Genomic DNA, 144,179 nt, shown 5'->3' with positions numbered 1-144,179 from the left:
ATATATATGAAACGTCGTCGTCCCTTCAACTTCTAGTGTGTGGTCTGGTCAACATGAGACACGACTCGCTTTTGGTTCAACTAATGACCTTTTCCAGTACGCAGTCTACAACACTTGCTTAACTCCCGGGGCACATATTTACTGCCAGGTGACCAGAAGCATCAGGTGAACGGAAACGTACACAACAGCTCCACATAGAGCCAAATATACTCGCGAATCTCTACACGATATTTGATTGACTGTTGAGAGGTGGGACCAGGGAGCCGAAGCTCGGCCTCGGCGAGTACAATTAGGAGAGTACAGGCTGGAAACCCTGGAACACACACACACACACACACACACACACACACACACACACACACACACACACACACACACACACACACACACACACACACACACACACACATTATAAACAGGGACAAACTATTCAACACTGGTGGGACACGAACAAGGGGACACAGGTGGAAACTGAGTACCCACATGAGCCACAGAGACGTTAGAAGGAACTTTTTCAGTGTCAGAGTAGTTAACGGATGGAATGCATTAGGCAGTGATGTGGTGGAGGCTGACTCCATACACAGTTTCAAATGTAGATATGATAGAGCCCAGTAGGCTCAGGAACCTGTACACCTGTTGATTGACAGTTGAGAGGCGGGACCAAAGAGCCAAAGCTCAACCCCCGCAAGCACAAATAGGTGAATACAAACACACACACCCCACCCTATGTGATTCTCACTATTTTTACAGGAGTTATGCATGAAATTTATATAATGTATAACACAAGTCCAATACAAGTTGCAAGTATGCACATTTGATAATTATATTTATAGAGTTCTGACAATGATTTATATAGCCAAATGTATTCATCAGAATTCCTGCCAAATTTATCAGCTGTCGAGGCAAAATTGCAACCTATGCAAAGGGAGCTGCAATGTTGATTAACACACTATTGGTAACAGCTGGTTGCCTTGGCGTAAGTGCCTTAAATAGCAGGCAAGAAACAAACCCATTCCCAGGCTTTATCTTCAAGGTGATTTATGCACCACCTGGTGGGTTTTGCATACACTTGAAGGCGAGAAAGATTTAGAGGTGAAAACCCCCGGGAAGCCTTCTCAAGAAATGGACTACAAGATACTAGTTCATTCTCTAATGGTTTTTAATATTTTATATTCATTTTCTAAATGTTTTTCCAATATTTTATATTCCATTTCTAAATGTTTTTCCAAATATTTTATATTCCATTTCTAAATGTTTTTTTCAGTATTTTATATTTCATTTCTAAATGTTTTTTCAATATCTTATATTCCATTTCTAAATGTTTATCCAAATATTTTATATTACATTTCTAAATGTTTTTTCAATATCTTATATTCCATTTCTAAATGTTTTTCCAAATATTTTATATTACATTTCTAAATGTTTTTTCCAAATATTTTATATTCCACTTCTAAATGTTTTTTTCAACATTTGATATTCCTATTAAAGACTTTTTCAACATTTCATATTCTTTTTATACTTTTTCACCATAACATATCTTCTGTAAAAAGCAAGAAATTCTAATAATTCGGCCGTTATCTAACCTGACGAAAAGGAAATATCATCGTGATGGATTTCATTCTGAAAATAAATGATGGAATACTGTAATTTGAAAACAAACTTCTCTTACAAAGACAACGAAATCGAAGGAGTTAAAGATAACTGACTTTCAAATTAATCAAATCGAAGACCTTAGTCACAAATGGCTGTATATGTAACTGGGAAAGTTTAGTAGGCAGTAGGGGGGGAAGAGAGCGAGAGCGCGCGCGCGCACACAATTCCCGGAAGAACCCGCCACACCTTGGCCAACGGTCACAAACGGTCACAAAGGGTCACCAACGGCCGCCAACCGTCACCAATCAACTCAATACTTCAAATCCAATCAACTTTACGTGTTGATACTCGCCAGTGTAACAACGATGACGCAAATATCACACATGAACGGTCGCAGACTCCCACACACCAACGGTCGCAGACTCCCACACACCAACGGTCGCAGACTCCCACACACCAACGGTCGCAGACTCCCACACACCAACGGTCGCAGACTCCCACACACCAACGGTCGCAGACTCCCACACACCAACGGTCGCAGACTCCCACACACCAACGGTCGCAGACTCCCACGCACCAACGGTCGCAGACTCCCACGCACCAACGGTCGCAGACTCCCACGCACCAACGGTCGCAGACTCCCACGCACCAACGGTCGCAGACTCCCACGCACCAACGGTCGCAGACTCCCACGCACCAACGGTCGCAGACTCCCACGCACCAACGGTCGCAGACTCCCACGCACCAACGGTCGCAGACTCCCACGCACCAACGGTCGTAGACTCCCACGCCAAAAGTAACTAACCGAGCCATGTTCTTATATTCTTAGATATTTCCAACACGAAAAATATTTTGTCCGTTATCCCAATAAAAAGCTGCGTTCAATTTTTGTTTTGTTCCAAGAATAGTGTTATATCCTAACTGCTTAGGCCTCCAAAGTGAAGAGAATGGCCATTATTCTCCACAAACTTTATTTCTGTGACCAGAAGTGATATTTGGAAATTTACCCATTGTTTAGAACAGTCCTAAGAGCTTCAGTCCTGAGTAAACTTACTAGAACTTTCTAGAATTTTCTAGTATTATAAATAGTAGTAGAAACACAGGGCCTCAAGCACAACAGTTCAATACACATAGAAATCACAACAGCGTGATGCATCAAATGAACAAAATCGTCGTAATCACGTCGTGGCCTAGTCGACTAAGGCAGCGTCTGGGAAGGGCGTAAGTTCGAACCCTCATCACGGCCCTTGTGGATTGGTTCACACCAGTTCAGTTTAGTTCCAGCTGCCTGAGTGGATACCTATGTGAATGAAGAGCAAGTAATTCCTCAAACAGTTCACCAGGAAGGAAAACGTAAGTGACGGCTTTTGGAACAGCTTTATCACAGTAGTTCAGGTCGTATTGGGGTAATCAAAAGGCCAACAACTATGTGGCTCTGGTTGAGAGACTGGTGAGGAACTACGGAACAATGGGCTGTAATGTCTACCCTCAATGGTCAACTTGATCGATCCTGACCACACGGGAAGGTACTCGCAGGAGCACAAGGCCAACACTTCCAGAATTCAAATTCAAAATTCAAATTTTATTCAGGTAAAAGTACATACATACAGAGAAGATGAGTTACAAACATAATGTTGGATTTATAGATAGAGTTAGTACATACGTTACCTAAAGCCGCTAATACACATAGCTGATGTATTGAGACTGGTCTAGGACGGACCGAAACGTCGTCGTCCTTCTAGTGTGTGGTCTGGTCAACTTACTTTAGCCACGTTATTGTCACTCATCGCCTGCATGATACACGTAGCGTGTCGGGCAATAGAAGGATGTACTGGACTGGGAACACTGCTGCCAAGGTCAGTATAACCAGAACATGACCTACATTTGGGGGCCTGATTCGCTACAGTAATTTACAGTATTATGGTAAAACTCGCGTCTAAATCTTTGGTGGTTATTTTTGTAAAACTTTAGTATAACAACATTATTTCTGATTCGTTTATTGTTTGTTTTTTACTTTATGTGAACGTAAAGGATGCAAAATTTGCCCATTTTCCCATTGGAAATAGGTAAATTTCTTTTGGTCCCGCCTCTCAACTGTCAATCAAGTGGTGTACAGATTCCTGAGTCTATACACCAGTTGATTGACAGTTGAGAGGCGGGACCGAAGAGCCAGAGCTCAACCCCCACAAACACAACTAGGCGAGTACAGTATTTGTGTTACACTGTGTGATATACTGAACAGAGGCGCCATAGTTTGACCCTCAGATGAAACATTCGACAGCCTAGCCTCCCACTCTGACTGTACTTACGCCAACTATTTGGTCAAACGTTACGAAATTGACTGTTGGACCCCAAATTATTCTAAAAAAAATGAAACTGTAACTAAAGAACCTGACCTGTCCAAGCAATCCTAAGCCTAACCTACGTTATCTTAGGCCATAATATAGAGCATATATGTGCTATACTAAGCCCAAGATTTTTTCGTGCCCTCCACAAAAATAGTACAAAAACTTAACATTTTTGACTGCAAGTCTATTTTTGTAGATTCAACCACATAGTTCTTAAGTACTAACATCTTAGGAGGATAGGTTGTAATGGCGTGGCATTCCTTCCCCTTCCCTACCCCCTGTCTTCTCCCCACCCCCCCACCCCACAAACATACACATGACAAGGACGCGGCTCACACACCCCCATCAACACATCACCTCGTCTCTACAATTACCCTCCGTCAGTAGCTGGACAGAGGAAGCTCCGGCATGCAAATGAGGGCTTGGCGTGTGGTGTGGGGTGCACGGGGCGGCTACCGACGGAGGTGGACGGCTCCCAAGCCTCCCTCCCGAGGCCCTCTTGGCCCCTCGCACGCTAGCCGTCTGCCGACTTGTCTGGTCTTAACCATAGTAATCTACCTGGCCGCCGCTCGCTCACTCTGATCTGCTCCATGATGACGGGGCAGGTGGTGACGGGACAGGTGGTGACGGGACAGGTGGTGACGGGGCCGGGGGCAAGGTGGTGACGGGGCCGGGGACAGGTGGTGACGGGACAGGTGGTGAAGGGGCAGGTTGTGACGGGGCAGGTGGTGACGGGGCCGGGGACAGGTGGTGACGCCGCCGGGGGCAAGGTGGTGATGGGGCAGGTGGTGACGGGGCAGGTGTGACGCCGCCGGGGGCAAGGTGGTGACGGGGCCGGGGGCAGGTGGTGAAGGGGCAGGTGGTGACGGGGCAGGTGGTGACGGGACAGATGGTGACGCCGCCGGGGGCAGGTGGTAACGCAGCTCAGAATACGGACATGGTTGTAGATTAGGCTTGGGGATAGGTTGCTGAACCATCCCGTCGGCACTGACCGGAAGCCTAAGATTCAAGTCAATCCATCAAGCCTATCTAGGCCGAAGTAGCGTCAATTTACAGGCGTTGAAGGCTTCATTAAACCATCGCAATTTAAACGTTCGAGTTGATAGCGTACGTGTTGATAGCACGTACGCTATAGAGTTGATAGCGCAAGTATTAACCAACTCCCCGGGCCTATAGCCTCTCCACTTATCATTCCGTAAAAATAAAAAGAGAGTTTTTACTATTCAGAAACGTTAGAAACACATTTGATATCTTAGGTTAGTTGGGTCAGGGTAGGCTAGTGACGTTGAGGTCGAGTACATATTATAGCCAGGTCTTACACTAGGAGTTTGTAGTGACGATGAGGTCGAGTACATATTATAGCCAGGTCTTACACTAGGAGTTTGTAGTGACGATGAGGTCGAGTACATATCATAGCCAGGTCTTACACTAGGAGTTTGTAGTGACGATAAGGTCGAGTACATATTATAGCCAGATCTTACACTAGGAGTTTGTAGTGACGATGAGGTAGAGTACATATTATAGCCAGGTCTTACACTAGGAGTTTGTAGTGACGTTGAGGTCGAGTACATATTATAGCCAGATCTTACACTAGGAGTTTGTAGTGACGATGAGGTCGAGTACACATTATAGTCAGGTCTTCCACTACTCTAAATTACCGGGAGGGTCGTCATCTCACCCGGTTTGTTTGGACGCGCTGGCCGCCCCGGACCCCCAGTAATAACCGGGTTGGGAAATTAAAATCGTGAGAGGGGGAGGATTTAGGGCGGTCAGTGAATGGTTTAAAGTTGGTTGACTCCCAGGTATAGGCACTCTCCCACGGTAATCACAGCTGGTCACTCTCCCATCGTCACTACAGCTGGTCACTCCCACGGTCACCACAGCTGGTCATTCTCCCACGGTCACTACAGCTGGTCACTCCCACGGTCACTACAGCTGGTTACTCTCCCACGGTCACTACAGCTGGACACTCCCACGGTCACCACAGCTGGTCATTCTCCCACGGTCACTACAGCTGGTCACTCCCACGGTCACTACAGCTGGTCACTCCCACGGTCACTACAGCTGGTTACTCTCCCACGGTCACTACAGCTGGTCACTCCCACGGTCACTACAGCTGGTTACTCTCCCATGGTCACTACAGCTGGCCACTTCCACGGTCACCACAGCTGGCCACACTCCCACGGTCACCCCCAACAGTAGATGATGTAGCAACAGAGATACCAACAACAGCATAGGTAGAAGAAGAGAGGAGGTACCCCCCAGCAACAGATCAAAACAGAGGAAGATCAACAGAACAAACAGCGGGTCCCACCACCACCGGCACACGTACAAAACACGGTTAACAGAAACAGCAGAACTGGGTGGTTCCAACACTAGTAAAGAAAACAAGGGGGGGGGGGCTCAACCCCAATCAAAACACTTGTTTTAAAGCGGCCAACCATACAGAAATATAAGAACAGAGCTTCTGGAAACAAAAGAAACGGCTTAAGAAAGACTAACATTAGGCTTCCATGTTCCCACTACCAGCCCCTCTGGACGACCTACACGCCTACTCCCCACTGCCTATAGCGGCCACACGACCTGTGTATTACGGTCACATCAGCCATGCTGGGTTCTGCGGCCTGATTAGCTATGCTGCTTACTGCGGGGTGATTAGCTATGCTCTTAAGAACACCATTGGTACCACGGAAGCGTGGGCTCCTCACCAGCCAGCCAACCCTGACGTACATGCCAGTCAGCTGCAATGAGGCTGTTAGTGGGTACAGGTGGTTGGAGGGGGAGGGGAAGGGAGGGGTGGAGGGGAGGGGATAGAGATAGATAGGTAGAGAGAGAGAGAGAGAGAGAGAGAGAGAGAGAGAGAGAGAGAGAGAGAGAGAGAGAGAGAGAGAGAGAGAGAGAGAGAGAGAGAGAGAGAGAGAGAGAGAGAATCATCATGAAGTAATTATGAGTCTTCTTCCGTGTTTATTTTCCCTCCCGATTTTCGTATCGTCGGCGAATTTGCATATACTACTGCTCAAACCTGAATATAAATCAGTTATATATATTATGAATAACAGAGGTCCCAGGACAGAGCTCTGAAGCACTCCACTTACAACATTTTCCCACTCAGACTTAATTTCTACTAATGACACTCATTTCTACTAATTCTCTGTTTCCTTTGGTATAACCATGCCCTAATCCAACTTAATATATTGGTAACTTAGTAAATATATCAACACAAAAGAGAACACGAAACAGTTGATAAACTGGATGAGTTTAGATTTGGAAAACACCTAAACACTGGTTTGGAAACAGGGCCTATAGGGTTGTTGATTCCTGGAAGCAATTACAGGGAAGCATAATAGACGTAGGAACCCTTGGTTGTTTCAAGCGTAGGTTAAACGTATATACATAAGGGAGCTCGGGGTCGATATAAACAGGAGTTGTCAGGTATGGCCCAATAGGCCTTCTGCAGTTTCCTTGATTCTTATGTTATCTTCGTATTTGGTGAGAACTGAGGTAAGAAAAGGGAGGCGGAGTTTGTTGCTTATCTTGACCCGCGAGACCCCAATAAAGACCCCAGCCAGCCACCAACAAAGACCCCAGCCAGCCCCCAGCCAGCCACTAACAAAGACCCCAGCCAGCCACCAACAAAGACCCCAGCCAGCCACTACCAAAGACCCCAGCCAGCCAGCCACTACCAAAGACCCCAGCCAGCCAGCCACTACCAAAGACCCCAGCCAGCCAGCCACTACCAAAGACCCCAGCCAGCCACTACCAAAGACCCCAGCCAGCCCCCAGTCAGCCACCACCAAAGACCCCAGCCAGCCACGTAACAAAGACCCCAGCCAGCCACTACCAAAGACCCCAGCCAGCCCCCAGCCAGCCACTAACAAAGACCCCAGCCAGCCACGTAACAAAGACCCCAGCCAGCCCCCAGCCAGCCACTAACAAAGACCCCAGCCAGCCACGTAACAAAGACCCCAGCCAGCCCCCAGCCAGCCACCACCAAAGACCCCAGCCAGCCCCCAGCGCGGCCCCCAACATGCCCGCCAAGTTTCAACACGCCCACAACAAACGCCGCGCCTTCAGCCCCACTTTTTCCCGCCATCAGGTTTGGAAGGCTTTTGTGTCGGGCGGCCTTACGACTACGGAGCAACACACTCCTTGGTCAAATTATTGGCCATAACTAGCGGAGAGAGGCGCATAATGGCCGGGAGCTTGTAAAGTGTGGTGAGTGTTGGTGGAGTGCTTCGAGGATGGGTAGTCAGCCCTGCGCCTGCCTGCCCTCCTCCACACGCCTCGCCCTCACCACCTTCAAGATAGAATTTTATCTCTTTTTATCGCGCTTCACCTCTTGCCCTTCTCCACTTCCTCCTGTTACTTTGTTCTGATGGCAGCTTCCTTGCTATTATTATGCAAAATTATGCTTCCATGACTCGTTCTGATGGCTATCACAGTCCTCTCTTCCTTAACTTGTTCTGATGGGTACCATAATCCTCTCTTCCATGACTCGTTCTGATGGCTACCACAGTCCTCTCTTCCACGACTCGTTCTGATGGCTACCACAGTCCTCTCTTCCATGACTCGTTCTGATGGCTACCACAGTCCTCTCTTCCACGACTCGTTCTGATGGCTACCACAGTCCTCTCTTCCATGACTCGTTCTGATGGCTACCACAGTCCTCTCTTCCACGACTCGTTCTGATGGCTACCACAGTCCTCTCTTCCATGACTCGTTCTGATGGCTACCACAGTCCTCTCTTCCACGACTCGTTCTGATGGCTACCACAGTCCTCTCTTCCACGACTCGTTCTGATGGCTACCACAGTCCTCTCTTCCATGACTCGTTTTGATGGCTACTATAGTCCTCTCCAGTAAGAGTTTCCCAAACTCCCTCATGTTCACTACCTTCCTCACCCACAGGAGTCAAAGGATGAACATGTAATAATACTAATAATATTATTATTGATAACTGCAGCTAAGCAAATCTGAAGATAATAAGATGCACCCATCACAGGTGACCTCTTGACCTGACTTGCAGGTCACATGTTGTTGCTCACTTCAACACTTTCCCCCTCTCTCCCCCCTTCCCCCATTCCTCCTCCCATCACCATCTTATCTCACCTTTACCCATTACTCTCCTTCATCAACTCTCTTACCCTTCCCTGATTACACTATACTTTCGCTTGACTATTATACCTTACTTATTTCAAGCTTTACTTCTTCACACTACCTCTACCGTCTCTCTCTCTCTCTCTTCCTCTTCCGTCTTGTCTTTCTCCAATCTCCCTTCACTTCCTGCTCCTCCTCCCCATCTTCTACAACCCTACCCTCCCACTTGCCCTCCCCTCTCTCTCTCTCTCTCTCTCTCTCTCTCTCTCTCTCTCTCTCTCTCTCTCTCTCTCTCGCCCTTCACTTATTCTGTACAGGGAGCAGGTTATATCGATAGTAGGAACCTCATAGTTGCTGTTATGAGCTCCTTGATGTCGATCTTGCAAGAGAAGTTTTCAAGTGCTTGAAGAGCAGACAATTGTATCACAGATAATTATTGCTCCCTCGTGTTTTGTAGTGTTGTGGTGGGTAGTTGTAGTGCCGTTAGTCTGTTGGTGAAGAGGTCTGCCAGTTGTTTAACCTGATGTTGTTGTCTGTGTGTGTGCAGGTGTTGTGTCTGTAGAACCTTCATGCTGCTGCTGCTGTCCGTCCTCTTGACGACTGGTGTGAACCATCAGTGTAGACACATGTGGGATCTCAGGTGTTTGGTGGAGGAGGAGGCAGGTGTTTGGTGGAGGAGGAGGCAGGTGTCTGGTGGAGGAGGAGGCAGGTGTTTGGTGGAGGAGGAGGCAGGTGTCTGGTGGAGGGGGAGGCAGGTGTTTGGTGGAGGAGGAGGCAGGTGTTTGGTGGAGGAGGAAGCAGGTGTTTCAAGTGTGACAGCTCTAAGAACACCAAGACTATCATTACCTGTCTTAGCGACGTGTGTATAAGATACTTAGACGGTGGGACACCTGTCACCGTTAGATCAGTGACAGCGAGATTACATATAAAAGAAATGTTCAGTTTGACCAGACTGCAGGCATATTTACTCCTCCATGTGTCATACAAGGAGTTGATAGGTCGGTACCACTCAATAGAGTATTAACGCCACAACATAATTTCTCTCAGGTCACTGGTGGAGATGTAGGGTGTCTAATGGCTATGAAGGCAAAAGGTCGTGTTGACGTGCCTGATTCTCTCTAGTATGGTTGGAAGCTTTAGTTCTTCCGTAGTGTAGCATATTTAACATTTATACCAATATTCTTCCGTTCGTTTTTTTGTATTAACACATTTAGGTATATGTGCATTTGTGCAGCTGCCCTAGACTATATGAAGGGGAGTACAGTGTGTCATTTGTGCAGCTGCCCTAGACTATATGAAGGGGAGTACAGTGTGTCAAAAAGCTAGCTACGTGATGCTAAAGTCCCCATCACACAGGATGGTTAGTCAGAGGCATGTGATTACTAGTCTGCACTGGCAGACTCTGAGGTGCATTATGAGGATATCATCATCAACACAAGGGTGAATAAGATAGCAGTGATACCGAGTCTCCATCTCGCAGGACGGTTAGTCATGCAGGGATGAGTGGGAGTGCCAAGGAGTGCCGGACCAACCGGGCTGTGGTGGGTATGTGGCCCTGCGAGCCGCTCCAAGCAACAGTCTAGTGGACCAAACTCTCACAAGTCAAGCCTGACCTCGGGCCGGGCTTGGGGAGTAGAAGTACTCCCAGAACCCCATCAACCAGGTATCAACCAGGTATCAACAGAGCCATATATTTAGGGCCATAGCCTTGCACTTTGAATCTCTACGGAGATAACACGCCACATTTCATTGTCTGTACTCTGCAGACCAAAAACATCCATAAACCCGAGAGGACGTTGTACTCACCTAATTGTACTTGCGGGAGTTGAGCTCTGGCTCTTTGGTCCCGCCTCTCAACTGTCAACTTAACGTGTATAAACGTTGCTGAGTGGATCAGGTGTTCCAAAGGTTCTCTGGATGTGTCTGCGAGCATTCCCAGTTGTCTCGTCAAGTGCTTCGTTACCAGGCTTGCCTTACACAGTCACAACTTATCAAAAGGCGGCAGCAAGTTGGGAAGACAGTACAGCCCGATGACAACAAACACCGTCTCATCCCCAGCGATTTGGTCTGGGTTAGAGTCCTGCCCAGTCCAGACTGGTGCCTGGATTAGGCGCCAATCCTTAACAGTTTATCCCTGTTCACCCATCATTAACTGGATACATTGGTTGTAAACTGATTGGATGGTTGTGTTGCAGGGAATAGTAGCAGGGGCAAGGCTTACGCTGCAATCCGTCCTCTCAACTAGTACATCTCATCCTATACCTTATGCCCCCCCCCCCAACATACAAATTAAGACGTACTATAAACAGTATCGGGTCACAAATATCCACGTTTTCTATGCCTCGGTTGGTTAGGTTAGATGGGTGGCTTGGGTTCGTGCCTCTCTGATTAGTAATTACATTTTGTACGTTGTACGTTATCAAGAGAACGGGCTGTACCATGAGCTATGGGAAGGGAAAGCTCTCAACCTGTTAACAAGGGTCAGAAGTCATCTGCTCCTGTACCAACCTGTTTACACAAAAAATATTTACGCAAAACAGAAGTCAAACTCGTTAGGATCCATGCGTATTTTTTTTATCATTTACATAAATGCCAAGATTATACTGTGCTTTACACACAGAAATCACAATAGCGTGATGCATCAAATGAACAAATTCATGTGGGCCGTGACGAGGATTCGAACCTACGTCCGAGAGGATTCTTTCACCATGTCGTAGCTCAGTCGATTAAGGCAGCGTCTGGGATCCTCTCGGACGTAGGTTCGAACCCTCGTCACGGCCCTTGTGGGTTTGTTCATTTATACTGTGCTATTTATCTCATAGCTCCTTACTCGGTAAATTCTCCTCTTGGCTTATCTTGAGGTTATCTTGAGATGATTTCGGGGCTTTTAGTGTCCCCGCGGCCCGGTCCTCGACCAGGCCTCCACCCCCCAGGAAGCAGCCATTGACAGCTGACTAACACCCAGGTACCTATTTTACTGCTAGGTAACAAGGGCATAGGGTGAAAGAAACTCTGCCCATTGTTTCTCGCCGGCACCCGGGATCGAACCCGGGACCACAGGATCACAAGTCCAGCGTGCTGTCCGCTCGGCCGACCGGCTCCCTATAGTATGGGGATAGGCTATAAATCCTACACCAAACCATTTATATAAACTGTATATCCATATGCCGACGAGGAGTCACAATAACGTGGCTGAAATATGTTGACCAGACCACACACTAGAAAGTGAAGGGACGACGACGTTTCGGTCCGTCCTGGACCATTCTCAAGTCGATTGTGATGAGAGAAGGAGTTAAAGGCATCAAATAGGCAAGAGAGAGAAACTGTATATATGTATACCGAATTCTGGGTATATATAATACAGTTTAGCTTTGAACGAATATACCGAGAATTCGGGTACACGGGGGTGTATCCATCGACTGTTTGGATGGTCCATCTCAGAGTTTGTAAATTGTTAGCACTGACTAATGAGTGCGTGATGCAGCTCAATGTCCATGAAAACCTGACGATTTGTATACGGCTGCCAGATGGGGGGGGGGGGGATATTCCAAAGTATAGTTAATTCTGCTTCTGTCGCCAACCTATGTCTGTGTCTGTCTGTCTGCCAAAAGTAGGCCAAGCGCTTCGGGGGTTAGAATCACCCAAATTTGTAGGGGGATGGTGTGGGGGTTCGGGACGGACATAGGCTGGTGTTGGGTATCCGGCTGTGGCTCATACCCCCCTACCTTGTTTATTATGTAAACACCAAATTCGCGTATGTTAAATTTTGAAATGACAAATTTGTTAAATTTCTATTTAACAAATCTGCTACGAACCTAGAAGATAATTCTATTTCTAAGAGTATGAGCTCTCATATCTGAAGGTTGAACTACACAATGGTGTGGTGGCAGCGTTTGTGACCGATGACCATAAGTCACAGGTATCTATCAAGGTATTTGATGGCCCGTGATAAAACACAGCCTTCAACCCTTCCTTACATCGATCACTGAGCCCCAATATAATGCCTAAAATTACTGTGACTTTGCCAGCACGACTAAGTGTATTCCAGGTGACTGTAAACCTCCCAGGTGACTGTAAACCTCCCAGGTGACTGTATACCTCCCAAGTGACTGTAAACCTCCCAGGTGACTGTAAACCTCCCAAGTGACTGTATACCTCCCAAGTGACTGTAAACCTCCCAGGTGACTGTAAACCTCCCAGGTGACTGTATACCTCCCAGGTGACTGTATACCTCCCAGGTGACTGTATACCTCCCAGGTGACTGTATACCTCCCAGGTGACTGTAAACCTCCCAGGTGACTGTAAACCTCCCAGGTGACTGTAAACCTCCCAGGTGACTGTATACCTCCCAGGTGACTGTAAACCTCCCAGGTGACTGTATACCTCCCAAGTGACTGTAAACCTCCCAGGTGACTGTAAACCTCCCAGGTGACTGTAAACCTCCCAGGTGACTGTAAACCTCCCAGGTGGCTGTTGGATCGTTAAGACAACAGCTGCGTCTGATTGGCCCACGAGGTCTCATGACGTCACCCGCTTGTTTCTTGTAATTTATGAATGATTTAAACACTCCACAAAGGTAATCTCTTGTTATCCACCTGTCATTTTGCTTGCACTTATGACAGCAACTTTCTTAAGTCTTCTTTAAAAGTAAGGTCTTCCGATATGATTACTCCAGCGTACCTATTTACTGCTTATGAACAGGTGCATCAGGTGAAGGGAAACGTAGCCATAATATTTGTCCTGGTGCGGAAATCTCATCCGGGACCTTTCGGCTGTGACGCAACTACGTCATATATTGTACGTACATTATGGAAAATACAGGTGATGTATTTCCAGGAAGAATGGGGGGGGGGGGGGAACCTTTGACATGCCACCGGCTTCCTGTCCCCGTCGAGACCACTAGAGATGGTTTCCCTCAGGTAAATTTAGGTCAATTTCTCAAACTCCTCTCCCCCCCACACAAGAACACACCCACTACCCACCCCCCCCCCTCCTCCACAACCCTAGCCTAACACATTTCATGACAAGAATAAATTATAGCAGTGAACAATCTTTTTTCGGCTACTTTCTAAATCAAGTATTCACAACAACACACCAGCTATGAATCCGGGCAATTGTGCATGCGAAAATTGGACACGCTGTCTTCTATTGTGTAATATTTAAAGGCTCTTCCTCATGTTCCATGTTACATTAATTCCACTTTGTTATTTTGAACTCTTTGCCATATTCGTCCCCTTTTTACCGCGTAACATATGTTCTGCAGGAAGTATTAGCCTCGCCAAATAACCGTTCAAACGACTTTAAACATGTTACGTTATAATTAACGCGACCTGGACCAATCAGCTCGCAGCATTACAGAAGGCGGCAATTAACGACTTGGCGGGAATATGGCAACAGGTCCCCCCCCCCTTCCCGCCTCCCCTTCCCGCCAAACAGGAACCGTCCAAACGCTCTAGTGTTGCCAAGTCGTAGCCCCTGTCTCGAACACTTAACAATGTCGACGGCTGCCCGCGCCGTGAATATGTAATGAACACCGCCCGAGGAATCCTTGTTAAAAAGATCAAGTCAGTCAGAAAGGAGGATATTAATTATTTTAAGCCCAGGCCCGTATTCTTAATGCTGCACTTGAGGTATAGCGACACCAGCAGCCAGCCAATGGCTGAGCTCGCCGGGGAGTCCGGGGGCCACTCAGCGAGCCTACCTTTAAGGAATTTCTTTATCAGATTTCAAATTCATGTAAAGTTTATAGCTGGCTAAAAGTACATATACTATTTATCATTTTCTCCATATCATCTTCCTTGCTCATTTTATTTTCATGACTTTGAAAGCAAATTTGAACATTATAAATCGTTAGTTTTGCCTCAATGAAGAACACTATAAAAAAGTATTAACTGTCCAATAGTGATGTTAATCGAGCGATAAACTACACATAAGTACCCAAGATACATTACATTTTCTTATATATATTAAACTTCCAAAGATTATTAATTTTACTTTAGGATACTGATAATATATTAGCTTAAATTATAGGACAAAGAAACCAATAAACAATTATAGACATCTGGAATAATCACAGGCAACGGCACTCATCTTTCATGAAATTATGAATAGAATAAATTAGTTTGTATGTGTACTCACCTAACTGTGCTTGCAGCGGTTGAGCCTCAGCTCTTTGGTCCGCCTCCCAACCGCCAACCAACTGGTGTACAGATCCCTGAGCCTACTAGGCTCTATTATACCTTCATTTGAAACTGTATGGAGTCAGCCTCCACCACATCACTGCCTAATGCATTCCATTTAGTAACTATGACAAAAAATTATTTCTAATGTCTCTGTGGCTCATTTGGGTGCTCGGTTCCCGCCTGTATCTCCTCGAGCGCGTACCAACTGTGTTAAATAGTCTGTCTTTATCTACCCTGTTAATGCCCTTGTTATTTTTTGGTATTTGATAATCAGGACAAATGTATCATGTTAAGCCGAGTGCTGTACCACTGTACCATGTAAAGCCGAGTGCTGTACCACTGTACCACACCCCACAAAAGGACGGGAGAGTTTATATAAGCTCATTCAACCCCATGCCCGAGTGCATTTGTGTTATGTAGTCAGCTATTTCATCTATTCCAAGTTTAAGCCACAGAACATGAAATATAAAATGATAAACCTGAATAGTATTTAGGCCTCACTTTAAATAATATATATCTTCCCTTGGGGTGGGGGGGGGGCGATTTTCCATCCCTGAAGCCTGATTATCCTCAGTCAGATGGAGGCCTAGCTTCTTAATTACGATTTCATCGAATTCTGTAATGCTGTAATCGTTGTTCGCAACAATTTGGCGGATTGGTTCACGTTCGTGATGCAAGAGCTGGCAAGAAGAGCATGTACGTATTGCACGGTTGGGTTGGCAAAATAGCCTGCGCAAAATGCCACACTAGCCAACGTCTGGATGCCTTTAAGAACCGGAACAATGGAGCCTTCCAAACGTTACATAAGAACCCATGTGATATCCACTCTTGAGAATTCTGTCCCTGCATGGAACCTAAAGAAATACAACTAAACCAGTAAATGTCATAAGATAGCCTATGAAACGACTTGTTTGCGAGCTAAGAGCCCTCAAGAAACCTAACTTCACGACACACGCGCAAATAATCACCAGGGAAGACATAATAGCGTACAAGTTTCTAAAGGAACTGACTAAGTAGACAGAGAAGTAATGTTCAAAGGAGAAATCGCAGAACGTGGGGACAAGAGATGTCAGAAAGATCATCTTCACTGAAGGCTAAGAGTTGTAAACAAATGGATTATGAAGTTGTCGAAGGTAACTCAATGCAAAATCTAAAATGTAAATATGAGAAGACGAATGAACAGTCATTGCATTTGACTACCGATGTTTGAAAGGCGGGATTAACAAGCCGGCGTGCACACCTAGACAAGTACAGCTTATTATTCATATCTGACGCTGTAAATTTACTACCTACAGAGCGTCCTTTCACCAACAGACACTCGAGTGAAGTCACCTTAATACTATTGCCGGGTGAGCTTTGTCTAATAATGATTCTAATTTACAATATGGCGTAGGATGTAGCTAACATACGCGACGTTACGAATAAAATAAATCCCAGCCTTAATGTCACGACAGCTTGATAAACTCTAAATAAAAAAGCAATAAAAACGCCAAATTTCCAACTATAGATCTTAAGTATAAAAAAAAAGGCGTTACCTACACTTCAAACGGGTCCAGATTCACGAAGCAGTTACACAAGCACTTACGAACGTGTACATCTTTCCTCAATCTTTCACGGCTTTGGTTACATTTATTAAAGAATTTACAAGCATGAAAAAATCCCATTCAACTGTTCTTATTGTTATAAAAAGCCTCCTGGTGTTACGGAGCTCATTAACTGTTTAATAATTGGAAACAAAGCCGCCAAAGATTGAGAAAAGATGTACAGGTTCGTAAGTGCTTTCGTGAATCTGGCCCCAGGGTCCAGATTCACGAAGCGGTTACGCAAGTACTTACGAATGTGTACATCTTTCCTCAATCTTTGACGCCTTTGGTTACATTTATTAAACAGTTTACAACCATGAAAACTTCCCAATCAACTGTTGATATTGTTATAAACAGCCTCCTGGTGCTTCGGAGCTCATTAACTATTTAATAATTGTAAACAAAGCCGCCAAAGATTGAGAAAAGATGTACAGGTTCGTAAGTGCTTGCGTAACTGCTTCGTGAATCTGGACCTAGATTCAGGAAGCTCTGTGTATTTCTTCGTAAGTGGGTTTACTACGAAGGTTCCTAAGTGCGCCCTAAGAAGATGCTTAGGTGCGATTCAATAAGGTATACTTAGGAAGAAAATTGTTGGTTCACCTGCGTGCCGATAGAGGTCACTACTGTGTTTCGTTTGGCCAATCAGAGAGCAGCAACATTCTTCATATTGAAGATTTAGCGCTGGCTAATCGGAGCTCTACTGCCTCCTATTTACGTCGAATTTTCTTATAAAATTAGTATATTTCGAAGTAAAACAATGTTTTTTCAACTTCTACAGCCAGCACCGACATTGTAGTAAACAAATATGTTACATTTGTTGTTTACCTACGTAATTCTAAGAGATACTGTGTAGCTGTCCTTGTTGCTCGGAAGATGCGCTGACAATTATTGTATATATTTACTGAATTTACCCAAGGGCCACTAACTACAGTATCTAGTGACCTCGAAGAGGACAGAAAGCCGGCGGCTTGTTAAAGGGCCCGCCAATTGTCTTAATGATATTTTTTAGCTGGAATTTGGCATTTACGGCTTCAGCGGGTAGGCGGTTCCATGGGTTTATAGCCCTCTTGGTGGAAAAAATACATCTGTTTTCAGTCCTACTTGAGAGAACATACTCTCCAACACTATATCTGTGATTGTCCTGTTATCAGTGACTTCATACCAAATGGTATGAGGTATTTTGAGCTCTGTAATTACTTCATACACTCAGGAATATTAGAAGATATTCTTGTGCCGCACCCAGATTTTGCCAGTGGAGGCTAATAGATCAGCATTAAGTATTTTGTTCTCTCCTAATTCCATGTATGACTGGCCATCCTGTGAGGTGAGGATGTTGGGTGAGCTTGTAGCTGGTTTTTGATCTACACTGTGTGGTCCTTTATACAGAATAGGGAAGCAGCACATTGCTGTGCATACCTAAACATGTTTAAAAATACATTGTTTGAGAGGAGTTTTGTAGAAACTGGTAAGAGTAATTATAATATAATGTTTCCATGATTCAGTGCTTACCTCTTGTGAAAATTGCTTAGAGTTGTTTAGTCAGAGTTGATTTGTTTTTCGTATTGAGGCTGGTATTTTCTAAATTGATTCCATGCACATTATGTCTAACCATCCTGTGAGATGGGAGTATTAGATAAACTTATAGCTAGATTTTATCTACACTGTGTAATATTCCATATAGAATAGGGTAGCAGCACATTGCTGTGTATACCTAATCTTCTTAATAAAAAAATCAGTAATAAAGATTTTAAATTATAGTTTGTATTATTACAAATACAGTACTGTATTATCCTTATTAAATCATGTTGACCATGGATCATTAAGATCTCATGTTGATGTGTAATACAAGTCATATTTCTTTTGAACTGCTAATCCATGCTAATCATTCATTAAATTGTGCGGGCAAGGTGTGGGGGGGGGGGAAACACAGACTAAAACTTAATAGTAATCGGGATTAGGTATAAATTGTGTTGAAAGAAGGAATAAAAAGTACAAAAAGGGGGTTAACATAGCATAAATCAGCAATTGCACATGTTGGTGAACAGCGTTGTTTAAAAAATAGCAAGACATGGGTTGACATTTAGGAGGTAAGTTAGGTTACATGGAGTTAATTAGGCAGTACTTGGTTTAACTCTTAAACTGGTTGAGAGAGGTACAGCCTTTGACATGATTCGGGAGGTCATTCCACATTCTGGGTCCCTTGATTTGTATAGCACTTCTAGTTTGGTTACACACAGCCAAATTGAGTAACAGGAAGAGGTCTTGGACACAAATTTGTTCCATGCTAAATGTAGAGGAATCAGCTGAGTATTTCTCAAATAAAATAAGTTGCCTCAGCTTATAAGGTAAATAAAATAAGCATTTCTCAAATAAGTAGCTGCCTCACCTCACTGCCTTACTGCTACATAGCCTTCCCGGCATGGTGCCTTCTTTTGATAATTACTTGTTCCACACCCAAATTGTATAACAGGAAGAGGTCTTGGACCCCTAATTCCCTCTCTCTTTTTTAATAATCTATATAGTCATAATTATAGCTTTAAGTATTCAATGAATAAAGTTTTTGACATTTTTACCCTTTTCCTTACCTAACATCATTTGTGCAGCATATTTTTATTTTATGTCTCACCCAGATTTAATTTCAAAATAAAACCAAACTAAATAAATTAGAAATCGGTATGTATAGCTAAGGTACACCCTTACTATTAGGTGAACAGGGGCATTTGATGATAGTAAATGATCCCATCAGGCAGGGCTCATCACCTTCTCTCATATTTCATGTTCACCAGTGTTTATTTACTTAATAACTACTGGTATAATATCTTGCTATTATAAAACTAATTCTACTATCATCAAACACATTTACTTCAAGTTTCAAGCAGAGAATGCATATATAACTAACACGAAGGACTACTCTTCACTAGATTCACCAGCTATAATATTTTGGTCATGTTCCAATATCATAAATCGATCCCAGTGTTATGTAGTAGAGAAAAAATGACTTATATCCAGTTTACGTAAAGCTACGAGTGGTCGAAACCACACTTAATCCCGGAATGAACTTACGAAGGTTTTTCCACTTAGGGTAGTTAATTGAATACGGACGTAGCCGCCACGAAGGCGCTAAGACGGAAAACGCTCTTAGCTAAGAGGAAAAACCTTCGTAAGTACCTTCCTGAATCCGGCCCCTGGCCCCCACAGGCCCTAATAACGAGTCCTAACTCTGGCCCTTACCAACACCTCAACACCCTCCATAAAACCACTAACTAAACCCTCCCGCATCGTCTAGTAAGCAGGTACGTCATTCTCAGAGATTTGTAGGTTAATTCTGTCTCCCTAATTGGGTGCATGAGAACATATCTGCCTACTGACGTGTTTAAATAGCAACGAGAAGATGGCGCTAAAAATTACGATGAAACGGCTCTCGCACTCTCCACTTCTTCTGGTAAACATAATTACACAATACAATACTGAAATTTTGAGAATAATGTCAAGCCTAATCACGTTCGTTACGGGCTTTCTTTACTATAATAAATGATGTAATAATGACAATATAGTACGAAAGCAGATAATAATAAATAAATATCATTCTTTCAGACTCATATCGTCAACAGGGATCAGGCTACCTCACCGCTAGCCTAAGGACAAGATGCGAGTGATTCTCTTACACCGTCAGATAATGTCGACGTTTTCCCACCAATTACTGGATGCCGGGGCACGGGAGGTCCTGCTCGATGGTTATCTCTCCTGGGATCTCCACTCCCCTCACCTTTCTACCATCGACCTTAATTGGCTACCTCACCCGTGTCCTTATTTCGTGAAAAAAATGCGTTTCCAGTGGACAAAAACGGACCTGACCAGTAATTAACATTTTATATCATTCTAACAAGAGGCAAAAATAGTTTTTTTTATATATAATACAAAAATAATTGCGCCCACAAACCAATATATAAATGTATATTAATAATAACGACAATATATTAAAGGGCTTGACATAAATAACCTGACATTAAATAAATCGATTATTACATTATGCATAGAAATTTATGAAAATCTATCCTTTTTTTAATCTTTTTATCTTTTACCTATCTTTAGGTGGTGTGAAATACTTAAAATAAAAAGTATAATAGTCTTCATTTCGTTTTAATAAACATGGGCAGGGCTTGAGAAAGCCTTTCAAACTCATGGAGGCTAGTCTGTTTTATGCAACTACGGCCAAATTGTAATACTGTAAATAGAAAATTCGGAAATTGTTGTGAAATTTCCACATAATTTTTCCAACCCATCCTCCTTTTTAGATTGTACCTATTGTGACGGTCGTTAATAGTCACGAATTCGAACGTTCTTAACTTTTAGATAGTAGTACACTGACTAGTAGGATTTTTGTTTCAATAAATGAAGCTAAAAACCAAACTTAAATATTCCTAGGCCTAATATAGCACACATGTGTACTATATTAGGCCTCAGATATCGTGCATTAGGCCTAGGAAGGATAGGTTAGTTTAGTTTGTCAAAGCAACACAGGTAAAAAAAATAGTTTTCCGGTTTGTCAAACTCAATAGCTCAGATTTGTACTTTCTAATTTCGTTGTATGCCGGTATATATATATATATATTGTGACGATAATCTCTTTCAAGAGAGATTGAGCCTGCTCTTCCCTACAAAATACGTAAAAACAAAAGATAATATAGAAGATACGTACAGCAAGTATCTCCAAAACGTTTTGCCCAGAGAGCAAAACGTATCCAGCACACCGGCACACCTGCTAGCTACCGCCACCGTAAACCGGCAAACTGCTTGTCCATTGCCTGCCTGTCGCTGATTGGCTGGTGTCCCGTCGCACCTGCCCTCCGCCACAAGTTGATATCTGGGCTGCAGTGGCCCAGTATTGTCAGAATATCTCAGTGCTCCTTGCAGTTGACATCTCTCGCTGGTAGACTAAGCCTTGGCTTTCGTGTACTAAGGGAGGTGGCAGCTCGAAGCCAATATTCCAGCTCCATTCATATTTATTTTGCTATCACTGTAACTCACTTGTCTTAACGTAACTTTTCATTTGCCAGTGATTATTAATATTATTTTGTTTGTTGACTTGTCTTTTATATTTTATGCTTAACTTTATTCATGTCTTGTTTTTCTAGCGTAATTAAAATTTCATTGTTAAATTTACTTGTGTTTTGTGTGTCTTCCCATTACCTTACCACAGACGAAAGTTCCAGCTTTTCTCTTTTTTTTTCTCTAATGTGACGAGGCCCTGCCCCTAGCTTTTGAAACAGCCGAACACCAACGCTTTACCGTCACAATATACTATGGTCCTCATCGTTACTTCAAACACTACTAAAACTAGAGGATGAGCCGAATTTTTCATACACAAGTTTTTTACATATTGTAATTTTTAAAGTACAGTACTTAATCCAGCACAGGTGGTGGACAGTGTAAAAATGAGTAGTAAGGGTCAGTATGTGAAGGGGAGAGAGAGAGAGAGAGAGAGAGAGAGAGAGAGAGAGAGAGAGAGAGAGAGAGAGAGAGAGAGAGAGAGAGAGAGAGAGAGAGAGAGAGAGAAGAGAAATATCAGGAGAAAGCGCCAAGCCATTACGGATATTTACAGCACTTGAGAGGAGTCAGGATAAGTATTTGGGATGGGGCGGGGGAAATGAATAGAAGAGAAGAGATTAGAAGAGAGAGGAGAAGAGGAAAGAGAGAAGTTGAGAGAAGAGGGAGGAGAGGAGTTGAGAGAAGAGAAGAGTTAAGAGAAAAGAAGAGAGAGGAGACGAGGGAGGAGCGGAGAAAGGAAGGAAGAGAGGAGAGGAGAGAGGGAGGAGACAAGATGGAGGAGTTGAGAGAAGAAAAGAAAGAGGAGACATGAGAAGAGAGAAAGGAGACAAGAAAATAAGAGGGAGAGGAGTGTAAAGAGAAGAGAAGTGTGAAAAGAGAAAAGATGGAGAGGAGTAAAAAGACAGGGATGAGAAAAAGGAAGGAGAAGAGATAGAAGAGAGCCTCGCCAGTAGCATGCAAGAATTAACCTAACATTAGCATAAGAAAAGGTGTAGTTTTGCCTGTTGCATGAGGCACATGGTATGTATGGAAAGGAAAGGAACTTGGCTTTAAATGCTCAAGAGGAAAGTATCCTAACGTTGTTATTGTTTTAGATTTAGCTGCTCAGAATGATATGACTATGTAGCACGGGCTATAGTGAGCCCGTAATGTGTCCTAACCTAGACATTTGTTTACAGTACTTTATAAAGGTCAGGAGTAAAACTATTGTGAATACCCTTACCCAAAGGGGAGAGGCTAACGATAATAAAATTAGTGTCCTTGTCCACATCAATAAACAGTGGTACTAAACAGCTGTAAAGATGCACTTGTCATTCCAATATAAAAGAAATGTTTCTTTTATATTGTTTCTTTTTTAAATGTTTCTTTTTATAAAAGAAATAGACCATTATTACACGGCGTGATAAATGGTCCAGGACGGACCGAAACGGCGTCAGTTTTTCACTTTCTGATGTGTGGTTTGGTCATCAAAAGTAATAGACGTTAACCTGTAGGAGTTAAATTTAATGACACTGAAAAACACGAGAAACAGAAGAGACATGGTTGAGGCATAATAAATACTCGAGGATACTGATGTAATATATAAGACAATGCTTAGGTTCAGCCGAGAGAATTGGCATGGACGATAAACCCGTGATAGGAGGAAAGTTATTCAATGTAAACAATCAACATTAGGAATTGAAAGGTGAAACAGTTGGCGACTACTTACGTCAATATAAGATATAACTGAGAAACAAAGACCTCAGGACCCCCAATGACGGCCAACCTCCTGAAAGGTTAACATCAGCTGCTAAGGCGGGGGCCCAAGAGCTGAAGATCGGTCCTGCAAACTGTGATAGGCTATGCACAACACGTCGTCTGTCTCAGAAGATATGACATTATGTTACACTTAAGTTTAGTAGGCAATTAAGAGCCTGAGCCGCGGCACCTGCCCTCAACCACCCGGTAAACAACACCTGATTCTTGGTCACTTGTCAACAAACGACAGCCCAAGTGTAACAGAAAACGTGACGAGACTTATTTAGCATAAATTCTCATTACATAACCCTTTTATATATTTATTATATGTAGATTGCTTTTGTAATTATTTAAATTTGGTATAAACATTCAAAGAAAATATGCTGGAAGAGCGAAGTTGTGATCTTATGAACGTCCCTATATACGGATATATTTATTTTGCACACATAAAATCGCCCTTCGAAACGCATTTAAAATTCAATTCTGACACGAGGAATAGGAAATCATTGTAAAATAAACATTAAATTGGAAGGCATGGCTAACAAACGATCATTAGAAAGGATAGCATGAGTAATACAGTGTGGGCCAGCCAGAGTAACAAGACGAGTTGTTGTCATTTAGGATAAGCTAGGATTTCTTAAATCAGGTTTAAATTTAATAGGACATTTGGGATAAATAACTATTACGTCAGGTTATGATAGGTAAACAGACCGGGTTAGATATGTTAAAATTGATTCTTCTTCTTCTTGATAGTAGGTGCAGTTTGCAAAAATTGATTCAATGTTATGTGCTTAATTCTCGCGGTAGGAGGGAAGGGTTTAGGCACGTTTCCTTTCTCCTGATGCCCAACATGTGCACTAAGTTTCTCATCTATAACAGATATAACACAGTCGAATCCTGTTGGGACCCCAAAATATATTTGGTGCGTCTAATAATATCTCGCGGACTCGGCTGTTGAAGAAGCCGTTCATGCTTGCCCCAGCTCCTAGAAAGGAATTCCTTATTCGGATTTCTATCCTGTCACTCACACCGAAATCAGCAACCGCTGGAGAGATATTGTTAGGTACTACGAGTAACAAATTGCATACTATTAAATGTGAACTATCACTGGCCTTCCTCCTGCCACTGTGACAGGAGGTGGGAGACGTCTTTGGCTTGTTATATATTGGCCACATACATTATTAACGTGTGGGCACTTAATTGAACAGACATATATGCACCTTGTGACAACTGCTTTGTCCCGCTAACAATCGCGAACTGCCTTGGGGAGTGACTTTCGGGAAGTCAATGAGTCTTCCTTACCTGATGCCTCTGTTCACCAAAGGGCAATTAAGTACCAGTGTTGGACGACTGTTGAGTAGTATCCTGGGGTAAAGTGGCCTATAGAAGAATCCAATAAGCCTAACAGGCTTCTTGTCCCCGCCGTGCAACTTGAAACGACTTGAAACAGTTTAAGAGTTTCAGTTGCCTGAAACACTGTCCTATATATAGTCGTTCCCAAAATATACGGTTCGTGTTCACTGATCAAGTACAATTAACCCGTCCTCACACATAGTACATCGCGTTAGGTTAGGTTCGGGTAATTTAGTACATATCACTAAGCGTCCAAATACCGTTGGAATGGGTGAAAGGACGGGCCAAATCACTTCTCAAATTTATCTATATTTTGTATATATTCCCAAACTAAATAATAATAAAATTTACGTATTGTGTAGTATCTCTTTAATTGCCATTATTATTCAGGCCTTAACGATCGGTCTTCCATTGTAACTTTTTCAGGACCATTCCTTGAATTCTTCCCATCATCTTAGAAAAACATGACACAGGAAACCGTTTAATTGGCATTCGTCTGACATGACCGCTTTACGAATAGGTGTATAATGCAAACTCTTTATTCCATTTAATAGAAAGATATCTTACATTAAAATGCAAACGTAAGAGCAAGGGTATAAGTGGAAGCCAAATGCTTGACAATACCTCAGTAGTGATGACATCGGCCAGGTCCCAATTTACGGTGCAAGATAAACATCTTTCCCGAAAATAATGATCTCGACGCTGGATTCCTGGAACACCATTTTTTGTGGGTCATGATTTATCGTACGGGAGTTAATAGTTTTGTACACTTTTGTTCTTCTATTCCGTTCGTGAGATATAAAGTGCTGTCATTATTTTTTGAAACCCTACAATATAAAGAGCATTTCAAGGGCTCTTTTTATTTTGATGATTATATAGTCTATGTGTGTCATTCGATAGTACCTTTAGTACTAATAATAATGACAATAATGCTAACAATAATTAATAAATATATATGAATCCTTGTGAATTCCTAATTACATTTAACAAGACAGAAAAACTGCTACTCTTCATTTGTACTTTTAAATATACAACAAAATATAACTCTATACATTCAACATATATGTTACATATATTCAAGAATAAATTTATTCCTTTCTCAGAAAAGTATTTGGGAATAAATGTGCTTATTGATAAAGCCAATCCAGATGTCACTAAGAAACGATACAATAAGATAATTATTTTCTAGTGAACAAACAGCTTTTTCATTTTCGAGCGTAATGTATAATAAGATGGTGAGGTGTTATCTTGGCCGCTGACCACTGAGATAACAGGGCAGGCAGGTGGGAGTCCTAATGAGCACTTACCTGCTACTGACACACACACACACACACTCACAGCCCCGCTCCTGTGCCAAGTAAGTCCACTACGGGCTCACCATAGCCCGTGCTACTTGGAACTTGTTTCGAGTAGCTATAACAATCTAAACCTATAAAGCTAAATCTATAAGAACAACATACTGACACACACACAGGTAGCACGCTCACTCCACTCTAATGGAGCTAGAGCACACCAAGACATAAATAACCTAAGCTATTCTATCGTTTCGGGATTTATTTTATTATCTCAATAAACTTACTTGAATATGAATTTGAAGGCAGGCCGAGGGTGTACTGGTTCTAGGGATACACACACCCAAGTGTATCCCATTTCTCAGTGTAAATAGTTTACTTTAGTCAAGCTATACTTGTATTTTAATGTTGCTATCATTTAGTAAAGACTGGCTTTAGTACTATTGTTTTTTTATTGTAGATCTTTGTGTCGAGACTTAGGCTTGGAAACGTACTGGAACCGGTTACGTTATACACCGCCACTTTCCTCAGAGATTTGTCACCCGTGATTAACACTTAGGTTCCCAATTACTGCGAACTCTAATTTTTAAATTAAACCTCTAATTAAATATAATCTTATATAAATGGATTTGTTAAGATTATATATGACTTAAATTGAGTCTGGTTCGGTGTGTACTTTAATTTTTTTTTTTAACATTACACAATGTACAACGAGTTTTGTTCCTGGGTAGTGTTTTTTCTGATTAATTATGCCTATGAGGTATATAAAATAGCTATCATTCTCGTCAACCTCTGTTTTGCCCTCTTTGCCTTAAGACACCTTTGGGAAGCTAAGATAAGGGTCAATGCGAAGTTTGAGGGGAATAGAAAAGGTAGAGGCGTTCCTGTTCTGGTGAAAGAATGAATAAAGGCACCTTCTCATGAATACATCACAAGAAGTTGATATAATGGCACTGGAGACCGGCACTCAAGGTAATTAACTGATAATAATCATTATTGCCTAGTTCACCAGCAAGCAACAAATGAACTAAAACGAAAATTGACGACAGAAGAGAGGGCCTTATAATGGTCTTGAGAGAGATTACAGTAAGAACAAATAAAGACATCACAATTGTTGGTACTTGGTGACTTCAATTTTAAAGCAATAGACCGAGAAGCCTATGAAGCATGAACGGAGGAATTTGGACCAGCAGACTTGTAAATTTCACCCTGGAAACTTTCATGAATCAACTTGGTGAACAGACTACAAGAATGAGAGGAGATGCACAGTTCTGGATTTAGTATTTATCAGGAGAGAAGAGGAGATATTTGATATTCAGCATCTTCTATTGGGCAATAGCATTCCATGTCCTCTTGGAAATCAAATATTCAACGCATTACGTATTATCTAGAAGAGCAGGAGAGGGGGGGAGGGGGGGTAACTAAGCACTTGAAAAATTTGATATCAAGAGAGGAGACTTTAGGAACTAAGCAAGTTTCTTTATTGAATTTGACTGGAAAGAGTTGTTGTTAGGCAAGGAAGGAAATGAGATGTATGGCAAATTTTGTTAGACATGATGCACAAAAAAAATCATACCAAGATTGAGATGCAGAACTAGAAAACAAGATTGGTTTAACAAAAATTGTGAGAGGACCAGAGATCAAAAGACAGAAAAATTGAATCAGTAAGAGGCCTAACTCTTAAACATATGACCAATACAAACAAGCGAGGAAACTTCATGGAAGTGAAAAAAAGAGGCAGAAAGAAACTTTAATGGGAGTAATGGACAAATGTAAAACAGAACCAGGCATTTTGTTTGTAAATTTATTAATAGCAAGCTGCATGTAAAGGATAAAATCCAGACTGAATATGAGGAAGATATCTAGTGTCTGTGATTTCTCTCTCATTATACCTGAATATTTGGAGCAACAGTTTTAGAAACAGATGGGACAACAAGGTCTACATAATTTCATCTTTGTTGCATGCTAATTTGACTGTCGTGTTACAAGTTACTGTATATCTGTGCGATATAAAATCCATGCAAAAATTATTCTAAACCTTTTACTGCTGAGGTTATTCATGATTGCTTTTACAAAGTTCTTATCTGGTAGAAGTTTTCAACTGCTTGAAGAGCAAACTTGGAATCATAGAAAATTAGTACTACTACTACTACTATTGTGTTCTTTTGTGTACTGGTTGCTAGTTGTAGTATAACTAGTTCTGTTTGTGTAGTGTTCAGCCAGTTAACTTGATACTAATAGTTTGTATGCAGATATAATAAAGAACCTAGAGGCTGCTGCAGTATGTACTGTTGACGGAACGATCCATCAGTGTAAACAGAGCTTACAAGATCAGTATTTTAAATAGGAAACAATTGTTTAAGTGTACTTGCTTTCATAAAAGAAAGATTTTCATCACCGTTCTTAGTGATGGGTATGTATAATGAATAATTTAGGGTGTCAGACACACACAGGTAGATTGTATTTAAAAGGCATGTTTAGTTTGATGAGACTGAAAGACATTGTTACTTAATCTTACAAAGAGTGAGTAGATGCATTGACACCAATCACTGGAGAAAATAATGCTTCTGGGGATGGGGATAGCCTTTCATGACTAATTCAAAAGTCATAATAACGTGTGTAGTTCTCTGTAGACTAGTGTGAATCTTCGGTGCTTTTGTCATGTTAATGATTCTAGTGTACCTTGGGGCCCCAAGAACCACCTTTATAACTTCATTATGTACTAGTTCTAGTTTGCTAATAGTAGAGGTAGGGAAGTTAATTTTCTTATGTATTATTGAATTAGCCCAACTAGCAGCATAAAAAAAATGGAAATGTAAGAACCTAACCTGTTCCACCAATTCTAGGCCTATTATACAATATCTAAGTCCTAATATAGTATACTATACTAGGCCTAGGAATGTTTAAGTTTGGTTTTTAGCATTTTTATGTTCCCTCTACAAAATTAACAGTTCAAAGTGTGAATTGTATGGGTACAGCAGTACATACTGGTATGTTAAACCAAATACTTGCTCTAAGTACACTACCTCTACTGACATTTTAGGAGGATGGGTTGAGATCAATGGGATATCAATCGACAATAGACTTGATAATGGTCCAGGATGGACCAAAATGTTGTCTCTTCACTTTCTAGTGTGTGGTTTGGTCAACACCTATATCAACACAATACAATATCTGTTTGTCTCTGTCACTTCATGGCTGGAGGCCAGATGCTTGGGGCTAGCATTATTAAACTTTGTAGAATTATAGATGAGTTTATGGGGAGTGACATGGGTGGGAGGGTCTACCCCTATACATCCCTTGAAGGGCAGGCAGTCCATATTCTCCCTTCATCAAGTTGGTGGATATGAAATGTGCCACCCAAAGTCCATAGTGTGTGTGGGGAGGGGTAGACATGGACACTGCCCGGCTGCCCCCCCTCCATCTAATATACTGTACTATAAAAGGTCAAATTAAATTAAGGACACTTGTCATGTTTATACTCCACTGCTGTTTAAATGCTGTTATGCTATGAGAACTAAACCACACACCAGAAGATGAGATGACAATATTTTGGTCCATCCTGGACCATTATCGACTTGATAATGGTCCAGAACGGACCAAAACGTCGTCTCATCTTCTGGCGTGTGGTTTAGTTCTCATATCTTCAAGCCATGTTATTGTGACTCATCGTGTGGTATGTTGTTTTAAGAACTGGCAAAGGTTAATGAGGAAAATGATAAACAATTCCCCACGTTCCTCTGGTGACTCAAACAGGACATTAACTGGTTGTGAGCCTACACAGATTATCCAAATGGACATTATAATTCAGTAATTAATTAAGGATGCCTTCAAACAACATTTTTTGATCCAGAGAATTTCCGACTTTTTATTAACCAATTTGACGCAACAAAGGGTGACGGGTTCTGACTCTTTGTATCAAGGTCACTTGTCATCATTACTTCTATCTTTTTTTTTTTTTGGCCAAGTGATGAGGGTCAAAGCATTTCCTGCAGCCACACCTTGGGTATTATTATCAGCATTTCCAATCAATTATAGTGAAGCCTCTATATTTGTCCTTAATCTGCTCCCGAGGGCATGACTAACATGGAAACAATTTTCCTATGAGAAATAACTAAAATTCAATTACTGTAAACCATCCCAGCCCCCCAAAATACAAAAATAAATAACAATTTAGCCATAACTTTACCTTTACCATACTAAGGAGAGATGATGGTAGAAGCTGAAGAGAAGGAAAGAAATTATTTCATTATTATTTTAAAGGAATTATTGTTTAGAAGGGGAGTCACTTCCCATTAAAACATCAGGCAACTCCAATTCTGGTGATCATTATTTGATTCCCTTTGCCGACAATTCACTAGTGCACTGTTTAGCAAAGAACTTGTCCAATGTTGTCTGTCTGTTTTTTAAACTTTCCTGAAGTAGAAAATCACATTATCACTGCCTGTATTTATGTTTTGATTACCTATGGCAATGTCTGGGTGTCATTTTCAACCATATTTTGCATTTTAGCCTAATTGGACAGCATTTCCTTAATGTCGGTAGTAGGGATGGTAAGAAATAGGGAAAGTTTTTTGTCACCAATTATGTGAAGAATATTGAATCTGATGAATATAGGGGCTGACAAATATAGAGGTTCCACTGTACAACCTAATTTACAACTTTGATATAATGCAGTACAAAGTACAGTACAGTATTGGATATTAGCACTTCGGGGAGTATGGCAAATAAAAATATATATATATTTTTTAATACAGTATTGTACTGTACTGCAAACAGCATCATTAAATTACTTATCAGAATAAGTACTGACCACTGCATAATGCACATTAGATTTGCACCCAAAATGATCAATAAAATTTGTAATTACAAAGCATATTAGGAAATTTCTAAACATTCTGCTGTAATTACAAGATTTTACTAATATGAACAACAAATTTTATTACTGTATCAACAACTAATTAAACTCTTTTTCTTTTAAGCAGCATTCATAACTTACATAAATGGCAAACCTAAGTTAACATTTATTTATACTGTACTTAAAACAATTTATCAATTGTGGTAAGATCAACACATACAACCCAGTCTAGGTAACACCTATATCTGGCCTGTTTAATTATTCAACCTAATTTACAAGAAAATTATGTAGCAAAATCACCCCCCAATCTTTATTGTGTGATAAAATAAAAACTGATACTGGAAAACAGTAATATCCAAGACAAATATTTCCAATTTGGAAACATTTTTTCAAGTACCTGTACTGTATTTGGAAATACACAGTACTGGAAAATACTGTACAGTACTAGTACAGTATTTCCAACTTGTGTACTGTATTACAAAAAAAAATTAAGAAATAAAATTCATTAGAACACGTTATCTGAATATAAAGATGTTATTACACCTTTAAATAGCATTGAAAATAATAACACACATAATTTACAAACTACTGCCGTTGCTGTTGAGCTTCTCTCCTTGCTGCATCTTGAAGCAGCTGTGTGTCTACTTCATCGACCGGCAACTGTACATACCGAACCACTGAGCCACGAATAAAGCAGTTTTTTACAGACAACTGGAAATAGAAGATGTCACATCACATACATTACAATTTTATTTTATTTGTATATACTGTACAACAGTTGTCACATTCATGTACAGCCACTAGTACTCGTAGCATTTCGGGCGAGTCCTTAATTCTAAGTTTCAGGAATACGACCCCGCGAAGAAACGTCTAACAACCAGGTACCCATTTTACTGTCGAGTTACACAGAGGCTACAGAGGCTACTAACTACAAATCCTAGTTAAGGATTTGTGCCCAGTAAATCCTCCCCAGCCAGGATATGAACCCAGGACAAAGCGCTCGCGGAACGCCAGGCGAGTGTCTTATCACTACGCCATGTAGACTGCTAATAATACAAATATTATTATTATACATGTTGTCACTACATGAATGTTTTTTCTGGAATAATCTATAACAGTTGGTTTAAAATATTTCTTTTCAAGTAATTTTGTAATTAGTTAAGTTACATTACTATTATGACATGTTCTTATTAGGTATTAATTGGTATCAGTGGTATCACCATAATTTTGGAGTACAGTACAGTGAAACCCTCATTATCTAGATCCACATTTTTAGGATTCTTGTATTATCCAGTTCTTTCCACCTAATAGTTGTCCATCACCATTACTCAGACAACAGTCCACTTAATGGGGGGCCTTCCCCATAGTGTAAACATGGAAGAAATACGTTTATTAATGCGAGCATCCATAAATGACGTGGAAAAAGCTGTGAATGACTACATTGCTAAACCTGTGCCAGTCTGCCCCAGGGGTATCCACCAGGCCTCGTGACACATGTACTGCTGCTTTTGGTCATGTATGCTCTATGCCATCTTAAATACAGTGATATGTAAGAAATAGAAAGCCCCCGGCAAATACTTTAGACATTTTTACAATTTTAAGTCATAGTATATATTTCCTCCTTATTAATACACTTATATAATAGTTAGAACCAAGTAGAATGACAATTATGTAACTGCGGGTAATTATGTCATTACCTGCAGAATGACCCCTGTTGACCCGATCATTCCCATTAGTTTGTATCAAGAAGTACACGCTCCCCATTGTTTCTTCAAGAGTTCAAATATTACTTTTGAATACAAACATTTAATATTTTCCCATTACAGTATAATTAAGTTGTTAACCACTATATCCCAGTACACAAATTCAATGAGAAATAAACCTAAATATCATATCATCCAACTACACTGGTTTTGTCATGAGTATATATATTGACAAATATAAAATATATTAAGAGAAAGACTTACCATGTGTGGGTATTTCTCTGTATCGGTGACATTAATATCAGTAAGCTTGATGTTCAGGTATTGGTCGACTGAATGAAGCGTGCCACAAATACTGCAAAGAATAGGATAATTCTAAGTTATGAGAGAAACCCCGAGAACTGTACATTACAAACCACCTGAAGAAATCAAATTGGAAATAGAGATGAATTTCTATTTCAATAGAAATAGAAATCAAATGAGATGAATTCATGATAAAAAATAACAAGAATTATTGTTTACCTGTACTTACTTATGCAGTACAGTGTTTAAATTTTGATACAAATAAAGAAAGCCATATTTGAACAGTGTTCATACCCAAGCACAGTACACAATAGAGCAGTTTTTATGATAACGGTATATCACATCACGACATCATCTTGAGAGCAATGAGAGTGGAACATGATGTATTTATCTCAGTCACATAATTAAAAGCCAGCTGACTACTTCATATTCAGAAAAACAATGCATATTATTACAAAGAGACTGAGTAAAATATAAATGCTTTACACATATGGCAATCAAGGAAGGTGATCATGGACTGACATACCAGAGTGGTATAATGAGAATACTGTAAGGTGAAATGATTTTCAGAGAACCAGACACACTGGCAATTTCAGGGAGTAACATACTGTACATAGGTGTGTTTTGATATGAAGTGGAAAAATTACTCGGGGAGCTAGGAAGAAACGAAGCAGTTTTTTTTTATTTATTTATTATATATACAATACAAGAGTTGCTACATTCTTGTACAGCCACTAGTATGCTTAGTGTTTTGGTTAAGTCCTTAGTCCTATGTTCCCTGAAATACGACCCCACAAAAAATCGTTCAACAACCAGGTACCCATTTTACTGTTGAGTTAAACAGGGGCTACAGTTAAGGATTTGTGCCTAGTAAATCCTCCCCAGTCAGGATATGAACCCAGGACAAAGCGCTTGCAAAACAGCAGGCAAGTGTTTTAACCACTACACAACGGAGACTGCCGTTGACCCAGCTGATCCAGATGGAGTTTCATCTTGAGTTCTGAGAGAATGTGCACCGGGAGAGATGTCTCTCCCAATTCAACATTGGCTACAGAGGAAGAGAGTGCATGTGAATATGTGACGTACCTGGAGAGTGAAGGGAAGGGAATTATCAGGGGAAAGTGCCAAGCCATTATGACTATATAGCACTTGGAAGGGATCAGGACAGGGATTTGGGATAGGATGGGGGGGGGGAGGGGAAAGAGTGGCACCTAACCACTTGGACGGTCAGGGATTGAACGCCGACCTGCATGAAGCAAGACTGTTGCTCTACTGTCCAGCCGAAGTGGTTGGGTGAGTAAATTGTAGTTATTTTGTGTACACAACTGACTTGCATTTCATGGCTCTTAAGTACGCATCAGTAAGGTGGAAAATGTGGAAAGACATGCTACCGAATGGTTTCTGGAACTGATAAACAAGAAGAAAATCTTCTGATAAAGACAGAAGAAAAAAGGAGGTGATATGATCACTACATACACAACAGTAACAGGAATTGTCAAAATTGTCAAGAGGAATTCTTGAAATGTGTACCTTCAAAAACATGAGGTCAAAGATTTAATTGAAGAAAGGAAAGGTCCAGAAAAATTACACACAGAAATCATAATAGCGTGATGCATCATATGAACAAATCAACTAGGGCCGTGATGAGGAACGACCATGTCGTAGCTCAGTCGATTAAGGCAGCGTCTGGGATGCTCCTGGACGTAGGTTCGAATCCTCATCACGGCCCTTGTTGATTTGTCCAGAAAAATATTAGAAAGTTTTCTTTTGCAAACAGTGTGGTTGAAGGTTGGAACAAGTTAAATGAACATCGACTTGAGAATGGTCCAGGACGGACCGAAACATCGTTGTCCATTCACTTTCTAGTGTGTGGTCTGGTCAACATACTTCAGCCACGTTATTGTGATTCATCGCCTGCAAGTTAAGTGAATGCAGTAGATGCCAAAATGTCATATCACAGAGTACTGGGAAGATGGAGCACCACGAGTGTAGCTCTCATCCTGCAACTACACTTAAGTTATTATGTAAACAGTATTCATTTAGATTCAATGTGAACATACTGTACAAGACAATGAATTTTTGTTCCACAGGAACAACAAACTGACTACTCACCTTAAATCATTCTTCAGTTCAACCACAACATCTTTCCCAATTAGGGACTTGAAAAACGAGTAGAATAACTGAAAGAAAAAGCATTTGTTAGTGTAGTCTCAGACTTAATGAATATATTTGGGTTATAACAGGTATGGGTGAATACATGAAAAGAAATGTGTGTTCTCAAAAATAAATGAACATGTAAGGAGATATATGCACCAGTAATTTATTGATTCAAGAGCATCATGTGTGGCAAGACTGCTGTGTTGTGGCTTATGTGGCTAAAGGATTGAGAAGCTACCCAAAAGATTGCTAAATAAAGGCCTATGTTTAGAAGTGTTTTCCTAAGCAATAACAGATAACAATCATTAGCTTGCAATAGATTTTTGCAAAGTCACTAACACATTGCATTTCTCTAAAGCCTCAAACCTAACAAAATTAAATTGGGATTTGTAGCAATTTGTAAATAACAAGAATTACAGTGTTAAGTCAGCTGACTTTCCTTCTAGAACCCTTGTAATTACTTAACAAGTATTGAAATGCTTAGGAAAGTTCCCAAGTCACTTCGTAAACAACATGATTCTCCAGTGGATATTAAAACCTATCTATCCTTACCTAACCAGCTTAACTTAATTCATCCTAATTTAACAATACTGTACTGTACAGTTTAGGGTTTTGACAATCGCTACCATCTTTGTCGTTTGTACAATTTTATCATTTTACCTTACCCCCCACCCTGGAAAGGATAAAAGTCGCATGCATCATATACAACACGGCTTGCCAACAGATTTTTATTCATTTTGTCAGGGACAGGTAGCCTGTGTATATACATATATACACATTAGTCTATATCGAGGTCCCTCCCCCTCTCCCTAAGGTTTCTCTAGTGACCCTACGCAAGATACAACCCCACAACGGTCGACTAACTCCTGGGGTACCTGCTAGGTGAACAGAGGCATTAGGCGCTAGGAAATGTGCCCTATCATTTGTCCCGCCCAAGATTCGAATCCGGGATTCCTGATTGTGAGACAAAAACCTATAATGCTGACACCCAAACTAACCTAACCTAATGCACCATAACCTAATAACATAAATGCCTTGGAAAACTATTTATATTATGAGAAAACGAGCTTTGTGGAGGTGTTGTTAGGAGACCATACACAAGGGGGCCCCAGAGACGCCAGGCTACACAACCTTGCTATAACCCACACACACACCTGCTCCACAACTATCATGTCACGTTATTATCAAGTTATAAGACACACTCTCCTGTGGAGTCACTAAATATTACCATTGTGGTGAGGAGTGTCTGAGTGTCGGGCCGAGTGGTGGCGGCGGCTCCAGTCTCTCCCTCAAAACGTCTCCTATATCATCACTAGAAAAACGCAAAGTACTTTGATTCTATATATATTGGCTGATCTTTTACAGAGAAAAAAGTTATTTTTTTAATTTTATTAACATGTGTGTACCGTATATGAGCAAGTTTGTACAGCAGCATGTTTGGTAGTTATTTCTTAACGTGTTTATGTTGTTACAGACGATTTAAATATTAAATATTTTTCCTATTAAACAAATGTTCACTATAAAATATAATACTTATGTAATATTGCTTAATATACACTTTTATCTTTCACGGTTTTCAACAATAATAGTTTTCGGTCACATTAATACTTTTTAGACTTTCACATATATTACGATGATTAGAAAAAAATCCAGCAAAATATTAAAGTTTTAAATATTATAGAAATAAATGTTATTTTTATTATTTATCGATATATAAAGTAGGACATGTAGATGTTTATCTCTCAGAATGTTTGGTAATATGTTTATTGTTTGTACTGTGTTTATATGTATGTATTAACACGTTGTACTGAACGGGGTGAGAATAGCTTGAGCTATCTTTGTGTGTATTTTACCTCAATAAACTTATTTCAATTTCAATTTCGATATATAAAGTTAGTCACTTGTTTTGGGTTTTGTTGTGACTGAGGCAGAGTAAACAAGCAGTGAGGCCAGCTGATGCTCTCCTCCTCCTGCCCTCCTCAGGAGAAGCTCTTCATGCAGACTACACGTGCCTTAAGGAAGCTCCTTAGGTCGTCGTTGCTCCTAAATCAACAAGAAGAGACAACATTTTGCAGACGTTGATCTTGACTCGTTCCCTGTGAGGGTCTGAGACGGTCATCTGGAGGGTAAACTCTTCATGCAACTCTAAGTACTGTATCATCAAGACGAATTATGCCAAAAGGCGAATTTTTCCGCCAACATGACGTATAGCCAACGAAACTAAGCCTTATGTGCCCTGCCAGTCTAAATTTGGAGTAGACGCTGAGAGTATATTTCCTTGTGGAATATAGCAGTCAGGGGAGAGGACGAGTCACAGTTCATAAGCATCGTCATAGTCTGTATTTAAGGGTTTATACAAATTAGTACAGTATAGATTACATTGAAACACATCAGCTGTGACTCGACCTTCCACTGATGTACATTCTTTCACAAAAGGAATTTACTTTCATTGTCTTAAAATTTGGATTGGCATGGCACATCCAGCTTACCTCTGTCGCTACCCTTAATAACAAAAACCACGTACTGCCATGTACTGTGGTGTTACGGCCCTCTCAGGTCGCAACCGGGTTCTTTCTCAGATGTTGTTAGAGATAGGGTATCCGGCCCCAAGCTAGTAGTGGCTTTCAAGGGATGTGATCCATAACGCAAGTAAATTAAAGGGGGAAGGGAAATAAAGTCAAAAACTTAATAATATAATTACCACCATCACCATAAATAATATAAAGAAGGTTACACAGGGGGGGGGTTAGAAACTATAATACACAACGTTGTCTTCTTCTGAAGACTCTAGACGTTCACGGTGCTCACGATGCTAAGCTCTTGGTGCTCTTGTGGCCTCAAGACGAATCCTTCGAGAATCTTGAGTCTACCCTGGCCACAGGCCAGCCAAGTCACAGTTCCACTGGGGGCACCGTCGTGGAGGCCTTCAACCACAAGTCCAGCCGGCAGCTGGCAGGTTCCAAACAGCAACGCTGGTTAGGCCACTCCACGATCGATACTAAGGTAGCGAACCCTAGTCAGGAGCCTCGTGTGATACCACAGATCACTCTCCTTGCCACAACTGCCCAGTGGTTAAGCGTCTCCACCAGTCGGTCCCGGATATCACAATCCCTCAACTGCCACTTCACAGGCAGGTTAACACCACAGTGTTCATCCGGGGGCGACTCACAGCTGCTGCAGCAAACACTTGGAGACGAGACGACTGCCTTGGGTAGACTGATCCATCTTCTATTACAGCAGTCCCAGGTCGACTCTGTAATCAGACACGTCATCAGTAACAGGGACACACTAGGACACCTTACTTACAGGCTTAGACACAAACGCCCGACGTATCTACTCCATAGATGGCGTTGCTGTCTAAGCTCCACCTCACCAGAGGTCAGCAGCGGCTGTGTTATGAGCTGATCAGGACGGGAAACTAGCCCTTGTGGCTTGTATATCTCGTCCTCACTAGGTGGCGGCGGCCATTTGGAGGGGGTTTCGGGAGCTGACCCACAGATGGCGCGGTCGTCACTGCTCCGTGCTCGGACGTCGGGCTCAGGTCCGTAACATGTGGCTACCCCTAATACAATACCAATAACACTTAGCCCAACAGTGTTCAACATAACCATCCCTTGCCTCTTAAGAACCATTACAAATTATATATATATATATATATATATATATATGTCGTACCTAATAGCCAGAACGCACTTCTCAGCCTACTATTCAAGGCCCGATTTGCCTAATAAGCCAAGTTTTCATGAATTAATGTTTTTTCGTCTACCTAACCTACCTAACCTAACCTAACCTAGCTTTTTTTGGCTACCTAACCTAACCTTACCTATAAATATAGGTTAGGTTAGGTTAGGTAGGGTTGGTTAGGTTCGGTCATATATCTACGTTAATTTTAACTCCAATAAAAAAAAATTGACCTCATACATAGAGAAAAGGGTTGCTTTATCATTTCATAAGAAAAAAATTATAGTAAATAAATTAATTCAGGAAAACTTGGCTTATTAGGCAAATCGGGCCTTGAATAGTAGGCTGAGAAGTGAGTTCTGGCTACTAGGTACGACATATATATATATATATATATATATATATATATATATATATATATATATATATATATATTTTTTTTTTTTTTTTTTTTGAGACAGGAAGCCTATGTATATACTGTATATTTATATTTCAAGATCCCTTCAAGGTCACTCTACTGATCTTCTGGATATATCTCCACAGCAGTTCCCTAATTTATTGATTTATTTACATACAAGACTTTACATTTGGTTATGAAAATAAATATGTTGGTGATTACATTCTTGCAATGCCCAAAATACACCACTAGCATTCTTAGGTAAAGAGAAGCATCAGGCAAAAGGAAAGGTTCTTAACCATTTCTGTTCTGCCCAGAGATTGAACCAGAGAACCTCAGTTGTTCTCATAGCAATAGAAGTGATTAACTGATACAGTACATCTACTGTTATTCTACATATATCCATCATGCTAAATTATCACATGAAGTCTTATGTATATTATGGATGAATTCGTACTTGTCTTTATTGCCAGTTGACAAAAATTATTTAAGTCTGCTGACTTGATAGCTAGTGAAAATTGCTAGAAGAATCTTTGTCTATTTATCAGGGAAACCCCCAAAAGTGTTACCTAATTGTCAAGTCTACAATACTGCTAGTGCAGTTGTCAGGAGAACCACCTTCAAGTAAATTGTAACCTTCATATAGGTTGTTATAAAGATTCATTTGGCAAATGTCAATTATGAAGTCAAACTCCAAGCTAAGTGTTTAGAGGAGTTTGTCATCATCATCATCAAGTCAAGCTTCGTACACTACAATTTAAAATAAGTCGCTCGTAAATGTTGAGGTTGATTAGCATTATTTGTTCGAGCCTAATGTGGCTAGCAAGGGATTTCTGTAGCCTGATCTGAGAACTATGGAATGTGGTGGTGCCAAATTCCTGTGCCTTTCATAAGAGGCTAGCAAAATATAGGGGTCTTTGATTTAAACTGTGGAACTGTAGACAGTTCTGCACCACAATAAACCTCCATTGCCTTGAGGCACTTTATTTATACATAATGAAACACAAGATATTGTTAAATATACATTATACAAATAGTATATAATTGTGTCTTTTAAATTATGTACAATATATCACTTGTGATATGAAATTTATATTGCAGTGCAGGCAATGAGTCACAATAACGTGGCTAAAGTATGTTGACCAGACCACACACTAGAAGGTGAAGGGACGACGACGTTTTGGTCTGTCCTGGACCATTCTCAAGTCGATTCATATTACAGTATTTTGGTAATTGCAGTTTAGGATATTGAACATTTTGTTATTGTATGTCTGAGATTAATATTGGATAACCTCTGTGTGCAGCTAGGCTAGGACAGGTGTGCAAGCTGCTCTCAGAGGTTATTAACAATGTAAAATTGCCTAGAGCAATGGCACAAGATCTTGACCACAAGACCACAATATGGAGCTCGAATCATGATGGCTGAACTCGCGGCCATATATCTCGTTGTGGAGAGGTTTCCACACAAAACACCAATCGGAATGCAATTTCTACTGTCACTAGCATGTGATTGGGTGAACTATTGGTTCCTTTGACATCACTGAGAGTAGTGGAGGAAGCGTTTATCAGTACCATTGGCAAAGTTAAGTCAGTCGTGACCTTTTCCTCTACCTGCTACACTTGACAGCTGAAGTTATGGTGGCGGAATCCACCCATTATACCGGCGAGAGGTATAAACTGCCATCTGCTAGTATAATCAGACATCATGTTACCACACACGATATCTGAACTGCCTGTGTGATCACCAATCCATAGACACCTGACACGAGATACTTGTGTCCTAGGATAAGGGCAATTTACCACTGCTCAGTGCACAGGATTTCACAGCACTACCACCATGGGGTACAAGTCTAGCTGAGAGATCACCATTCTTTCATTGTAAACAAAATTGGTATAATATGTCATTCGGTAAAAGAAATTATGAGTTGCTGTTTATTTTACTCTTGTTTCCAGGTGACTGTCTCTTCAGCAGTATGAGTTCCAGTGAATGGAATGAGGTACAGTACAGTATATAACGCTGTCATGAACAAAGATATATTGAAAATGAAATGACCATATAATTATGTAATGAATTGTCAATACTAAAGAATGTCACTGAATTGCATCTTATCTATACTGCATATAGTATTAGAAGCTGCTTCATTATACAATGCAATGTAATTGAGTAAATGTGAAGTTGAACTTGTTTTCATTTTAGAGCTTGGACAACATCGATTACTTTATCAGCTGCATGGGAAGCTTGGAGAGGGAAGACGTGATCTACTTGGAGGAGTATTTGGTTGGTGATGAGAGCCCCGGCTCTCAGTCTCCCAGTTGCTGGCCTTTAGTAAAAGAAAGAGATGAAATTAGTTTGTCAAAATCTAAAGTGGATGAGGCAACTGACAGAGACAGGGGAGAACTGGGTAGACAGATGGAGAAAGACATCTTGGAGAATCCTGATGATCCTGAGGCTATAGTAGATGCAGAAAGGTGAGAAAGAAACCAGGTTACTAAGGAATTATTGTACGAACGAGGTGGGAAAAATATTTACACAATTTGTTTTAAATTACCATTGACAACTGTTTGCTTCACTTCTTCCCTGTGAGCTCGTAAGAAAATTGTGGAATTAATATTTTAGTCACCCCTTCTGCCCCTGTTATAGTGTATGAGTACACTCTAATATAAATGTTTACCACTTAAAAAAGTTCTGCAACTTAAAAAAAAGTACTGTAACTTATCATGGTTCTGCAGGGTTGCTATATTCTCTACATCATTGCCAGGTGTATCTCATGCTCAACTGTCCATTGATCCTAAGGATAAGTAGTGGATCAACACTGTGTGCATCAGGGCTCTGCAAAATTTGATTTGATTTGTGTTGTTGACCCATGGGATTCAGTATGCCTTTGTGAGCAGTAGAAAGAAGCTTTACACATGCTCATGGTATTTTATTTTTTAATTATTGAATTGAGTGCCATACAACATACTTTATCAAGTTCAATGCTACAAAATGTATTTCTTTTTTTTTACCTATTTTATAGTTCTGCTGTATGTTATTCTTGAAACTTATCTTTCTATTTTCTTTTCTTTCGAGGAGCAGCTCGGGTTATTGTTTGCTGAGAACTTCGGCCCATACTCGATTAACTAGAGGAGTTACCAAACCCAAATTTGTTACTTACCAATCCTTCCCTGCAACTAAAGGTAACATTTAATTTATTATTATGCTATGAACAATACAATACTGTATATAGAAACTACTCTTTATGCAAAATACATTATCTTGAGGCCTCTTAGTATAAAATCTTGCATCAGATTAGAGTAAAACTATATTCCAGTCCATTAGATTTTCTTCCCGAGGAAGAGAGAAGTGTCATTTGGCAATTTTTATTGTACAATTAACGACACCGGTGAGTTTTAGGTAAACTATTGCAACATCCCTAGAATAACTGTAGCTTACATATTTGAGAAAAAACATGGCATTAGCATTAAGAAATTGTTGTAGCCTGCAGTTTAGTATGATTATAATACTCAACGATGGATCATTCAGTGTGAGATACTTTCAGTTAATACTTTTGTAGGTTGATAATACATTTTAGTGTCTCCATGATGCTAGAATGTGTTATATGATAAAGAATTTTCCAAAAATCACTTCATTAACCATTCTAGTTACCCTTTCTTGAAGAAATACATGATCATAGTGGGGGCAGAGCTTATCAGGAGGACCAATTAATATATGAGGGGACCAACTGGAGATCACCTTGGCCAAACATGCTGTTACTCAACGTGATGAAAGTAATCACTCTGTTGAAGCATAAATTCTCGTCAAGTTGCAAATTACTTGATGAAAATGTACGCATGTAAAGTTTTTCTTCTTTTTACAGCTACATAAGCTGATCATTTAGCTTTATTTTTATTTACAATAAATAATAAATGAAGAATGGTTAATTATTTATAAACCTAAGCATATCCAACAACTCAATGCAGAGAATACTGTATACAGTAATGCACATACCAATCATTACTATTCATCAATGTACTCTATAACAATTATTTCTGAAAATTTAGACTCAAAATTAATAATTATAATCCAAAAGATAACAGAAATCATATTAAAAGAAGTCTAAACATTTTGTGTTGTTGAATTGGACCCTGAAAGTGGACACGTTGGTGCCGAGCCCACCGAGGGGCCAAATCCTGAAAGTGTAGTCTACTACGGGCTCACCATAGCCCGTGCTACTTGGAACTTTGTTCCAGGTAGTGAATCTTAAACAACAACAACAACATGTGAAAGTGTTAAGATGTGCCTTATAAGAAGCATTTAGTTTTATAAGGATAATATTTGTTTTTATTTTTAATGATTTCTGCAATATATATACTTTAGGTACAGTCATTGTAATAGAAATTAGCTAACATGTCGACCTGACAGGAAAACCATTCATGTGCGAGCTATGTGGGTTGAGACTGGCTACCCGAGAGAGCAGAAGAAGACACATCCTTGCTAAACACATAAAGGAGCGCAACAACGTCTGCAATGTGTGCGGTAAAACCTTCATTTTTAAGTTGTGAGTGCAAAGTTTTCCTATCAAAACTATTTCTTTAGCAATAGTTAAGAGAATTTTTGTCTGCATGGGGATTGAATTTTTAATAAACAAAAGTAAGAATAAAGATGTAGCAGGGTTATCTAGTCAGGTGAAGAAGTCATTGAAGAATTAAGAACAATTAACTGGAAATTACAGTCATCAGAAATGGATGTTGGAGGGGCAAAATGTTGAAGATAAATGACAATCTCAAAGAGCACAAGGTTGGTGGATATAATGTATGACAGGGCCATCAAGGGCACAAGCTAGGGTGGGGGAGGGGGTACCTGACACCCCTATTTAGGGTTCATAATCACAGTGGTATGTGACTGCTTCATAAATGGTACAACGTCAAAGTACAATCTACAGAAAACTGGGCAGAAACATGTTTGCTGTTCAAAGACAGAAATTGTTAAAAGAATGATTATGAAACATGTGTTATGAAAGCATTTTGTAGGAAATTACTTCAGTAATAATAATAATAATAATAATAATAATGCACAAAGAAATCACGTTAACGTGATGTATCAATGAGTAAATCAGTAGGAGCCGTGAGGAGGGTTCAAACCTATGCACTGGGTGCTGTATATGTACGATGTAGTAGTAGTATATGTACGATGGTCCTCATCGTCACTATGATGACTTCCTAAACAGGAGGATGGGTTGGTACTGTATAGTCATACAGTATTGGCTTCAAGCGCTTTCTCTGATAAATACCTTACCTTGAGTCCACTTACTGTGTTCGGAATTGTGTGACAATGATACATTCCTGTATTTTACTGTGAAATATTGATTCAGAATATATATATATATATATATATATATACAGTACTGTACACATATGTATCATTTTACTTGTAATGAAATATGAATCCATAAATAAAAATATATTTTCTAATTTTTCTCTTCACTACAGTAAATTATTATGTTTCAGTGCTCTACGAACCCACAAAGCAGTCCACTCAGACACGCCAAACTTCATATGTGTGTGTGGTATGTCATTCACACTAAGAGCCTCTTATATGGACCACATCAAGAGGAGACACAGGGCTGCTTCAGAGATAAAATACCAGTGTGAACTCTGCTTGAAATCATTAGGAGGTACAATTAATTTGCCTATTTTTGTATGCATATTATTCACTATTTAAAAATGTGGTAAAATTGTTTGGTCTATTTTTTAAATTGTTTAGTTTGTAAAGATTAAAAACCAGAGTTGAATCTAATGAAATGCCTATTTCTGGGAGAGCCTTGGAGGCACTCTGAAGTTAGCTTACTGATTAAGTGCCATACTACTCGAGTGTCATCAGTCACGGAGTTCTTGTTTGCCTACTGTGGCCCACGAGCCAGAACTTAGCCACCTCACAGAGGTGCAGGGAGCAATGACCCATGAACACTTTACATGTAAAGTTTATCATATTGCCATTGACCAGGGAAGCACCTAGAAAGGTAGGCATCTCAAAACAAACCACTGCATGGTTTAATACAAGACACAAGACCACAATATCAAAAGGACTCTACTAAAAGAAAATAAACAACCAAAACTTTGTAAAACCAGCCCCCTGCTAGTTAGCTGCACCTCCCCCCTCATTGTGGGGGAAGGGTGGAGCCGGCCCGGGTCGGCCAGGCCATCATTCGTCAGTTTTTGACTGATGTAGTGTGCCAAGAGGTCGATGTCACTCTGGAACCAGATTCGTGGTGGGGCAACAGGTTTATTACTTTCAGGCTTTTCCTTTGGGCTGCATCTGATACCTTGCGCTTCTGACTCGGATCGTGGTGGCCCGTTTTCATCTGCTAGGTCTTCGGGTCTTGGCCTACCTCAACGACTGGTTGGTGAGGCTCTCAGTCCACACCAGTCTGGGGAAAGAACCAGATATCTGGGTTTTTTCCCAGATACCTGCTAGCCAGGTATCTTTCTTGTAGGTCGTACGTAAAACTTGAACTGGCTTCAGGAAGGGCCTCTAGACTTCCTGTGATTTCAGTAGAGATATGATTGTATGACTTTTACCAAGTCGGGGGGGGGGGGGTGCTAGTGGTTAGCGTCAGCGGCTGGGATTCTCTCGGTAGTGGGTCAGTCACCTCAGGGCTCTAGTTGATTTTCTGATTGATATATATATATCATGTTAATGTGGTTCCTCTGTGTATCATCATCATTATTATTATTACAGTATTATTATTATTATTATTACAGTATTATTGTTTCTCCCCAGACCGCCACACCCTTCGCCACCATTTACTATCTGTGCATAAACCCAAGACAATCCCTTGTACACATAATGGGTGTGGCAAAGTCTTCTCCACTATTGCACTCATGAGGTCACACTATAGGTGAGTATTTTGAAATTTCTTGTTTTACTTATTTCTAGGGGGAGCCCCTTGTGGCTCCCTGAAGTTACGATGCTGATATAGTGTCAGACTACAAGGTGCCATTAGTCGCGGGGTTCTTTAAGGATTCTCTGGGACCATGGGCCAGAATCTAGTCTGAACTAAAGGTGCAGAGAGCAGTGGCACTATGATAAAATTGTCAGTGAATTTTAATTCTGTCCAACATCACTAGGGAAGAACCTTCAAAGTCGGCAAAACAAAACAAACCACTGTTAGCTATTAGAAATATTGATGCCTCAAAATCACCCAAAGACCTCCCCCAATAATGTAAACAAAATGATCAACGATCACTGCAGTGATCGTTGGGGTCAGACGCTGTTGGCCCTACATTGGCTGCCTCTGGGTTTTTTGGGGTTCAGTCCCCTGGTGCCTTCCTCTACCTGCCCTTGAAGTCTTTATGGATGCTTCGGCTCTCAGCTGGGGGTTTGTTCCAGCGATCATCATGCTGGTCAGGGGCATTGATCTTTGTCTTGCAGGAGTTTGTGGTTGTGTGGCACGTGCTGTGCAGCTGTGGTGGATAGGGATACCTTGGGGCTCCGTAGTTCGACTCCATTCGAACTGGTTCCCCGTGGTTCTTTGTCTCGACCGTACATGGACCTTTTCGTATCGGCTTTTTCCTGGTGTCTTCCTCTTTATGTGGTGCCATTCCCCAACTGTGAGGCCCTTGCAGTTGACACCTCTTGGCTGAACTGGTCAAGGTGGAGGATTTCTGGACCTTGTTCCCTTGGTCCAACTGTTGCTCCAGGTTTTGGTGCTGTTGGAGTCCTACAATAGGAGGGTGACCCTTCTGTCTCCTTGGTGATTGGCCCAGCCTTGGTTTCCAGTACTACTTGCTCAGTAACTGAACCTGGCCATTTTTCCACGGCTCCGCTTCTTCTAGAGAGTCAACCCGGCAGTGTGCTTCACTACTTCCAACTTCTCCGCTCTTCACATCTGGAGTTTCTAATGAGGATGTATTGTCATCTTTATGGCTATGACACATTTGGGTAATGTTACCTTTCACTTTATGTTTCTGTTCACCTAGGAGTAAACAGGCACCCAGGATTTAAGCAATTGTTGTGGGTTGCATCTTGGGAAAGGTCAGTAATTAGCTTAGGGAGTCCTCGATAAGCCTAATGGCTTTAGTGCCTTTGTCAATGGGAAACCAAATTAAGCTAATATCTTTAGGTTTCATGATGCTGACAGTATAAGAGGCATATTCCCAGGGGTTTTGGAGTAAAACTACATTTGCCACATTATAACTGCCTTCCTCATTTTCATCATCAGTGTGGGGCACTGGCCCTTCTCTCTCCCTAGCCTTTCTACTGTAGACGTCTGGTGATCTAGGCCTACAGTTCCTCTTTTATTTTATTTTTTGACCCTAGGGAAATATATCTTCTGATCATCATTCAGGGCTAAATGGAGAATTATCTAGTCTCTCTTTCCCTGTCCATAGTCTGAAGAAATCCCTGGTGCATTGGGGGGATGAGAAGATCACACTGACCCTGCTTGAAGTCCACAAGGTACAGTACATGGTAAAGAGTGAGATTGCCTATGGGAGCAACTCAGTGGCTTACTGAAAAAGGAGCTATTAATTTTGCTTAAGTCTTATTTTTATGCCTCCTCAGATACCATCTGAAGCAGAGGTTTACTTGCGATGAGTGTGGCCAGGGCTTCTCTACAGAATCTTACATGTACAAACATCGTCTAACACACTCAGGTAAGGAAAACTCTCTCAAACAAGGATATTGAACATTGAAGATTTACACTTTGTACTGTGTTGTGTTTGAGACTACTCATATTGAGACTACCCCTCTTAACTCCTCACAGAACATTTACCCAAAGTCCTTATTAACAGTACAGTATACAAATACTGCATTTGCTAAAACTTTGGCTAAAATAAAAATGATTTAATAATTAAATTATATCCCCTCTCTCTCTCTCTTTCTCTTTTGTTCTCTCTCCCTCTCTCTCTCTTGCTCTCTCTCTCTCTCACATAAAATATAGCAGTCATAAAAAGTCAGCAGTCGTCTGTTCCTGTAACCATCTGTGTGTAAGAAAAACTATTCTCTCTCGTCCCTACTCTTGGCTATTGCATGGGTATAGTTTTGGGAGAGAAAGGATATTTCCTGATGGAGCAACTGAGTGACTTACTGAGGAAGTAAATTTCTATTTTCAAAGCCTTACTTTTTGTTTATAAAGCAAAATAATATTTCCATACAATAATACCTGTAATAACTGGGTCTGCCACAACAAGCCAAGTTATGACAGTTTTTAAACTGCCTCATAGTGAGAAATACCATTAATTTCTTCCCTCAGTCATGCAGACATATGTTCTATTTTTGTCTAAGCTTTGATCTGCTACACCACCATCAAGTTCAGATAAATATTTATTTTGTAATTCCATTCTGTTGTGGGGTTTTTCAGGTTTTCGTCCCTATGTGTGTGTAGACTGTGGCAAGACGTACTTGAGTATGTCTCACCTGAACAAGCATCGCCGTTCTGCTCATTCCTCAAACAGACCTTTCCAGTGCTCTTTTTGTGGCAAATGCTACAAAACTAAGGACCAGTTAACATTCCATGAAAGCAGTCACAAAGGTTGGTTCATTTTAGGTGGATATGTATCAATATTGTACATTCTGGGGAAGCCACATATTGGCTCCTGTAGCTATCTCGATGAGATTGCTTTAATCTACCAATCACCTCATTTACACAAATTGATTTAGCTGGAGGACCAATGCCAAAACCTGGCCCCTCAGACAAGGCTCAGAGCATAAGTGATATTCTGCCATTTCACTAGGAAAGCATCCAGAAAGTCAGCAAAGCTTTACAGACAACTATTGGATCCACAAGACTCAAACTGCCAAATAATTATCCAAACAAAACTAAAATAAGCAAAAGAAAACACAAAACTAAATAGAATCTGTTTGTACTGAATACCACCACCAGGCAGCCTGAAGCATCATCTTTCAGATTAGTTCATCCACTGATGCATAGCCGAGAACAATACAGTAGTGCTCCTTTGTCACATCATCTTGCAGCAAGTCCCAAAGCTTTTAAGCTAAGTGCCAGCCATCCTAGGACTCATCTTATAGGGGCTTATTTTGCTAGTGTATCGTTCCATTACATATAGTATTTACTTCACATGCGTGTTTTGTGTGTAGTTAGTTGTGTGGACTTGGTTTTTTGTGCTACGAACTGCATGTGCCCAGCGATTTCTTCCCTGGGAGTTCGTAAGCACTGCCCTTACAATGACAAGAGTTCATCTGGTGTGTTCGGGGGTTCACCCTTTTGAGGCCAGACCACCAAGGTGGAGCGCTTTACCTCGGGTATTTTAGGGGCCTTCTGATCTCTCTGCTTAGGCCCTTGGTTACGGGCATTCATTAGGTTGTGTGGGATTCAAATGGGACACACATGAGCTTACGAGCCTGCTTATTTGGCATGCCGCAGGTGCCAGTTTGCAGCATAGGTAGTGGGGCTGCTTGTGATTTCCATTTCTTTGGTGAGCATCCGCAGTGCCTAGGAGCACCTGTCTGGCTTATTACCAGCTGGACCTGGTATTATCCAGCAGTTCTCTGGCAAGGTAAATTATGCATAGAGGACAGCCTGTTGATCCCGCTCTCACTTTGATTTTGAAGGCTGTTCATCATTTTTGCTACATGTGACAATCATTGTTTCTGCCTCTGCTATACTGCCTGTTGGGTTGGACGCTTATGAACCCAAATCCTGTAGGGTTTGTTACCCATGGGTTCTGATCCTCTTTTATCCTGCCTCTGAAGTTGAGGCATTTCAGTGTTTAATAATTTCCAAGTGTAAATTACAGTATTATGTATCTATCCTGCCTGTGCTCTAGGGAATACAGATTTAAAATTTATAGGCAGTCCACATAGTTTAGATGTTTTATTGAGTGGATTCTAGCAGTAAAAAATCTTTGCATGCTCTCCAGGTCAGCAATTTCTCCAGTTTTGAATGGGGCTATTTGTGTGCAACAGTATTCGATTTGAGAGAGCACTAATGTCTTTAAAAGTATCATCACTGGTGTGGCATCTCTTGCTTGGAAGGTTCTTGTTATCCAACCACCTGGGATTTCCTTGATGTGGCAGCATGGGAGGGAGGAAGAGCGTTGGGCACCGTTGAGGGAGGGAGGGAGAGCGGAGGGCACCATTGAGGGAGGGAGGGAGAGGTTTCTTGGCACTCGTTTCATCATTTCCTGTCGCTTACATGTTGTTGTCGGTTTCTAAGTGGGTATTTCTTTCCTTTCTATCCTGGTTGTTTCTTGAATGGCATCTCATGCTGAATACTGTCACCTTGTATTGTGCAGCACTGTCGGAGCTGATGCAACTTGCATTTGGGGTCGATGCTTCCTCAGCTCCGTTTTTCTATTTCCGGCTTGTATTTCTCACATTGTCTGCAGTGTCATCAAGACTAGGCTATGGTCTGGCTAGCTCTGGGCCCATGATGTATGCAGATATGCTGAACTCGTGATTGGGGGATGGGGTTTTGGTGGCCTAACAAGGTCATGTAGCCAGGTATTCAATATCAATGTCCCTGGTCCTCTTCAGTCCTGTGTTGTTTCCCGGCCATTTGTCTCTAATTCGACTTGGTGTCTACTGCCTCTCCTCTGGTAAGTTCCTCTAATTTTATTGTGGTTATTTAGCTACAGGGAGACACCATAGGCTTCCCACAGAAACCCAGCACTGAATGTAAAAAGAGCCCTGGTGTAATGTAATAAGTCTCCCTTCCATGTTTGTCGATTCATTATTGTTTTATCTGTTGAACGGGCCCCCTGGTGGGGGCATTCGGTACTAACTGGTTCTAGTTAGTTTTGTGTTTTCTTTTATTTTGTTTTGTTTGGAAAGTTATTTGGCAGTTTAGTGGCTTTTGAGTCTTGTGAACCCAGCAGTTGTCTGTAAAGCTTTGCTGACTTTGTGGAGGCTTTCTTGGTAGAATGTCATTTGCTCCATGTGCCTTGTCTAAGGGGGCCAGGCTTTGACACTGGCCTGCCATAGACCAAATGAACCCATGCATCTGATGCGATTTGTAGATTGAAGATTTGTAGATTGATTTCCATCTCGTAGATTGGAGCAATCTTAATGAGATAGCTACAGGGAGCCACCAGTGCTCCCTGGTGAAAGAGCACTTCATTCTTTGATCTGTGTCCAGTGGCAGGATCGTTGGTCTCTTGTTACTCATCTCGTGTATGGGCTCCTAAATTGAACGCTACTTTCCTCCTTATTGTCCAAACTACCTTGTTTAATGTCCCAATTTTCAAGACGTTCTTGTGTCTTGCTTCCCAATTGTCCCTCGTGGTCATTTATCCCTCGATAGAATCCTTGGTGAATTGGTTACCTTTGATTTCATTTGCCTTATGCATTTTTCTCATATTTGCATCTTCAGTGATATTTATATTCTTGAATATCCAGTGACACGGATAGTACTACATGGTCCCTCCGACTTGATCCCGTCTTTTTAAAAGTAATTACAGGCATACCTCAGTTTACGAGTTTAATTGGTTCCTGGAGATGCCTCGTATTCCGAAAACTCGCATTCCGAAGCTAATTTCCCCATAAGAAATAAAGGGAAATGAATTAATCCGTTCCTGACTACCCCAAAAACCCCACATCAAACTAAATTTTTATACCTAATTTACCTAATTCATCTAAATAAACCTACAAAACTATGTTCCAGTTATTACTTACCTTGCTGTCGAGTGCTGTAGGCGTATGGAAGATGGTGAGGAGGGGGGAGGAGGAGAGGAGTTACTGTTTGGAAGGGGAGTCCCCTTCCATAATCACATCAGGCAGTGAGGACCTTTCTGGTGTGCTCTCCCTGGGACGTTTTATCTGAGTGCCACTAGGTCCTGGTTGAGGCTCACTGCTTGATTTCCTCACCACAAATCTGTCCATGGAAGCTTGCTTTTCCCTTCTTCGCAAGCTCTCTCTGTAGTAAGGCATCACATTGTCATTGAAAAGATTAAGACAACGGCCTACTACAGCTTTCTCTGGGTGAGTCTGTTCAACAGTTGTTTGAATCTCTTCCCACATCTGACACACCACCTTAATTACTGCAGAAGGGACATTCGCTGGTGCTGCTGCCACCTCCTCCTCCACTGCAGAATCATCCGCTGCTGCGTTGGCTTGCTGTTCCTGTTGAAGGCTAGGAGTTCTTTGGTGGTCAGTTCTTCGTTGTGTTCTTCCACCAACTCCTCCACATCATCACCATCCAATTCCAAGCCCATTTGCTGGCCTAGACTAACAATTTCCTCAACAATAGGCGCATCATTTATAGGCTCAAACCCCTCAAAGTCTAGTTCTCTCACACATTCAGGCCACAATTTTCTCCAGCCAGAGATCAGAGTTCTTTGAGTCACTTCTTGCCAGGCTTTGTCAACGAGTTTTAAAGCACTACAAATGTTAAAATGCTGTCTCCAGAACTCTTTGAGGGCGAGGTTTGTGGCTTCAGTCACTTCAAAACATTTCCGGAAAAGTACCCTTTCATAAAGTTTCTTAAAATTCGCTATGATTTTCTGGTCCATAGGCTGAATTAGAGGAGTGGTGTTAGGAGGAAGGAATTTAACTGTGAGGAATTTATTGTATCTAGGCAACAAATCATTTTCCAAGCCTGGAGGATGAGCAGGAGCATTGTCAAGGAGAAGCACGGCTTTAAGTGGCAAATGTTTCTCCTGCAGATATTTTTCTATGGCAGGGCACAGCACTTCATTCACCCACTCCAAAAAAATAAGCCTAGTCACCCATGCTTTTTTATTAGACTTCCACATCACACACAAATGGGTTTTCTGCACTTTATACTGTTTGAAAACCCTTGGATTTTCAGAATGATACACTAGCAAGGGTTTAATTTTCAAATCGCCACTTGCATTTGAACACAGCACAAGCGTAAACCTATCTTTCATAGGCTTGTGTCCAGGCAAGGATTTTTCCTCCTTGGTAATGTATGTCCTCTTAGTCATTCTTTTCCAAAACAGTCCTGTTTCATCACAATTAAACACTTGTTGCGGTAGGTATCCCTCAGCCTCTGCAAACTCTTTAAATTCGTCAATAAATCGTCCAGCGGCTGGTTTGTCTGAGCTGGCTGCCTCCCCATGCCTTGTAACACTATGGATACCACTTCTCTTTCTAAATTTTTCAAACCAGCCCCTGCTTGCCTTAAACTCTTTCGTATCTGCATCACTCGTTGCAGGGGTATTCTTTAGAAGGTCTTCGTGCAACACCCTGGCTTTCTCACAAATAATGGCCTCCGAAACACTATCACCCCTCAACTCCTTGTCGTGTATCCAAATTAATAACAACTTTTCCACTTCAAGTATTTGTGGTCTTTGTTTCGTTATTGTTCTTACTCCTTTTGCCACTTTAGCACCCATAATCTCATTTTTCTTCTTAAGTATAGTGCATATTGTTGATGTGGCTTTGTTGTACTGCCTACAAAGTTCAACAACACGTGTACCGTTCTCATGCTTCCGAATGATCTCTTGTTTCTCCTCTATTGTCATCCTCACATGAGCTTTCTGGCCTTTATCCTTACCACTGGCTTTCTTGGGACCCATGGTGAGATATATAATAACAAATTGTATAGACAAATCACCAAAAATCCAACAAAACACTGAAAATCCGCGAGAAGAATTGATGTGGGGGTAGTCACTGAGCGCGAGACAATGGTAAACTGAGGGGCGGCGGGGCAGAGGGGCGACGATCGCCGAACCACCACGCGCTAGGTCGGCCTGTACGCGTATCAACAAACTCGCGTCCCGAGGTAACCCTCGCCTTCCGAGACAAATTTTTGGAGTAAATACTGCTCGTCTTCCGAAAAACTCGCATACAGGGACACTCGCATTCCGAGGTACCATTGTACTTAGTACTGGTAATGTATATAAAACAACCAATTCAGCATATAATTGCCATTTTTAACATTTATGTTGGCTTTTTTTCTCTTTTTACAGGTGAGAAACCATTTGAGTGTAATATTTGTGGGTATGCAACTGCATATAGAAATACATTGTATACCCATAAGAAGAAGCATCAGTTAAGATCCTCAACAAATGAAGCAGAGTCCGCTTGTCACCAGCAGAGCTCGATTAGTAGTAGTCGGACATCAAACAATAAGTTATGTAGGAAAATGAAAGACAAAGAAAAGGGGGTTAAGGATAGTCCCTCTGGTTCCAAATCTAAACACAAAATTGACAATGATGAGAAAAAGTTGAATGAAAATGCTTCTTCCGAAGTGGCCCGTCATAATGTGAAGTCAATTTCAAATTTGCCATCATTAAATATTGTGTGTGTTATGCCTGCTAAATCTGATGGACTTGAACTGCAACATGAGTTACCAATGCTAGACAAAGCAAGCTTTAACAATGTTATAATACAATCTAATACTGCAAGTGGAGAAACTCAGTTGCCAACAGTCTGTGATGCTTCTGGTTTTAGCCATGAAACTATTGTTCAGTCTCAAGGCAAAATAAATAGTTCTCAGAATAATTTAATTCAAATTGGTAAATTTGACTCGGTTAAATTGCTATCAGATAAAAATATTACGAGTGAGAATGCGAGTATAACTGACAAGCAAGATCCCTGTATTATTGTATCTAGTAACGGCAGGTGTGCTATACCTACCTGTGAAAGTGGTGACGATTCTCTCTTGTTATTTAAAGTTGGTGATAATTCTTATGTTGGAATCTGTAGTCACCACACATTTTCAGATGGTTCTAGTGAGTTACACAAGGATGGAGAGTCTTCTAAACAGTTAGAAATGCTAGATTTTAATGTACAATGCCTTGAGAGCATGAGCTTCCAGACAGAATATGACTCTAAAAATATAAACAGCAACACCATTCCTTCTGAAACCACTGATGTGTCCTTGTCAGGAGACGATATCAGTATCCATTATATGGGGACTCTACAAGCACAGAAACGAGTGGAATTGGTGGTTTTACCAAGTACAAATGAAAATACAGCAATGGACAATGACCTAATTATTCAACAGATACCAAATTTGATCAGTACTACGGCATCTCTTCCTTCAGTTGAAAATGCTAACTCTAGCACAGGTAAAGTTTGTTCAGCAGAATTCTCAACAATCATGGAACTTGATTCTGAAGCACCCAGTCTGTCAGGTCATATTGTTGATGACTCCTTTAGTTTGGCCCAGTTGGAAGTACTATGTCCATTATGTGATGAACAGTTCCTTTGTATGGATGATTATGTCACTCACCTGGAGTGCTGTCACAATTGAATACTTGTCTTAAAAAAAAAAAAAAAAAATGCAATTGTGCTGCACCTGTTATATGCATAATACACAAACTAGTCAATACCTAGATTTTAAATGTCAAATAATTATTTTGCTCTTTATGGGACATTGATACCAACATTTTATTAATTTAGGAAAGTAATTGCTGAATCATAAGAATATTGCCAAGAGTTACCAACATTAAATTTAAAGTACTGTAACTAGTCTTCTTATGCCAACCCATTAACAATTTTCAGAATACTCTGCATAGCTTTAATAAAGTGATTACTGTAGTGACCATGATCATAAGAGAATTTCTTTAGTGTTGGCTTGTTAATTATGAGCAGGTCTAAATATACACAAGTTGTGATACACATTAACTAAATACTGTGTAATATTTCTTGGGGTTTTTAAATATTTTTCCATTCAACATTAAATATATGAGCATGCAACAGTGACCACACCCCGGTAAACAGCTTTGAATGGCAGGTAAAACTAGACGAGGGTAGTCGAAGGTTTGAGGCCCTCGGTGAATTACAGCTTGTCTACCTATGCACGAGAAGACTGAACCCGGCAGACTGCACGGAGGAAACCACCAGAATGGTTCAACGGACAGGAAGGCAGACCCAGCAAAGCATTGTGGAGCTCGGCTAGGTCACAGTGAGATACATAGGATGCAGCTGATGGCCAGCAGTGTCCTAACCTATCTCCTGCCATCTCGACTTGTCCGGCTGCTGGGACGAGTGTGTGAGGCTGACTATTTGTGCAACTCTCCCTTGCTTTAAGGCAAGCGCAAGCAACGACATTAGTTCATTTATTGGTCGTGGTCATTTTTTTTTACAACGGACGAACATCTTCAAATATTCTTTATGTTATTTGTACCATTAAATGTTGTGTTTAATGTAATATGTATTGACTGTTCAGGATTAAATCTTAATATATGTGGACATAATGAATTAATGTCCCTTCAGAAAGGCTTATCACATTTTTCCCAAAATTTTCTAATTTTTCTCATGCAGACTGAGCTACAACTAAAACACTTACTTTATAACAGGAATTATTACTTTATTTCAGCTATTGCTGTACAGTACAGTAGGCATTCGGTAATCTGCAGTCGGGTAACTCAAAAATCCAAGTGATCCACAAGATTTCATATTCGAGGTTTAGAAAAAAAATTTTTTTACCCAAAATGTATTTTGAGTTCATGCGACTTCTACTGGACAAGAAACCTGAATATACCTGTACTGTACTAGAGTTCAAGTATTTACTTGATATATACAGTATCTGAAATTTGTAAAAATATTTGAATATTAGACGATTCAGATATACAATACTACAGTACCTGCAGTATAACAACATTTGAGAGTTAAAACCATGCCTTGCAGCAGCTGTCAGGGTACATCAGGCAAGGGTAAGAGGAACTTTCTCATCCTAGATAAGTTATTAAATGAACCCGGTTGTGGCTGGGGAAGGAAACTGCTGACATGGAGTTCAAGTAAAATTGTGAATGTGGGTGTGGTGTCAAAAAACATTTAAACTTTCTAAGTATGGGGGATATGAATGAAGCTGTGGATTGTGCAACATTGTAGCCTGAAGAGCAATAAAATGGTAATGTACAGTTGGTCTGCAACTGAAAGACTGGCATGAATTATGAACATTTAGGACCCCAATGCCAGTTCAGGGTGGCTACAATACTTTACAGGATGCCAGTTCTAAAATGCACTATGAAAGTTAGCATTTAGCTTCAAAGGGCCTACGAACATTATATTCTTGGGAAGTGATTTGTTTTAAAATGAAACGTGTTTGCTTTTCTTTCAGCAAAAGGTACAATTTTCCTGTACAACATGATCTACATTGTTTCTCTGCCAATATAATGTTTAAAATAAATGACATGAACAATTTTTTTTAAATAATAATTAGGTTACAACAATTATGAGCAACTATGCATGACTGCCATCTGGGACACACCACACAAGCACAAAGCCCACTTCAGATTCGAGCTTTCACATCCCATATGAATTTTCAACTCTTGTGGTGGTTCACTTGGAACCATAAATAGCTGATATCTACTGGACTAACATTCACAGTCATCATATACTACAGGACCTATAAGCACCTGTTTTTAAATGAATCCAAGGCAAAAACAGTACTGTAATTTATCAATACATATGCAGAACATTACTTTTAACTTCAAATAATTTAGCTGGGTTCTTAAGGGGCAGAAGTAGTAATGACTACATTGAGAGCCGCATGTTTGACACCACCTGATCTAAAATGTCAAGGGAATATACTACAGAGTATGATAAACAAGTTTCCAGAAGTAAATGAAAATTATTAATTTTTCAAACTTTCCTGGACAATGCCTATACAATTCATTAACAAATAGTAAAAGTCGAAGGTTACAGACAATACATTTTGGCCATATGGTATCTTTATTACCACTGTGGCAATACATAAAAATCTTACAGACCTTCATAGTAAGATTGTAGGGAAATCTGCTCAATATAAATTTAATTTACTAAGATCTATTTGAGATCACTTATGAAATCTAGCACATTATTAACACTGAAGAGATTACACAAAATCATAAATAAAACTCTAAACTGCACGGAATGACTAAGACTGGTCCTTGTTAGGGAGAAAATTTAAAGACATCAATGAAAATGATGCCAAATTCTAGCTTCAATCCAAATAGATAAGATTTTTGGTGTCAGGTGACTGTTGCTGCTGAAGATGCTGCTGCTGCTGATGCAGTAATAGCGAGGCTCGTGTTGCAGCAGAGATGGTGCCTGCATGGGAGGTAGGTGGTTGCTGCTGCAAGCTTGAGTCCAAGAGTGGGTTGGAGGCAGCAAGCATGTGTAGACTGGCACTTAAGTTCGCAAGGCTGACCTGAGCAGATGGCACACCTGTAGAGGAATGACACTGTTACAGAGGCCACTTTACTTACCTTTGCCAGCCTTTCACAATGGAGCAGGAGCCAATTATGTATGAAAAGAAAGTCAAGGACCAATGTATTAGACAAAATTCAAAACTAGTTACTTTTTCAAGTTCTATGCATACATATAAAAATAGTATTTTTTAATGTAAGAATAATTGAAACATTACAGTACAGTATATCAAAATTTTCACATTAACAAACAATTCAAATCCCTCCCAGGTGGCAGACAGCAAATAAGCAGGTGGGGTGGCAAGCAGTGTTAATGCACAAGAGACAAAACAAACGTCAGTATATGCAAGTCACTGGGCACGATGCACACAAGATACCAAGCTGCGAAATGTCAAGCCTAGCCACTTCCCAGTTCCATACAGGAGGAAAGCAAATGATGCAAATACTGTAAACAACAATGATAGCAAATTTGACTAAAATACTGTATGTATAATTGTGAATTGTATGTATAATTAGTGAAAATATCCCCATAACACCTATTTAAATACTTTAATCCTTTCACTACAATAAACAAAAAGTTAATTTTTTCTTCTTTGAAACTAAAACTGGCACACTTCTATAAAAAGCATCGATACATTGTGGTACAGTAGTTATAACTTCCTGTAATTTTGCTTTAGATAACAGGCCTTCAGAAACAAAGTTTGGGCCTGTTAACTGCATCCATTTGGTGGTAACAGAGGAAAATGTCTAATGACGGGAATAATTAATTCCAGTTAAAGACTTGTCAACTTTATGAGGGCTATATTGATTAAGGATACAACAAAAATTAAGAAAATGAATCTATGTAGGGAAAATTAGGGCAGAATTACTTGTCAAACAAAAATACATAAAATTCCTTAACTCAATATTAGGAATAATTATAGCATCAGCAGATTGTCTTAGACCCCTTTATTTTCAAAACCATGACAAATCTTAAAAGCCCCTTCTTAACCATACATAATATTTATATGCTGCTGATAACAGCTTTGCTTTTTACTGAACCAGCCATACTGGCACTGGTTTCTAGTATATCACATTTCTAACTAGATCACTCTTACGCACACAGCTTCAACACTTAACTTGAGCATCACTGAGTACTTTTTCACATTACTATATCATGCTTACTTTTAGCATCACAAGCAAAGATCTTTCTTTAAGCCTTCAATTTATCAGAGTGGTTACCTCACATTGTATTTAGCACACAGGACACTTCTCAAAATGCTAAATGAAACATTTTAAAATCTCTAACTTTTTGCATCAAATTCATCATGTTTCTCTTAGTATGACTGCTGGTTGATGATCAAAAAACATTTCTGCATTTTTTAAAGAAATATGCCAGGATGTTTTATATTTTTCAAGAAAATAAAACAGTATGTGAGGGAAAATCATGGGTGAAAATATTAGGTACTGTACAAGTATTTATTAGTTTTGGGTTTGACACTTCTACCATTTTTGGGCTCAATTTGGCACCCAGGATTTTCTGTCGCTCTTGTGGTTCTCAGCCTTAGCCTGCTTGATGATTTTGACAGTGTACACAACCATCCCCCCCACCACCAGACTGCATACACAGCCGTTCCCTTCCCCTCCCTAGACCTGCATATAGCTATAACAAAGCATTCATACAACTTGTACTTTTACCTTAATTTCTCAGTACTGTGCAAGAGAAAAGTACCAATTTGCACTACTTTATTCTTATTATTTTTCAAGTCTAATATACTAAATTCTTCTGTAAATATTTTTAAAAGTCAATTAAAAAGTAATTTGATGTTCTACATAAGGTACAATACTTTGGATAAAAGAAAGAAACATAAGGAAAATTAATGCATAGCCGTAATGGCTACTTTCAAGGGACAACTCCTTCACTTGTTATGTTTACAAAACACTGAAAAGAAATTAAGCAAGTGAGCAAGCACGAGGAATTCTGGTATAAAAATATTTACACGTGTGAATTGTTTAAAACACTTACACTTTCCAACACAATTTAATTTCAAAGATATACAATACAGACGGTAGATGAATGATATAAAGTACATTACATGGTATTTTCATTAAATCAAATAAGGTTTCCTAATTTCCTCTACAATTATTGTTTAATTAAAACCTATACCATGAATTATTTTGCTATACAGCATTTTAGTCAACTGAAAATGAATCAATCTTACACCTGTCATACTACGAAAGCCATAAAGACTGTACATACATTTTCAAAATGCTTTAATGCATAAATATGCACAGGATTGAGATGGCTATAAACCCTGTTCCAAAATACCTGGCCAGTCAAGTGAACATGCTCAGTGATGAGTAAGGCATTATGGCAGGCTTAAGTTTGCAAGCAACCAACAGTACAGTCATGCAAGACACACAGCTATGTAATATCACATTCCCTTGGTCAGAGGTTATAGGCCGCATAGTTGCGTTGGCAGTCAGGAGCATTTTAGCTAACTTTAGTTCTTCGAAATCCTTTAAACCGAGGATTAATGACATGGCTCTGCATTTCCTAGCAATGATGTGTAAAAATTATTTCAATATTATTTATACTATTATTACTAGCTAGCAAATTGCTGGCATTGATCTATTCAGAACTGAAACATCTCCAATGCTAGGAAAGGTTAAGTGATGGCAAAGAAAATAGTCCAATCAGCGAGCCTCCACCATGGGTAGGTTTGGCATCCTACTGGAGTAGTGGCTACTCCTGACCACCAGTGACAGCCACACTCACCGAGCTGGGTTAGTGTCACACTGGGCCACGCAGAGCAGCAGTAGCAGCGGGAGTAGCATCAGCAGCATCAGCATGGTTCTACTTGGAGGCAGGGTTGGCAGCCATGGGAGGGATACCTGGGAAGGCAGCCTGCACAGCACCTGGGGCAGTTGCAGCGCCGGGAAGCGAGTACTGGGGTCGGAAGTTGGCGAAGTTGGTGTTACCCAGGGACTGGAGTTGACCTGCAGGTGAATAACCCACGGGAAATGGGGTTGTCTCTTGACCTGTTGGTATAAAGGCAAAATTAGTATAACTGTCAATGTTTTTATATCTTGCAATCATTATTATTCCATTTCCCATGTGTATGGGGTGAGGAGGCACTCCTTCAGTTCCACAGATAAAGCAGCCCCATCTACTGTTTTTAAGACGACAATTTATACAAGGTGAAAGTATGAATTCTTCCACGTCAGAATAGTTTAGCATTATCATACTTACAGCCATTTGTAAGCATTACTATGCTCAGCCACTATATTTTTTACATTAAAATCTTTGTGTACATTTGATTGTATCTTGTCAACCTAGAGCCATAATGGCAGTTTGTTTGAACAGTCCCATTGTTCAAATATAAATATAAAAACACTATATATTTAACCTTGATGGGCACTTTTTATTGGTCAGATAGATGAAAGGCATATACAGGTACTTGGTTTACAATGTCTCGTAGGCTATAAAAAATGTAAATATCATATACTGTATGCCACCATCAAGCTTAACATTAGCATTGCACACCTTCTAGTTTCATTTAATTACTGTAGTAAAAAAACATGGTGTAATAAATTGTCTAGTTATAAAGAATATATCCTTTGTGCCACTGTCAACACACATTTGATTTTGTAATAAAAGCTTAGGGATTTTTGAGAGCACCACCCACCATTCGGAAGAGAAAAAAGCCAGGGGCTGGTAATTCTCAACCCATCACTTTGCTGAAGATCAAAAGCCTCCTCACCTCATTGGAGTGGGAAACAAAGTAATGATTGCTGCATGGATTAAAATAACCACTCATTTTGCAAATTTACTACCTTCACGGTCAGAAGGACTGGAGATGATGGATGAGCACTGAAGGCGAAGAGGTTAGACATGCTAAAATAAATACTCATATTAGCAATACTGTACTCTACCTTTCTTATTAAACAGCATCACAGAACATTCACAACCACACCAACAAATCAACTTCTAGAAGCAAATAAGAAACAGGACTAGTGATGGGACGATTATCGGAATCGGTGTCAAGAATCTGAAGAATCGAGCCTTTTTCGGTAATCTGAATCTGCATTGCAATAGAAAAATTTATCATGATTCTAATAAAAAATTTATTCTTTCAATTTGATTTAATTTAAGAAAATTAAAGAATAAAGTATTATACTTTATTATATAAAAGTTTAATTTTTATGACCTGGCAACCAACCTTAAAAAAAGTCATTGATAAACATAAAATTTTGGATTTCAATGGCCAGAGTACAGAAAATTCGTAAATATATTAGAGAAAAGATAGCAGTTGACTTACAACCTTTCTCTGTTGTAGAAGATAGTTTTTAAAAGACTCGTGGACAATATCTGCCCAAAGATATCAAATTCCTTCCAAAAAATGTTTCAAAATATATTGCACAGGATGTGTGTGTGATCATTTGAGACTTAATACAGGAAGAAATTAACAGTGCTATGCATTCATCCTTTACCATTGCTGGACCACCAGAGCAGCAAATACATCATTGGACTTATCAATTTATATTAGATTTAACAAATGTTTTAAATTTTTAAATCAATTATTAATACATTTCCCTTCTCTTATTATAAATCATTAATTTTCCAAAATTTAAATACAAACATTTTCAGAAAAATAAGTATCCAACTATATTTTAAAAAGAATCCGTATTGGAATCTATGATTGTATCGGAATACACACATTTTAGAGGAATCTGTATCGAATCGTTAGGAATTTTAGTATTGTCCTATCACCAAAAGGCTTTAGAACATTAGGCTATATAAATATACTAACTACTGTTAGTAGGTAATAGCAAGGATGCGAGGCCCATGACCAGGCTTGAGCTCCCCCTAGGCACTGACTGGCAAATACCACTACACAGAATTAGTAAGGTAAAGAAATGCTCATATTATGAACTAAAATATCAACATTCAAACCCTAACAAGCTATCAGCCAGTTCCCTGATTGAGATATTTTGCGGCCAGATATACAGACACTGGTTGCAACCCATATCCTGTAAAGGCAGCAAATATACGTACCTGTAATTTCTATTAAAAACAAAATTCAATTACTGTTAAAGCATCCATACACTTTACCATTATTGTATACATCAAAGGTCTAATTCAGTATATGTATACATGAATAGAAGCATAAAATCTTCAGCATTAGAAAGTTTGACAATAACACTAATAAATAATATTAATATATGGACACAGATCTTTTAGTGACTATTTAATCTCTTCAGTTCTTTACAGCAGGGCTTATAGTTACTCTCAACCTTGCTCACTAATATACACCAACATTATCACAGCAACATCCACACTCTTTTACAACAGTATTTCTACTAAATCTTAAGTCATAGAACATCCAAACATAATACAATCTCAGCAATGTCTTTATTCAAATTCTAAATAAAGTGTTAGTTAATCTGAATACTGTACAGTACTGTATTAATTAAAAACCAAAATGAATTACAAAAAAATTACGAGTATTAACTACAAAAAAATAAAAAACAAGATCGCTCTTTCACCACTTTGGGGCAATTTTAAAGCCATGCATGGCAAATAGAAACAGAAAAAGTATAGTGGCAGATCATCAGGCACCAAGCAATAATTAGTCAAAAATGCATTCTCAATCTTAAATAAAGATGGACTATGAAACTTGTTGAATAGCTTTGGAAGGCTTAAAATCTACTAAATATACACCACAGCTACAAAAATGTACCCAAGCCCCAATAATACAGACATGCAAGTAACATGCAGAAGGTGGGAAGATCTGATAGCATAAGTAAATGGTGTACAATGGGTATAGTTAAACGGATGAACTTTCAATACTAAAACTAGTATTAATATATAGGCGATACAGCATATAAGGATTTTGAGAATATGATTTATAAGATTTTAGAAAATATAACAATCAACACTAAACAGCAGAGAAACAATCTGAATACAAAAAAATGAGGGAGGTGGAGAGAAGACAAAACAAAACACACGACTGCTTATAAGACACGAGATCCCCCTCCCCCCAAGATAGTCAAATTATCATTTCTGTGAGATAACCATTCTAACCGAAGTAGCTCACCTCCACTAGATGACAACCAATGTCTCCCATGGTCCCAGCAAGGTCCCCCTTCCCCCAGCATTTAACCCCAGAGAAAAACAGCAGTGATAGGGAGTCACTGGAAGCCCATCAGAAAAGGGAGCTTTATTACATTCAAGTCAGATTACTGGCTTCCCAAGCACTCACAAGAGCCTTTATAAAGAAGACCTGCATGATCTTGAAAGATTGGTAAAATAGAGCCTGAAAATTGGGCTTAACCAAGAGAAGAATAGCTAGATAGAAGGGCCCAGGGCAAGAGAGCCTCAGATGCATGTCACATGGCCAAGTGCAACACAGCCTTAGGTACATATGATAAATAATGCAGGTCCAATACCCTTTAAACTGCCAGAAGTCCTGAACCCAGATGCCAGCCATCAAGATGATACATGTCACGAGTGCAAGGATACACAGCTTGCTAGTTGAACTAAACCACCTTGTGGGTGATCTGTGTGAGGTGAGGCTTCTAACAAGGAACACTAGAAACAGGATTAACTAACAATGCATCTGCCATCATTGCATGTGTATACAATTGCACCTAAATACGCATTTCTTGCTATGCTACGAAAATGTCTGAAAATATGGCCAGGTGGAAGAGGATTTCATTTATAATCATGAAGATGGTATGTGCATGGCTAGGAAAATGTGCACTATGGGAAGACTCGCCAAGATGAGTTGCTACAACAGCTGTAGCTAGCCGTTGCGCTAATCTTTTAATGACTCATGTCTTGCTAAAGACAATTATTAAAACGTAGGCAAAAAGTGTCTTTAGACTGATTCTTAGTGAAACAAACCACCAGTGAGCCACAACCAGGTCCACTAGTTGTATGCCTACAAAATGTAGGAGAAAGTATCCCAGAAATGTCATCACTGCATGATGTTATAATGGAAGGGAACTTTCCTCCCAAACACTAGCACCACCTCCCCTCCTCGTCAGTCTTTCATATGCCAACAAGAGTCCTCAATAAAGGTAAAGTGCAGTTAAATGTTCATTTATTCCTTACCAATTGCTTCCCTAAGTATGATGAATACCTCCCAAATGAATAAGTAGCTTTAATTGTAATGAACATTTTACTAATGATCCTCCATCTTTGGCCCCTGCCTCCTATATCAAAAGGAAGTAATTTATTTCACCACACATGGTGGTATCCTTGTCTCAAGTTGTGTCACAAAGTAATCACAAGGAGTTGATGTGATATATTTGTGCATCAGTTTTATGACTGACTGGCAAGGACTGTGAGGGTGACGAGGGGAATGCATACTAGAAATTGCGGATTAAGACAATGAAGAGTATTTATCCTCAGACGTGACAAATTCAGTTAGATTTATGAAACAAATTACTGACTAACATAATAAATGTGGGATCGTTCAACTGTTTCACAAGAAGGTTAACACTTTCGCGCTCTCCGCAAAGGTCACTCAGCCAACCGAATGTGCGCGCTGCGTTTTTATCGCTTAAGCGTAAAAACAAAAATGTGTATACTCTTTTTACTCTTCTGACCTTAGTTCTCATGCTACGTATTTCATTTTGGTACCAATGTGTTCGCAATAAAATTCTCTAGAAGAACATTAGTAAAATAAGTCACGAAACATATAGGGATACCAGCACCAAATAAATAACTACGTAGATGACTCGCCGTGAGCGCCCATCAGCAACAAAATGTTTTTACTCTTGGGATTGTAATCACCTCCACACTTGTTCTACAGCGTTAATTTTGGTATCAATGGACTCGCAATGAAATTCCCAACACGGTGATATGAATATAAGCGTAGAATAATGATGCAGCCCGCCCGCAAGAGTGTGGGAAGTGGTGAAATTGTTACCCGGTATCGGTGACGGGACGACGCACGGCGCTTTGAAAGTTTATACTTATTTCACTCTCATGACATTAATTTTCTATGTACGTCATTCATTTTTATGTCAATGTGTTCGCAATAGAATGTTCTATGTGCCCATAGGTAAAAAATATCAACAAAGCGTAAGTTAGAATAGCGACAAATATAAAACAACGCTGGAACATATCAGTGAGCGTCAAACACACACGAAATATTTTTACTTTTGTTATGTTTGTCAAGATTATACTTGTTGCACACAGTTATTTTTGGTTGTATATTGATCGGAATAAAATTCCCTAAACAGACATATGCATATAATACATGATATGGGGGAAGAATTACCAGTATAAACGGCTAAAGTCACCCACCTGCAACCCGTTTGGGACAAAATACCATTTGATCGAAGTTATCCACACCTTTCATGAACTTATTGTACCATGCAGCCTAGTGGTGAGAAAGAGAGCCTCATAGCGCGCAGTTTGAAACAAACCCAAAGTAAATCGGATAAAAATTGAATTTTATACAAATATTTTAAAAGTTGACATAACTTTATGTCCACTATGCGTTTGCGTTAGACGAAACCGAACGCGCCGGCGCGTCCAGATAGCGCGAAAGTGTTAAGCACACAGATGAATGAGTTTGGATGGATATACACTGGAGCCATCTCATATGGGCCAACAGGTCTTTTGCAATTTCCTTGAATGTTTCTAAGATAGTAAAGGTAAAGCAATAACAGCCTCCCACTACAAACCAGCTGTCCAGGCTTTCCACCTCTATTACATATCCTGGTGCACCACAAGGCATATGAGTATATTAGTACCAAGTACTAAAATATATTTTTGCTGGGGAAATGGGGATGGATGAAGTGAGGGAGGGTTACAAGATGGAGAGTACTATTTCATGATTTTGTTCATGGAAAGTACTATGCTGGCAATTGTGACTATACCAGACACTGCAGTTGTAAAGTGATGGAGAGGAATTTGTAACTGGATATAGCACAGTATAATTTAAATGGGAGAACAAAGGAGTCAGACATGAAGTTTCATAATAATTACATTCTTTTACATACTTGAGCTATTTATCCTACATTTTTGTCTTAAGATTTAGTATATCAGTTTCACCCTGACATACATGTATACACATCCCTACCCACAAAATCAAAAGGACTGATTTCAAAATTTGCACCAATTATCCAGTAGTAAATAGCATGCTACGAAGCATTGTGAAACTATGTGGTGAAGAGGAACAGCCAACTAGAGAACCAACTATCAACATCAGCACTAAGTGAAGTTGAACAACAATAAACTCACAAGTGTGTTAGGAGTGAAGAGTGATTAAACAATTATGAGGTCTCCTCAAACCCGGGTTATTTAATGCCAAGGCTGCCCCTAGCGTTAAGCTTATTATGTACTACAAAACCAAAAAGGTTTTGCTTGTGTCACTTAAGTTGTATTCCAGTAATGAATGAAATTATTTGAAACTAAAAAGAATAACTTAAAAAAACTTGGGCATTTTCAATATCATAAGTGTATTTAGTGAGGAACTAATTATAAAGTAATTATTCCTAGGGGAAAGTGGTGGGGGTGGGGGGGAGGATCCAAACTTAACATGCTTGAATCCTTGTCACGGCCCTTGTGGATTTATTCATTTAACATGCTCGAGTTACTTGAGATAAGTTTGCATATCCAAGAGAGGGGAATACATCCTGTGCAAATGGTACCATATAATATAGTAATTATATGTTCCATTCATATTAAAGAAAACATAAGACCCACAAAAAAATAGGAAAACCACACCAAGAAAGATATTCAAGAGGAAAGTGTCTAGTCTAGCAGCATTTGACCCCTCACCTGCCCCTTGAGTGGTCTTGTCCAAATTACCGGCTCCAGAGGCTAGGCGAGATAGGATGGAACGCTCGGACATCTGCAGGCGCTGTGCCACTGGGGGAATCCGGGCTAGAGACGCTGGCAGTCGGGTCACGTCAGACTTCATATCGGACAACAGCTCCTCAAGTTGATTCAGCACCTAAGAATTAAATTATAAGCATTATAAGCATAATCTGGAACACCAATCCACATATCTGTAAATCTTTAAGTACCCTGTACTCCATAGATACTTTATACAAGAACATGACTGTAGACACTTACCTACACACGGCCCAACATTTTAGGTGCCAATTTATTAACACCATTCCTTCCCCTCGTCCCATTCCAAATCCTTATCTTGATCCCTTCTCGGTGTTACATAGTCGTAATAACTTGGCACTTTCCTCCGCCAGTTCCCTTCCCTTAAGAAAAAATGCTTTCCAAAAACTCACACATTGTGACAATCTTTTATCTAAAATATAAATTGCATATGAATGTACCCACAAGAATGAAGGAAAAAGATGAACCAGCCAGGCTTAACCCCCATATTAACTATGAACAAGTGAATGAGTCAGAAACAAGGAGTCGACTCTGAAGTCTCCTTGGGAATGAGTGATCAATGTGTATTGACAATGTATCTTGTGAAAGTAGTGATGCAGTGTTTATTTCAAATATCAGGAGGAAGAAAGATAACATATATTCATAACATAGATTATATATATATATATATATATATATATAAATATATATATATATATATATATATATATATATATATATATATATATATATTTATTTATTTATTTAAATATATATACTGTATTTATTTATTTAAATATATACCAATTGGCTCTGGAACCTGAACAAGTGTCTAATAAGGGTTGCATGACAGGAACTGAAAGCTATAGCTTATCCAACCCAAGCAAAACTAGATGTACACAGTAAAACACCTAAAATACTGGCTCTCAAAACCCTCAATGTACTTTCTGGTACTGAAACAATTAAGATTACATAATATATACATTTCATGAAACACTTCATGTTGAGAGAAAATATGGGAGGCAGTATACATTACACTGATTCTATTGGTTGTCAATGACATTGGTTGTCATGTAGGTGTACTTTAAGTACAATCAGACAATATGAGCATCAGACACCCATGGCAGTCCAACCTTCCTCCAGCAATATAACTAAGAAATATTGCTACAACAAAGTTTTATGTTTACAAGGAGGAATTAAGCTTCATAGTAGATGGGTTGTGAAGGATATGTGGACTAAATTTATGGCCTTATAGATTAAGTACAGCGCAGTTAAAAAAATAATCATCACAAACTTACGTATGACGGTAATGAAAATCATATGACCTGGTAAACAGTTGTCACTGTCCTGTGCCTCTACATTTACGAACTTGCCTTATTGAGCACTGCATTAGCAGGTTTGTTGCCAGCCAGTGACTCCTTGCTGAGGTGTTGGTGTGACTCTGCCAAACACTCCACCTCTGCAAAGCGAGCATTTAGAGTACACGCAGGGTGGTGGGGATCTTGCTGCAGGTTCAGGAATGCTGCTCGTCTTAGCTGTTCCTCAATCACAAGAGCTTGCTCAAGAAGCTGAAAAAATACAAGTGTCTAGTCCATGAAACATTCCTCACTTCTCAAGCCAAGTCCCAGGCCTATCCTGGACACCACATACATGGCAGTCAAAAATCCATGCAAGCTCATGCCTTTCCTAAGTATATTGCAATTAATTTTGCCACACATTTTCCTGTGACCAGCCAAACCTTTAGATAGTCCTTTCACTACTCTTGTATCTTACACACAATTCAGTTTAGTTTTTTCCACAAGCAGTTAATTAAACTCTTCATAAAATTTCATATACATCCTTGTTCTATATACTGGTACAACACTTGTACTGTATAAATCTTTCAATCCACAGCCATTATTGTTTATTCCTGGAACATAATTGGTGCAAAATGACGTAAGGGTCTAGTCTCGGTTTACCATTCAGATCAACCATCACAATTATTCTGTAACTCCTGGATTTCACCGTAATTTAATTCTTTAAGCTGCTCCATACAAACTCTCCTTCTCCCTTATCAAATGGAACACAATTTTGACTCAAACCAGTTTCATACATAGGCATTTTTAACTGCAATAAGTGAAGGTATTCCCTATGCTCATCAATACGTTAATACAAGCATAAATGATAAACTCCTATAGGTACAAAATAAATTCCTAAAGGAATAGACACCAACAACTTTCAATCAGTAGATGTATATACAGTACAAAATAAATATGCCAACACTTACATCACAAAATAGACAATCACAGAATCTATATAAATTAAAATGTTGAATGTTTACCTTGAATCTTCTTGCTAAAAATTTATTCTTTATTTCTAAGAAATTTCCCTTGCCCACATCCATCTTGAATGGTTCGTTGATGATAGCAAACCGAATATCATTTTGAATATCTTGCCAGCGCCCATACCCGTGAGTTACAATGCCAGCAAGTAGCCAATAATCATGTCTGTAGGGACAAATATACTTTCATTATTAAATGAAACATCTAAAACAGAAAATACATGCATAAATACTGCCTGAATCTCATAAATAAGGCAGTCACAAATGCAAGGGAAGCAAGAGCCAAGGTTCTCATACTACCTAATACTAAAGGACCAAAATAATAATATATATTATGTACATTCCTACACCATATTGCATATACCGTATGTACAATATTTGTAATGTACATTATATATATTGCATAATATTTGTAATGTATATTATATATTGTTTGTATATAATCTTAAAATTACAAATACTCAGAATTAAAATTTAAAATCTTAATAAAGAGGCATTTCAGACATCACAAAAACTATTAATATCTAGCAATACTTTTTGCAAGACTATTACAAGTAAATGGCCAAGCAGGAGTGACTTTTCTGTGCAATATAAAGAAAGGTACACCAAGATAACTTACATCTAAACCAGTCTTACACATATAGTAGGAGTAGTAGACATCCATCAGTCATAGGAGACTATGGAGTTGTTCTATACTATACACTATACTCTACATCATTTTATACATTACCTGCGGTGCCAAATTTCACATTCCCGGCCAGGCACTGCTGCTTTTTCCTCATTTTGCCACAGGGTGTGTAGCTCAGTGAAGCCCCCGTCGGCAATGTTAAACATGAACTTTCTCTTCGAAACTGGTTCAATTTCTTTCTTTTTCGTAGTTTCCTTTTTATCCTCATCTTTGTCACCGTCTTTTTCTTTGTCTTTATCATCGTCTTTCTCCTTATTATCCTCCTCCTTTACAACATCTTTGTTGCCTTCCTTATCCTCCTTTTCAGTCTTTGATGTGGCCTGAAAGAGAGAGATTATTATAAACATGTTCTACAGACCTGGTGTTTATCATTTATTCACCCACACAAAATATTTACTTGCTTTGGGGATGTCCTTTTTCCAAAAATATCTCGCAGCTCTAACCCTTCAGCTGTGTGTGTCAAACAGGGATAATTGCAGCATATCTGACCACACTGTACAAGTCAAAGAGGGATGATTTAAAGTATAAGGAGTCCCATTATATGAATGCCCACTAATATGAATACTCATCCATCCAAAAAGCTTCAAATTCTCTGCAATTTATGAACACACAGTAATAAGGGAGTTTCTATCCTTTGTAGAGGAAATATTTTTCAGAAAATTTGCTATCTTCAGATAGAAGCAATTATCTTTATAACATATCCAATATATTGAGTTATTTACCATTCTTTTTTATTTAAATAACTGGAAGTTTGAAACGGCTAGTGCGCACAACTGCTGAACACATTTGGCAATTTATGTATTTTGGGTACACTCCCTTTTTGTTGTATTTCATACAACACACGACTGTGGCCATATTTGTTTATATCAACTCAGTTACAGTATATAGATTATACTGGATATTACTGTTGGGGTTGGTATCACAGTGATGGTGATAGTCTTTGTAGTGGGCTTAATGTTGGTCTTAAGCTTTCGGAATGATTTTCACACTTGCAAGAATAAAAGTACAGAATTTTTTTAACATGGGTAGCTACAAGAACTGCCGACTTGTTAGCAGGCCGAGAGCTTTCCATCCCACAGCTCATGGTATACCTTACACACTAGTTTCCCTGGAATACGACCCGCCAATCGGTTAACAACCAGGTACCCAATTACTTCTGGACCAATTAAGGTGTACAATCATCCTCGCCAATAGTCTCTCAATTCCACCTAATTTCAACAGTGGGAATAAGTTTTGGTGGTCTTTCTTTGGATTGGTATGACACAGTACTGCATTCCATGTCAGCCTGAAATTACCAGGATCCTCTATATATAGCTCCACTTCACAACTATACGGCATTCACAGTTAATGAATTTCAGGTGGATTAGAGCCAATGCGAGTCCCTTTGCCTGTCACCCTCTTTCCAATCTAAACAAATCCTTGCCTTAACCAACATCTGGTAGGTTGAAGTAGCATTCATCAAATGTAATGAGCAGCTGCATACGGGAAAATTAGATAGAAATATATAATCTGAAATAAAAAAAAAAATAATAATATTTAAGATATATTTAATCGATGATAATACTGACTGTATCTTCCTCCGACTTCTCTTCGTTAGCCTTTCCATCTTTAGTTTCTTCCCCGTCAACTGTCGTTTCCTCTGCCTTTTTCTCATCTTTCTTATCTTCATCTTTCTCCTCTACTTCCATCTTCTCAGGTTCTTCTTTCTTTTCATCCTCTGACTTTTCAACTTTTTCCCCTTCTTCCGTTTCCTTCTTCACTTCAGCCTCCTCTTCCTTCTCGGCATCTCCATTTTCTTCCTCTTTTTCTTTCTGCAAAAGAGTTTCTTTGTGCATTATTCAATTTTTTTTAGCCTGTCATAATTTTTTTGTTTAAATGCACATGAAAGCAGCATGATGTCCAACCATATGAAAGAAACAAAATTACAAGTTCACCATGTAAGGAATTAATCCTTCCACTGCACATATAATATATACTGTATATTATATATATAATATTCTTTGTAAAAATACAAAGAAAAATTAACTCCATAAGCTTTAGAACACTATGATTAGCATAGTGATGTTCCATAGGTAAAATAACTACCATTTACACAAAAATCTAAACATCACGTAAAGGCCGCTGAACATAACATACCTTTTCAGTTTCAGAAGATTGTTCCTCTTTCTTTTCTTCTTTGTCTGTTCCCTCCTGCTTTTCACTCTCCTTCACTTCTGTTTTTTCTTTTTCCTCTGTCTTTTCATCTTTCTTTTCATCCTCCTTTTCCTCTACTTCTCCCTTGATTGAAGGAGCAGGAGAGGGTGTTACACTTGTAGCTGGAGTACCTGTATATACAAAAAATAATTGAATGCTCAACAGCAACTAGGTCTTGAAATAGAGAAAAATGGAACTTAATTTCATCACAACCTGGCACCTGTCCAATATATGAACATTAACATTTCTCAGGAATGACTTTTGAATTCTCAAGGACCAACAGACTGGATACAATTTCCTGTGAAACTGACTATATTAATTTAAATAAAACCATTTATGGTGTTACATCTGGAGCACTACAGCATTGTTCTAGGGCCATGCATCAGTGACAGAACCTAGGGACCAGCTGATGGAGTACCAAGCTCTGCACAGCCTCATGGCAGAATTCAGACCAGGTTCTAACTACAGTAGTTTTGAGGGATTTGTTTCGACTGAATCACTTGGTGTTTGTACACGAGAGTTGCAGTTCTGAGGTTTCAAGTCTTGTGAACCCAGCAGTTGTCTAAGGCTTTGCCGATTTTCCGAATGCTTTCCCGGCGAAACGGCAGAATATCATTTACTCCTTGCACCTCTGAGTGGAAGGGAGGGCCATATTCTGGCTCTGGTCCCCAGTAGGCCAAACAGAACTTCCACAACTGACGTGACTTTTGTAGTATGGAGCAATCTCAGTGAGATGGCTACAAGGAGCCACCAAGGGGATCCCCAAGAAACAAAAAACTAATAAATATCCATTCTAAGGATACCCAAATAAAATGAAGACAAGATTGTGAGAACAAGTAGGGTAGCAGGAGACAACGCCCAACAGAATAAAACTTACCAGATGCAGAAGTGCCATTACTCTTGCCCCCATCTCCAGGTAAAGGCTCTAGGGGCTTAGTGAGTGCTTCAGGCATGGAGTAGTGACCATTAATCGTTTCAAATTCAGATACCTGCAGGAAATGTCATAACTGAATATTTATCTGTCTAATGATGATATATAATATATGACATGTATATGGTTTAATGCTCTGCTTACAGGAATAACAGAAAACTAATACACAATGAAATCACAGTAATGTGATATATCTACGGCAAAATCCAAAGAATTTCTCACAAAAATAATACTTTATGTATGTACTTTACCAGCAATAACAATGAACCAATTTACCTTTTTCCGTATGAGAGACATGACACCAATTCTGGTAAGAACGTGTTGACGACTTAAGCCTTCACGGGGTACACCATCAGCAAATGTTTCTGCATTATCATTGCCTGGTTCACACAAGTGACGCATAAACAAAGATGTGTACGCTCGGAAACACTTTTCACTCTTCCCTCGTAGGTCACGAACCAGCCTGAAAGTACAGTAGTCAAATTTAGAAATCTAAGTCACATTGTTGTTGTTGTATATATAGGAGCAAAAGGTTACACTATTAGCTGTACTAAATCTACATGCTGTAAACAAATATTGTAGTTTTACAAAAAATTAAATTTTCAGCAGTAATGCTATTAAAAAAATAAACTGGTAACTAACCATCTCTGGGCAGAATGTCGATTATCTTCTCTTTTGTCTTGCATGCCATTCAAATAAAATTTCTTGCACAAACCACACCTTTATTTTTTCATCCATACATAAAGCAAGCATTAATACACCACAGGTATTGAAAATTATCAACTACTAAATTCATCCTAATTTCACATATAAAATTTTGCTTCTCTACTACCAACATTTTCATCTCTTTTCACATTCACTTTTAGCAAGTTTTCTCACAAACACTTACCTAGAGAGGGTCTCAAGAGCTCTACTCCCTGAGCACCGCCTGAGACCAGGCTAGACCTCCCTGCTACTTAACACACTCAATGTCCATCAATGAGTGGATGTTCAACTACCTTGCAATATGTCTACTCCATAAATCACTCAAATTCTGTGCTAGAAATAAGCATCAAATACATAGCACAAGCTTGCCATTCATTAGTTTAATCAGGTGGTCAACAAATGGAAGGCACCTCCATCATATCATTCTACTACGTTCAGTACTGTAGTTACATGGATTAACTAGCACCACCGCACTCCAGCAGTACCTCACCACAATTTCACGTTCGCTCCTTGAAAGCATTTTCCTTGTCTTTTTTTTTTTTCCTTGTCTTATATCTCGTACGTCATTCAACCTCCTGCTACTTCACACACTCAATGTCCATCCACAAGTGGAAAGAGAAAATAATGAAAATAATAGGTACAAGCAAAACAGACAAGTCATAAATGAAATCCCCGAAATCATCATACTCGAGGCACAATCTAGCCAGACATGTTTTCATCTTTGCCCAACCTTCAGTTAATTTCTTTCCTCCAAGAGGCAAGATAGCTACCCAGTAGAGAGAAATAGTATAAGAGCTATCTACCCAAATGCAGGCAAACTTTCAAAGTAGAGATATAGCTAAGACAGTGGACTAAGACACAGACTACACAATAGGAATGGCAACAGTGAAGAACAAAGTAATCATAAGTATCCAGCACCATTCTCCCTCCCCTATACATTTTAGCTAGAAATGTAGGAATTATTTGAATCTCTCACACCTCATAAGTGTCACAATATACCCACCATTGTGAATTGAAGGCTTCTTGGGGTGGCATTCCGTAGCGCATGACAGCATTCAGGAAAGACTTTCGCTGCCTAGCATTGAACCCAAGAACCTGAAATATGTAGAAATATTTTACAATTCTGTAAAACAATGTTAACAGCCGTGAAGTTGCATCCATCCTACTGATTGTCAGGTACAAAATAAAACACTCTTCAGATAGAAAAAAGCAGTAATACAATGCAAGTGTTTAAAATTTTGGCTACAATGGATCTCTCACAATAAGAAATTGCTTTAGTACATACTCTGGCCAAATTCTGAAGTATATGTATGGATTTACAAAACTACAAAAGGAGGTGGATGGTAGCCATTTTGGAAATACTGCGAAAACTGCCACCCTGCCGTCGCGTGCACAAACTACAACTTTTTTCATTATATGAAAAAATGCCTGCATTAATAAACACTGCATTTCCTTCTGTCTTTGTTGTATTTATGACAAGTTGGTTTGTATAGGTTTATTTGGTAAAATTAGATGCCCCAGTTAATAAGGATGCAGTCAGTGCCCAAGTCAACTGCATAATTAACCCAAGAATTTGGTACTAGTCCGCTTAGTAGGGGTAACAACTGAATTCAATAAATAAAAAATCCTGGGCATAACCAGTTCAATTAATGAATCAATGAAGGAATGAATCCAATTGGAAACAAGCTAAATCCATTATCAATTAAGATTAAACAAAAATTTGATGAAGCATTATCAAGACATTTATTTTACCAGTAGGGTAAGTGAGGTTTTGAGTAACTGCAAAATGAAAAATTAAAAGTTCTTAAGAAGGAAAATGTGTGTTATCTAACATTAATATATGCATAACTGCATATATACGTCATTCTGTAGTTACTGCCAAGCAATAGAAACTGAAATGTCAATAAATTTTGCATTTAATTTCACAAACAAGAAAAACTATTACAAATGCCTTCTCCTCACCTCAATGTTTCCACCAACTCTGGCAAGAAGAGGTGGCAATGGTCGATCCCTATCATTACGGTCAACACGACGACGTGATCGACGACCTCCTTCACCTGTTTGATGAAATCATTTCTTTATTAAAACATTTCTAAACATATGAAGGCCAAAATAAAATTGATAAAACTACTTATATTCTTATTCTGGAAAAGAAAACATTTTGAATAAAAGCTATTCAATTCACATCTCAACCTCCAGCAAATTTAATGGTTGCATCTAGTCACTCCAACTTCCATTCCTCAACAATAAAACTACCTATTTACTTCTAAAACTGTACAGCATTTTATATGTGCTAGAGTGCCTTTATGCCTGAGCCATCCTCTGCCCAGGCTCCTATTAGTCTCTAAATTTTTGTTGTCCATGTTTTACAACCGATTCTACAACTTGTTAGGTCGGTCAAGATTCACGGACAGGACAACAAGATTAAACATTCATCCCATATTGTCCTTAACCCTTAAACGGCATCAAACACTACCTACAATTACCTCCCTGTGTTTGAACTGCCAATGTGATTTCGTTTACATTTATTTTGTGACATACAATTTGTCCTGCACCCCACAATGCAGGATAATTAGCCAGGCCGTTTAAAGGTTAATTACATAGGGTCGTAAGTTATCAGAACGACAAAACATACCAGACAGGAATAAAAAAAAAATGAAAATCATGTTAGCACTACAATATAGGACCTTATGAAGACATAATACAACACAACCCCCAATAAGCTAAGGTACAGGATACAAGATCCAGAAATAACAAATGAAAGATGGAAAACATACAAAAAATAAAGGATTAAAAGGGAGTAAAATCCTAAGGAGATCTTAGGAGCTTACGGTACAAATGAAACACTTGTTACAGTCAATGTACCTGGTAAAGATTCAACACTTGGCCATCCACCAGCCAAGAAAATGGAGCTTCCAGAATTTAGTGCTTTAAAGGTATAAATGTAAAATTATTTTATTTCCATTCCACTTACTCTCATTCTTCTCGTCGAACTCATCATCGTTGTCATTATCTGATGGCATGGAGAAGTCAGAATTGTAGTCTGATCCTTGTTCTTGCCATGTCAGGTCCTCTCGGCCATCTGCGGCATCGTTGTAGTTTACCTGATAAACACCACAAAGACAATTATACGAGAAGGTATGTTTAAGAAACTTTGTATCTGGACACTTCCAATAACCTACACTATATAATCAGGCTGTAAAGCAAAAGAAAACTATCTTATTTAGCAACAAAAGTACATACAATCATTTCCATTTGATTTAAAAGAACTTGGCTCAAAATCTAAATATTCCAGAAAATAAAAATCTCAAAAAGGCATTTACATTTATTCTATTTACAGACAAACTTTCCAAACATTATCAGACACATTATCAAACAAAGAATAAATACCTGTTTTCTAACACGTTTGCCTTTTCCAAGAGTGCGCGCCAGGTCCTCCTGCTGTTGCTCAAAGTGGTGCCTCAGGAGACGCTCCCAATACTGAGAGTCTGTGTTATCCGCTTCTTGTTTCAGCACTTCAACATCTTCCATTTCCTCCTGTATCACAAAAACAAAAACTGTAATCACCATTCTTTATTACAGGAACACTTTTCTTTATCGTTATCATTGACATCTTATAATATTAAGTCTTAAAAAAAAAAAGAGGGGGGGCCAATTGCAAGTATGAAAGATGAGCTAGAGAAATGTTAAGAAGTACTTGTATTCAATAAGAGGTAAACCAAATGGGAAATAGTTTTTAACAGACGTGGTAGAAGAAACCATCATTCAGTGCATCAATAGTTAAAATGACTGGCTTTTGCAGCTGAATTTTCCCCAGATAAAAACCACGCAAATTTTTTTTTATCCAAGGCTTGGGCAGATGCAAGTCGCAGAATAGACTCGGCCATTGCTCTGCATAGGAGTGAACCTCACACAACATTGCTATAAACAACCACTTTGTGATTTCTACAGAATTTTATACTGTCCCCAAAAATCCATCTCTGAAAATAACCTTAACAATTTATTCAACAAACAGCTATTGCTCAAAGACTCACCTCTTCTCCTTCCTTGGTAACATAAGAAGCCACTTTGAATGAACTAAGGTACTCATTTGCCCAGTTTTCTTTCTGCTCAATGCCCTCTTTACTACGATCAAGCAGTTCCTCTATGGCTTGGTTATCATAGTGGATGGCTTCATCTTCTTTTCCCAACTCTTCCTTGAAGAGTTCTTCAGTACCAAACCTGTTAAATGATTGATTCAAGCATAATATACTTTATATAAACTTTATATATATATATATATATATATATATATAAATTCTATTACAGAGTAAAAAGGACAGTAATTCTCTAGAATTCATGAAACAAATTATGCTCAGATGTATGTGATTGTATACGATTATATGATGTGAAACGTACCTAAGGATGTCGTCCAGTTCCTGTTTTGAGAAATTTGTAGACTTTGATCCACCCATGCCTGGTCGTACAACCAAGTGAGTTAACATCATTTTCCTCTTGGCAACCTGAGTCACACGTTCTTCCACAGAATTACGTGTCACAAATCGGTAGATCATGACCTGAAATCACATAACCCTCAGTGAAACACATTCCTTTTAAACAAAACTACTGTAATGCCATTTTCTATTGGAATTAATTGTTGTTTGCTCTTAGATTAAAAGTTAATTAGTTTTGATATTTAACTTCACAACCTTACTTTCCCATTTTTTAAAATACAATAACTTGATAAAATACAATTTTATTCCATCTTCGACTAACCTTATTTGCCTGACCGATACGATGAGCGCGAGAGAAAGCCTGGATGTCATTGTGAGGGTTCCAATCAGAATCGTAGATGATAACAGTATCAGCCGTGGCCAAATTAATTCCCAAACCTCCAGCACGAGTAGAAAGCAAGAACATAAACTGTTGAGCACCTGGGGCATTGAATCTGTAAAACACAGAATTATATAGAAAAGGTAAACAGGAAGGTACTAAGAAGAGCCAAAAATAATTAGGCTATGGAAAGCATATAAGCATAAATGTATAAAAATGCTTTAAAGCCTCAAATAAAAGATCAGACACCACTGTTCAACTTTAGCTGCCCTTGAAAGGCTAGAGACTTGCAACCGCAATGAAAATTACAATCATTTGATAAATTTTGTTTCCATTTACCAAGGCTAGAGTGCTGTACTATTATTTTTTCTTCTTGATACTCTAATTACAAACTTTTGCTTTCTCACTGTTAATCTTAGCTCATGACTACTTTTACTTACTACTTAGATGAAAGGGAACAAACTAACTACCTGTCAATAGCTTCCTGGCGCAGTAAGCCCGTAATACCACCATCAATTCTCTCATACTTGTAGCCAAGACCTTCACAGAAATCTTCCAGCACATCTAGCATCTTGGTCATCTGGGAGAATATCAGCACTCTGGAGGCAATCAAGTTTTGAATTAAACACACATCATAATTTGAGGAAAAACACAATTTAATAGCAACACACTAGAAACTTACATTGGAATTAATACACAACCAAAAGAAAAATACAACACAATTCAGAGAAATAAAAGCCCCAATAACCTAGTGTTGAGTGTACTGAAATGCCTCTTTCTGGAAGCACTGCAGTAGCTCCCGGTCTCCTTCCCTCCCTTCCATGTTAGTCACTTCGTTGAAGTGTTTATCTGATCTTGAACCGTTTTGTTGGCTGATGGACTTGACTCCGGGCCACCTGGTGGCGGTATTCGGTACTAACAGGTTCTAGCTAGTTTTGTGTTTTTGTTATTTTGTATTGTTTGGGGAGTTATTTGGCAGTTTAGTGGTTTTTGAGTCATGTGAACCCTACAGTTGTCTGTAAAGTTTGCTAACTTTCTGGATGCTTTCCTGGTAAATTGAAAGAATGTCATTTGCTCCCTGTGCCTCATGTGAAGGCTATGGCTCCCTGAAAGGCCAAATGAACTCTTGCAACTGATAGCTTGGAGCAATCTTGCCAAGACAACTACAGGAAGCCACAGGGGCTCTACCAGAAAGAGGGGCTTTATTACATCAATTGTTTATTTATGAGTATTTGTGTTTTTGTTGTAGACACATCAGGTGTAGACAGAGCCTCAAAATTTCAACAGGAAACAGCTGTTGAAACGTTTGTGATGTGAGTAAAAAACATTATTAGGGGAAATACCAAAACCACTACACAGCACTTACCGATGACCATCTCTCTTGAGCTTCTCCAACATGCTCTCCAATAATATAAACTTCCCACTGGCTTTTACTAAATCTTTCGTAAGATACATTCCATTAGGCATTTTGGGTGCTTCTTCAGCAGCAGCTGGGAACAGGTAAGGATGGTTGCAACACTTCTTCAAATCCATCACAATGTTAAGGAGAGATACCTGAAATGCAAAACAAGTTAACAACTGTAACACAAGATAATACACAAATATTCTTGCTAACAAAATTAGAACAGGGCAACCCAACACAGTTAACTATTATTAACACTGAACTAAATTATCTATCATGTTAAGAGTTTTAATTTATCAATTACATTAAAGATATAATTTCTAGATGAAAGGGCTATGCAGAAATTTAAATACAAGAATATCTTTGCACACAGGTCAGATCATCAATAGATATCTTTGCAACTTTTGTCAAAGCTTTCTGAAGGCAAAATATATATACAGTACCCAGAACACACACACACGTCACCTGGCCATACCTGCTGTCCACCACCCCTTGAGTTTAGAGCCTCAAAGTTGCGAGTAAGGATGTATTTGTAGTATTTCTTTTGCAGAGGTGACAGTTCAACACGAATGATGAACTCTGACTTCGTTGGCATATTCTGTGACAAAGATGATTCATTAATACCAAAGATACATACAAGCAACTCTTTAAAACCAACCTTCACTAAATCCAAATACCAGAGCAGTTTTTGAAATTAAAATCAATGATATGTAAGCAAAAAATCATGAGCTGTACCTTTAACACATCCACTTTTAACCTCCTGAGCATGTGGGGTCCCAGTAAGTCATGGAGCTTCTTAATTTGGTCCTCTTTGGCAATGTCTTCAAATTCATTTTGGAAAGTTGCCAAATCACTAAACTTCTCTGGACAAAGGAAGTTAAGTAGATGGAAAAGTTCTTCCAAATTATTCTGCAGAGGTGTTCCAGTCAACAATAATCGGTAAACAATGTTGTACTGATTCAACACACGGAAAAACTGGAAAAATGAACTCATTGTTAACAAAAAATATGCTCAATGTTTCATTATAATCATAAATATAAAGGTTTTCCTTATATGCCATCCAAAATGAATATATTACAAACACTAGCAGTCTGAAAATAATTAATGTTATTTTTATAATCATCAATTAAGTATTGCTTACTACTAAATATTTTAATGTTCGACACTATAAATGATAAGGTTTTATAACAGAAGACAGTGGTTCAATTGTCAAATGGCCTCAACATTATAGATAATAATCCTAACTGCCATCCTACAAACAACATATGACTAACCTTTGATTGATTACTCTTCAGTCTGTGTGCTTCATCCACAACTAAACATGCCCACTCCAAGGAGCCCAAGCAGGCCTGGTCCATTGAGATCATCTCATACGATGTTAACAACACATTAAACTTTACGTTGTTTGTGCGGATTCGAGTTGCCTTCGAAGCACTTCGAACAGCCCCCTCCTCAAATGACAACTCGTGCTCACGGATCATCGTTCGAGAGTCGCGATCGCCCACGTAGGTTACAACGTAAAAATCGGGAGCCCACATCTCAAATTCACGCTCCCAATTTATAATAGTGGACAAGGGGACAGCCACAAGAAAGGGTCCCTTAGAATGACCTTCCTTGTAAAGTGAATACAGGAATGCAATTGTCTGAATGGTTTTTCCCAGACCCATCTCATCAGCCAAAATGGTGTCTGTTCCTTGACCCCACGAGTATCTGAAATAAATATTTAAAAACTTAGAAAATGTATAGATAACAGTAAGAATAATGATAATCTTTTTGTAAACAAATGAAAAGCTAAAGATGACCCATACATTTTGAATAAACAATAATCAGTTAAAAATACAGTACAGTATTTAACCTTAAAAATATAGACAGCTGCAATAAATTAGCAAATAAAAACATTGAAGGACACCACCAAAAAATAATTTTATAGTGCCATTAGTGCCAAGGAAATTGGAAATGCTCTTAAAGAAACTCAATTTGCTAAATTGTATATTAACTAATAAGGACTACAATATTTCATATAGTTTAACACAGTCCCGAGAAAAAATTAGAAATGATTAATTACTAATATTCTTGAAAAGATCTTGTGTAATCCTTCATGAAATTAAGTAAAACTAATAGTAATTTCTTACCTCAACCAATTGACACCCTCTAACTGATATTCATGGAGAGAGAGTCCAGTGCCATCAATATAATCTGGCTGCTTATCATACTTCTTGTTAAGGTTCGTAATAGGTTTCTCAGGAGGGGGAGTGTAGCGCCGTGGCGACGAAGGTTCCCTGTCTTCGTCACCAAGCTCCCTGGCTCGGGATTTTCCCTTCTTCTTGCCTTTCTTGCTTTTATCTAATAAAAATTAACAACTATCAAGCAAACTCAAAAGTTACAATTTTCCTTTAGAAACTAAACACAATTTTAAGGACAACAATTAAAAATATTTGCATAATACTGAATGAAATTTGATCCCAAAACTATACAAGTCAGCAATATGGTTATGTTGGATTGTATGAGGGAAGTCAAAAAATACATCTCCCTGGACCAATACATCTCATGCAGAGAAACAACATGATAGCTGACTGTATATGTAAATATTTCACCTGTAAGGGCTATATCATATCTTAGATACACAGTGGTCAGAGAAAATTTAGTAGGATAAATTATCGAAATAATTTATTATATTTAAGTATTAATTTAACAAAGGATGCTACACCTAACCCTTCTGCTGCAAGAGTCATACAGAGATGATCGCACCATACATGTACAAATCGGGTTAACGTTTGCTTCCTCGGCTTCCAGTAAACAAACACAATCTCTGAAAAAATTTGTGGGCACCCCACAACAGAGATATGAGCAAAATACTGAGACAACAATGCAATTCCATTTTCAGCGAGCCCTCAAACACACTGATGTGTGATAACCCAAACGAATTCTTCATGAATGGGATTCCAACATCAAATCATGTATCAGATGTCACCCTAACTCCATTTGATTTTGAATCCATAAACAGTATGGTGCACTCTGCACCAGACACCCTATTCCTGGAACTCCCTATATACATCAAGAACTGTAAAAACCACTGTTGCAGGCTCTAAAAGACTTTTTTTTTGAGACGGAGCTTCGATACTGGTGTTATCTCTGACACACACTTGGACACTTAATTCTTGCTCTATTTTGATAACAAATATATTGATGAATGTATCAATTCAAATATGCCTTGCCTTTTTTCAATCTAAAATTGCTCAAGCAACATTTCTATTAATCTAAAGCCTATAAACAATTTTAATGGGTAAAATAAATTTCTCTAAGTATTAATTAAAAAATTTCACATAACTTACTACAAGCATCAGCATTGCAGGCAGCACGCAGATCATGGTAGAACTCGACGGCGGTCTTTAGGCCAACAATTTCTTCATCTTCATCCTCCCACGTAGCCTGGTCGTAGGGCAAGTCTCGCCATTTAACTAGGTATTGAGTTGTACCATCTCGTAATGTACGGTGGTTCAGTACACGATGAATTTTCAACCAGGTAGATTTTATACCAAATTTGAAATATCTGTTGGTAAACAACAAACAATGAGATTATATATATTACAGCCCAAGTAAAAATTAAGTTAAATCTTTAGGAATCAATAATCTCACTTGTGTTAACTATTAATCATTACCACATTTAATACTCTTATGGGTATTACAGACACCATTACTTCGTATATCATTTAAATCGCTCATATACATCAACAATACAGACTCATTACTTTACACTATCTTTTAAAGCTTTCATATGCATTAATAATACTCTAAACTAACCTGCAGTTTTAGATTAGATTTTGCCATTCATTCTGCTAGAAGAAATACTTCATAAGAAAGCATCAACACAATAAACTCCAATTATTTATATCACACACTGTAGTAACAATACCAGACACCAGCAAAATTTACAATGCAACATTACAGTGCTCCTCCTATATGGTCAAAATAGTACAGATTTACTCCAACCCGTCCACACCAACCACTGCAACCCAAGTCTGTCTCCCACCACATTTTAAGCACTGTTAAGATGTCACAACCAGCCATTAATGTCTCGACTTTTCTCTCTTCCAAAACATCAATACAATATACAGTACTTTCTTCCCATATTCAAATCTGGTCTCAACACCAAATATCCTTCTCAGGACTAAGAAAATGTAAAGCAAAACTTAAAACAAAATAAGTAACAAAGATAATGACTATTATGGCTGACTATTAATTACCTCTCTTCCAAAGAGTTTGGATCAGGTTCTTTCTTGTGCCGCCTCTGGGAGCCAAGCTCGTCATCGTCATCTATACCAGGAATAGGAGGCTCGTCGGGGTCAAACTTTTTAAAGTATGATCTTAACATCTGAAAAAGCAATTCTTTCACCTTAACATGGGCAATACATCATAAAAAATATGAAACATTCATCAATGACAAGCAAAATAATTTTAATTTAAATTTTTTAAGTAAAAATCTTTACACAGTAAAAAGAAAATTATATTCAACTGGAACAGCATAGCACATAACCTATTAACTAGAATAAATTATTATTATTTAACTAAAGGAATGTGCAGTGGACCCTCAATTCAGTGAACTATATGGGAGGAAGGAAGGGCAGTGAGGGTGGGGGAGAGATTTCACAGAGGAAAATATTAATTTAAATCTGTCACATGAAGGTAATTTAAAATTTTATCCTGTGAAATGATGGGAAATATTTCCTCAAGTCTGTGAACTGTCTCAACATCCTAAGAAAATCCGCACATCCCCCATTTCAGCTAACCAGAGTTCATCGTAAAGCCGACCTGAAAATTGTGCTTGATACCTACTTGATGTGGTTCTGGGAGTTGTTCTACTCCCCAAGCCTGGCCCGAGGCCAGGCTTGACTTGTGAGAGCTTGGTCAAACAGGCTTGGAGCGGCCCACAGGCTCACATATCCACCACAGCCTGATTGGTTGTGTACCAACCTGAGATTTGCTAACTTGAGATTTCACTATTTTTATAACTTCAACCTGAGGACAAGTGTTTCTTAGAAAGCAAGTAACATTTCTTTAGAACTAACCTGAGGATGATAAACATCCAACATAAGCTCTGAAATCCATGAACAGTGCCAGTAGGACATATCCACCCATTTGACCAAGAATTCCCGTAGCTGCTTTGACTGGTATTTTTCAGCTTTGTCACCGACGATCTCCTTCCAATTTTCTGGAGGCTTGGGTGGATCCACAAATCTAAGACAGACAACAAAATCTATTAATTAAATAGATGGTCAATGCAATTTTAATAGCTGATAAAGGATATTTGAGTGTAATCTACAGAAATTTAATGTCTGCAATAACTTAAATAAGCTTTGCATTGTTAAAGTAATGGCTCAATTCTGAAATACAAACCTCCAGAAAAGAATCTTCTGCACCCGTCCTGGAAGTGGCTCACAAGCACAACGCTGACATGTCCACTCTCCTTCTGGGACTTGGTACAGTGGTGGTGACAAACAGTAAGTGTGATAAGCGTTAACGCATGAATCACAGCAGAGTAGTTCCCCGCCATCCTTTAAGAAACTCCACGCATTAGTAAAATTATATATTTTATTAGAACGACGCTTCTGCTTCACAATTAAAAATAAAATTAAATTAAAATATATATATAATGCCATTCTAAATAGTAAATTTTAATGTATAATTTATTTTCTCATATATTAAGCAACATATAGAATCAATTCAAGTAATTTCAAATGGAACAATGAATGCCGCCAGAAGAAACTGACCTGATGCTTACTGACCTTGCAAACCTTGCAATATTCCATATGTTCATCTTCCTCCTTGACCCCTTCTGCCTCGCACGTGGGGCACGACCACTTGCCCTCTGGAGCCTCCTCCAACTCTGGCTCCAGACACACAAGGTGGTATGCCTTGGGGCAGGTGTCACAAAGGATTATCTCCCCTCCCTGCTGGCATACCTCACAGTAGTCCTGGTTGGGGGGAGACTGGTTAAGTATAAAAAACTATTAGTATTTAAGATCAAGAAAAATCTCTATTTACTATTTTTAAAGCCATAATTCTCCATATAATAAAGAACCTCTTAATTTATTTTTTAACCCCCCAATATGCTACTATGAATATGCACATGTCCACGTATATATACCCCCTCCCAATTTCTTATAGAATGATCAATTTGGATGGAAAATTGGAAATAAACTGCCTATGTACACTGCCCAATTTGGTGCAGTACAAGTTGAACATGTGGTAGCCCAGTACCTAACTTTCAACACCTGACCTGACCTCAGCTATTCACAGAAACCGAGCCAGACAAATCTGTGTTGACCTTGGATGTCTAGACGATCGTTTTAGCACTAATGTATATATTTATTATGTATTTAATATAATAAGAATGAATGTATCTATAACAACACAAGAACTAAGGAAACTCTCAAGGCTTATTGGCCCATGAGGAAGCGCCTATTTATAACATATATAAATAGGAGCTTGAGGTTATTTTGAGATGATTTCGGGGCTTTTTAGTGTCCCCGTGGCCTGGTCCTTAACCAGGCCTCCACCCCCAGGAAGCAGCCCGTGACAGCTGACTAACACCCAGGTACCTATTTACTGCTAGGTAACAGGGGCATAGGGTGAAAGAAACTATGTCCATTGTTTCTCACCGGCGCCCGGGATCGAACCCGGGACCACAGGATCACAAGTCCAGCGTGCTGTCCGCTCGACTGACCGGCTCCAGCTGCTTAGTATAGGCCAATGGGCCCATATATGAAAGAGTTTGGGAGGAAATAAATAGCCGTTGTGTCACATGGGCCAATATGCCTTCTGCAGTTCCATTCAGTTCAGTGATGCTAAGTCAATGATAACATTTTAAAGATTCCATTTACCAGCTTTTCTTGTATGTTTAAATAAAATTATTATTTGTGCCAATATTTACTCCATCCCATTCTTTTCAGTTTCTTTAAAATTACATAACCAATATGTTTCTCTAGCCAAGATGTTTTCTCTAGCCAATCATCAACCCTTCTGCTGTGTAATTATCACAGCAATCCCCATCTACTACTGGACTACTGTACGTCTGGTAACATACTACACATGTAAAGGAAGAAACGTGTATGTTTATCTCTCAGGATGTTTGGTAATGTTTATTGTTTGTGACGTGTCTATATATGTATGAACACATACTGAACGGGGTGAGAATAGCATGAGCTATCTCATCCCTTTGTATTTTTACCTCAAACTTATTTCAATTCAATTTCAACTACTGAGGTTAAAGAAATAATACTGCAAAATTATTAAAAAAACAAAATTGTTGCCATGATTTGAGTGACAGTGCTAAAAGGGGGGTTTGCCCTTGAAAATGACAAACAAAAACACATTATGAAGAAGTTATGTTCAAACTTTTATCAAACTTTAGGTGTGATGCCCCATTGGTACTTCCCATTCAAGGCTTTAGATCATTATTCATAACATTACCAGAGGTCTCTATGCTTATTGTGGGCCAGGCACAACCTTACATCTGTTGAATTGCACCAGTTTTTCCACATTCTAAAATCCAGGCATGGTATTTGCACACATTGCATATATATATATAATCATCCAGCAATAGTATATGCATTGGAAAGGTTAATGATAGCCATAACAAAACAGGTGATGCCTGTCTGTCCTCTAATCCAATTTTGGTCTTAGTATAAAAAATTTTATTTATGCCAGACAACACAAGTTCACTAGTCAGTGTAAGAGGTTTGGATAAAAAAAGTTTTATGCAAAGACCAAGTATTACATTCAGACTGTGCTATCTCATTCTTAAGTGTGTTTTACACACATGCGCGCACACACACACACAGTTCCATTCTTGCATCATGGCACCTCTGAAGCATTATGTACATCATAATGTAACGTGTGAGTGGCTGAAAAATGCCAGGTAGAATTTAATAACATTCAGAGAGGTATTTTATTGTGCAAAAGATAATGGACTTTGGTCTCCAGAATGCATCCATATTTTTAATTATAGTTAACTTTTCTCTTCCTATTATTTTCCTGGAAAAAATCATATACTGTAGACTGCTAATCATATATGTAAACTAATTTATTCAAACAATTAATTATTACATTGATTGGTAAATAAAAAAACTCTTTACTAAGTTTAAGTTCATGCTATACACAAATAGTAACATATTACAATACATTAGTACTATATGCCACATTCTGAAACATTGTTAACAATCAAAATGAACACTAATTTACAATAATTTATGCCAAATTAAAATAAGATGGGACAAGATCACAACCCTCAAAAAGCATTTTCACAAGTACAGGTATAGTAGAGAAATGGAAAGTGCATCACCTAGCCTACATTGCTGAATCTTTTCATTAATTTGAAGAAAATTACTGCATAATACTACAGTACTCCTACTCTTAAATTCATAAAACAATTATTTTAATACAAAAAACTCTTATTTGAATGACAAAACACTCATCCTCAAAAGATTAAAACACCTAAGTGTCAGCAATGTCTCCATATAATTATCTAAGTAAAAATCCATACATCACTTGTCCCTTATTTGCTACTGAGCAATCTTTTGTTGCGCAACATGATTAAGAGTAATTTTATCAAAATAATTAAAAGCAATAAAATTTTAGCATTGACGAAGTATTTATAAACTTGGCAATTTGAGAGAATCCAAACAATGTGGTAAAAAATGGGTAACACTGTTGGTGACCAGGGATATAGAAGTCAAAATTACCAGCAGTGAATTCACCAATATTCCTAAACTACATACTGTACTGACAAAACACACATCCTGGAAACATCATAAACAGCCTCAGCTGCAGGACTTGTCAATACTTACTTGATGGTCTGTTTCATAGCCATCCTCATCCTTGGCCTTTATACGCTTTCTCCTTTTGCTCTTACTTCCAATCTTGGCCTTGGCTTTCTTTTTAGATCCTGTTGCCAATTCGGCTTCATCCTCAGCCTTGTTCATATCTTCAGCTTCGGCAAGCATTTGTTCAAACTCTGCATCGCTGTCCTGACTAGAGTCATCCTCCTGGGGAAAGGAAATACGTATTATGATTAAGTCCTCCTGAATACTCAAGTTGTATAGCCTGGCCATTATAATTATAACCAGGAGTACTCACTTTACATATTCACTAGAAGCAAAGTTATATGCATTTTTGAGTTTTGCAGTGAATTTACCATGTACAGTAATCCAAAATTACGAATTAAAAGTCTTCAAAGAAATTTTAGTGATAAGAGGCAGCAATCACAGACCACAACCCAATAAGATGGGTGCAATTAACCTGACTTTCCTTCAAGTGGGGACAGTTGCCACCTTAAGGGGGTACTTGTCTACAAAAGAATTTGTGCAGAAGAAAAGAAACCTTATCATAAAACCGGACATGCCAAATACTGGAGATCTGGGAAACATACGTTCGTGTGTTCCTGCTGGACCGGCTCATAGTTTTTGTTCAACCCCCTGTCTTGAACCTGCGTGAAATGGGCGCTAAAGGACAAGCAAGTTTTAAAGCAAAGAAGTGATTTTCAGTGCATGGTTTAAGGAGGACCTTGGCACTGAGGAAAAGCAGTATGGGCGCAGTGTATTTACGACTAATCATAGAAATGAAGGATGTCACAAAGGAGGTATTGCAACGTCAATGTTCTCTACAGTGAAATGTCGTTATGTTTATGTAATTATATAATACAGTAAAAAAAATTATAAATTATAAATATAAATGTGTACTGTGGATGATTTAATGAATGGACGAGTAATATTTTTTATGTTTTATTATTTAATATATGTAATCTTTCTTAATTACTCACCTTATCTTCTCTGGGCTGATATGCCTCTCCATCCCACAAATGTAGGAAGCGAGATAGTGACAATATACGTTTTTATGGAAAATTTTAATGGGTTTCGGTCAATCTTTCAGTTTGCCTTCCTTATTAATGGCATTAGCTAACATAATTTCCCTCAGCATGCCTAAATACATTTTTATTATGGTACTGTATTTATCTAAGCTTGATCCATTGCATTTGGTAGTACAGTAATGCCATACAAATTATCTTTCCCCTCATTACATTGTGAATTATCTACATTCAGGTGTGTTAAGGATTGTCCAACATCAATACCTAAACCTCACATTACCTGAGCCTTTCCTTTATTTGACGAGCCTTAATTCTGTACCAAAATTTATGATTAAACTACACGCAACTTATTGTTTGCACGCGCTAAGCATTTTGGAAGTGTGTTAGAAGGTTACTGGATGATAAAGCATTTAATTAAATGCCTGTCTGCAACTACAAACTGCAAATATTAAAGCCAATTTTCTTTCCTGATACAGAAATTTTGTTAGGCTAGAGGAAAATGTGCCTAATAGCTAATATAATGTCTGATAAAGTTCAATCAATTTATCAGTTCAGGAACTAAATAAACAAAATTTGCATATAACTGGAGTAATTAAAAATGTCTGGGAATTCTGGGGGTAAAACCTAATTTCTTCACCTATCATGTAAGCTATAACAAATAATTTGGCTTATAATTATCACTATCGGACTCCTTTCGTCTGAAAATTTGTAATTTCCAAAATACTTGACTATCATGAAGTTTGAATGGCCACACAAGTTCCATTAATTTAGAGGCACTTTAAATACACTAAATAAATCTAGCAAGATAACCTAATGCCAAGCCATCAATGTTCCCAATGTACTGAACAAGTAAATCAAACATAACACACAAAGGAATTGTATGTACAGTATTTTAGTTAAAACACAAACTAAATTACCATCTCAGCTTTTTCTATACAGTAGTTAATCTTTCAAAATAATTTAGAGATGCAAAATCTTGGATTTTGAGGAAGTGTTTACTTTCGTAGTGTCTTATGCTGAGCATTGTGAAAATTTCAACAAAATCAGATGAAACTAAAGATAATGGGATTGAAGCTAATTTCAGACATTTAAGACTTGAATTTTCCCAACCAAAAATCCTCAGCCATATTACTTCTGATATAAATAACTTTGAATATACTTTCTAATGACTATTCAATTAATATGATTGTTTTAAGTGTTCAACAGAGGGGAAAAAAACATTGAAAATCAGTTTGCCAATGTGTTCAAGTAAAACTTAATAGATAAAATCTAGGTTTTCTTGTGTTATAGAACATGCAATAGGTCTATGACAGCCTTTACATTTCATAACTACTTTTACATATTACACAATCTCAATGTTTTATTAATTTTCAATCCCCCTCTTTACTCCAATGCATAAGCATTAAAATTAATGTTTTTAACTTTGTATTATTCCATAAAACACTACAAAACACTTCACATTTAATCCTAGCACTCTCTCGTTCTCCTATACTCGGTACCTCAGTTTCTCGTCCCCTACTCTTGCATTCACGTCGCCAAGCCCTGAACTACCTTCCATAATTATATCTTCCCACAAATCCTAAGAGAAATCCAGAAATCCATTAATTTCATCATTAACATGCAATTTCTAGCTTTATTTCCAACCCTTTCTAAAGCTGACTATACATTATCCTATAATTGTTTTCATAGCTATGCATAACCTCTGGTGTTCATTTCATTAGTTTGTGTGCAAAGCTTAAGATACGGTTTAGATATGTAAATTTATCCTTTGCAATTTGTATTGTAGATAACTCTGAAAAGATTAGAACTCCCTCGAGTATCTCAAGAAGGTAAGTTGTGTTAATTGTGTGAAAGCAAATACCCAAAAGTGATGAAAAATTTGCATGATAGGAGAAACAAGGACTCAATTTAGACTGAGCTAAGTAGTCATTTTAGCATGCACTTATAGTCATTTATTTAATGTTCATTTATCAATAAATTTTGAGCTGCCGCTGTAAAATAATGATGACCTTGTATGAAGTGTACCAACAGTCGGCTATCTTATTTGCCCATGTACGTAGAGTCTGAGATTTAAATTTAAAGCAATATCCATAGTAAATGGGAGTACACTAAGTCAAGAAAAGTTAAACCCAGCAGGATTATATGAAACAAAGAAACTTAAGGAACAAAATATCCTGCTGCATTAATATCAACATTAATAAATTATTGTCATAATTTTGCACATACAAGATTTAATAAAAAGATTTAAATTCACTACAAAATTCAACCAAAATAGTCCATCTCACCAGACTCACCGAGGTGTCCTTCTTCCGCTTTCCTAATTTAATCTTCAAGGTAGGTACTTTGCCACCCTTTTTGGTCTTACTATCTCCAGTAGCAGTGCGTTTACGACCTCGTTTCTTCTTACCTGCACCTTCACTGTCATCATCAAACTCTTCTTCAGCATCGTCATCTACTTTAGACTTTCGGGGACGTCCCCTACCCTTTGGGGTTACCTGCCGGTGTTACATTCAGTCACTTTCAGCTAATCTCCTTCCCTCCATTACTATAGTTTTTTACAATCAAGATAATTCTTCTCAAACAGTAATTTATCACTTTCAAAATTTAAACTTGGAGCGTACCAGTCAATGACTAAAGGTACCATATTTAACAAAATTGATGGTGCAATTAAATTTATAAAATGAAATATTAACACAGTATAATTAAACCATGAAAAATGTAAGCAATTAAAGACAAATTAAGGACAATCTACAAAGCCTGACAAATGACAACATAAAAGGAGAAAGTAATAAATTGCTTAAAATTATATACAATATTTGTATCAAATATTTCATGACAATAAGAATATAAACTCTGGACAAACAAATGAAATAATGGAAAGAATTTACAGATATCTAATAATTTTAAGATATTCATTTCAGTGCTCTATTACAAATTACTTTAGAAAAACCTTAAACATAGCAATTTTAATGATTTTACCTTTTTGTGGCCCTTTTCCTGCATAAATCAAGGTGAAGCCCATGATAATTCTAAGGAAAATGTAACTTAAGAGTTTGTGTGCTATATATAATGTTCCATGTCTAATAATGTACTACTTTCAGTTGAATGGAAACATTATTCCTTTCCATTTTAATTCATTTCTCCCATATATTCCATACCTTAAAATATTTGAAAATAAGAACTTTTTCTTTAAATTGTGCGTACAACTGGCATCTGTCTGAAGACTGCACTCTTATGGGTTAAGGGTCAAAGACCTCAAAACTCCCCAAATACAAAGAGCATGCCTAGCATGCCACTTTTGGTTATCAGAGTCTTTTGTAAATATTTCAAAATGGTATCTGATCAACCTGGTTGCAAGTCATACTTCACACTATGTGCAGCCGCATCTATCGGCCTGTTGACCGGAACAATGACCCAGGAGGCATGATAAGAGACTGCGGGGACAATGAACCAACTTGGGGTAACCTTTGGGTATGATATTATATTAAATACACAACAAATATATAACAATATTTGAATCCCCCTACCTGAACAGGTTCTGGTTCCGGTTCTTCATCTTCAACAACCTCCTCTTCATCTTCATCTTCCTCCTCCTCCTCTTCCTCCTGACCTCGTGCAGTAAATTCTCTCCACTTTGCAGCTACTAACATCATAAGCTTAGACACAGGTACCTGAAGAAATAGTATAATGTTATATTTAGTCATACTTAAATGTTGTCAAATGCTAGGAAAATTTCACCATCACTATTGTCGTGTTACCCACTTTGATCGCGAAGGGAGATCATTACCTCAGGAAATAAAACTGAAAACTTAAAATGCTGTTTTGTAATTGTTGTGTTAAGTAAATCTTAAAGAAAAATACACTAGTCCACTTACATCCAAATTCAACACAAAAAACAATCTGAATTAGACAAACATCTATGATGTAACTCAATGACTTTTAAAGCAGTTGTTCTACATATACAAAAATGGACATCAAGACTTCTAAAGTCAAAAGCTTCTCACCCTGGGATTTTCCTTGGCCAATAAAGGTCGCACATGTTGCTGGAAAAGCTTGTACGTGGTTAAGGTCTGGTAGTCATTTTCAGTGTACTCCAGCTCAACGTCATTGAGGCCAAAGCTTTCACAAACTTCTGCCACTGTTGGCATCTGGTCACCACCACCTACAAGCAAAAATGTTCAAATTCTTAACCTCAACACTTGACCCACGAGAACTTAAACATCATCCCAGATCTCTCAACAATTATGACAGTAAACATCATTAAAGAAATAACCATGCAACTCACTAACCTGACTCTTGTGATGCTGCTGGCACTGGAGTGGCAGGGGGACGCCCCCGACCCTTTCCTCTTCCCCTACCTCTCTGGGTTTCCTCTTGGTAATCAGAGTCAACTCTGGCACCATCCTCATCAAATTCTCCTTCCTAAAAATAAAAATTAAACATTATCATGAATGATATTAATTATATTCATCACATATTTACTAAATACAAAATATTTTATTTAATTTACTCTAGGAATTTTAACCCTTAGGCTGCGATTATCATATATTGACGATCCCTAGGGCGGGCCTAGTCGAGGACCAGGATGTTAAGCCCCAAAACAATCTCGAAGGAACTGCGGTAATCATTAAAAGATGCTTTAAGCAATTATTGTCTGGATTTTATATGTATGATACACTCATACATGTAAAGTTAGTAGCATTCCTAGAACTCAAAGTGAAGAGCATCGACAATACAGCTGGAAATTTATATGTCCCGATTATCCGAGAACTTGGATAATGACGGTTCCATTGAGCACAATACAATACTGTACAGCACTTATTACAATGTGTATGGTAACACTCAAAACTATGTAATGTGTGGCAAAACATTTTGATAGCAAACTACTGGAAATGAATGAAAATTAAAAGCTGGCAAAATACTCACACTTTCACTCTCATCCTTCTTCTTTCGTTTCTTTCGTGCACGTTCACTTCGGGACGACTTTCTCTTCTTGCTTTTCTTTCGTTTACGCTTCCCTCCGCCCCATTCTTCATCCTGCTCCTCTTCATTTGAGTCTCCTGGTTCCTCCTCTCCCTCATCACCATCTCCCTGTTCCTCCTCTTCATCTGAAAACATGCAATTATTTACCCTTAATTAAAACTGCTAAGTGCAAAACATTTCACCACTTCTATGAGATTAAAAAAACATACATTAAAAAAAAACATACATCATATTATATATATATATATATATATATATATATATATATATATATATATATATATATATATATATATATATATATGTATATTTAAAAAATTTAAAATTTATTTTGAAATTTAAAATTTAAATTTTAAAATTTGTTTAAATTTTAAAATATATATTTATATATATTTTAAAAAAATTATATCAAAATCAATTCAAAATGTTTATTCCGGTAATAAACATTATATAAATAAATAAATATTATATATATTTAAAAAATTAAAATTTATTTTGAAATTTAAAATTTAAATTTTAAAATTTGTTTAAATTTTAAAATATATATTTATATATATTTTAAAAAAATTATATCAAAATCAATTCAAAATGTTTATTCCGGTAATAAACATATTATATAAATAAATAAATATATATATTTAAAAATTAAAATTTATTTTGAAATTTAAAATTTAAATTTTAAAATTTGTTTAAATTTTAAAATATATATTTATATATATTTTAAAAAAATTATATCAAAATCAATTCAAAATGTTTATTCCGGTAATAAACATATTATATAAATAAATAAATATATATATTTAAAAATTAAAATTTATTTTGAAATTTAAATTTTAAATTTTTTAAAATTTTAAAATATATATTTATATATATTTAAAAAAATTATATCAAAATTAATTCAAAATGTTTATTCTGGTAATAAACATTAATAAATAAATTATATATATTTATTATATATATATATATATATATATATATATATATATATATATATATATATATATATATATATATATATATATATATATATATATATATATATATATATATATATATATATATATATATGTCGTACCTAGTAGCCAGAACGCACTTGTCAGCCTACTATGCAAGGCCCGATTTGCCTAGCAAGCCAAGTTTTCATGAATTAATTGTTTTTCGACTACCTAACCTACCTAACCTACCCTAACTTTTTCGGCTACCTAACCTAACCTATAAAGATATGTTAGGTTAGGTAGGGTTGGTTAGGTTCGGTCATATATCTACGTTAATTTTAACTCCAATAAAAAAAAATTGACCTCATACATAATGAAATGGGTAGCTTTATCATTTCATAGAAAAAAATTTGAGAAAATATATTAATTCAGGAAAACTTGGCTTATTAGGCAAATCGGGCCTTGCATAGTAGGCTGAGAAGTGCGTTCTGGCTACTAGGTACGACGTATATATATATATATATATATATATATATATATATATATATATATATAATTTATTTATTAATGTTTATTACCAGAATAAACATTTTGAATTTATTTTGATATAATTTTTTTATATATATATAAATATATATTTTAAAACTTTTAAAAATTTAAAATTTAAATTTCAAAATAAATTTTAATTTTTTAAATATATATTTATTTATTTATATAATATGTTTATTACCGGAATAAACATTTTGAATTGATTTTGATATAATTTTTTTAAAATATATATATAAATATATATTTTAAAATTTAAACAAATTTTAAAATTTAAATTTCAAAATAAATTTTAAATTTTTAATATAATATATATATATATATATATATATATATATATATATAATTATATAATATAGGAAGGGAAGGGAGCCCCTGCGGGGGTGCAGGGGGTGAAGGGAGCCCCTCAGGGGGTGCTGGGGGTGAAGGGAGCCCCTCCGGGGGTGAAGGGAGCCCCTCCGGGGGTGAAGGGAGCCCCTCCGGGGGTGCTGGGGGTGAAGGGAGCCCCTCCGGGGGTGCTGGGGGTGAAGGGAGCCCCTCCGGGGGTGCTGGGGGTGAAGGGAGCCCCTCCGGGGGTGCTGGGGGTGAAGGGAGCCCCTCCGGGGGTGCTGGGGGTGAAGGGAGCCCCTCCGGGGGTGCTGGGGGTGAAGGGAGCCCCTCCGGGGGTGCTGGGGGTGAAGGGAGCCCCTCCGGGGGTGCTGGGGGTGAAGGGAGCCCCTCCGGGGGTGCTGGGGGTGAAGGGAGCCCCTCCGGGGGTGCTGGGGGTGAAGGGAGCCCCTCCGGGGGTGCTGGGGGTGAAGGGAGCCCCTCCGGGGGTGCTGGGGGTGAAGGGAGCCCCTCCAGGGGTGCTGGGAGCCCCTCCAGGGGTGCTGGGAGCCCCTCCAGGGGAGCAGGGGGTGAAGGGAGCCCCTCCAGGGGAGCAGGGGGTGAAGGGAGCCCCTCCAGGGGTGCTGGGGGTGAAGGGAGCCCCTCCAGGGGTGCTGGGGGTGAAGGGAGCCCCTCCAGGGGAGCAGGGGGTGAAGGGAGCCCCTCCAGGGGAGCAGGGGGTGAAGGGAGCCCCTCCAGGGCAGCAGGGGGTGAAGGGAGCCCCTCCAGGGGAGCAGGGGGTGAAGGGAGCCCCTCCAGGGGAGCAGGGGGTGAAGGGAGCCCCTCCAGGGGAGCAGGGGGTGAAGGGAGCCCCTCCAGGGGAGCAGGGGGTGAAGGGAGCCCCTCCAGGGGAGCAGGGGGTGAAGGGAGCCCCTCCAGGGGAGCAGGGGGTGAAGGGAGCCCCTCCAGGGGAGCAGGGGGTGAAGGGAGCCCCTCCAGGGGAGCAGGGGGTGAAGGGAGCCCCTCCAGGGGAGCAGGGGGTGAAGGGAGCCCCTCCAGGGGAGCAGGGGGTGAAGGGAGCCCCTCCAGGGGAGCAGGGGGTGAAGGGAGCCCCTCCAGGGGAGCAGGGGGTGAAGGGAGCCCCTCCAGGGGAGCAGGGGGTGAAGGGAGCCCCTCCAGGGGAGCAGGGGGTGAAGGGAGCCCCTCCAGGGGAGCAGGGGGTGAAGGGAGCCCCTCCAGGGGAGCAGGGGGTGAAGGGAGCCCCTCCAGGGGAGCAGGGGGTGAAGGGAGCCCCTCCAGGGGAGCAGGGGGTGAAGGGAGCCCCTCCAGGGGAGCAGGGGGTGAAGGGAGCCCCTCCAGGGGAGCAGGGGGTGAAGGGAGCCCCTCCAGGGGAGCAGGGGGTGAAGGGAGCCCCTCCAGGGGAGCAGGGGGTGAAGGGAGCCCCTCCAGGGGAGCAGGGGGTGAAGGGAGCCCCTCCAGGGGAGCAGGGGGTGAAGGGAGCCCCTCCAGGGGAGCAGGGGGTGAAGGGAGCCCCTCCAGGGGTGCTGGGGGTGAAGGGAGCCCCTCCAGGGTAGCTGGGGGTGAAGGGAGCCCCTCCAGGGTAGCTGGGGGTGAAGGGAGCCCCTCCAGGGGAGCAGGGGGTGAAGGGAGCCCCTCCAGGGGTGCTGGGGGTGAAGGGAGCCCCTCCGGGGGTGCTGGGGGTGAAGGGAGCCCCTCCGGGGGTGCTGGGGGTGAAGGGAGCCCCTCCGGGGGTGCTGGGGGTGAAGGGAGCCCCTCCGGGGGTGCTGGGGGTGAAGGGAGCCCCTCCAGGGGTGCTGGGGGTGAAGGGAGCCCCTCCAGGGGTGCTGGGGGTGAAGGGAGCCCCTCCAGGGGAGCAGGGACACAGGGAACCCCACCAAACGTGGCGCCATAAACGTCGGGGTCGGCGTCAGCGACAACTCCCGCCACACAAACGTTGCCTCCTGCCAAACGTGTTTATTAAGGCGTACAGCGGCCCTCCTCACGCCCTCACCACCCTCATAGCCCCTCAGGGACAACACCTACTACAGGAAACACGGCAGATGTGTGAGGGAGGGAGGCAGGAGGGATCGGCTAATCAGCGACGGTGTGGTAACGTCCCAGACGAAGCTGGTCTTCGTCGCTGACTAGCCGACCCTCTTTTGGGAAATTGCCTGGGCCTAGTTCTACCATAATCTAGCAATTTCGACATGCTGTAGGGCTCGGGTGTGTGTGTGGCGGGCCCCGGGGTGGGCCAGAGGGTGTTGGTGGCCCTGGTGGCCCTGGTGGCCCGCCGCACGTCAACATCAACAGTAATAAGGACCATTTTGGGGTGTCCGGGCGGCCCCACGCCGGCCCATTCAAACACTGCCTTCACCACCACTCTCGCCCCCACACACCACCCACCTTGGTACTCCGCCTCCTCCACGTCTGACGGCATCCTCACGCGCCTCCTCCGCTATATCTAACACAATTGGGAGCGTTTTAACGGCTACTTTCTGTGGAATTATTACAAAAAAACCGCGGGTGTGGGAGCGCGGCGACCTCCACCTCGTCCGATCGCGTCGCAGCTCAATGTTTGTCGGCCATCGGGTTTTTCGGACAAAAGAAAGTCGAGTGCGCATGCGCCGTCTACCTTCCCAAGTGGCATACGACCTTTATATTTCACCTACAATAAATTGGGATATAGAGTCCAAAAACACCCTATTAAAGGTATGAAACACATGGCACCGCACGCCATCCTTCCCTTTATGTCATTCACCTTCAAGGGGAGGTGCTGTCTACACATGGGGCCAGTTGCACACATTAGACGTCAAGTTTATTTTTCAAAATAATTATTTCTGTGTTTGCAATATGTATATTCATGTTGCAGAGGGCTTACGCCTCTTGCTGCCAAAGCTGGAGCAAAGTATAGCGTCCAGGCAAACTGCGTATCGTCTTTAATTAAACAGCAACACTATTCTTGTCCTGCAATGAAACATTTCACTCCTAGTACACTGAACAAAACTCATCTCTTAAAATTAAACAGACAGCACTCAAAATGAATCTACATTGGCCCTTTTTGTCTGAAAAGCAACAGAGGAATTAATTTATTTGTCAGTGCCAGGAGGCCACGAGTCTGACTGCAATGGCCCCCGAGGTTGGGCAGCAGCCACGGTCATCGACTCAGTACATTGAAGGTACTTAACTTCCTTCAGTTTCAGATGATAATATTCATTATCCTTAACATACAAAACAACTATAATTATAAAGGTACATGATTGTGTGTGTGTATATATATATATGCACACGTGAGAATGTTTGCTACGAAAGAAAATTAAACAAGAAATTCCTTAAATTCTTTTGCGTTAATCAACAGATACATCATCAAAAGGATTAACGATTGATTCATTGTATGATAACGATTAAGCCTTCCCCCTAAATGTAGCATGGGCACGTTTATTTAATATACATTTACATCATTTATGTAAAACGATGTAAATGAGCTGTACGCTTTATGGAGCTGGTGGGTGAGTGTAGACCTCTAGGCCTTGCGTTTTTTCTTTGGCTAAGACTTGCTGCGAGTTGACCTCCATGAGGAGGTCTTGTACAGAGTAGGTGTTGTATCTGGGCTGCGGCGGTGAAGCTCCTAGTAAGATTTCCTCCTGTGAGGAGTCCGTAACATCCGTAATTGGTAGTTTTGTCTTTGTCTCGCAGCCTGATGAAGACTCAGGTGTCGTGGATTAGTGGTAGAAGCTTTTTCAGCGTCGTTGGTGGTGCTGTTAGTATTTGTAGACAGCACGTGTGCTAACGTGTCTGCAGAGATAGTGATGGTAGGAGTGTTGGGAGCTCGAGTGGAGGGTGCTGCTGTTTGTGCAGCCTGGATCTTTGGTGGAGCTGGGGTCTGAGATGAGATCGACCTTGTGGAAGTCCCCTGTGTAGTAGTGGAAGTAGTGAGACTTGCGCTAGGGGCTATGATGGGTTCCAGGCCATTGGCAAGGTATAATGAGTTCAGTACACTGACGAATCGGTGGTTGTCTGGTCCGGCAATTATTAAGCCTCTCTGCTAGTCGAATAAGACCAGGGATAATGCCTGCAAGTGATGCAGGGGGCTGCAAAGGAACCTGTGGGGGCCTTGGGTCCCCATTGTGAAGGCTGGGTCGCCTGGTAGGAGGATCCACTATTTGGCTGGAAAGTCTTCTGGTCGGTTAGTGGGGGCTGTCCCACAGGGATCAGTCCTTGAACAGATATTGTTTCTGATATATGTAAATGATCTCCCAGAGGGTATAGAATCGTTCCTCTCATTGTTTGCTGATGATGCAAAAATTATGAGGAAGATTTAGACAGAGGAAGAAAGTATGAGGCTACAAGATGACCTAGACAAACTGAATGAATGGTCGAACAAATGGCTACTAAAGTTCAATTCAAGTAAATGTAAGGTAATGAAACTAGGCAGTAGAAACAGGAGGCCAGACATAGGATACCGAATGGGAGATGAAGTCCTTCATGGAACAGAGAGAAAGATCTAGGAGTTGATATCACACCAAACCTGTCTCCTGAAGCCCACATAAAAAGAATAACATCCGCGGCGTATGCGAGGCTGGCTAACATCAGAACTGCCTTCAGGAACCTGTGTAAGGAATCATTCAGAACCTTGTATACTACATATGTTAGACCAATCCTGGAGTATGCGGCCCCAGCATGGAGCCCGTCCGATACCTTGTCAAGCACAAGACGAAGCTGGAAAAAATTAGAGATATGCCACTAGGCTAGTCCCAGAACTAAGAGGCATGAGTTATGAGGAAAAGCTACGGGAAATGCACCTCACGACACTGTAAGACAGAAGAGTAAGGGGAGACATGATCACGACCTACAAAATTATCAGAAATTGACAGGGTAGATAAAGTGTTTAACACGGGTGGTACGCAAAGAAGGGGACACAGGTGGAAACTTAGTACCCAGATGAGCCACAGAGACATAAGAAAGATTTTTTCAGTGTCAAGAGTTGTTACCAAATGGAATGCATTAAACAGTGACGTAGTGGAGGCTGATTCCATACACAGTTTTAAATGTAGATATGATAGAGCCCAGAAGGCTCATGAACCTGTACACCAGTTGATGACGGTTGAGAGGCGGGACCAAAGAGCCAGAGCTCAACCCCCCTCAAGCACAAATAGGTGAGTACAGTAATCTAGGGTCCTCGCGGCTGAGTGGGCAGCCACGACCCTCGGGAGTCGTAGTCTTAAGGGCCGGGGTTCGATTCACGGCCGTGGAGGAAACAAATGGGCAGTTTCTTTCACCCTGATACACCTGTTCATCTAACAGTAAATAGGTACCTGGGAGTTAGACAGCTGCTTCCTGGGGATGTGCGCGTGTGTTAGAAACATATGTAGTAGATATAATAGAGGAAAACTAGATTGGTTAGAAAGGTGGGATTCAATAGCTCGATTCTGCAGACACAGTAAATACACATACACACACACACTTCTTCACTTAAATGTAGTAATCTATACTTAAATGTAATAATATAAAATGCAGTAATGGTCTTTATTTTCACTTTGAGACGATTTAATATTCTCTGATAATTCACTCATCCTTTCTGCAACGGCATTTCTCGAGAGGATTATGTTTGCAACATCTTGCCGTTTACCCGGCCACATCATCTCTGAGACCATCAACGTGCAATTTTTACATAAAGTTCCCTTCCTAGCAAGGTTTCGGAGACAGTAGTCGAGCATGAGAAGCCTAGCCACTACACCGTGTAATCTTTCCTAATAAATTAGCGTAGCAGCACATTGCTGTGTATACTTAAGCTTGTTAATAAACAAACGTTTTCAAATGGAGTCAATATAGTTGACTCCCGAGGCATTCACGTTTTACCTTGGATCACTTTCATGGAGAGTTCTTCCAATGACTGTGGCCCCCAAAACAGGTAGCAAGAAAAAGGGAGTGTACACGGCAACACTCAGGTACCAGGAAAGAGGACCCAGTCATTTAGAATCCTGTCACTTGAAACCCAGTCATTTAAAATCCTGTCACTTGAAACCCAGTCATTTAAAATCCTGTCACTTGAAACCCAGTCATTTAAAATTCTGTCACTTGAAACCCAGTCATTTATAATCCTGTCACTTGAAACCCAGTCATTTAAAATCCTGTCATTTAAAACCCAGTCATTTGAAACCCAGTCATTTGAAACCCTTGTCATTTGAAACCCAGTCATTTGAAACCCTGTCATTTGAAACCCAGTCATTTAAAATCCTGTTATTTGAAACCCAGTCATTTAAAATCCTGTTATTTGAAACCCAGTCATTTAAAATCCTGTCATTTGAAACCCAGTCATTTATAATCCTGTCACTTGAAACCCAGTCATTTCAAATCCTGTCACTTGAAACCCAGTCATTTGAAACCCAGTCATTTAAAATCATGTCACTTGAATCCCAGTCATTTAAAATCCTGTCACTTGAAACCCAGTCATTTCAAATTCTGTCACTTGAAACCCAGTCATTTATAATCCTGTCACTTGAAACCCAGTCATTTAAAATCCTGTCATTTAAAACCCAGTCATTTGAAACCCAGTCATTTGAAACCCTTGTCATTTGAAACCCAGTCATTTGAAACCCTGTCATTTGAAACCCTGTCATTTGAAACCCAGTCATTTAAAATCCTGTTATTTGAAACCCAGTCATTTAAAATCCTGTTATTTGAAACCCAGTCATTTAAAATCCTGTCATTTGAAACCCAGTCATTTATAATCCTGTCACTTGAAACCCAGTCATTTCAAATCCTGTCACTTGAAACCCAGTCATTTGAAACCCAGTCATTTAAAATCATGTCACTTGAATCCCAGTCATTTAAAATCCTGTCATATAAAACCCAGTCATTTGAAACCCAGTCATTTGAAACCCATGTAATTTGAAACCCAGTCATTTGAAACCCTGTCACTTGAAACCCAGTCATTTAAATCCTGTCATATGAAACCCAGTCATTTGAAACCCAGTCGTGTAGAAAAAAAAAAAGAGAACCAGCCAAGCAGAAATATATTTATACAAGAGCTCAGTTATTGGTCAATTGTTATTATGCTATTTGATGGATACATATACAGTATATATAATATTTGGCAGCTTGGTTTATGCTGAAAGAATACATGACTACTAATTGGTTTCTTAAAAAATATAAAAATGCTTCATTTATATGACAGTTGTAATTACTTAAACATGGCCTTGAGAGGAGTTTGGAGCAATATATAGAACTGTACTATATGCCTGGTATCAAAATTTATAGAAAAATTATTTCATTGTAATCCATACAGAGCTTATATAGAAGTTAATACGTATTATACAGCTTACTACCACCAATGCACAACACTGTAGCTCTTTCAATTTTATATAATTTTTGCTAATTACTGGACTTCTTGTGGTTCTTATAATTCTTGTTAGTTATACTAGGAATACTGAATATCTCTAAGTCTTGTTCTGTAATTGCAGGTTCCTATAAGTCTTGTACGGTCATATAATTCTTGCAAGCTCTTATAATTCATATTTTTTCCAAATTCCCTTACTATCTAAATACTTAGTGTTAATTCACTAGCTCTGTTGCACTGGATCCCCCGTAGATAATAGTTACAATACTGTAATTTGAAAAATGTGAACCATTGCATATTAATTCATTGTCAATGACAGGAAGCCTGTGTATTTTCGTGTTAGAATTTTTCAAGAGAAGATGATGATATATTTGAAAGAAAACACTGTATTTAAGACTCATTTGCATTTGAAACTGCAGATTCTCTTGTTGAATTAAATTTAAACCGCTAATCAGGAAGAAGAGTTAATTTGTCTTAATACATTAAGAATCAGGCACAAGACATCCTCATTGTCGTCATTCTGGATCAGTGTACTCAAGGAATATTCCAACTTATGTATATAGTATCTTGCTCTTGCTACCTTTTTTTGATCACTTGCTTGTGTGAGGTTGGCTTCTCAACCCTATCAAAGCTCAAGATCAGAGAGAAACCACTGCCAATATACATGTGGCCTTATCCTCCAGTAAGCCAGATTCGACCAGGCTAACAAATAACAAGTAGTTCCACCAAACACACTGAATAGGTAAGCCTAGTACAAATTTCTCCTCTACTTTGCTTGCTGCACTTTATTAAAAGTTTGTATTTGGTGTCATCTTATAGGTTAGAATTGTCTTATCTCACCGAAATGAGTGTGTAAACACTTTATGTCTGCATGTATCAAATGAGAAAGAAAATGATATATCATATTATGTTTCTCTTTATGCAAGGTGCAGGTGCTAGTAATATGCATTTGAAAATGATATATGTTAGTGGGTCTCGTGGTTACTGCATAAAACTAACGTGGGTTGCGGTTGAAAAAGTTTGAAGGACCTTGGTCTATACCCAGGCATTTATGACCTGATGTCTACCTTCACACTTGCCTAAACTACTCTCACACCACATTCAAATTGCAGCTGTTTAATACAAATGCACTTCCTTGCTCTCAATTTACCCATTGCTCAAACTTGATCGAGAGGGGACACCACTAAACTGGTCCTAATGAGTTATATATTAAACATATCACTCATCTAAATCAAATCACAAATACAACATCTATAGTCAGTGCTTGTGATCTTGTGTTACACACAATGTCTGTAAAAGCACTGTCCAGCAAAACAATGGATGGGCTTTAATTTAGTTGTCAGATAATAACGGAACCTAGCAAAGGATAATACAGTACTGTAGTTGCAATATATAAGTACCAACTTTCTATAACATTTTTATTTGATAGAAGCAAATTTACATTTATACAATTATAAAGGAGAATCAAAATTCAATTTTTTTGTATAAATTCTGTAAAAACTTTCTATTTTATTTATATATGCAGTACAAGAGTTCTTACATTCTAATACCTTGAGCAAGTGCTAATAAAAACAATTGTGCACTAAATTTTAAAAATATCTTACACATGATTTTAAGTTTTAAATTGTACTCTTCATTGTAAATATTTATCTTGTACAGTATTTATGTACAAAGGGAAAAATAATAATAAAAACAACAACAAATATACTGTACATTAAGAGGGATCCACAGTGGTGGATCCCTAAGCATCACTCAGTGGCAAAGAATGAGTTTCTCTACAGTAAGAGTAAAAATACACTATACACTGCAACATGCAAAATCCGAATCATATACTGGATTCATATAATATCTAGTATCTGGATCCGATCCGTATCCGTATATCTGGACCCGTTCTGGATGTTCAAATAAATGCCCTTTTATTTTGACTATTTATCACCGAAATATTTATATTTTTCCTGAGAGCCGATGATATACTGTAATACATGTCAAAACATATTAAGACATGAAAATAAAATTGTAAAAATTTCTTCTATTTTGTAAATAAAAGATTACTTTTTGAGTAAAACGGAATTAGCTATGCTTAACTGAGCTGGCATTGTAATATTAACTTCATTTCAAATAAGGCTAACAAATTTATTACTATACAGAAGACAATTAAAGCATGTACTGTATATCTGCATGTATAATGAAATGTTTTCACTTTGCAGGTTTCTTTCAGAAGATTAAGCTGAATTTACCAAATGTTTTCTAGTTTTAAATTAATCAATTATATTATAGTTACCATGATCATAATGTAAATCATTCATTTTTGCAAACTAAAATACAAAAATGTTCAGAAAATATGTATCCAACAATTTTTTTGTTTAAAGAATCATAATTGATAATTATACTGTATTGGAATTGAGACGTTTAGGTGAAATCATTATCGGTATTGGAGTTGTTAAAAATTTTAAGTATCGTCCCATCACTACCTGAAACACAGTTATGCAACAAATACAAAGGCCAGAAATTTTATGAATGGCAAGTAGTCCCCTCACAGGACAGTGTCCAAAGAACAGTCTACACTTATCTTGAAAATAGTGGATTCGCTACAGCCAGTGACTCGGAAAGGTCTGTATTCACAGACATCAGCGACAGGATGTCTGGGGTAAAATTGCAAAGGAGCTGGCAGCTCCCAGAGTGCTGCCACCTGTTGGGGACCAGGCGTAACTAAGAAGAGGAAGAGAAGTTCTAGCTCGTTTCTAAATTAATGGTTTGGCTATTTCAGTACTGTATTTTGTTATCCATAAATCTTGCAGTTGTCTATATTTCTTCACTTAATGTCTGGATATTTATAAATGGAAATATATATTTTTTTATATACTCAACTTTACCAACAAGGAAAACACTTATTACTTAGCACCATTTCTACGACATTATCTGATATACCAATGCATTTGTTATTATTACAGAACAGTATTATTATTATTATTAAAGTACATTATTATTATTATTTTTGCAGTATTATTATTACTATTATTATCACAGATAAAGGATACAACAGATAATATTTTCAAGATTTTAAGTGACATTTTGCTGTCTTATCGAGAATATATACACTGAATACCCTACAGACAAAAAAATTTGAAACCATTCTTTCAACAAGAGCAGAAATATCAGTGTGTAGAGCAATGATAGTGGGCATGATCTCTCTCTTGTGTGGGGGGAGGAGAGTTAAAAGAGGTTATTGGTGGGGAGGGGGGGGGGGCCTACATGTATGTACATTGTACTTTTAATTAATATGTTAAGATAATGTCAGTAACTATTTACAGATAAAATTCAGATAGGGGAAAAAGAAGTAATATTAAAACATACACATTAAGATTCAATGAAAAATGTTCTTGGGTGATCTTTGGAAGAGATGAAACTAAACTTACTAGTATAACAGCAACTAATGATTAAAAAAATTAGGCATAACTTTCACTTTTTCTTCCACAGTTGGTCAATACTCTTGGTGCGAGGCATACTCAACCACTTGCTGAATTCTTTCTCCATCATATTTCTGGTACTGGGATTCCCAATGTTAACTGTAGGGATGATCTTTTTAGGCTGAATAAACTGTACAAAGCGTTTCAGTTCTTTGTAACTTGAGTGCTCAGAGTATGGAATCCCTGCAGATACATACAAATATCACATTAAAACAAATAGTCAGCAATATTATTCTGTTTCATAAAAAAAAATGTAATTTACACTTTTGATCATGTATTTGAACCTCAAAAATCCAGACACTATTAGGACTAGGCCATGCCCCACTTTGAATGGTCTGCAGACAGTGGAAGCCCACCTATATACACATTATCACAATAAATAATTTAATTGTATTTACCTAAAAATCCAACATTGAATGTAATGAAAGTCCTCATTCTGGGCAAGCCTCATGTGGCTCCCTGAAGCTATATATTGAGATGGCTCCCAACTACTAAGTCACAACAGACAGTTCTGTTTGGCTTAATGGGGACCAGAGCCAGAACCTGGCTCCCCCACAGAGGTGCAGAGAGCAGGTGACACTCTGCCACCCCACTGGGAAAGCATCCAGGAAATTCAAAGAGACTACCCTGGAAACACAAACCGTAACTGACCCTATTTTCCACTTGTTACAACGTGTAATAAAGTTGTTACATCTTGACTTAACGTGTTTTTGACGTATTAAAACGTTGTTACAACTTGTTATATTGGTTGTTATAACTTGTTAGGAGGTGTTAAATCTTGTTCGAACGTTGTAGCAACGTCGTAGTTTTGCTGTGTGTTTGGCGGGTAAAGCCTCAAAACTCCTAATGAACTCCATTAACAATAAAAACAATGGACTTTTAAGTGGTACTGTAATTTTTTTTAGTGCTTTGATGTTCTGTTTTTCTTCTACCTCATGGTGCTCAAGACACCTGGTCATTTTTTCTGGTGTCCTGGGATTTTACCTTTTTATTTTTCATTTAGGTGTTGACAAATCCACAAGGGCTGTGACGAGGGTTCGAACCTAAGTCCGAGAGGATCCCAGACGCTCCTTAATCCTCAATCCTGGGATCCTCTCCGACGTAGGTTCAAACCCTCGTCACAGCCTTTATGGATTTGTTCATTTGATGCATCACGCTATTGTGATTTGTGTGTGTAAAGTGTTGCCATCTTTCATAGCCTTGTTTTTCAAGTAACATGCTTTGACCTCCAGTATGCTGGTGTTTTCTTATTACAAAGTGATACCTGTCAGCATCACCGCTGCTCTGAAAGTTTTCCCATTGTGTGCATTGCCTTACATTACATTGGCCTTGGGGATTCTTGCCTAAGGAAACAACATAATAGTTTAAGCTCAGATATACTTGTGTAAAGAATATAAATATATGTATTCAGAACAAGTTTCTCAGTTACTCCTGTGGCCTTCCCTTTTTCTCCTGATATAATTACTGCATAAATATATCAATCTACAGCCATATTTATTTATACCTGGTACATCATTACCACTCATTATATAATCTTCAAGATATATTATTTCTTATAATAGAGCTAAGAAACAAAACATAACTTACCATATATATAAATATTACCAAACTGCTTTGAAGAAAGGTTGTTGAGCAAATCACCACTTGAGTGTTCCCAGCCAGTAGGACGGATTGCTACACCTACGGTGTAACGGGGCTTCATCATCTCTATGTAATCCATCAGTTTCTAAAAAGTACAACAATGTGCTAATCATACCATCCTCATAATTACCTTGTTCCCCACATCCAAGTGGTGGAGAAGCACTCACTCAAGAAAGATGGAAAAGTATTGTAAGAATAAAGAGATATTTAGAGTTTTTTATACCGACACACAACCCTTTAAACTACAGAAGTTTAATTATTAAAATATCCATAGAAGTGTTTAAATCATTTCACAGACTGTATGCTTAGGTAGTTGTGTCAATGATTAGCAGGATCTAGTTCTAGAGCCCTGCCTCATAGCTACTTGCTATGATGCTTTTATACCAACTGACTTTCCAGTATTCTGCTGTACTTGTCCTTGAAGCTGTGAATGGAGGTTGCTTCCACCACTTCCATCTTTAGCTGATTCCCTCTGTGTAACACCCTCACTACATGTATGTATTTTCCTATACCTCTCTGCTTCATCTTTGTTTCCATTTTGTAACTGTGCTCCCTTGTACTGCTGTTCCTCACCAAGAGAAGACTGTCACTATCCTCTTTGTCTATACTTAGTATCTTATATGTTCGGATCATGTTGCTTCTGGTCTCTATTAGTGTCATTAGACTGAATTCTTTTAACTTGTTCTCAGAATTCATATCTCTAATATCTTACACTGTATTGTAACTCTGCCCAGGATATACACCAGGAAGGCAAAGTTAAAGCTCCCACACTGCTGCTCGAGCAACCAATGAGTCACTTGGGGCTGACTTAACAACAACGAACAGCCGCACTGCCTGAGAGTCCCAAATGAGGCCCAACAGAGTCAAAAGAACACCCAAGAAAAACACTGGAGCCAGAGCAACAGTGGCAAACATGGCACCAGTAAATATCAGAGCAGTACTGATGGTAAAGTCACCTGTGAGCTGTGGCCTTCACCTTAACCCATACAAACACTAAGCTCACATCTCTAATAGTCCTTCCTTGACCTCCCTCATGATCCCTATTCATACATACATTGAGCAACCACGGGGACATTGCACAAACCTGGCATATATCTACATTTACAGTATATAAAACCAGGAACTCATATTATCAAATATTATCACTTAAACATGTATTACTTCCTAAAACATCTCTCATTTAATAGAACTTGACCAACTCTCTACATGCTCATTACTCTGGAATCCATATTAACATTCTCATATGCTTTTTTTGTCTATAAATGTCATGTATACCTTACAATCTTTCTCCACAGCTGTCTTAATGCAGATACCTGACCCCACACAACTACAGTGGAACCTTGGATGATGAGTGGCTCCATCTATGAGCATTTCAGGTATTGAGCAAGCAACTCGCAGAAAATTTGTCTCGATTGACGAGCTTCCACTCGGTTAACAAGAAAACCATGTGGTGCTTCCTAGCGTTCCCGACGGTTCTTGGACTTCTCCGACGACAGTGTTGTTGTTGTTTCGCAAGAAGAGTGTTTCACATGATGAGCTCGGTGCCAGAACGGATTAAATTTGTTAACCGAGTCACCACTGATCCTACCTTGTTTATAAATGACCAGTTTCTTAGTGAACGTTGTATGCTGGAACTTTTCCAATTCACTATCCTGCCCTCTGCCCTACACCTTGCCCAATACAATAAGACTGATGCATCTATAACTCTTACACTATGTTCCATATCTTTTCTTATATATCATGTTATTTAGATTTCTTTGTGAACATGTCACAATACCCACAGCTGACAAAATTCTCCACACCAACTCAATTATTTCTTCCACTGCATTTAATAGTTTCAGCATAAACCTCGTCACTATTATCCTACAATCATACTTTCTCATCCTCTGACAACACAGATTAATGTGAAACAAGATTACATGGAAGATATTAACTCAACAGAGAAAATACAAATCTTTTGGAGGAAATGTTTTGTTTTGAAAGATGTATATTCCATTAATGTGAGTTATGTGGTCTACAATGGCTTGTTGGCTACTTGCCTTAATAAGATAATTGTAGGTAATGTACTGACCTTTGGTTTCAAGTCACTCATAGGCACAACATGAACTTGAGCACAGAGCTTGTCAGAGGTAAGCCTGGCTTGTAACTCTTCATCCTGGATGCAGCTCAGTGTCTTTATCCTATCATTACTTGCCCAAATACGGCAATCCAAAGCTGTTGCTATGGCTTTAAAGACTCGCTCTTTTCCTGAAAAAGAGGTTAACATACATTATGAAATGTAAATATTTTATTTTAGATGGCCATCAATTTTAACACTACACAGCACATTAAGACATTAATGTTAAAAACATTAAGCAGTGTAATCCACTTCTAACATTCAACATATGAACATTACATTGTAGGTAATTTATTCCCTGCTATTGTAGATCATATCCTTCATGTATTGGGTACAAGTCTGGGAAATGATACAATTAGTGCAGTACAATTAAGAGTTCAATTTGGTATTTTAAATTATAAGCTGAAACTTTGGGGATACATAGATGCCATGTAACTAATTTATACCCCAAAAGTTCCAAAACACCAGCATTGAATGTAATGAAACGATAGTTTCTGGGTGAGCCCCAGAAGCTCCCTGAAGCTATCACACTGAACAGTGCCACATTACTAGGCGTCATCAGTCGCAGAGTTCTATTGGCCTACTGGAGACCGCGAGTCAAAACCTGGCCCCCCTCAGATAGCCGAAGGGAGTAATGGCCCATGAACATTTTACACTTAAAGGTTATCATCTTTGCCACCATCCAAGGGATGGCACTCAGAAAGATAGACGAATCAAAACAGACTACTGCATGGTTAAAATGAGACCGCAGCCCCAAAATTGCTAAAACATCTTCTCCACAATGAAAGCAAACAACCAAAATTTTGTGAAACTATCTTCCCCTCCTAGTTTGTCCCCACCTTACCCCTTGCCTGGGGAAACGAGGGAGCCGGGCCGCGCACAAGTCAGTTCTATAATGATAAAACCAACCGGCGACCTCGGATGTCAAGCCTCACCCAGAGGCTTTTCTAGGTGAGCCTCTGGGGCTCACCCAGACATTGGCGTTTCATTACGTCCAATACTGGTTTTCTGTGGGGAGCTCTGCCGGCTCTCTGAAGCTAACTGCCCACAGAAAAGAACAAAAAGAGGCACTTACCAGGAAGATGGCAGCACCGCAGAAGATTCAGAGGTATGCCACCAGACTATTCACAGAACTGAGAGATACAAGTTACAAGGAAAGGCTACAGGAACTAAACCTCATGTCCCTGGAAGACAGAAGAGTTAGGGGAGACATGATCACCACCTACAAAATTCTCAAGAGGAATTGACAGAGTGGACAAAGACAAACTATTTAGCATGGGGGGGCCCTTGAACAAGGAGACACAGGTGGAAACCGAGTACACAAATGAGCCACAGGCACATCAAAAAGAATTTTTTCTGTGTCAGGGTAGTTAACAAATGGAATGTATTAGGCAGGGATGTGGTGGAGGCAGACTCCATACACAGTTTCAAATGTAGATATGACAAAGCCCAATAGGCTCACAAATCAGCACACCAATTGACATTTAAGAAACAGGACCAAAGAGACATAGCTCAACCCCTGTAAACACAACTAGGTGAATACAAGTAGGTGAGTACCACAGGTAACAAGTCGAAGGAGATCAACTACTACGACACACGACACAACGCAGCTGAGAACCTGTGACGTTAACTAATGTATTTTGGTAGTTTTGTTTAGTTAATTTAAATTTATGACCTCGTGTTCTTGAAGTTCCAGGTTTGAAGAATTGATTCCTGGAACTTAAGCAAGAGGTAATAAATTTAAGCTGATGACTCAACAAAGCTGCTGAAAAACATTCGAAAATTAAGTCTCGCAAACAGAGCATCAGTGTTAACTCTTACAATGAAACTCCTTAAAGTTTAACCAACTATACTTTTAACTAGCATGGACTAATGAAAATTAAGGAACCAAAAACTTATTCGAAGGATTTTACCTATTGAATATGCTCCCACAAAAATAAGTGTTTTTGAGTTGTTCTTAATGTGGCAAGTAGCAATAGAAACACACTTCTCAATCACATCGTCTTGATTAGGGAAATCGTAGAGTGGTTTACAGTACCTGTAAAAAAAATCAATATAAGCTGAAGAGTACATGATGAGCTTCATTTTGAACATGGCACTGAGCTTCCTTAGGCTTGTGGACTCTGTGGCCCACAACCCATCAGGTGGTACGTGGGGCAAAGGAGACAATGAAAAATTTCCAATCCATCCCAGCTCCAAATGTGAACTGTACTGGGGACTAAATCCAGAGAAGACAGATGGGCCTCACGTCTGTCTTCTCTGGATTATTCTTAGAACCCAAGAAAAAAAAAAGCAAGATGGATGCATCAAACACCTGATCTTGTCAAGACAATGGAATACCAGAGCTCAGTCTGAATTTAGATGGGTGCTGTAGAAAATTCCTACAAACAGCCAAATTTATTTGGGAAATATCCATAAAATACTAATGCAATATACTGTATGTCCTTAATACTGAACTTGAAGTGTTTATTTAAAACTAGATATGCCTCTCAATCACTTTCTAAGACAGGAAACATACAGATGTGTGTGTGTATACCCCCAGTAATACTGGATGTGACTGCATGTAAGAAAAGACTGCTCAGATGTAAATTTATTTTAGGCACATCAAAGCAGCTGGGATAATGATAATTATGATTTACCCAGAGATATAATAATCTTTAAATAGGCAAATTAATATTGAATAATGCATAATACATGTGGACGGGGTGGTGTGTGTCGGGGGAAGGGGGTGGTGTGTGAGGTGAGGTGGAGTAAGGTGGTGTATGAGGCCAAATAGTCACTGTATACATACAAATGCAACTGGATGCTTATGTTTGGTTGTAGCAAAATAAACATTTGAGCATGTCTGAGCACACTAGACAAACCATACATTAAGGATCATTTTGCTTTCCCATTCTGGTTTATCCTTCAATCATCTCAAAAGAAAGCAAAGTCGAAAACATTTTTTGGGACCGGCCATTAGGTGAAGTATTAAATTAACCATAGGGAAAAGGATATGCCTTTGCTGTACAATCAACACAATGTCAGGTCTTAGTTTAAAACACATCTGTGCTATGAATATCTGTGGGAAACTCTTCCCTACTGCTTATTTCCTATCAAATTTGCCCTACATCATTTTAAAGCCATGATTTCTGCTGGTTTCTTTTGAAAAATAGTAAACACAATTTAGTTTGTCTCCTATATTAATGCAGGTTAAATAGGACAGTAATCATCAAACAAGTGCACACTTTTATCTAACATGTTCCCTTAAAGAAAGAAAGAAAGAACTAATTTTGACCAATTTCATTTATTCCTGTCCAATACAAGTACAGTACTCGATACAATATATCACAATAAAGTTTACAGCACAAATTTTTCAATAACCTGCTCATGATCAAACCAATATCACTGTTGACGTACGTAGTATCCAAGTATAATGTATCAATAGAACAGTTCCACAGTGAAGGGTATGATTCCATCTTTTGGTTAGCACGGAAGTCACCAACATGAAGAACTGTAGCGCCAGTTCTCAGTTTGAATAGAAACATCACCGCTCCAGGACAGCTGCAAGAACAACAGTATAATTAATCATTCATCTTTAAATACTGTACCTTCAACCTTTGGCTACAATACCTATATTTTTGCTTTATCCCCAAAGATGGACAAAAAACAGCAAATATCAAGCATAGAATATAATAAAACTTTTGTGTCTGGTGGGTCCCTGAGCTAGCCACGTGGTTAGCACCAATCTTAACATGCCCTATCAGGCCTTAGGGAGTCGTGCATTTACCGCAGACCAGAAAGCAGGATCTGGCCCACTTTATCGAGGCAAATATAGTCTGGATACAAGATCAACCTACGACAAGATGAAAACACCAGCCGACAGGAGAGTGCAGAAATGAATTTATTTAATTTAATGTTGGAGAATGTATATAAGTATAAGGAAAAAAGAAAAATATGGAAGGGTTCCAAGATCTGGAGCTCAATTCCCACAAACCCAGGTAATCACTCCTGAAAACACCTGTATTACAGACCCAATGAATCCTATATCACAAGTCTTATTTCACCACCTTAGCCTTCACAGCCCATCCTCCTGTTTTGTTTAGGTAGTAATTACAGTAACGATGAAGACCATCATACATATATCGACTTAAGAAGCAATTAGAAAGTAGAAATCGGTACTATTGAATTTGGACAAACCAGGAAAGGTTTTGTATTTATGTTGCAAAGAAAACCTAAACTAACCTAACCTTCCTAGGCCTAATATAGTACTGTACATTTATGTCCTATATTAAGCCTATGAATATTTACATTTGTTTTTAATTTTTATTTTTTTGGACTTATAAAGTGAATACAGTAGTACCAAGCTCTACTATCTAATTGCCTTTTATGTCAACATATGTAAGATGGTCCACACAGTTACAAAAAGTACTATAGAAACAGGAGGATGGGTTAGCTTTCATTATATATTTACCATCGCCCTGCACAAAATTAACGGCAACTTTCTCAGCACTCTACTGGCTGCTGTACTTTAACAAGCATTGAGAAGAAGGGAAACTTACTGGTTGGCTTCAAGCAGTGTCACCTCAATGCCACACACCACCATCGGCTTCTCCATAGGCAAAGGGTGTATGTACTGATCAGATACACCAATCCTCAATTTCACTAGCCGGGCTGAAAGGCAATGATATTCAGAATTATATTTACCGTACATTAAAGGTACAGTACTATATTTCCAAGTACAGTATGCCAGGAAATCATGTAATATTTACTCTCTTGTACTCTAAATAGAGGCAGTTTCATATGATTACAGTACTGTAAAAGCTCTTCTCTCTCTCTCTTTTCTATTTAATGGGATTTAGGTGAATCATGACTAGTACACTTACTTACTCTTACTAGTGAATTCCTAAACTACTACAGTAAAAATGGTTACCTGTAATTTCACTGCAATATATGGGACGACTAAAACTCTTCTTGAGGCCTCTATAATGATCATAGTGGAAATGTGTAAGGAAGTAAGCACTCACACCATCAAGGTAACCATAAAAAAAGGCATCCACAACAAAACTTGTATCTGCAATAAGAGATCATTTTCAATCATGTGATTTTATAAAAGGCACATTCAGATTTAATAAACTATTAGATATTGCAGCTCTATAATACATGTACAGAAACAATATCCTTTATATCCTCACCTGGAATGTATTTATAGAAAGGACATTTTCTTTGTTGCCATGTTGGTTTCTTATCCTCGTCTCTCTGCAGAGTTCCAAAATTATTTTAACAGAACCTCAGTGCTTTACATATGATCAATTTAAGGAATACAGTAACTCCAAAAAAAAAAAAAAAAAACTACATAACATTCTTCCAATATCCTCCTTCTGAATACAGTACTTAATTAATGCACATGACTTTGCTGCAGCAGCAAAAACTTGAACCTTGAAGTTTTCTTGAACTTTGTATAGTACTGTCCTTTGATGTTAAAAATTGTCAAAAAGTGTACTGTAATAATTTTAAATGGCACTGGGGGTAATGGATGTTCTAGTACTTGAGACTTTAATGAAGTAAAAGAACAGTACAAACACTTCACTAGAATTTCAGCAAAATTAAAAGCCACAGCCATTCAATGTATGATTTGGCTAACTTTCTGTCCCTCCAAATCTAGAATGAACGCAGCTTGTCAAGGGCGTACTATTGCATGTCTAATCCACTAAAGAATCTAAGGATATCACCTCAAAGGCAACAGAACCAAAAAGCTTTCTTACTTGTGTGGATTCAGAGCTATCAGTTACACTGGGAAGCTTAACTATTTTTCTTTGCATCTGTGACATAAGATCTTTCCAGCCTTCTGCACCCGACTTTCCACAGGTTTGTTTACACTTCTTGCATGCTGGGAAAAGTACAAAATTAGATATAAAAAAGAAATATGTACAGTGTATGTAAGGTTTATGTAACCTGCCCAGCATGATTTATGATTATCATTACTAAAAAGTTAAAACTTGTCAGCAGATATTTAGCACCATTTGAGGACAAGCTCTTCTTCCATCAAAAAGGTAGTCCCCATTATTCAGTTTACATGTTGCAAAGAATCTGGTTTACATATTAAATTTTTTGTAAATTTCTATACAATAAAGTTCAATTCTCCAGCTAAACAACTAGTCCAGGATCTAAGGAGTTCTGGTTTTACATGAGGATGCACATTGGGGCTAACACTGTTTCTGATAACCACAAGAATGAGAACAAGTGGGAGAACAAGAATGGGAAGTTGCAAAGGCCCCTTGTCTCATTATCTAAGTAGGTAACAAGTGTCTCACTGGTTTTTAAACCAGTAGTGACTAGTGCTTAAATTAAGAAAGCAAGTGATAAGAAGGCCCAGAAAACACATTTGTATATAGTAATGAGAACAATTTTCATGTCAATGTTAAGGTAAATTACAGTAGCTTATCATAAACAGAATACATAGACACATACTCGATCCACAGTGTGATGCACATTTGTTGGCGGTCTGCTTGCAAGAATCTTGACTTTCTTTAACAGGCTGAAAATAGTTCAGGATACTAGATTGTCCCACTGAAAGTAGAGAAAAATAATAGATATTTTAAACATTATTAAACCTGATATAGTACAGGTGATTACTAGCAAACCCAACCCTAATAGTATAGTACTCATGATTATTGGTACATTTAATAGTCCTCCTGATTAACAGTACATTTCATAGTACAGTACTCCTGATCAACAATTCAAAGAGTACTTTGGATTAATGGCCATTTAATAGCCTTGATATTCTTGTCAACAACCATCATATTGGTATCATCTGTAGTGAAGCTAACAAAACTTAAGAAATAACATTTTCCCTGCTAGAGCCTCTAGACATAATGTGGACATACTCACCCGAGACCGGTGATGATTATGCTAATCTTAAATGCTTCTCTAATCCATAAAATTCATATTTTCATTTTTTTGGTTTTAATTTAGTGAAAATATACATGCGGTGATACCAACTTCAGAACCCTCAGATCTGTACTAATGAGATAGGCAAAGAATATTTGGTAGAACAATTAGGAACTGCACATTAGCAGTTGTATAGGTGTGAATATATTCTAATTTGTTATTATCTGCTTGAAGTTATATGTAGTGTTATTTATTTTTTATTTTATTTATTTAAATGAATGGGTAGGCTGTCATGAGTGTGTGAGTGAGCTGGTGAGTGAGATGGTAGGGTTGTGCCAGTATGTGTGGTCAGGCTCGTGAGTGTGCGAGGATGAGAGGGCAAGCATTATAAAATTTAGTACATAAATATAGGTATATACTACATTACAATAGATAGTGCCTGACTGTATGCATAAGAGATGAGTACAAGTTTTTTTTGATGAGTTCATAATTTGTTTACACTGCGAACCATTAGACACAATCATGAAGATTTAACAACCAGGCAGAGAGAGAGAGAGACAGATGCACACATAGTCATTCTATGACAGAGACAAACATTGTAATACCTGTACAGGTACTATGATGAGCAATCACAACTATCACTTTCCCATCCTCTTTGTTCCTGGGCAACCATAAGAATTTAAGTAGAATGTCTTAAACCTTTGATGTAATAATAATGCATGCTCCATTTTAATCCAGTGTCAGGTCATATGTAGTTCACATTTTGTCATTTCCTTCAGTCAAAGAACAAGTGCTCCAAAGGTGCATCATACTCATGATTACTATTACAAAACAGGCTATATAATAATGACATACAAGTGTGTGGATGTGTATGGGGGAGGGGGGAGGGGGGACAGGGGAGTGTGTTGGTGATAATGTACCACAAACAGAACAAACTGGGCCTCCTCCTTTCCTTGTGTAGTGGCTGTCGAGTGAATAAATGGCAAGGATGACCAAGATTCAGTAACACTTATGACACACACGCACACACTTTTGATATTTCATTTTCTTTATTAATAAAGATACAGATGGTTTTGCAACAATTTTGGTGAATTGGTTACACATGATACATTCCTATTAGCTTAGAACAGTGGATAGTTAGAATTTAATATAGATATATGAAGATACAGTTAAATGCAGTCTTAAGTAGATAATAAATTAATAATACAGTATTGACCCTACTTACACACAAAAATGGCCAGCTGTGGATTGTGTTGATATGTCACCTACAGTATATATTTTCTTAACTATGTAATTCATGCCTCTCAGCCACATGAAACCCACCTTCACTCCTTCCAACATGACCCAACTCGTACTACATCCACCTCTTTCCCAACCCCCCTTCTGCCAATTTTAACCCTGCCTCCATCCCTCCAACCCTTTAAAACTACATTCTTCACTAACCCTAAAAACCCAGCCCCAACCCAATACCACCCTATGAAATCCAGCTTCCCATCAAGACTCAAAATATCCTTGTTCCCATCATCTTGCTGAACACACCTAATTGTGTGTATGGAGGACGAGGGGGGGGGGGAGGGACGGGAATAGGGCTTCAACTTTTGGGTTCTGCTTCTCAACCAGTCTTAATACATCATAAAAGTGATACAACATATTTTGAACATTACAATCTAGTGTCAGCTGGATACCTGTGACCTAACACTGTAGACAACTTCCAAGGACTTGACATGACCTCAATGACAGGTTTGCACTTTGCGATTAAGGGAGTAGGATAAGAGGCATGCGAGGGTGCCAGTGGTAGGTTATGTGTGTATCGATATCAGCCTCTGATTTTGATTTTTTTAATGTGCCAATACTATGGCATGGAAATTTTAATTATTTTTCCTGCTCCTACCATATAATTTTACATAACCTATAAAGAAAAACCATATTAACTAATGTTTTTTCTTTGCATATTACCTAATGTCTTAATACCAATATATCCAGAGGCCAAGGTTAAGAGACTTCGATGGTTTGTGTATATGGAGAACATAACTAACATGGTAGCATATTGGGGAGTGTCTATAGGGTGCTAGTCATCAAGGTATTGATAAATTAATTTTTTTTTATTTGTAGATTACAGTATGTTATTCTTTCAAACACAAATATTTACCTCATAGCTGTAATCTGAACATTTGTATAAAACCTGAGCTGCAGTTTGTATATAAACACAGTAAAGATAATTTAACAAAATATACCTTGTAATAGTCCACAAGCAAGAACACTAATATCTAGATGAGCTTATTATCAAACCTGGGTCTAAGGACATCAACCCAACGTTTACCTCAAGACCCTAAACAAACCGTAGATGTGTACCTAAAGCACCCACTGACCACTTAATGTGATCAATCAATGCATATGTTTGCATGTGCCCAATGACTTACCTTGCAATATATATGCATACACATACAGTACAAAAGCATTCACATGTACAGTACACTGGATAAGGTCCAGCTTCCGGATAAATAACAGAATTGTCTGAGCAGACAGTAATCATAATATACTTTATTTATATACAAAAAGGTACATTGGGTTTATGAGAATATATAGCATTGATGTTTTTACAATCTTGTAAAGACACTAGCATGCATAGTGTTTTGGGCAGGTTCTTAATCTAATAATTTTAAGTAGGAAAATTCTAGCAAAATTGAAAACATGTTCACAGGTACATTGTAAGAAAATTTGGCAAAGATAAGTAGGTATACTAAAAGTAAAATTTTATGGTTATCAACAGATACATTGTAGCATAATTTGAGGATTATTTAAAGGTATAATGCATTAAAATATGCATTCAATATAAAAGCAATGATATAAGGTGAAGCAATGATTTCCGGTAAAGTTGTATGCTTAGGTACATATATTGAGGAATTGGGTAGCACTAGATGCAGTGCAAGTTTAAACCACTAGGTAGGAAACTATGAAGATGAAATTAGGTACATTTTGGTTTTATTTTTGAATAAGGCAAAAGTTGGACAGCTTTTCAATTCATTAAGGAGTGAGTTCCATAGACTAGGTCCCTATATTTACATAGAGTGTTTACACAGATCAAGTTTGACTCTGGGGATATCAAAGAGAGATTTATATCTGGCGTGGTGATTATGGGTTATATTACATCTGTCCAGGCAAAGTTTCAGAACAGTTTCAATACAATACAGAATTGCAATTAATTCTTCATGCTCAAGACTAGCATTGTGTTATACACCAGTTGTATTACACAGTTGAGAGGCAGAACCTAAAGCTCAATCCCAGCAAGCACAATTAGGCGAGTACTGACTGACATCGAAATCATAATCCCAAGAGAACATTGATCAAATTGTTCACAATTATTTTTATAAACTTTGCAAAGTCACTAGTGCTGAACTTTTACACACATGTACATTAAAAATCATTAACTTTCAGCAATCCCCTGTGTAATTTCCAAAAGATTAAGCACAAACTAATTGCAAATGCCTCGTTAACAATAAAAAAAATATATTATTTATAGAAATAACACTGTTCTAAATGGTCTTACAAAAAATAATGTTTCACTAACCTTTTTTAGATGACTTTTCCGGAATTTTATTGAGATGAAAATGAAGATGGATACAAGGCTGACACGAAGGCTTGCCAGGACACTTGTTACTTGACTTAGTACACCGCTGCTCCTTGACTGAAGTCTTCAAATGTGGTCTCTCGTCCTTATTATTATTAAGGTACTTCTCCACTGCTGCATCTACCAGTCTTACAAAAATGTCGTCGTCAACTTCAAATTCATCATCACCATCTTTCTCAACTCCCGTCTTTGAACAACAAGGTTCACATTTGTCTGAATTTGAGCCATTAGTGATTCTCTGCAATTCATTTTGATCAATATTTAAGTTTTGTTCTAATTCAGGAGTGTCATTCCTGCCTACATTAATACCAACGTGGCAATCTTGAAGTAGAGATATAGATGGAAGGCTTGAGGTGTCAGCAGAAGTTACAACAGGACCTTCTGTTACATCATTATATTTAACAGAATCAACCACATTTTCCTCTCCTCTACAATCTTCCCCAAAGGGTTCACTTGTTGGGTTTTCGTCAAAGACCTCTGTATCACAGTCATCATCATCATCTGAGATAGGAGACCTTGTACCTTGACTGGCAACTTCACTAAATATAGCTGACTTCATATTATCTTCATTATCACAACATTTAGACTTCATGACAGAATCCACATCAAGATCTGGAATTTCTTCATTAGCCAAATTACCTGCAGAATCATTTTTGTTCAAAATTTTACTTGGAGTAGTGTGTTTACTGAATTTTTTACCAGCTTGCTCAAGTTTATTCAAATTTGTTGTAATCTTTACATCAGATAACGGCTCCTTTACAGACAATTTCTCTGCAAGAAAAGTTGAAGTAAACTCATCACAAGCATCATCGGAGTCAAGGTTAAACAGTGGTATACTATTATTCAATTCAGTACTGTCACTTTGTGAAGAAAAACTACAAGGTTTTTGTTGTTTTTCTTTTGAATAATTAGTCAACTTCCCTAATCCTGAGGAACCAGCCACTGCCAGGTCTTCATAGCCTGAGTCATCACTGGGGGACTTGGGATTCTTTTTAGTTTTTTTATGTTGCTTCTCCTGTTCTTCCTCTCTGAGGTTTGTGGAGAGATTGTGTGCTAGAGTGCGCTGATATTCAGACCGCATTTCAGCCATAGTGTGGTGTGTAAAGTTCCAAAAATGACTTTCAATAATTGCGCAACAGTCAATTCCATCTTTACATTCTGAAATAAAAAAAAAAAGTTAGATAAAGATCACTGGCATTAGGTGTCTTGAGGAAAGCTACCATTCTATACACACAAGAAATCACAATAGCGTGATATATCAAACGATTAAGGCGCTTCTGGGATCATCCTGGACATAAGTTCGAACCCTCATCACGGCCCTTGTGGATTTTTTCTACCATTCTATGTTACATCTTAGTAGTGCCTATGTAAAATTTTGTCAGTCATAAAACAAATACACAAACTAATTTTGTTTAAACCTAAAGTGCAGTTATCATCATAGGTGCAACAATGGAAAAAAAATCGTGTTGTATGCATGTTGTGTGATTACCTAAATGTAGTTACAGTATAAAAGCTGAGCTCATGCTATCCTGTCTTCCCAGTACACTTTGTCATATGACGCTTTGAAACTATTGACTGTTTTGGCCTCCACCACCCTCTCACTAAACTTGTACTAACTGTCTACCACTATTTGCAAAAGAAAACTTTCTAATATTTTTATGGTACCTTTGTTTCCTTAGCTTGAATCTATGACCTCATGTTCTTGAGGTTGCTGGTTTCAGGAATTCCTCTGTCAATTTGGTAAATGCCTGTTATTATTTTGTAAGTGGTGATCATATTGCCTCTTTTTCTTCTATCTTCTAGTTTTGGCATATTTAACTCCTCTACAGCTGGGTCCCATTTGGCTTACAATAACACATAAGGGTGCAAGATCAAATTGGATGTAGCTATTTTGGTTACTAGGAATTGGGAGCCTCCATAGAAGCCCTTCCAGAAAAAGAATGTAATGTGAAGCTGGTAATTAAGCAAAATCAAGAGTTTCTTTCACCCTAATGCTCCTATTCACCTAGCAGTAAATAGGTACCTGGGAGTTAGACAGCTGTTACGGGCTGCTTCCTGGGGATGTGTAACAAAAATGCTTAATAAAAAGGAGGCCTGGTCGAGGACCAGGCCACAGGGACGCTAAGCCCTGAAATCATCTCAAGATAGACGGGAGAATAACAGTGTAATTTAAACAAGGTGGAGAAGCACACATAAACCATATGCCCATTATAAACAGTTGGGTGGCTCACCAATGAATGAGCAGGTGGATAATGTTGACAAGGATGGATTGGTGCCGACGGGCCTGCTGCCTGGAACAGCAGACGAGACCAAAATGGCATAAAAGTAAATTTTTTGTCGGTTTGCTTTCTGGTTGGTTTTCCCAAATTTTATGGTTGATTTCTGAGCCCTTGCTCCCATTACCTAGCAGAGCAAGTCAGACTGATCATTACTTCCAAAATGCAGATGGTTGGGGTCTCAGAGGCAGTGTATGAAGGATTAAGGCTTAGTGGTACCAGATTTAAGCTTAAGGAATTACCGAGGAATCTCCCTAAGTAAAGGCTACCTAATACACCTGTAAACAAAAACTAAAGCAAATACAGTATGTTAATCCCATAATGAGGTTACTAAAAAAAGCGATAACAGGTAACATCATTGCATGCTTCAAAGGGCATGCAATATAACTGCAATATATATATTATTCAAAACATAAATTGTCAGTACAGTACATTAAAATCAACTTTAAACAATATTTTACATAAAAAAATTAAGAAGAAATTTACCCGTCTTATGGGACCAGTCAATTTCCAAACACTCGTCAGTGTGAAAATCTCGTGATTTTCCAGTATCACTGTAGTCCTTCCATGGCATCATACATATGGGGCAGACGTCAGCAGCTAGTTTTTCCTGCTCCGATCTCGCATTTAAATTTTCCGTAAGTGCACTCTCAGCACTCTTTCTCTTATGACTGACTGGTGCTGCACGAGATGCACTGCTTGCTTGAAATCGCGATGATCCATTTAAAAACGACTTTTTAGCAATATCACTATTATTTTTAGAATTCAATTTACTGCTCTTGTTATCTGATTCAAAATTTAATTGACTTTTGCGAGGTTTCACATTAGTTAAACTTTTTTTCAATGGACTTTTGAACCGTTTAACAGTATTATCTCTTTGAGATAAAGAGAGCCGACTTGGTTTTATTTCTTTTTTTATCAAGGTCTGTGTGGAGGAAATCTGGGTCCTGAAATGTAAAACCTCATTGCAATTTTATATAACAAAAAGCCACATACAGTAATTATGTATATATTTTATAAACAATTATTTAAAGTACCAGGTAATAAATAATAAGTTACACTTATCAATAGCTATCACCTATCAATAGATTAGATATATCTAATTTATAACAAATTCTAATCCAAAAGCATCTATTGTAATAAATTATATCTCACATATTGTATTTATATATAACATATAAACATGTACAAAAAATATATGGGATGGGATACAAGAGATTCAGATTCAGATTCAGATGTTTATTCAGGTAAGGTATATACATACAAGTGATGTTACATTAATGGATTGATATATAGATAGAGCTAGTACATACAATGCCTAAAGCCACTATTACGCAATGCGTTTCGGGCAAGAAAAACATTAATATCTAGAACTTAATACTAATTGAGCATAAAGAATAAAAGATGTTGAGAACAAATACAAATAAAGATAAAAAAAAAGGGGGAACATGACTGAAAAAGCAGCACAAATACAATAGGTTGACAAACAGTGTTGATTACAAAAAAGAAAAAAAAAGAAAATAACAGACATGGGTTGACAATAGAGGAGTGAGGTAGATTACAGGGAATTTATTAGGTAGTGTTTAGTTTTTATCTTAAACTGGTTGAGAGAGGGACAGTCTTTAACATGGTTGGGAAGGTCATTCCACATTCTGGGCCCCTTGATTTGCAGAGCATTTCTAGTTTGATTAAGACGTACTCTAGGAATATCAAAACTGTATTTATTTCTGGTGTGGTGCTCATGGGTTCTGTTACAACCTTCTATGAAGCTTTTAAGATCAGGATTGGCATTATAGTTTAGCGTTTTATATATGTATAATACACATGAGAGAATGTGCAGTGACTTAATATCTAACATATTAAGAGATTTGAGTAGGGGTACCGAGTGATGTCTGGGGCCAGAGTTGGATATTGTTCTAATAGCGGCTTTGTGTTGGGTAATTAGAGGACGTAAGTGATTTTGGGTAGTAGAACCCCAAGCACAAATACCATAGTTGAGATAAGGATAGATAAGGGAGTAATAGAGAGTCACCAGAGCAGGGCGTGGTACATAATATCTGATCTTAGAAAGAATGCCCACAGTTTTTGAAACTTTTTTTGATATATTTAGAATGTGTCCCTGGAAATTCAGCTTGTTGTCAATGAGAATGCCAAGGAATTTGCCATCTAATTTGTTACAAATTTGGGTATTGTTTATTTTGAGATTTATAAGACTAGAGGATTTATTGCCAAACAGAATATAGAAGGTTTTGTCAATGTTAAGGGTGAGTTTGTTGGCAGTTAGCCAATGATGGACTTTATTTAGCTCAGTATTTACTGTGGCATTTAGAGCAAGAGGGTCAGGACTGGAGTAAATGAAGGTTGTGTCGTCAGCAAATAGAATTGGTTTGAGGTGTTGGGAGGCATTTGGAAGGTCATTAATGTAGATGAGAAAGAGGAGAGGGCCAAGTATGCTGCCCTGAGGAACACCAATGTTGATGGGTAGGGTGGGAGAAATTGTATTATTCACAGAAACATATTGGAGCCTGTCAGTAAGGTAGGACTCGAGGTATTGTAGGGAGTGCCCTCTGACTCCATAATGATGTAATTTAAGAAGAAGGTTATGGTGGTTGACAGTATCAAAAGCTTTACGCAGGTCCACAAATAACCCAACAGGGAGCTCCTTTTTATCAAGGGCTGTATGAATCGAGTTAAGCATACTAATGAGTGCATCGTTAGTGCTTTTTTTGGGTCTGAAGCCATATTGGCAAGGGCTAAGTATATTGAGTTTGGCTAGATATGAGTAAAGCTGCTTGTATATAAGTTTTTCAAAAATTTTTGACAAGTTTGGCAGGATTGATATAGGTCTGTAGTTGTTAACATCTGTGGGATCACCACATTTGTGGACAGGCGTTACTCTCGCTTTTTTTAGAATATCTGGAAAGGTTTGGAGTTCAAGTGACTTGTTGAAGAGCAAAGCAATAGCAGGGGCTAAAGATCTGGAGGCTTTTTTGTATATTAAAGTTGGTATCTCCTCAAGGGCACTAGACTTGGTTTTAAGGGAAAGGATTATCTCATTGACGTCAGTGGAATTAATAGGCTTTAGGTACAGAGACTGTGGATAGTTACCTGTAAGATAGTCCTTAATGTCAGTACTGGAAGATGGAATATCATTTGCAAGGGATGAACCAATGGAAGAGAAGAACCTATTGAACTCAATAGCAGAATCAGAGGCTGAAAGCTGACCATCGTTATTAGACAGGAGAGTCGGTTTGTTATTTAAAGATTTCTTTGATCCCAATATTTGTGAAATTGTGCTCCAAGTTTGTTTAATGTTGCTCTTTATTTGAGTAAATTTATCTTCGTAGTAATTAGTTTTGGCTCGTCTAATTATCTTAGTTAGCAATAATGAGTAATTCTTTGAGAATTCTTTGGAGACAATTCCTAACCTATACTTCTTCTCAAGGTCGTGTTTTTTGTTAATGGATTTCAGTATTCCCTTTGTAAGCCAAGGATTGTTAAGCCTTTTGCTTGTGACTTGTTTTGTAAGCCTAGGACAGTGGGTGTTATAAAGGCTAAGAGTTGTTTGTAGAAAAGATTGCACTGCTAGGTTGATGTCCCCTATGTTACCTAACTCGGACTCCCAGTTGACATTATCAGCAGCAGTTATAAAATTGTTTATAGCAGTTTCATTGTGCAGCCTAAAGCTTAACTCCCTTGTTTCTAGAGGTGGTTTGCTAATGTTAGTTAAGAGAAATGTGGGGTAGTGGTCTGTAGTGCTATCGGTGATTATACCTGAAGTAAGCGGAGAGGTTATGTTGGTCCAGATGTGATCTAGAGTCGTGGCAGTGCTATCAGTGATTCTAGTAGGTCTAGTGATTAAGGGTATGAGGAGGCAGGAATTCATACAGTTGAGGAAGCTAACAGCAGTAGGGTGTTCTGGCTCGCAGAGGTCAATATTAAAGTCCCCTGCGATAATTAGGTGGTTTTTGTTCAGTCTGTTATCAAGTATTAGATTTCTAAGGTTTGAGTTGAATACAGACACATCAGTGTTGGGAATTCTATAGACTGCACCCACAGACAGGACAGACTCAGCACCCTTGACTCTGAAGCTGGCGAAGATATACTCCCCATAGCAGTCTCTAGTTCTAATTTCTTTTAAGCATGTTAGTTCTTGGTGGTAGTAAAGAGCAGTGCCACCACCTCTCTGAAGTTGACGACAGTTGTGAATTGCTGAGTAGTTAGGCATGTTAAAGAGTTGAGTAGTATCCTCTTTCAACCATGTTTCAGTAAGTATAATAAAAGAGAATTTGTTGCCAATAGTTTCAATCAAGGCACTAACATCATCGAAGTGTTTACCTAGGGATCTAACGTTCAAATTGATTACAGAGATATTGTGATTATGAGTTAATACATTGTTTACATCATGTGCTGCAAAATATCTGCAATTTAGATCATTAAAGTGATTATTGTCATAGATAGTGGATAAGAGGTTAAGTTCTGGGTCTATACTTGACTGCATAAAAGAAGCTGATTGTAGAATCAGAAATAAGTAGAAAAAAGCTATAAAATAGGGAAAAAAATATACACAATACTGTACAAAACAAACACAAAAGGGGCTTACAGGGGTACAATGGAGTAAGGGAGTATGGCTAGGCTAGGCAACCTAGGCAATTAATGAGATTAAAGAAAAAACATGTAAACATGGACTATACAAAACACAAGATATGGAAATACAAAACAAAAAATATAAGCAAGACTAAGCAATACAAAAAAAAGAACAAAAAAACAAATTGAGCAAAAATGAGGTAGATTGCTTACGAGTACTCACAGGTACACTGTAAGTAACAATTTGCAATTTGAGATGCAGGCAAAGCCAGGGGTACAATGGAGTAAGGGAGCATGGCAAGGCTAGGCAACCTAGGTAAAAAATGAAATCAAAGAAAAGTTGAATAATAAACATAGGCAAATTTGAGCTAATGATTAATAACTATAGATAGTTCAGTAATGACTGTATAATTAAAAAGACCTGAAGAACTACTTTAATAACTCAATTAAATAATTTCGGTAAATGACTAGGTAAGAGTAAGTTAAAAATTAAGTCAGAAAATGAACCAAGGAGACTTAGGATACCTAGCCCCACTAGTTGACAGGGGGTTAATTAAGTTAATTCATTGGGAGTGATAAGGTGAGACAAACCACATTGGGAGAGGAAAGTGTTGAGGTTTTCTTCTCTAGTAATAGTAAACATTTTGCCCTCTGCGGTTTTTCTCACCTTTATCAGACCATCTCTAACGAAGCACTGATGAATAGCATCTGGGTTTTGTTGCCGGATTTGACGCAGGCGGTAGAGGATTTGCTGTCTGTTCCTGGTCAAGCACTCGTTGATGTATAATCCCTTCCGTAGGGATGCAGCTGTCCGGACTAGATTGGATTTCGTGAACTGGGAGCAAGACCAGTGAACAAGGCCAGACATGTGATGTATGAGGTAGTAATGAGTCAAGATAATATAGTACAGTGCAGCACTTAATAGGGATTCAGACATCTGGAAGGAGGACAATAGTATGCTTGACGAGAAGATATACAAGAGTTAATTACCTGTGAATGGGTTTAGTGATGGTTAGATAATAACTAACTTCATAAGAGAGGAGAGTGAAGGACTACTACAGGGAAAGGTCTCATGACAGAATAAGAGGCACAGACTAAACCATTAGTTAATTTTAGAGAACACTACCAACAAAAGGGAAGATTACAGTAGAAACAAAGCATCAGACATACAGTAAGTCACTAGAAATGCACACCACCTTACCTAATTCTCTGCAGTGGTGTGTAACAGAAAATGTCATCGTCGTCGTCACTAATCATGCTGCAATTCAACCTAGAAAGACAAATAGTGATATAAGAAAAATCTAAATATATGCTGTACACAACACTGTACTGTATAATACATCCAATAGTATTTATATATATTTTTTTTTTGAGATGTATATACAAGAGTTGTTACATTCTTGTACAGCCACTAGTACGCGTAGCGTTTCGGGCAGGTCCCTGGAATACGATCCCCGCCGCGAAGAATCGTTTTTACAACCAAGTACCCATTTTACTGTTGAGTTAAACAGAGGCTACAGTTAAGGATTAACTGTTAAGGCGCCCAGTAAATCCTCCCCGGCCAGGATACGAACCCAGGACAAAGCGCTCGCAGAACGCCAGGCAAGTGTCTTACCACTACACCACGGAGACTGGTAACTAGCCTAACTAATTCTAGCCTAACTTCACCTAACAAAAATATTTTGTTTTATACATACTGTGAACGAGGCATATTATGTCACATATTTAACTCTGGGGACCATTTTGGATACTAGTGGTGCCATTTGGTGAGTGAGGGCAAGCAGCGACGGATGTGGCCAGTAACTGGAGGGGTGACCCCCTAGCTCTATGCTACAGTCACTCACTCTACAAGGAACAACCTGCCAACAAAGTTCTCACAAAAGCACTACACTACTGAACTGTCATTTCCCAAACAATGTATTAATAAGAACAAGGAGAGACACGAGCGTTATACAGTTTGGAGGACAAATTTAAAACCTTTACTCTAACGCACCCAAGATAACGAGTCACTTATAGTGGAGTACTGTTAATATATCAGTACTATGTCTTGACTACTGGTGTAGGGCTGTACTGTGCACCGGTGCCCACTACACTGTACACAGGCACCGTAGACAGGCACTGTAGACAGGCACAGTACACCACACACACACCACTCCTGACCTTCCCTGGTGGCTGGGGTTAAGTGGTGCAACACCTTCCCCGCGCCGCCCGGGTCTCCTCCCCCACACTCCCGGGTCTCCTCCCCCACACTCCCCCGGGTATTGTTTTAAACTCAGCAACTGGGAACAAAAAATTCCAAGTATTACAGGATACGGAGAGCCCGTAGTGGTCATACCTGGCACAGGAGTCTTCATTGCTAACTCTACCAGAGTCCCAGATTCATTCTCGATGCACAATCGGGAATTCCGGGTTCGAATCCCGGGTTGGACAGAAATGGTTGGGCTGCTTTCACCTAGCAGTGAGTAGGTACTCAGAGATTAGTCAGCTTGATGTGGGGATTCATGGATAAAAGCCAGAACGTCTACGCTTCCTGTCCCTCGACACAATGAATTAAATTATTATTATTATATACTGTACCTTTGTGCTTCGTGTCTTCTCTTTCCCCTTCTCTCGTCTTCCAAGACAATATATAATGTCTAAAGCCAGACACAAACGGTTGGATATCTTTCCTATCAGCAAATGCTTAATCCTGATTGATTGATAAAGATTAAGCAGCCACAATTAAGACGCGGGCACGGGCATAAGAGATAATAAAACCGTGAGGTCCGTGGTTCGAGTCTCCTAGAGCCCACGTGAATGGAATAACAGAGAATGTTTGTTTCTGTCCAAAAATTGGAGGTTAGATATACAAGGCTTGAGGCAATGTTCTTGGGGTCACGAGTTGCCACCTTCCGTATAGATGAAAGTAGCCAGCTTCAGGACTAATAGTTGCGGATTTATAATAAAACTAGTCAAATAGGTTTTTTTTAACACTTGATACGCTTTTCAGAGTATATATCCCAACTTATTTAAAAAATAGCCCGAAAAATTGCAAATAACGACATACATAGCTGACGTTTTAATTAGGCTACAATGAGCCTAATTGGGCTACGTATAACCCAATTAGGCTACCCACTATGGTATGATCGCTCTTCTTGATGGTACCTGAGATGATGGGATGTGTAGTTTGCTTGAATGGTTTATCCTCCTGATGACTGCTTCCCGTATGATCACAAGAACTCAAGTTGGTTGTGAGCGGCCAGCAAGATTACTTCGCACTAATCTATCCCTATCATCACCCAACAAAAATCTGCTATCAGAATTATAACTAACTCGGTCTCCAGACAACACACAGCCCCTCTATATAAGTCCCTTAACATGCTAAACATACACTCCACACATTCTCATGTGCTGTCTACATTTACAAAACCTTGTTCCTAAATGCTAATCTTGATATGAAACTTTTCCTTGATAGATGTAATAGAACCCATGAGCACTACACCAGAAATAAATATATCTTTGATAACTCAGTCAGAATACATCTGTGGAAACACTCCATGCAAATAAAAGGGCCCAGTCTTTAGAACTCACTCCCCGATAAATTAAAAAATTGTCCAACCCATACCCTGTTCAAAAGTAAAACCAAAAAGTACCTATTTTCAATCTCATAGTTTCATTCCTTGTGCTTTAAACTCACACTGTACCTTGTACTACCCACTTCCCCAATATTAGTACTTAAGACATATATATATCCTTACTAGTGGTGTAGTGGTAAGACACTCGCCTGGCGTTCCGCGAGCGCTTTGTCATGGGTTCGTATCCTGGCCAGGGAGGATTTACTGGGCGCAAATCCTTAACTGTAGCCTCTGTTTAACGCAACAGTAAAATGTGTACTTGGATGTAACAACGATTCTTCGCGGCGGGGATCCTATTCCAGGGACCTGCCCGAAACGCTACGCGAACTAGTGGCTGTACAAGAATGTAACAACTCTTGTATATATCTCAAAAAAAAAAAAAAAAAAACTAGTGTAATCACCTCTGTCAGCTTATGTTGTAGTTTTTCCATGCCAATAAATCATTATTATTGTTGTTATTATTATTATAATTATAGATCAGACGTCCCTCACCGACTTGATAGCTGTAAGGGCTGAGTAGACAGCGCTTCGGATTCGTAGTCCTGAGGTTCCGGGTCCGATCCTGGAGTTCTGGAGGCGGAAACAAATGGGCATAGTTACTTTCACCCTGTCGCCCCTGTTCACTTAGCAATAAAGAGGTACTTGGGCATTAGACAGCTGCTACGGACTGCTTCCTGGGGTTGTGTAACTGGAAAGGAGGCCTGGTTGAAGACCGGGCCGCGGGGACGCTAAGCTCCGAAATCATCTCAAGATATCCACCTCTCCTGCAGACAAGCAGTACCACATACAGACGTTCCCAATGACTATCCGATTACGGGCTATTCATGCCCGTGCCACCTCTTGGGTGGCTTAATCTTCATCATCGACTATCCGAGGCGTTATCAGAAGGAACTCTGTGGGAAGCGTAGGCTAAGGCCGAAATCAGTAACCCTTTCCACTGCCGCCCACAAGATGGGTATGGGGTGCATAATAAATGAAGATGACTTACAAAACAACACTGAAAGGCTCCTTGGAGCATATAAGCATGAGGAACGTGAAATTGCAGCCGCCATCGACAGAGCAACAACAGTTGGACCTGTCTGTCGATGAACACCTTCACAAGAACGAGGCCACAGTGATCGTGGCTTCGAATGAGGATCTACAGAAGATCCTTCTGGACCCAGAAAACCGGGTCCCACTCTTGGAGACGAACTTGTTTCTGATACCACCAAAGCAAATTGCGGCCAACAAAACGATTTCAATTTTTTCAACAAAAAATCACTGAGTCCGATGTAAGACTAAAGATCCCGTGAGATGGGGGAAGTAGCAGAAACGCGCTGAAAATCAAGGGTCCCAAACTGTCGAATGACCTCGCTAATAATGAGAAGTTGACTCTCCAGCCATTTAAAAGAGCAGGCGCGCCGACAAGGCAAGTTACGGGCTATTCATGCCCGTACTGCCACGTGTCATAGATGAAACAAGGCGTTATACAAACAAGGCTGTTACGGGCTATTCATGCCCGTGCCATCTCTTGGGTGGCTTAATCTTCATCAATCAAGCAAGGCTGGCGCCAGGCCGGAGTGGCCCGTCGAAGTGGGAAGGGTGGCGGCTGAGCGGTCAAGCCCGGGGAACCCGGCCAGGGGACAGAAGCCCTGGGCCAAGAAGCCAAGCCAAGCAACGTTATTGTTGACAATTTCTAAATTTAAAATTAAAATAGTGGCTTGTTCCTTGTTGAAAGTCTGGAGTGGCATCAACAACACTTGACAAATATTTGGCATTTCAGATCTCACGAAGCCGGTTTCTGGGGCCAAGTCATGGGTTTTGAAGGTTGCATTTCGTACGCACAGCCTGAAGACAGCTGATTAAAAAGTAATTTCTGGAGAGTTTAAACATTATCAGTGAGATAAGAGCTACTAGTGTCTGATATGAAGATGCGCTCCATGTTGTAATTAGTGTTTAACATTCAGCCCAGCCAGAGCTATACCGCTCTGCACGCTTGGACACGTGTCTGTAAGGTGAGTGTTTCTCTGTCAGCGTTCGCATCTGTCTGTCTGTCTGTCGGGGTGAGGCTCTTGGGCCTCTTTTCTTATCTTTTAGGGAACCGGTTAGTTATTCCTCCCAACATTCTAGCGTTATGGTTATAGCCTATCAGCTCTTGTAGGTGTGTATGGAGAGAATAACCAAGTTGAGTCAACACTTTATTTCCTCCATCTGTTGAATATGATTTAGTGGAGTTCTTACAGGCGAAATGTTATCTTGAACAGTTTACCTTCAACTTTAAGTTCTCTGCATCGTAATCGACACTTTCTGCTCTGTAACCTGCTGTGAATACAGATGGCACATAGTGCCTCAGCTCTGAGTTTATTAATTCCATATACGTACCAACTTTCTTGTCTGGCTAACTCATTTCTGTTCCGAGCCTACACATAGGCCTCTTCAATCTATCACTCATCATATGAAAGAGACTGTTCCTCTCCACTTCACCAATCTTCCTCAGTACCTTGTGCGGTGTGATCATGATTTCTGGGTCATATTCTTTTAGCGTGGCTAGTATAAATTTTCTTTAGCATGAACAAATCCACAAGGGCCGTGACGAGGATTCATTTGTTCATTTGATGCATCACGTTAGTGTGATCTGTGTGTGTGTTTCTTTAGCATGTTTTCATAGCTTATTTTCATATTTCTGGGTCCGATCTTGCAGCATTTTCTTGCCTTTCATCTCAAGGTAGAGATGGGTGACCGCACTGGCAGCCTCGTCCTTGGCTTCGAGAGGACTACGATAAGCCTATCAGACTTTCTGTCCTCGATACTGGTGAACCAAAACATCTCTCAGCTTTGAAAATGCTGCAGAAGTTACTGTCTATTGTGTGTTCTCAGTATTAGACTTAGTGTGTTGCCTCGCCATGTCCTACAACCCCCATTTGTCGTCCTGTCATGTCCTCCCTCTCTCTCTCTCCCTCACCACCTGTCCTGTCTCTCCTCTGTGTCCTCTATTTTTCTTGTGTCCTCTATCTCTCCTACTTGTTCTCTATCTCTTTCTGTCTCGGTGAAAATAAGAGAGATTTTATATTTTTATTGCATTCGTAAAATTGAAAATATTGTCCAAAACTACCATTACATCGTTTTATCTAACCGTTTTTCTGTTCGGGAGTTTGACAGCAATAATTCCGATTTCAAATTTGTTTAATGTAATTTATCCTTTAAGGAAGTTTAAAGTTTACATGTAAATATTTGTGTTACAGATATGGACGCGAAACGGATTATAATAGGCGGAGTGGTGAGTTTGGCAACACTATTTCTGTGCCATGAGTATGGCAACACTGTTATAGTGCCGTGAGTATGTCAACACAATTTTGACTTAATATGGAGACACTTTTGGCGCCGTGCGTATGGCGCTAAATGCTATAGGAACAAAACTGTACTACTCTTCCAGTATTTGTTTTATTTTATTTCTTCGCTGTGTCTTCAACAGTCTTTCCGCACCACATGACTGTTGAGCACCGAGGTGCATGGAGGCGTCAGCCAGGGTGGACACACGTGTAGTCCCACACCCTTGTCCCTCTTCCAGGGATATATATTGTGATGCCATCAAGGCAGTGTGAGATCGCCAGGGTTTTGGAACATGCGGGGTTCTCTCTCTGCTAGGCACTGGGCTAAGGCAAGACTCCTCTTGGTGATGCCATTAACTTCGTTGTGACCTGAATGTTAATTTTTGCAGCTTCTGCAGTGCAGCCATATTCGTCTGCTATCACCCTGTTGCAAATACACTTGTATTCAGTGTGAAGTGGGGCACCAAGACGGAGGGCCGCTGCAATATGGAGGGTTTGTGAATCTAGATGTGTGCTTGCCGCAGACATAGGCGCTGCCAGAGAGAAAGTGATGGCCAAACCACTCACCAGAAGATGAAGAAACGACGACGTTTCGGTCTGTCTTGGATCATAGTTATCTTGAGGTTATCTTGAGATGATTTCGGGGCTTTTTTAGTGTCCCCGCGGCCCGGTCCTCGACCAGGCCTCCACCCCCAGGAAGCAGCCCGTGACAGCTGACTAACTCCCAGGTACCTATTTACTGCTAGGTAACAGGGGCATTCAGGGTGAAAGAAACTTTGCCCATTTGTTTCTGCCTCGTGCGGGAATCGAACCCGCGCCACAGAATTACGAGTCCTGCGCGCTATCCACCAGGCTACGAGGCCCCTTTCATCATGATCAAGTCATTACCACATACGACTTGATAATGGTTCAAGACGGACCGAAACGTCTTCGGTTCTTCATCTTTTGGTGTGTAGTTTGGTCATCATATCTTCAACCACGTTATTGTGACTCATTGTCTGTAAAAGAAAGTCCCCTGCATGGTGGGCACCACTACTCTAAGGCCAGCTTTTTCTTGTTGCGTTGTTGCAGTATTGAGCATGACATGAGCTATAGTTCGTCCACCACTGAGTTGTCCCACCTGGATCGTTTTCAGATAAATTTAATATATCACCAAACTTAATTCTCTATATTTACACAACATTTTGGAACACATTTGTTAAGTTCGCCTACAACCACACGTCCAGCAGTGAGTGCACACACACACACACACACACACACACACACACACACACACACACACACACACACACACACACACACACACCCACACACACACACACACACACACACACACACACACACACACACACACACACACACACACACGCACACACACACACACACACACACACACACAACTACGTGAAGAGCCAGCACACAGCTGAGGGAGGGACGAGGTGGGGTGCAGGTTGTGGTTATTGGTATTGGTTATGCACCAACCAGACATCACAGGTGGATGAATCAACACCAGAACTTCAGCTACAGGTACAGAATTACTCTCCATAAATGTTGGCGCTGAAATCTGAGTTTGCAAACTTTATAACCAAAGGCTATTGTTGTTAACAATACTTAACAATATTGTTGTTAACAATACTTAACAATATTGTTGTTAACAATAACAATGTAAACAACCTTGTGATGTTTAACAGCTCATAAACTACCTAATAAATGTAAACAAGTCTACCATGAATGAGAAAAGATGTACAGGTTTCGTAAGTGATTGTGTAAACGCTGTATAAATCCTGGTAAAGGCTGTAACCGAAACTGCCAATAATTGTTGCAACCAGTCTCCGTGGTATAGTGGTAAGACACTCGCCTGGCGTTCCGCGAGCGCTATGTCATGGGTTCGTATCCTGGCCGGGGAGGATTTACTGGGCGCAATTCCTTAACTGTAGCCTCTGTTTAACGCAACAGTAAAATGTGTACTTGGATGAAAAAACGATTCTTCGCGGCAGGGGATCGTATTCCAGGGACCATAGGATTAAGGACTTGCCCGAAACGCTACGCGTACTAGTGGCTGTACAAGAATGTAACAACTCTTGTATATATCTCAAAAAAAAAAAAAGATGTACAGGTTTCGTAAGTGAAAGATGGGAGGTCCGCCTCCCATCATGTCCCTCCCCACTCGGCTATATGATCTATTTGTTTTCTCTATAGCTCGATATAGACCCCTAAAGACTCTTATCTAACTTGTGAGTGACTGATAACTCTATCAAGGGGTCCACTCCTCATCCTACGGCTCCACAAGCTATTTTTAACCCCTCACCTTCAATTATTATTATTATTGAAGGTGAAGAAAAGACCCAATACTTGTGTAGGTATATTATTAACTCAAATTTTCGGATAAACTTTACAGCTTTTATCAGGGCGATGTAAACAGTGTATTGAACAGGGATTCTAATAGTGCTTGTGTTTATATGTGTGGCGGAGCGCCTCCCGTGGCGGCCATTTGCAGTTCTGGAATCTGTATGTATGACAACCCGTTGTCGGTGTTCAGTAAGAGCATGTTCCAAAGCCTTTTAAATGGCTAGCATCATTGTTTGTAAAGTTAAGCGCCCGTTCGAGTCTCTCCAAGTGCCTTAACTGCAGCTTTATCAGATTCTGGGCTCTTGCTGGTCTGCTGGTCCGTCTGTGAAGCACGTGAGGCTGCAAGATATGAAGTTTACTGCTATATTCATCTGTGTAATGATGCGTAGCAGATGAGAGAGTTTCATAACGAAATCTGAGAACATTTTGTCGACAAAATGTGATGTGTGACTACGCGACACTGGATTCGTAGTCCTGAGGTTCCGGGTTCGATCCCCGTTGGTGGCGGAAACAAATGGACAACGTTTCTTTCACCCTGATGCTCCTGTTACTTAGCAGTAAATAGGTACCTGGGAGTTAGACAGCTGCTACGGGCTGCTTCCTGGGGTGAGCAAAAAAAAAGGAGGCCTGGTCAAAAACCGGGCCGCGGGGACGCTAAGTCCCGAAATCATCTCAGGATAATCTTAAGATAACCATTTTAAAGTGATTTATTTGCTATGTTGAATGTATAGATGATGTTTACTGCAGGTGATATTGTTGTTGGCGACCCTCCTGCCACGTGTTAGGGCTCGTTTGATTATATATTTAAGTGCAACAATTTCATGGTCTAGTCAATATCTTAGTCGGCGTGCATGTACGAAGCCCGTTTATCCTCGGCAATGAGAATGATTCTTCAAACTTATAATGTTTGCTAATGCGCTGGTAAAAGGAAGGTTCCTTTTGACATGTGGCGTAATGGTCCCCTGGTTGTTATTGTACAAGTTTTGTTTAGCATTATATATCTGGTGGAGGGTTTCGCTATAGTGTATAGAGGGAAAGTGGCATTGTTTTGTTGAGAATATTTCATATATAGCACATATCTTGAGATGTGTGACGTAGGAGACTAGGATACCTTCCTCGATTACTCTAATGTGATCATACCATATCTAAATATTATTAATAGGGATAATGGTTTATGTGAGATATTATTAATGGGTGATTAATATTTCTAAATCTAGCGCAGTAATGGTTGTGTAAGACTAGACTGTCTACTGGAGAAAAGTTTGTGTGTGGACAGGTGACGGTGTACGTGGTGGTGACTGTCTCCCTCATGGCCGTGCTCTTCCAAGACCAAGACCTGTCTTGTGACGCCAAGTACCCACGACGGCCGCTGCTGCTCCTCTCCCTGGACGGGTTCAGGGCAGACTACCTCAGACGTGGCTTGACGCCGACGCTGCAGGCGCTGGCCGAGCGGGGCGTGAAGGTGCCCTACATGAACCCATCCTACCCGACCCTCACCTTCCCCAACCACTACACCATCGTCACGGTCAGTCACGCTCGCTCCCATCTCACCTAGACTTATCTTTTAACATGTTTAACCACATGATACTTTGATGAGGCGAACAAACACGGATTTTTGTTTAAATACAGTGTGTACTCTATGTCCTAGTGTGTGTACTCTATATACCCTCAGCCCCAGTGTTCGAGCATGATAGACTGTGATGTTTGTAGCCATATGACGCTTGGAGGTATGTGCCGTCTATAGCCTCATGACGTATGTAACGTTTAAACGTATACATCCACGTCGTTTCTATTCCGTGGATTAATTCTGGTTGTTGACGTTACAGGGCTTGTACCCGGAGTCTCACGGCATCATCGCTAACTCATTCTTCGATCCTGAGTTTAATAAGAGCTTCTCCATGTCCTCCAGCGAGCCTGAGTGGTGGGGCGGGGACCCTATATGGAACACCGTCAAAAGGAAGGTCAGTCGGGAGGGGGTTTGATCACCAGCGATAAGTCCAGGGTTCGGTCCCCGCGGTAGGACAGCCATGTTTTGGTTCGTTTCATTTCACGTGATGCCTCTGTTTATCTAGCAGTAAATAGGTACCTGTGAGTAGCCTCACTTGACCGGTGAGGCGCGCTGTGTGGCACTATATGCAACTCCTCGCTACTGTTTCAATATCTACTGAGTCCTTCCAGGATCTGGAAGGCTGGAATGATCCAAGTGACAGCTGCTGGACCGCGAGAATGACACACAACGAGTAAAGGGGACTGACAGAGGTTGTGAATGTTGTTTTTACTAGACCAATTGTTAGGGTTTGAAGATGACGGGTCATCGTGCTTTTTTTCCAGGAAGATGTGCATAGTGAGTAGAGGGGGAAATAGCCTGTAGACCCCCAGGTTAAAGTGCCGTTAATTACCGGTAAGAAAGTGTGTCATGCAGTACAGAGGTCAGTGACACCACACTGGAAGACAGGCTAGCCGGTGGCGCCCAGTAAAAGTAACCTATCAGCTGTCTACCTTACGGGTGTGTGGGTGGGGGGGGGGGAAATCGGCTGTTCCGTCAGAGTTAAATGGGCCACACCCAGAGGTGAGTATACTGGAGGTCAATGACTGCAAACTTGTGTGTGTGTACTCACCTATTTGTACTCACCTATTTGTGCTTGCAGGATCGAGCATTGACTCTTGGATCCCGCCTTTCCAGCAATCGGTTGTTTACAGCAATGACAAAGCACACAGCAATGTACTCACCTAGTTGTACTCACCTAGTTGTGCTTGCGGGGGTTGAGCTCTGGCTCTTTGGTCCCGCCTCTCAACCGTCAATCAACAGGTGTACAGGTTCCTGAGAACCCTACCTACACACACACACAATGTGTGTGTACTCACCTAGTACTCACACACAATGTGTGTGTGTGTGTGTGTGTGTGTGTGTGTGTGTGTGTGTGTGTGTGTGTGTGTGTGTGTGTGTGTGTGTGTGTGTGTGTGTGTGTGTGTGTGTGTGTGTGTGTGTGGAGGCACACAAAAAAGCTCTTACGTCAATTGTCCCCCTCACCTATGGATAGGCTTAAATAATGGGTGGCCCACACTCTTCTCATTATCATCGAAAGAAATTAAACTCTACGGTTCTTACCCCGCATACTTCACTTCCCATAAGTGTGTCTCTATACCCCCAGGATAGGTATGAGGATGCACTACCACCCACAGGACTGGCATTGGTGCACTCCCACCTCACGAGGGGCACAGGGTGTAAAATAAATTAACATACTCACACGGCAGAAATCTGCTACATTGTCATCAAGAAAAAGACTAATAATGTATGTTATATAATGTTGACAGGGCAAGAAGAGCGCGGCGTATTTCTGGCCTGGGTCAGACCACAACATCAACGGCTCCTACCCTAACTACTGGTTCCCTTACGACGGTTCAGTCAACTATACTGATCGCGTCGACAAGGTAATAATACACTTCTCAGTGCAGACAGCAAGTCACAATAACGTAGCTGAACACTACACACCCAACACACACGTGTATATGAAACATTGGTACTTTCATTCAATTCGTCTCAGTACTGTGATTGCATAAACTAATATTTCATCATTATTTATTGTTTATTCTATAGGCCTACACATCCATAACAGGTGTAAATATTAGACTGACGAGAAAAGGGACATTAAACGTAGGACTAACTCACACTGTTATTTATGCTGCTGTGGTAAACACACTCCAACACTGCCATACACTCTATATTCATACATTAAACTATTGATTGTAACCATGATATATATACGTGCTTCAGCCTACAGTTTAGACCTGTTGTCTTGTGTATGACCCTCTGTCCTGCGTGACAGTGAATACCACCATTATCCTCACTTTAATAAGACTTAATTAAAATCCTCAGATTAGGCAAAATTGTAATTCATTTTTGTCAATAAAGATGTTAATAATAAATAACGTATATGATAATGGTCCAGGACGTAAATATTAGTTTCTAAACATGGAAAATATGTTTATTAGAAAATAAACATATTTTCATCTTCTGGTGTGTGGGTTGGTCATTATATCTTCAGCCACGTTGTTGTGACTCATCGTCTGCATATCCTAACATTATAAACATTATTTACTTTTGATTAGCTCAATAATTTATTCTAATGGAGCTTTTTAAATTTAATAAGCTAAATATTTTAATGTCGTTTCAAGCTCCTTTCACTAGGAATGAATTAACAAATGAGACAATTTTCCAAATTTGTTACATAATTTGTTTTTTAATTTAATTCTGTGGTTGTGGGTTTGTTTATACGTTGAATCTCTGTAAACAATCAGGACGTCCCACCTCAAGTTCACATAATATTTTAAAATAGTTTAACACTAGAAAACTCATATAATTTTGGTCTGAGTCGGAAGCAACCCGGTCAATTATTGAAGATTGCTACTTCATATTCTGTAACGTAAAGTAACGCCATTGCTAGTGTAGGGCGTCACAACTTGGCCCATCTTAGGCTATTGTATTTACTTTTTAAATTTGACAAAATCTGGAGATTTATGTCAAAACAAAAAGACATGACATGATTATGACATGATTTATGTCATGTCCTTCAGATTTATTATCCTAGATATGATATGATTTCTTTCAGATTTTTAATGATGGTTCACATTGGGATAAGTATATTAAGTACAGTACTTGAAGTCACTTCCCCGCACTTATCAACAGTCTAGTTGTTGGGCTACTAACAAAGGGATAATTTTGATGGCAAAGCTTTGCACTGATCAAATTTCTTACAGTGTAAAGTTTAAAACATATTTACAATTCACACTTGAAAACTAAGTAGTTTTGTTAGCGATTATTAATAAGCTTCACTGTACAGGTACTTGACTGGTTGACTTACTCGCTGGACTCCAGGCCGGACTTTATCTGCTTCTACCTTGACGAGCCAGACCACCATGGACATGGGTCTGGACCTAACTCTGAAGCGGTAAGTCCACTGGACCCGCATGACTGTGGACCTGACATTCACAAGGTAATTTAAGAGAAACATCTTGAAATTCAAAGTTTCAGGAGGCAGCAACAGCTGGTCACTGAAGGAAGCCTAGCAACTGAAGCTTTCTAGGAGCTCACTCAC

The 144,179-nt window shown here is 39.3% G+C and overlaps 5 protein-coding genes across 45 annotated transcripts in view; 2 read left to right on the top strand and 3 right to left on the bottom strand.

Moving 5' to 3' along the window:
• Positions 1-30,073: 30,073 nt before the first annotated feature.
• LOC123775339 (U6 snRNA-associated Sm-like protein LSm2) lies at positions 30,074-36,615 on the bottom strand. Its single transcript, XM_045770428.2, has 4 exons — positions 36,483-36,615; positions 35,210-35,277; positions 33,059-33,149; positions 30,074-31,802 (listed from the first exon to the last, which is right to left on the bottom strand). The coding sequence occupies exons 1-4, from the start codon at positions 36,483-36,485 to the stop codon at positions 31,677-31,679; spliced, it is 288 nt and encodes a 95-aa protein (XP_045626384.1). The 5' UTR covers positions 36,486-36,615; the 3' UTR covers positions 30,074-31,676.
• Positions 36,616-37,160: 545 nt separating this feature from the next.
• Positions 37,161-56,438, top strand: LOC123775341 (uncharacterized). 4 transcript variants are annotated; one of them, XM_045770444.2, is made up of 10 exons: positions 37,161-37,380; positions 41,286-41,329; positions 41,530-41,801; positions 42,409-42,509; positions 43,735-43,870; positions 44,820-44,986; positions 46,093-46,210; positions 47,875-47,966; positions 48,674-48,844; positions 54,204-56,438. In XM_045770444.2, the coding sequence occupies exons 2-10, from the start codon at positions 41,306-41,308 to the stop codon at positions 55,490-55,492; spliced, it is 2,370 nt and encodes a 789-aa protein (XP_045626400.2). In that variant the 5' UTR covers positions 37,161-37,380; positions 41,286-41,305; the 3' UTR covers positions 55,493-56,438. The 4 variants fall into 4 exon arrangements, with proteins under 4 accessions (XP_045626400.2, XP_069167939.1, XP_045626398.2 ...); XM_069311838.1 differs by having other exon boundaries at positions 37,184-37,403; positions 54,204-55,707; XM_045770442.2 differs by having other exon boundaries at positions 37,241-37,380; positions 42,403-42,509; positions 54,204-55,707.
• A 1,461-nt stretch (positions 56,439-57,899) lies between these two features.
• Positions 57,900-100,492, bottom strand: Mi-2 (chromodomain-helicase-DNA-binding protein Mi-2 homolog). 33 transcript variants are annotated; one of them, XR_006775059.2, is made up of 36 exons: positions 100,295-100,491; positions 96,048-96,229; positions 95,411-95,543; positions 95,126-95,283; positions 94,649-94,792; positions 93,407-93,616; positions 90,687-90,743; positions 90,106-90,303; positions 87,028-87,246; positions 86,654-86,811; positions 86,326-86,494; positions 85,504-85,631; positions 84,592-84,809; positions 83,392-83,602; positions 82,534-82,969; positions 81,995-82,234; positions 81,735-81,857; positions 81,224-81,411; positions 80,328-80,456; positions 79,801-79,972; positions 79,444-79,601; positions 79,080-79,266; positions 78,436-78,582; positions 78,020-78,149; positions 77,008-77,102; positions 76,049-76,140; positions 74,617-74,803; positions 74,287-74,398; positions 73,353-73,540; positions 72,785-73,027; positions 71,259-71,536; positions 70,529-70,694; positions 69,582-69,776; positions 68,155-68,329; positions 61,132-61,394; positions 57,900-58,392 (listed from the first exon to the last, which is right to left on the bottom strand). XR_006775059.2 is itself a non-coding variant. In XM_045770432.2 (36 exons), the coding sequence occupies exons 1-36, from the start codon at positions 100,326-100,328 to the stop codon at positions 58,169-58,171; spliced, it is 6,195 nt and encodes a 2,064-aa protein (XP_045626388.2). In that variant the 5' UTR covers positions 100,329-100,492; the 3' UTR covers positions 57,900-58,168. The 33 variants fall into 33 exon arrangements, 31 of the variants coding, with proteins under 31 accessions (XP_045626388.2, XP_045626385.2, XP_045626389.2 ...); XM_045770432.2 differs by having other exon boundaries at positions 61,272-61,394; positions 93,407-93,604; positions 100,295-100,492; XM_045770429.2 differs by having other exon boundaries at positions 61,272-61,394.
• A 6,139-nt stretch (positions 100,493-106,631) lies between these two features.
• Positions 106,632-133,021, bottom strand: LOC123775342 (DNA cross-link repair 1A protein). 6 transcript variants are annotated; one of them, XM_069311809.1, is made up of 15 exons: positions 131,510-131,723; positions 131,014-131,082; positions 125,712-126,172; positions 122,890-124,107; positions 118,902-119,000; positions 118,196-118,320; positions 117,626-117,689; positions 117,364-117,504; positions 116,993-117,104; positions 115,851-115,994; positions 114,365-114,489; positions 112,407-112,582; positions 110,282-110,420; positions 108,644-108,877; positions 106,632-107,916 (listed from the first exon to the last, which is right to left on the bottom strand). In XM_069311809.1, the coding sequence occupies exons 1-14, from the start codon at positions 131,521-131,523 to the stop codon at positions 108,687-108,689; spliced, it is 3,078 nt and encodes a 1,025-aa protein (XP_069167910.1). In that variant the 5' UTR covers positions 131,524-131,723; the 3' UTR covers positions 106,632-107,916; positions 108,644-108,686. The 6 variants fall into 6 exon arrangements, with proteins under 6 accessions (XP_069167910.1, XP_069167911.1, XP_045626406.2 ...); XM_069311810.1 differs by lacking the exon at positions 131,510-131,723 and adding an exon at positions 132,957-133,021 and having other exon boundaries at positions 106,632-108,877; XM_045770450.2 differs by lacking the exon at positions 131,510-131,723 and adding an exon at positions 131,806-132,094 and having other exon boundaries at positions 106,632-108,877.
• A 2,283-nt stretch (positions 133,022-135,304) lies between these two features.
• Positions 135,305-144,179, top strand: part of LOC123775343 (venom phosphodiesterase) — a 19,612-nt gene continuing 10,737 nt past the window's right edge. The window contains exons 1-6 of the mRNA XM_045770452.2: positions 135,305-135,420; positions 136,648-136,682; positions 140,360-140,608; positions 140,910-141,044; positions 142,399-142,515; positions 143,925-144,032. Of these exons, the coding sequence (XP_045626408.2) occupies positions 136,650-136,682; positions 140,360-140,608; positions 140,910-141,044; positions 142,399-142,515; positions 143,925-144,032 (642 nt within the window). The 5' untranslated portion in view covers positions 135,305-135,420; positions 136,648-136,649. The remainder of the gene's footprint in view (positions 135,421-136,647; positions 136,683-140,359; positions 140,609-140,909; positions 141,045-142,398; positions 142,516-143,924; positions 144,033-144,179) is intronic.

Source organism: Procambarus clarkii, chromosome 70 (assembly GCF_040958095.1).
Source record: "Procambarus clarkii isolate CNS0578487 chromosome 70, FALCON_Pclarkii_2.0, whole genome shotgun sequence".
NCBI lineage: Eukaryota > Metazoa > Arthropoda > Malacostraca > Decapoda > Cambaridae > Procambarus > Procambarus clarkii.
Note: the sequence above shows the minus strand (reverse complement) of the source record. Positions and strands in the feature narration are given on the sequence as shown.

Excerpts from the sequence above, each read along its gene's own strand:
- LOC123775339 (XM_045770428.2), bottom strand. Across the intron at positions 33,150-35,209 it reads GAACTGAAGAATGATTTAAG|TATTTGTGGCACGCTTCATT; the intron begins GTGAGTAGTCAG and ends TATTCTTTGCAG. Across the intron at positions 31,803-33,058 it reads CAGAGAAATACCCACACATG|TTGTCTGTAAAAAACTGCTT; the intron begins GTAAGTCTTTCT and ends TTCTATTTCCAG.
- LOC123775341 (XM_045770442.2), top strand. The coding sequence starts at position 41,306 with ATGAGTTCCAGTGAATGGAATGAG. Across the intron at positions 41,802-42,402 it reads GCTATAGTAGATGCAGAAAG|GAGCAGCTCGGGTTATTGTT; the intron begins GTGAGAAAGAAA and ends TTTTCTTTCGAG. Across the intron at positions 42,510-43,734 it reads ATCCTTCCCTGCAACTAAAG|GAAAACCATTCATGTGCGAG; the intron begins GTAACATTTAAT and ends TCGACCTGACAG.
- Mi-2 (XM_045770429.2), bottom strand. The coding sequence starts at position 100,328 with ATGCCGTCAGACGTGGAGGAGGCGGAGTACCAAG. Across the intron at positions 90,744-93,406 it reads AGGACACCTCGGTGAGTCTG|GTTCAAGACAGGGGGTTGAA; the intron begins GTGAGATGGACT and ends CATTTCACGCAG. Across the intron at positions 83,603-84,591 it reads CTGCAATGCTGATGCTTGTA|ATAAAAGCAAGAAAGGCAAG; the intron begins GTAAGTTATGTG and ends AATTTTTATTAG.
- LOC123775342 (XM_069311809.1), bottom strand. Across the intron at positions 119,001-122,889 it reads GGAAAAGTCATCTAAAAAAG|TGGGACAATCTAGTATCCTG; the intron begins GTTAGTGAAACA and ends CTCTACTTTCAG. Across the intron at positions 117,505-117,625 it reads TTTCTATAAATACATTCCAG|ATACAAGTTTTGTTGTGGAT; the intron begins GTGAGGATATAA and ends CTCTTATTGCAG.